Here is a 144,179-nt window from a genome sequence, read left to right on the forward strand (position 1 = left end):
GCCTGGTGTTAACATCAGTGCAGGCTTCTACAGTGTGGCTGATGTCTAAAGCCTACCACTTCCTCTCCTCATGGAGCCTCAACAAGTTCCTGCTGCTCACACAGGGAGACCTCAAGGTGTGTTAGCCTACTCATTCATGTGCAGAAATGAACAAGTGCCAAATCGCAATAGCTGCGACCACATACGTGAATTTCCAAAATGCAGGATGGCAGGGGCAGCCCACCCTACTTTTAGAAATTTTCCCCACCCCCCTTTAGCGACCTACTCACACACACACACACACACACACACACACACACACTTGACCTCCATGCCAAATGTCAGTCCCTGCCATCCTGCATTTTGAAATGTGTCATATAAAGTGCAAAGTAAAAAGTCCTTTAAGGTTATATACGGTGTGTGTGTGTGTGTTTGGGGGGGGGGGGGGGGGGTAGCATAAGCCTCTTCTAAACATGAAGTCTGGATCATGTCCGGCTAGCCAGAGCAGGATATTTTCCGGTTTTACCTTTCTAGACATGAGGAGTCTGTGTTTAGAAACAGCTGGAAATGGTCCGTATTCTCTCTGCCAGTGGGCGGGGCGGGGGGGGGGGGGTGCGGTAGCGTGTATCGATAACAAGAAATGTGATATGGAAACAGCTTTAGCGAATCTGTAAACAAACTCCATTCAAAAACATGCCGTTTTAACGGACGATCCATTCCGACCATTCAGGCAATAACGAGGGGTGGCAATGTGCCAAAAATGAGCACTTGCCTTTGTTACATCTGCCAAAAGCCGCCCTGTCAAAATAGTGATCGCACCGTCGTCAATCACTGTGGGTGATTTATTTTACAAGTGGCATTCAAGTCATATCTGACTAGTTTTCAATTTATTTCTCCCCACAAAAGTTAGGCTAGGCCTATGTCTCGATATAGGCTGTCAGTCAGTCAGCTCCTCTCATCGACATAAATTGATAGGCTCCTCTCCGCAGCTGTGTTAGCTTGGATGCTCACAGTCACAACACTGGCTGGCTGCCTCACAATACTTGTCTGCATCCAACTCGAGACAACTTTTCAGACCCTCCTGGAGACAATCTTTCTCAGAAGAGACTAACGTTCGCGACAAATTTGGAGACTTTTTCTGACATGGGATTAACATTACCAGCAAGCAGCAGTAAGCAGGCAATGACGATAGCTGGGTAAGTCCCGCTAGCATCGATGCTAAGTTAGCAAAGTACCAGAGCGGAGCACAGCTGAAGCACATGGCTAATTAATATGGATGTTAACGTCCATATTAATTAGCCATGTGCTTGCGCAATGACATCGCGTATTGGCGATGTCAAAGGGTGGCGATTGACGATCTGACTGAGGTCAGGATCGCGCAACTCTAGTAGTAGGCTATCATCTCCTTGTTGCATTTTTAAACTGGCAGATGGGGGACAAAGAAACTACTTGTTTACTCACCTAATTTGGCTCTCTTCCAAATACGTCCATTCATGAAAATAATGATCACTGGGACATTAATGGTTTGTAAAGTGCCACCACCCGCCCACTCAGACATAACAGCTACATGATCCGGATCATGAGCTGCCAGTGTTAAACAACCGGCTAGGAGCTGGTTATAATCCGGATTCCATTGCATGTTTAGAAGGGGCTTATGTGTCTGTGGGATAATGTCTGTGGGGGGGACCCCAGCCTGTTACTGAGCCGGTTGTGCTCTGTGCTTCTGAAACTCGCATCATTTTAATCTAATTCAACTTAAAAGATTCCCTCCTAACATGTTTTAAGAAGTATAAAGAGTATACTACACAAAAAAGCTGTACATAATGTGTGAACGCTGGGAGAGTGCGAGACGAGAGACAAACGACGTTTGATGGTTTTTGTCTGTCATGCATTAAAACTAAAGTAACTACTAGCCTGTTTTGAAAATGTAAGGAGTACAAAGTACATTTGTGTTAAAATGTAGAGAGTAAAGTAAAAAGTAAAATCCTACTTAAAAATTCTACTTAACACATTCACTGCCAGCCGTTTTCTTTTTTACTGTAGGTAGCTTCTGCCAGAGGTTTTTTTTTAGGATTCTGGCTCATCTTTCAAGACCTGAGGATTCTTTTCTGCTAAGATTTTGTGAACACAAAATATCTAAAAAGAACTAATAGAATGTGTGCTTTCTCTGTCTAAAAGAGTTAGTTTGTAGAGTTAGTAGTTATGTAGGCATTAGCACTTGAATACAGCATGGTTTCAGCGTCTGAAAATTTAAGCTGAGATACTCTGTGCATGGTTTAGCCCGGCATCTCTCGGCCTGTCTCGGAGGGGAGTCCCCAGATGGGGGTCCGCTGCTGTGGCCTGGGTGGGCCCGTCCCCCGCGTGGCCTGCTCTCACGCTCTCAGTCACTATGCTGGTGGCTGGGGGCTGGGGGGGCGGGTCGCGTGGGGGCTGGGTCCGCCCGGGCCGCAGCAATGGGCCCCTAGCACAACGACCTCACAAGGTTCCTCCTCAGCCAGTCACTGGGGCAATCCATGTGGCGATCCATGTGTGGATTGCCACCATATGGTGGAAAGGTTTTCTTGCGTTCACTGGGGGTGAGGGGGTGCCGCTGTGTCCCGGCCTGGCCTTCCCTCCCACGCCTTATGTGGGCGGGGGCCGGGTCGGGGGGCATCGGTGCTCTTCATCACTGGTCGAGGGCTGCCGGTTGGTTTAGAACAGCTTAGGTAGGCGATAGATTAGCTACAGCCTAAGGCTGACCTGTTAGTGTTCAGGCTAAAATCAGACTAGAGCAGGGTAGGATAGGCCAGATTAGGCTGTAGATTAGCTAGATACTATGTCCCAGTTAGCTCTGGTTAATGCTTAGAGTAGTCAGTTGTATGATCTTCTCCCCCCCCCTCTCTCTTTCCCCCTTCCCCCGCTTCTTCCCTTCTTCCCCCTTCTTGTTCTCCTCTCTTTCCATGCTCTTTCCCCCCCCACATCCCACCGCCCCCCCCTCCCTTCTGCTCTCTCCTCCTTCTCCCCCCCTCTGCTCCTTCTCCTCTTCTCCCCTATTTCCTGAATCCCTGCCACTTCCTGCTCTCCCTTCTCTCACATTCCCCCTGCTCTCCTTCCCCTGCACCCTCCCACCTCTCCTTCTCTGCCTCTCTCCTCCTCTCTGTCCTCCCCCCTCTCTCACATTCCCCCTGCTCTCCTTCCCCTGCACCCTCCCACCTCTCCTTCTCTGTTCTCTCCTCCTCCACATTTCCCATTTTCTCCCCACCCTCGCCCTAATCCGGGCCCGTATCCTACTCCCTCCCTCCACCCTAGACCCTACCTCTACTCTACCTCCCCTGTACCCTTCCACCTCTCCTTCTCTGTTCTCTCCTCCTCTCTGTCCTCTCCCCTCTCTCACATTCCCGCTGCTCTCCTTCCCCTGCGCCCTCCCACCTCTCCTTCTCTGTTCTCTCCTCCTCTCTGCCCTCTCCTCCCTCTCACATTCCCCCTGCTCTCCCTGCCCTGCACCCTCCCACCTCTCCTTCTCTGTTCTCTCCTCCTCCACATTTCCCATTTCTCCCCACCCTCGCCCTAATCCGGGCCCGTATCCTACTCCCTCCCCTCCCCCAACCCTAGACCCTACCCCTACCCTGGCTCTCCCTCCCCTGCACCCTCATCTCTCCTCCTCTGTTCTCTCCTCCTCCACATTTCCTATTTTCTCCCCACCTCCCCCCTCTCCTCCCTCCCCCCTCTCCCTCCCTCCTCCACTCTCCTGCTTTCTTCAAATGTTCAAATGTTATCTTTATTCTGTATATTCTTGTTACTGTGTGTTAGCTAGAATCAGCTAGACATACTTTCTGTGAAGCCCTCTGAGACATGCTTGTGAATTAGGGCTATATAAATAAACTTGACTTGACTAGATAAATAGCTTTTTGTGAAATTCGATAGAACAGTCACTTTAACCATTCATTTTTGGCATCAGTAAGACATCAGACATCTAAACAATAGTTTTGAACAGTAATTTCCTCCATAACAGCAGGAAACACCCCTCTCCTTCAAACTCCTCCCTCCGTGTGTGTTCTTCTTGGCTGCAGCGGGCGTGTCACAAGCTCGTTTCTGTTGCTGCTGCTGCTGTGCCTGTCTGCTGGCGGCCGCTGGACAAGTCTGGATGGGCTCGCTCGTTTCTTGCGGTTTCGGTTGAGAGCTTTGATGAAGCTTTTGCGATTCTGGTCTTATTTATGCTGCGTGTTTCAAAGTGTGTTCCACCCGTAATCTATTATGCAAATTTGCAATCCCTCACCGCCAGCAATCAGCGCGAAAGCGAAAGCGTTTTCGCCAATCCATTCTACAGTATGAGAATGGTTTCATCGCGCGTTCCCCTGCAGTTTTGGCTCTGCTTTTTCTAGTTTGGAGAGCACTGTCGCCACTTAGTGGGTCGGTGGAATGGGTTGTACACGTTCGGTGGCTCCAATAATTTTATAGGAGACGTGGGGGGCGTTGATCCACGTCCCACCGTCAAAATTTTTTTTTTTTTTTTTAAGCCGAGATATCTCGTCATTGGCAGTCAACCGTTGGATTTTGTAAGCCGAGATATCTCGTCAATGGCAGTGAACGTGTTAAGTACATACAGTAACAAAGTATTTGATACAGTAACAAAGTATTTGTATTTGGGGCTGTTTGTGTGTCTCTGTAGGCGCTGAAAGCGGTGTTGGAGAGGCTCCTGCAGCAAGTGGAGTCCATGGTGATGGATGGAAATGATGATCTTCATCACGACCTTCATCATCATCACCACCAGCTTCTGCTGAGGCAGCAAGTTGGAGCACTTGGCATGGCTGTGTCTCAGCTACAGGTGCCTATTTGTCCAAATGTCACCATGAGCAGCACCGCTTACTTCAACACCTGGGTGTGTTTTTGGGCGCCACCCCGTAGAGCCTACATGTCCATCGTATTTGCGTGCCGATCTGCGAGCCAATCTGGTCATCAATCCGAGGAAGCCTTTGAGCGCTGGCCCTAGGCTAGGTTTCGCCCTAGCCTTGTTTAAAAGTGCCTTGCCTCTTCCAAAAAGTTTCCAAGGACGAGTTCCCAGATGGTTCCGTGTAACAAACTATCTGGCCGCATCTGGTTAATTGTCTGTACAGGAAAGGCCCAATATATATAAGAGAAGAAGATAAATGGAACTGTAATTAAATTATTATTATGCCTACTATGTTGGTTCTTTTTTGACAAGCTCTGGTTCACTTGTAATAGGGCAGCGTGAACAAATCAATGCTAAAAAGCAACATAGTCAAACAAAGTCAGAGCAGAGAAAACAAGGATGTGTTGTGATCTGTCTGTCCCTGTCCCCCAGTGTGTGATATGTCTGTCCCTGTCCCCCAGTGTGTGATCTATCTGTCCCTGTCCCCAGGCTTTCTCTGCCCTGGTGTTGAAGATCTTCTCCAGTGACTGCAAGAGGATGTCAGGGGAGGTCTTTGAACAGACCATGCCCTCTGCCAAACACTGGAGACTCAACCTAAACACAGGTAACCCGCTTCCAAACACTGGAGACTCAACCTAAACACAGGTAACCCTCTGCCAAACACTGGAGACTCAACCTACACACAGGTAACCCTCTGCCAAACACTGGAGACTCAACCTACACACAGGTAACCCTCTGCCAAACACTGGAGACTCAACCTACACACAGGTAACCCTCTGCCAAACACTGGAGACTCAACCTAAACACAGGTAACCCTCTGCCAAACACTGGAGACTCAACCTAAACACAGGTAACCCTCTGCCAAACACTGGAGACTCAACCTACACACAGGTAACCCTCTGCCAAACACTGGAGACTCAACCTACACACAGGTAACCCTCTGCCAAACACTGGAGACTCAACCTACACACAGGTAACCCTCTGCCAAACACTGGAGACTCAACCTAAACACAGGTAACCCTCTGCCAAACACTGGAGACTCAACCTAAACACAGGTAACCCTCTGCCAAACACTGGAGACTCAACCTACACACAGGTAACCCTCTGCCAAACACTGGAGACTCAACCTAAACACAGGTAACCCTCTGCCAAACACTGGAGACTCAACCTAAACACAGGTAACCCTCTGCCAAACACTGGAGACTCAACCTAAACACAGGTAACCCGCTTCCAAAGAGATGACAGGTTTCTTCAGCAGTGTTTTCTCTCATCTATCTTGTCTGTTCTCTCTCCTGTCCTAGATTTTCCCAGCAGCCCCAGTGCATACGTGTCTCTGGCAGCTCAGACTGTGATTGGTCAGGTTTTAGAGGGCGTGGCTCCACTGTCGGACGACGCCCGTGTCCAGGCACTGAGTGTAACCATGACTGCTTTCATGGAGGCGTGGATGGAACACATCCTGAAACACAGGATCAAATTCAGGTAAAGAATTTGTGTGATCTGTGGTTTGACTATGTTATGGAATCAAAATGTCCACAAAGACATACAAAACTGGGGTGTGCCATATCGTATTGTTATCTATAGATCGTTAAAATTCATATCATATCATAAAAAATGTATATCGTGATATTGTGATAATGGCAATATTCCCACTTGTTTACACTGCGTAATGGTGGGACGTACGCACAGCAACAACAAGCATGGCTGGAGTTCATTCTAAAAAAGGGAGTAGTAGAGCGGATAAGCACAATAATTGTGCACTTTTTGAAAGAAACATGAAATTTCACACATAGTTAGGGAATACCATAAGGTTTATTTTCAGATGTGGAGGGAACTCAGATTTGACCAAAATTCCGAGATGGCCACAATTCCCCCGGGTCAAATGTACAAAAGTGCTTATAACAATTGTGCACTTCTTCAAAAAAGCACAAAATTTCTCACATAGTGAGTGAATACCATAAGGTTTATTGTCAGATGCGGAGGGAAGGCGGATTTGACCTCAAATCCAAGATGGCTACCATTTCCCCCAACCAAATGTACAAATGTGCTTATAAAAATTGTGCACGTTTTCAGAGAAGCATGACATTTCTCACATAGTGAGTGAATACCATAAGGTTTATTGTCAGATGCGGAGGGAAGGCGGATTTGGCCTCAAATCTGCCATTCCCCCAGATCTAATGTACAAATGTGCTTATAACACTTGTGCACTGCTTCAAAAAAGCATTACATTTCACACACAGTTAGGGAATACCATAAGGTTTATTTTCAGATGTGGAGGAAAGTCAGATTTGAACAAAATTCCAAGATGGCCGCCATTTCCCCGGGTCTAATGTACAAATGTGCTTATAACAATTGTGCACTGTTTAAAAAAAGCATGAAATCTCACACCTAGTTAGGGAATACCAATGGCAGCCATCTTGGATTTGAGGCAAAATCTGACCTCCATCCACATCTGACACTTGTTCTTGAAATGAATGATAAAATATTTTTCAGTATTTTGTCATCGTCACAGCCATTGTGCAGCATGTTGCGCATTTTCTTCTCTGATTTTTCCCACTCACGCGGCGCCTCCCCTCAAGTTGTCTCGCGCCCTCCAGGGGAGGCGCACCCCACACTTTGAAAACCACTGTCTATATAAGTTTAACTGGTGCAACAGATGGTTCATATTTTGTGCAGTGGCAAATATTCAGAGTGTAAGTTATAATGTGTATGGGTACTTAATATTCAGACTGTAAGTTGTAATGTGTATGGGTAGTTAATATTCAGACTGTAAGTTGTAATGTGTATGGGTACTTAATATTCAGAGTGTAAGTTGTAATGTGTATGGGTAGTTAATATACAGAGTGTAAGTTGTAATGTGTATGGGTACTTAATATACAGAGTGTAAGTTGTAATGTGTATGGGTAGTTAATATTCAGACTGTAAATTGTAATGTGTATGGGTACTTAATATTCAGACTAAGTTGTAATGTGTATGGGTAGTTAATATTCAGACTGTAAGTTGTAATGTGTATGGGTAGTTAATATACAGACTGTAAGTTGTAATGTGTATGGGTAGTTAATATTCAGACTGTAAATTGTAATGTGTATGGGTAGTTAATATACAGAGTGTAAGTTGTAATGTGTATGGGTACTTAATATTCAGACTGTAAGTTGTAATGTGTATGGGTAGTTAATATTCAGACTGTAAATTGTAATGTGTATGGGTACTTAATATTCAGACTAAGTTGTAATGTGTATGGGTAGTTAATATTCAGACTGTAAGTTGTAATGTGTATGGGTAGTTAATATACAGACTGTAAGTTGTAATGTGTATGGGTAGTTAATATTCAGACTGTAAATTGTAATGTGTATGGGTACTTAATATTCAGACTGTAAGTTGTAATGTGTATGGGTAGTTAATATTCAGACTGTAAGTTGTAATGTGTATGGGTACTTAATATTCAGACTGTAAGTTGTAATGTGTATGGGTAGTTAATATTCAGACTGTAAGTTGTAATGTGTATGGGTAGTTAATATTCAGAGTAAGTTGTAATGTGTATGGGTACTTAATATTCAGACTGTAAGTTGTAATGTGTATGGGTAGTTAATATTCAGAGTAAGTTGTAATGTGTATGGGTACTTAATATTCAGACTGTAAGTTGTAATGTGTATGGGTAGTTAATATTCAGACTGTAAGTTGTAATGTGTATGGGTAGTTAATATTCAGACTGTAAGTTGTAATGTGTATGGGTAGTTAATTGGGTACTTAATATTCAGACTGTAAGTTGTAATGTGTATGGGTACTTAATATTCAGACTGTAAGTTGTAATGTGTATGGGTAGTTAATATTCAGACTGTAAGTTGTAATGTGTATGGGTAGTTAATATTCAGAGTAAGTTGTAATGTGTATGGGTACTTAATATTCAGACTGTAAGTTGTAATGTGTATGGGTAGTTAATATTCAGACTGTAAGTTGTAATGTGTATGGGTAGTTAATATTCAGAGTAAGTTGTAATGTGTATGGGTACTTAATATTCAGACTGTAAGTTGTAATGTGTATGGGTAGTTAATATTCAGACTGTAAGTTGTAATGTGTATGGGTAGTTAATATTCAGAGTAAGTTGTAATGTGTATGGGTACTTAATATTCAGACTGTAAGTTGTAATGTGTATGGGTAGTTAATATTCAGACTGTAAGTTGTAATGTGTATGGGTAGTTAATATTCAGAGTAAGTTGTAATGTGTATGGGTACTTAATATTCAGACTGTAAGTTGTAATGTGTATGGGTACTTCATATTCAGACTAAGTTGTAATGTGTATGGGTAGTTAATATTCAGACTAAGTTGTAATGTGTATGGGTACTTAATATTCAGACTAAGTTGTAATGTGTATGGGTACTTAATATTCAGACTAAGTTGTAATGTGTATGGGTACTTAATATTCAGACTGTAAGTTGTAATGTGTATGGGTACTTAATATTCAGACTAAGTTGTAATGTGTATGGGTACTTAATATTCAGACTGTAAGTTGTAATGTGTATGGGTAGTTAATATTCAGACTGTAAGTTGTAATGTGTATGGGTACTTAATATTCAGACTGTAAGTTGTAATGTGTATGGGTAGTTAATATTCAGACTGTAAGTTGTAATGTGTATGGGTACTTAATATTCAGACTGTAAGTTGTAATGTGTATGGGTACTTAATATTCAGAGTAAGTTGTAATGTGTATGGGTACTTAATATTCAGACTGTAAGTTGTAATGTGTATGGGTACTTAATATTCAGACTGTAAGTTGTAATGTGTATGGGTAGTTAATATTCAGACTGTAAGTTGTAATGTGTATGGGTAGTTAATATTCAGAGTAAGTTGTAATGTGTATGGGTACTTAATATTCAGACTGTAAGTTGTAATGTGTATGGGTACTTAATATTCAGACTGTAAGTTGTAATGTGTATGAGTAGTTAATATTCAGAGTAAGTTGTAATGTGTATGGGTACTTAATATTCAGACTAAGTTGTAATGTGTATGGGTACTTAATATTCAGACTAAGTTGTAATGTGTATGGGTACTTAATATTCAGACTGTAAGTTGTAATGTGTATGGGTACTTAATATTCAGACTGTAAATTGTAATGTGTATGGGTAGTTAATTGGGTACTTAATATTCAGACTGTAAGTTGTAATGTGTATGGGTACTTAATATTCAGACTAAGTTGTAATGTGTATGGGTAGTTATTATTCAGAGTGTAGGTTGTAATGTGTATGGGTAGTTAATATTCAGAGTAAGTTGTAATGTGTATGGGTACCGTAAATTCCGGACTATAAGCCGCGGCTTTTTTCCCGTTTTTTGGGCTTTTTTGGCCCCTGCGGCTTATATAACGGTGCGGCTTATCTATGGATTTTTTCCAAAAAAAAAAAAAAAATCTCTCTTTTTTAGCACTCTTTCTAACTATAAATCCACTTCTGTTTTAATTTCCTCTCTTGCCCTCTTTTCACCACACCGCGGACACTGTGTGCACTGTAAAAAACAACACAGGTGGTGTTGTGTTATGTTGTTTTGTTGAAATGTTAATAAATGGGAGCTTCCTCAAACAGCCATCTCTTTCCCGACAATCCCCTCTGTGCATGAACCCTTACATATGGTAATTAAACATTAAAACACAAAAAAAAAAAAAAAAAACATTAAAACACCCGCGGCTTATAGTCCGGTGCGGCTTATATATGTAAAAAAAAAACAGTCAACTTTGCAGGTGCGGCTTATACACCGGTGCGCCTTATAGTCCGGAATTTACGGTACTTAATATTCAGACTGTAAGTTGTAATGTGTATGGGTACTTAATATTCAGACTAAGTTGTAATGTGTATGGGTACTTTGGTTGAACTTTGGATTGAGCCTCTCTCCCTCTCTCCAGTATCCAGGGAGCCCTCCAGCTAAAGCAGGACTTTGAGTCAATCAGAGAGTTGATTCAGTCAGACAGATACAGCCTGTCAGCGGATCTAATCCAACGACTACTCAACCTCAGGTGTGTGTGTGGAGGGGGGGTACATTATTATTTGTCCCCACTTTTTATGCTTTTTGCTCTGAGTGACACACGTTTTATTATGTCACTCGGAGCAAATATATGTAGATATGTGTGTTAGGGATGTTCATTTTGAACAATTTCCATAATCGAAAATCGGGAAAAATTAACAATCAATTATCGATTATCGATAGTTTAATAATAATAATAATAATAATTATATATATATATATATATATCTTTTTTTTTTACTCTGGTCTGGTAATAACGTTGCGCGTTCTCGGCCAGCTATAATGGCGATGCCGCTGTGTAGTAAGAATATCAGACACTAGCGCTGTGGCCAGGTAACAAACATGTTACATGTCAGGTTACATGATGTAAGGCAATTGGCATCTTCCAGCTTAGCTGACAGCACAAGAGTCAAATCAACAGGCCTGAGCCATACCGCTGGGTGCGTTTGTTTGTGTCCCCGGCGCATGCCGGTGTGAATTCCCCATGTTTAAAACAGTTTTGTTGGCACAAAGGCCCGTGCCCAGCCAGAAAACTAGAGACTATACTGTATGAAGCTCCACCTCACGTTAGTCAGCTGTGCAATGGAGTGGGGCGAGGAGGAACGAATTCCACCCAAACCTAGTCCGCAATTATTATTATTTTCTTTAATAATAACAATAATCGATCCAAATTCCACATGATCGATTCAATTCCTTAACGATCAATTATCGATTTTCGATAATTGATGAACATCCCTAATGTATGTAGTAGGAGGGCTCCCGTGTGATTGCAGCCCTTTCAGAAGCTTTGTAATCCAGCCTTAGCTTAGCTGATTAACATTAGCTGGATGGGCTGTGTGTGTGTGTGTGTGTGTGTGTGTGTGTGTGTGTGTGTGTGTGTGTGTGTGTGTGTGTGTGTGTGTGTGTGTGTGTGTGTGTGTGTGTGTGTACCAGTGCTCCGTCTCGGTGAACATTCTCGACTTCTTGAACACACGGAAACAACTCCAAAACAAAATGGGATAGACTGTTGCCCTGGGTATATCGCTCGCCCATCGCCATCTTGCCAAAGGGTTCAGAATTCAGAGAGTGAAGTCCTCTATATCGACTGCTAACGTAACTAATGATAACCTTCACCCACTTTTGATTGACAGCTGTTAGGACCAATCTATGAGCGAGGGTGACCATGACAATTTGGTTAATCAGATAAGAAATGTTCTGTCTGTCTCTGTGTGTGTGTCTCTCTCTCTCTCTCTCTCTCTCTGTTTGTGTGTGTGTGTCTCTGTCTGTCTGTGTGTGTGTCTCTCTCTCTCTCTCTGTTTGTGTGTGTGTGTCTCTGTCTGTCTGTGTGTGTGTCTCTCTCTCTCTGTGTGTGTGTGTGTGTGTGTGTCTCTGTCTGTCTGTCTGCCTGTCTGTAGTCGGGTTTCCATCCACCTGTTTTGATGCAAAATTTCAATTTGCGCATAAAAAAACTGAGTGGAAACGCTGCCTAATTCACAAAAACCTCCAAATATCGCAAAAAAGTTTTCACGCTTGAGGGAGGCGGAAAAGTCGGGTGTATCGATAAAAGGGAAATGCAAAACATGTGGTGGAAACAGTTTAAGCAATATTCCGTTGTCTCTCCATTCAAAAACAACACAGTTTGCCTTGATCACTGCAAAACATGACATGCCGTGTCGACAATACGTAGTCTCTATTCACTTACTATCTGCTCCGTGGATTACCATTTTACAACTTCGGAGCCGAAATTGTAACATTGCAACGTTGGTCCACAAACGTTGCTATTTTACAATTTTTTTGGAGATCGGGTTGGGATTATAACATTAGTTTGCCGAGTCGCACCTGGTAATCCAGAAATGGCGTTATGGTACCTTTGTCTACTTGTAGATCATAATTAATAACGTTAGATGTGTTTAAAGGGATAGTTCTGTTTGTTTGAAGTTGGGTCCTATGAGGTACTCTCATACAGTCAGTGCACTGGGTAAAGCACTCTGGACGCATCGTGCACCGAGATAGGAGAACTGCACTCCAGCTGCAACAGGCACAGAGAGCTGTCTGCTGAGTGTGAAGGGGGCCATGAGCAAAAACGTAAAAAACAACATAAAGAATATATAAAGTGCTTCCATACTGCTCACCTGGCATAATACAAGTCTCCACAAGCCCTGAGATGCTAAGTTGACTTGAAAATATGTAATTTACACCCTGTTTTTAGCTAAAACCGTCACTATAGCAAGGTTGTACCCTAGTTGTTGTAATTTCAGCTGCTAGCTCCAGTGACGATTTTAGCTAAAAACAGGGTGTACATGATATCTTTTCAAGTCAACTTGGCATCTCAGGGCTTGTGGAGACTTGGATTATGCCAGGTGAGCAGTATGGAAGCATTTAATGTATTTTTTCTTTTGTATTTGTTTTTACATCTATGACCACGTCTGACGTAGGAAAAAAGTTAGCAGGGTACAAGGGTTGTTTTGTGTATTAAAATAACTGGATTAAGGGTCCATGTGTTTTTATGCCTCCGCCAGCGATAGCCAGGCCAGAGGCATTATGGATCCGGGTTGTCCATCCGTACGTATGTCCGTCCGTCCGTACGATGTTCGTTAACGCGATATCTGAGGAACGCCTTGACGGAATTTCATCAAATTTGTCTCAAACATCGACTTAGACTCAAGGATGATCTGATTAGATTTTGGTGGTCAAAGGTCAAGGTCACTGTCACCTCTCGTAAGCCATTTTCAAGCTTGTTAACAATAACTCAGGAATGCCTTGACGGAATTTAATCAAATTTGTCTCAAACATCGACTTGGACTCAAGGATGAACTGATTAGATTTCGGTGGTCAAAGGTCAAGGTCACTGTGACCTCTCGAACGCCATTTTCAAGCTTGTTAGCGCAACATCTCAGGAATGCCTTGACGGAATTTCATCAAATTTTCCTCATTACCAGAATAAACTCAATAAACAATTTATAATAATATATATAAAAATATAATAAACAGTTTAACTCATTGAGTGCCAAAAACGGCGGAACGATGTGAAAATAGAGCTGGGTGTAGCGCACTTTGAAACGTGCAGAGCAAACGTGCAGCAGAGAGCCACCAGAGACACTCCCACGGAGGAGTTTGAGGGGGGTGGGGTACGCAGGGCACCATACAACACCGACCCAGACAGCAGGCTCGATGGACAGATTGGCAAACAAGCTAGAATACCTGATGCCCACCAACTGTAAATCAAGACCAGCAAGTAGGTGTAGGGTCTGCGCACGCAGGGGCCAGCGCTGCTGGTTGCAGCTAAAAAATATTATTTTGATATCAAAATTCCTTTGTTTTCGCTGTTTTATTGAAGGAAATTATTTTTGAGGTGTCACTACATCAGAAAATATTAGCTTCAGAGTCAGTGATGTGCTTGAAATGCTTCATTTCACAAAAGGCTCATTATCCCAGCTTCTAGTTTGAAACGTCTGTTTTTAGTGAAACCAACCTATCTCCTACTGCTGATAACTAAAGAACGGAAAATGATATCAATAAACTTTTTTTTGCTGATGATACAAGAGAGTCTCATCATTCTTTGTGCATGTTCGGTGTTTACATAGTAATATCACACAATATTCTGTGGGTCTTGAGAAATCACTGAAAACGCTCTGAAAGGGCTGGCACTGGGAGCATCCGTTTTCCAGAAGTGGCTGGCAGCCAATGAGTTAATCAGAATAACGTTTCAGTCGTGAGAATCTGATGAAGGTCTCACGACCGAAACGGTATTCTGATTAAACTTTTTATTGCATGTGCATGTGCAGTGTGCGGGAGTTTATTCTGGTACTGTGTCGGGTTTTGCCCTTCTCCGACGCACCTGTTGAGCCTAGGTGTGCAAAAGCTTTTTTCCATCAAATTTGCCTCAAACATCGCCTTGGACTCAAGCATGAACTGATTAGATTTTGGTGGTCTAAGGTCAAGGTCACTGTGACCTCACGAATGCCATTCCCAAGTTCGTTAAAGCGATATCTCAAGAACGGCTTGATGGAATTTCTTCCAATTTGGCTCAAACATCAACTTGGGCGCAAGGATGAACGGATTACATTTTGGTGATCAAAGGTCAAGGTCACTGTGACCTCTCGAACGCCATTTTCAAACTTGTTAACGCCATATCTCAAGAATGCCTTGACGGAATTTCATCAGATTTGGCTCAAACATCGACTTGGACGCAAGGATGAACTGATTCCATTTTGGTTATCAAAGGTCAAGGTCACTGTGACCTCTCGAATGCCATTTTCAAGCTTGTTAACGCGATATCTCAGGAATGTCTTGATGGAATTTCTTAGAATTTGCCTCAAACGTCCACTTGGACTCAAGGATGAACTGATTACATTTTGGTGGTCAAAGTTCAAGGTCACTGTGACCTCACACACCCAATTTCCAAGCTCTGTAATGCAACATCTCAGGAGCGCCTTGACGGAATTTCTTCCAATTTGCCTCAAATGGTGATTTGGACTAAATAATGAACTAATGGCGGAGGCATAAGTCCGCGTTGCGGTCGTTCTAGTTTTTACATGTATCCTTTGTGGGGTTTTGACAATGACAAAAGACGACTGATCAAACCGCTACTCTGTGTGTGTGTGTCTCTGTCTCTGTCTCTCAGGGTTTTTCAGCAGGTGGATTCAGCAGTGGTCTGTCTGCTTCAGCAGCCTCAGGTCAAACCATATCTCCACTCCAGGGGCTGGGAGCCTTTCAGACGATGCTGTGAGTATGGCTTTAAGTCAGTAAAGATGAAAGATGCTGTGGGTACAGCTGCTCTCTCCTCCCCCACTTTCTCTCCCCTTTTCTCTCCTTCCCTCTGTCTCTCTCTATCATAAGATTGTTCAACCATGTTATTAGGCGTTAAAGCCCCCGAAGGTAAAGAAAATACGTGATGTGATGTTGACTCATGGTTTTATGTATTACATAAAATATTACATGTTTGATTAATCAGCTGGAAGCATTTTTCAATCAAAGGTGAAACGACACAGATATTAGCGTTATGCTTTATAGAGAATTACCCTACCCTCAATTTAACGTTAGCTCCGGTTAGCCACCGTAACGTTAGCCGGCTGTTTTTGGAGCCACTGACCGACACAAAACCTGGACGTTTCATTTCGGGTAAAACATGAGGGTTTTTTATATGGATTATGCCAGTTCTGGGAGTATGAAGTGCTTTGAATGCCGGATATTTAGTCACAACAAGCAGTTTTCTGCTTGATACATGCTGCCTGAGATAACGTTCAGGCGAGCTACAGTAACAGTCCGCCCTCTAATGTGTCCGACCAGTCATCCGTATTCAGCAATGTTCGTTCCGCTCCGTCGCCTTAACATCGGCGCGCAAACAATTGCGGGACTTCTCCTGCATTATAAATTACAAATCTGCGGGAATTGGTAAAAAATATGCGCGATTCTCGCAATTCGAATTTTAAGCCCTGCTGTGAGTATGCCTTTAAGTCAGTAAAGATACTGTGAGTATGGCTTTAAAGGAGAATTTCGGTTTTTTACACCACGGTCCTCATTTCCAGCTTAAAATATGATGTTTTACTCACCCAAATACCTTTGGTTTCATTCGGATGCCCACAGAAGATTTTGAGCTCGGAGTAGCATCCTCAAACAGGCTATAATGGGAGCAAATGGGGCAAGGTGCATGCGCTCGGTAAATAACACATTTTCTGTCACATCGCGGTTCATTATGGTTGTTAGATAATTATGAGAACATGAAATAGCTATGTAACTAACCTCCTCTGCTGCTGAGTGCCGACAGCCTGCTCTGTTTGCTGTCCGGGTGCCCCGGATGTGCTTCAGAAGAAGCAGTAAGAAGCGCTTCTGTTTGGTTACTGAAGAAAAAGATAAACCACAGAAGAAGAAGAAGCCCATCCAAATATGACCCAACTAACTTTGGTGTCATTCTGATCCCCTATAAGATTTGAGTATATATTCTGTGTTTTTTTTTATATATGCATTGCTTTGCTGCTTGTTTTTTCAATAATTTTTTTGTAAAGCACCTTGAATTGCCTTTGTGTATGAAAAGTGCTATATAAATAAATTTGACTTGACTTGACTTGACTTGACTTATAAGTTATTTGGGTGAGTAAAACATCATATTTTAAGCTGGAAATAAGGTCTGGGGTGTAAAAAACAGTAATTATCTTTTAAGTGAATCGATTTTTTTGCCCACCGTTATCTCAAGAAACAGTCGTCGGATCGATTTCAAACTTGGGGAGTGTGCTTAGGGGCACCTGACGGAGTTCAGTGCCGAATCTCGTGCAATCCGGCATAGCGCCACCTACTGACAAACAAGCGGTTTACCATGGTGAAGCGGGACAATCGAATGTGTGCGTTAAACTGTTTTAATGCACATCGCGGAGGTCCTTCGCCTCCACGTCGTGCATTAAAACCTTTTAATATTCACCGCTAACACACACCCTCTAAGCCAGTCAGTCAACTAAGCCATATTTACAGGTCTAAAGGAGGAGGCCTTTTTTAGGCTGTGTAGCACCATGCATGTTTGGAGGCGTGTTGGGCTCATTTGAGTTCAAATAATCTTTGTATGTGTCTCTTAGGTCCTACCATAAATAGTAGAGGTAGCATTGATGCAGCAGCAGGGGGCAGTATAACCAACCTGGAGAGTATGGAGGGGGAGGTCCTGACTCACTCCGACTTAACCACTGACACCCCACCGATGCCACCATCCACTCCTAGAGAGCCCTACCTCGCTCCAAGGTACATTATATGGGACACTTGATATGTAATTCACAACTGGATGCACTGTTTGTACTCACCCCTCAAAAATACTTCGTGTTTTTTTGTGGAAGAAAATTTGAGACAAAAACTAATCTCCATGCTATATTGTTATTGAGTCATTATTAATCTATACTGATGTAATATGTTATTTCCTGCTCCTAGCTTGGCTCTGGGTGCTGTTCAACAGGAGTGGTTGGACTTGAGAATCCACAGCAGCACCCCACGTTGGCGCCTTCCGGGACTGCACTGTCTTTCCAAGTCGGAACCCTGAAAACATAAATCCCTGCAGAGATGTGACTTGCATTCTGACTTAGAATTGCTTTCGTGGGTCATTTTGTACAATATTGAGACATTTTCATTTGGAGAGAACCTTTTTTCCATTGATTATTGGATAGAACTTATTTTTTTCATTGGTACTATCCTTTTTGTGTTTATGGAGGTTACTTGTGTATTCTGTAAATCCTTTTAATTTAATGCTTTTATATTTCTCTCATGATGATTGTGCTACTTGTCAACTGTATGTGTGTGCGTGTGTGTGTGCTAGAGGTATTCACGGGTCCAAAATCATGGACCCGGACCCTAATGGACCCGGGGAATTTGTGCCGAACCCATAATTGACCCGTCTATTATTAGACATCTGAGACCCGGTCCCGTTCAGAACCGATAAATGTCGGACCCGGACCCGGAGTGGACCCGTCTATTAGGCTATTACAAATCTGAGACCCGGCCCCGTTCAGATCCGAGAAATACCGAGGCAGAGACTAGTGGTGTCGACGTTAAAGTTGCTTGTTAACTGCTACAAGTTGTATATCAAATGAAACTTTGTGCATCTTTATTAACTAACGTTATAGCATTCTCCCCTGGTTGATGCTGCCTAACGCTAGTTAGATAGTACAGTGGCAGTCTCTCTATGCTACCGCCGTTCCTTCGCCCAAAAACACACACAACAGCACTAGAAACAATCACATACATGTTGTGACTTGTGTACTCAACATGCGATCATCGAATAATAATCCAAAAGTACGGGAAACAGTCACGTTTCTCTCGTGATCAGCGCTGATCGCCGGGTCCACTCGGGTCTTATTGGACCCGGCATTTCACTGTCAGAGCCCCGAGACCCGTGACAATCGCTCCCGGAACCGACCCAGACCCGGAGGCACTTCTTTTGAATGGACCCAGACCCGGCCGGGTCCGGGTCGGAACCTCGGGGGTCGGGCATACCCGAAGACCTCTAGTGTGTGCGTGCGTGCGTAGTGGTGGAAATGGCCTGGTCTTACTCTGGGAACCCTACTTACGCAGGATGGGGGTGGGGGGGGGGACATAGGATAATATTTCTGAATGCTTGACTGTTTTATTTGATTTGATTGATTTTACTCATACCATTACGGCTACATAAAAAATCTCTTACAAAAGTTACTTAGACAGACTTGATGACACATTGAGATTGACACTGCTTATTCAGCTTCCAAATACATGTTCTACTATTCTCTGCTCCTTTCATGCTGCCCCATCTCCACTGCTCTGCTTACCACTGCAATGCAAGATTCTTTTTATATTTTTATATCAGAGTTTTCGATGTACACAAACCATACACATGCCAAATGTACTGTGGCCAGCCGCCTGCCATACCAAAGAACTAAACTTTGTTCCACCATAAGGGAGAATGTTTTAGAGATATCTAAATTCTAAATATCCCATTTCCATCCGACTAGATTTTCCGCTATTTTGAATTTTGTCCAAAACATTTTTTTTTGCAATTCCTCCTTAAAATGTTGTCTGATCTTTACCAAACCAAAGCAGACATCATGGGTGGCCTGTCCTGCACAAAACCCATTTCGCGGTTGACTGCACATATAATCGACTTCCAAAGTTCTGTGGGTGGGGCCTATTTCACAAAAAACGCCATAACTCAGGAAAGCATCATCCGATGCTAACCAAACTTCGTACAGGTTTACAGGGATGTACAGGGATGTTAATCAAGCAGATTAAAAAACAATTGTGTAATTTCGCCTATCGGGGGCGCTATAACAACATTAAGTAGCTGTAGCTCACAAACCATAAGAGAGACTGTTACGAAATTGGGTCCATAGGTTCATAGAGTACTCTTCTACACTGGCCTAAAAAATGACACTGACCTCATGGTGGTGCTATAACAGCCATCTTTACGTTTTGGTCCATAACATTGGAACCATAGGTTCTACAATCAAAATTGTTTTGTCCCAGGTTTCCTTGGCTCGCCCCACTTTTACTCATTGCTGTGATCTAAAAGATTACACCTATTGACCTGATAATGGTGCTATAACAGCCCTCTTTACGTTTTGGTCCATAACTTTTGAACTGTACAATCTACAATCTAAATTATTTCGCTAATGGATTCTTTAGTTCCCCTAGCGACCAGCCGGAAACACACTAGCATCCAGTTACTACACCCTTGCAACCGCCTACAGATGTCCTAGCTACACATTGCCGATTGGGGCTGCATGGGCAGGGGCGATGCAAGGGGACGGGGCGTGGCGAGGACAGCAAGCACAATTAAATTTTTGTTAGGAAATTTTGCATATTATTAGTTCACAAGTGCCAAATCTCAAGTCCAAGTCAAGTCTCAAGTCTTTGAGGAAAAGTCTCAAGTCACTGTGTGTGTGACTTAAGTGTGACTCAAGTCCAAGTCTCTGGGCACTGATGACATCAGTGATGTCAAAAGACTGATGACATCATCAGTGATGTCACAATGCACAATTGCTCAAGTGACATCACTTATGACATATTGTGTTTTCCCAGGATGGCGAGGACATGTCCCATATTATCAAAAAATCTGTTTTTGAGATACAATTCTGAGATTTCACACACTTCACCTACTGTGACAGCAAAACTTTGTAAAAAGAAATGACGTTTCCAGCTTTATTTAGCGAGAATTTGCAGTAGTGCCATTTACAGTAAAACATTTTGATGTAGGGCCTACTGTGGGCTCAATTTTTGATAAATCGAAAATATTGTGTAGGACAGTCTAACGATGCAGATGCTGAAGTTTGGTGTCATTTGAAGAAAAAATGTGGGAGGAGTAGGGTTTAGCTTGATACCCACAGGGCTGAACTGCTGTACCCCAATTACCTCACTAAAAGTTTATGAGTAAAACCCAGAACGTCTTGGACTGTTTCATTCACTGACACACACACACGTCGCTTACACTGGTATTGTCGAATACTGTCATCTGTTCACAGTGGTGTATAAAGTACTAAAGCCATACTTTAGTAAAAGTAAAGATATCTTCCCAGAAAGACTTTGGTAAAAGTCAAACTCACTGATTAGAATAGGCCTACAGCTTCACTATTATGTCATCTTAAAGGAACACTCTGCCCATTTTCAACCAGCTTTGTATCATTAGAACATCAGTAGTATATCAGAAAACTGTAAACGGTTTTGAAGTCTGTCATTTAATTTGACAGTTATTGAGTGTTAAAGTGTGGATCACTGGTCCACACTAACTCAAATTAATAACTCATTAACTCAAATCAACTCTCAATAACTGTCAAACTAGATGAATGATGAATAGTTTGACAGTTATTGAGAGTTGATTTGAGTTAATGAGTTATTAATTTGAGTTACACTTTAACACTCAATAACTGTTAAATTAAATGACAGACTTCAAAACCGTTTACAGTTTTCTGATATACTACTGATGTTCTAATGATACAAAGCTGGTTGAAAATGGGCGGAGTGTTCCTTTAACATCAAAACGAGTATTTTGATACGTTTGCTGCTTCGTTTGTTGAAACACCCTTTTCTCCTCCAACGTGCATCAGTGAGGCTATTTACTTGTTTAAATCACATTAGTTTGAAATTTTTACGCGGAAGTTTCCATTTTGTTTTGGCTGGTGGACAGCTGCAACTGGACAGCCGTGAGAGAAGGGAAAAGGGAGGGGGAAGAGACAGCCTGCAGCGGTGGAGAAACACGGGTTGAGACTGGACCTTTGTGCAAAGTTTGGTTTATTTTCATGCATGGGAAGTCCAACTTTCTGGGAGAAGAAGAAGAATATTGGCAAATACAAACAGTGGTCCTGCCGCTTCGCTGGCTGTAGGGAAATATATTCTGAGGTTGTATGGAAGTGATTTTTGACATTTTCAATAGTATTGTGAGGTCAATGTGTTATGAATTATCAGCTTTTACTTTAATATTTTACTTTTCCACTTTCTCTCCTCACTTGGTTCACTTCCTTTTTCTCACTTATTTCTTTAGCTTTACACCTCACTGATTACTTATGATGTTCACCTGTTGGTCCCTTCCCTGATTGCCCCACCTGGGTTCCCTCACTCATTATTTAGAGTCTGCACTCCCCTCAATCACATCCTTGCATGGGGCGGCCAGAGCACAAGCAACACGGGTAAGCCTTATGTTTTATTCTGTTAGTTATACTTTTGCTCTTTAGTTGTCCTAATTCATGTGGGTTAGTTATGTTTTTCTAATCATGTTTGTTTATTTGTGTTACAGACAAGGCAGCCCATGTGTGTTTCCCCCCCATGTGTTTCCCCCCTGTCAATCCATCAGCAAAATAAATACTGTCAACTTGTTCACAAAGAAGTTTCCTGGACAATCATTTCAAAACCTGCATTCTAACAGATGTACCCATGACGACAGTCTGCCACCACCACTAAAACTTCACACTTTATAATACAATGGGTTTTTTAATAGGCTACATCTTGCAATAGAGGGGCCGCAGCCAAAGGCTAATGCTATTTCGGGGGCCGCGGCATGGAAAAGTTTGTGAACCCCTAGTGAACCCCTGACCCAAGGAACCATGTCAATCTAACTTGTTGGGAAGGGGACTTATAACACTAAGTTAAGGGGAAAACTGGCCATTTTCAAAGAATGAGAATGGGTTCTATGGGTAGGGTTTGGGCTACGCACCTTGAATTGCATGCACTCTTTGTGCTTTGTCAGAAAGGTGTATTTTCCTTTAGATGTTTTTTTTTTTTTACGATCATATATATATATATATTTTATGTATTTTAGATTTAGAATGTAAATTGTCTATCAATACATTTAAATGTAATGTAATTCACCTAATTCACATTTCTTTTTGGCCCATGGCCCTCCATCCAGACACATTTTTGTCCCTTCATAGGAAACAATTTGGGCATCTCTGCTGTTGACTCCACATTGTAATATGGATTCCACAACAAAGTTGAAAATATGACAAAGCAGACCTCTTTAATTAAATGTCTTTATTGGCCTCCATATAAAACTAAACTGAAACTAGGTCCAGTGCTCACTGTCCCGATATAACATTTCTGTTTAAAAGTTCTGATTACACCTACAGTATACAGTACAGCAGTCCTTCCAGGAGTTGATTATCAGACATAGTGCACAAAGGTCCAAAGGAGATGCAAAGAAAAATAATTCTATCAGGATTTATAAATCCTTTTATGAAGAGCAGAGTGGCATTAAAACAAGCCTTTTCCAAGTAACATCCCATCTGCAGCTAACCTTACAGAACAATACTGCAACCACCAGATTTTAACTGTCACTGAAGTTAGAGGATCACATTTATTTGTAGTCAAATATTGGCACAAGATTACAAATAACAGCAACAGCTAACATCAACTTTTTATCCAGGTGGGCCTTTACCAACTGAACCACCTGGGCACCCCTACATACATATAGGGCAGGCTAATCTGTGACACGCTCTGGTGAAATGAGTAACAAGTTGGCAACAGTGACATCTCACAAATCAAGATAAGTTGTTTTTGTCTTTTTGTCATATTACACAAGTTTAGAGATGTTGAAGAAGGCACTCAATGTAACAAACAGTTTTAGGAACACTAAATACAAACTAAGCTTGTTTGGAGCAAGACAAGCTTGTTCACCAACTTTCAACATTCTCTGAATGTTGCTTTTAGGTGTACGAACATTCAAATAAGCATATTTTTTTCCAATGTATGACATCATTTGAAAGCTTGGTAACCCTTCCTTTTACAGTTACCTAATTACCAAGTATTTATACCTGACAACTACCAGGTATTTAGCAGGTAAATTACCTGGTATTACCCAGTAATTATCTTGAGTTCCTGTTGCACCACATTGAAACGGGGCTGCCCCCAGAGGTTAAGAGGGAAAAACCTCTTTTGTTGTTGTTTAACCGATGGGTTCCCAGATTGAGGTCACTGTGACCTCACGAACATCATTTTCTAGCTCATTAACCCAATATTTCAGGAATGCCTTGACGGAATTTCAGCACATTTGGCACAAACGTCCACTTGTTTAATTGTTGAGTCGATTTCGGGAATAACTGCACTTTATGGATGTTTAAACTCGACGAACATTGACATTACTGCTCGAGGCGGACACCCAGGGAGGGGCCGTTACCATGTCAACAAGACAAGACAAGTGTGCAGTAATAAATTAAGGCAAATACACTACAGATTAATGAAAAACAAAAACATGGCAAACCAGAAACCCTGAATCTAACAGTAGTTACTGCACTTTGTAGCTTGACCCTAGCCTGGTAAAACAGCCGGTCATGTGAACTCAAATTTAATTTCGTTCTACCAGACCATCTGGCCTCAAGCCCTGGAAGGGCGTTTTCAGAAATTACAAAGTGCTCTAGACAATCAGCGACTCGCCTCGTAGTTGACATCGTAACCGGCCCCTCTGTGAGTATCCGCCTTGAGCAGTAATGTCAGCATTCGTCGAGTTTAAACAGCCATAAAGTGCAGTTATTGCAGAAATCGACTTAATAACAACAATTAAACAAGTAGACGTTTGTGCCAAATGTGCTGAAATTCCGTCAAGGCATTCCTGAGATATCGCGTTAACGAGCTAGAAAATGGCGTTCGGGGTTACCGAAAATAAGATTTTGCATTGTTAAATTGATTTTCATACCTAGAGTACCGCAGGGATGATGTATTTTGTGTAGGCTTACCCAGAAGTCCTTGCACTTCCTGGTTCGTACTGTAGGTGTAAAAGTCTTTTAGTATGTGGATTTCTGTTAAATGCATGAAATAAGGTCTGTGGTTGACAAAAGTTTATGAAACAGAAAAGTTTGTCTTCAGCAAGATAATCTTAACAAATGAGGAGCACTTGTATGACTTATGAAGCATAAATGCATTTTTTTAATGTGATTTTCAGAAAACACTTCAAAAGTCAAAAGTAGTCCTCATTTGTGAGGATTATCTTGCTGAACACAATGTTAGCTGTTTCATAAACCTTTGTTAACCACAGACCTTATTTCATGCATTTAAAGCTTAGGCCATTTGTCATATTGTCGATATCAAAACTAGAATGTACTGTACATGGCTTTATTTTCAATCTGCGTGCCCTACAAACAGCGGTACAGCCCTTGCTGCTAGTTAGCTTTGCACTGGTCAGTCGCCCAAAATGCACATTCCAACTTACTTTAGCAGTACGTTCATGTAACCCTGTGGTATTTACCCAGGGGCTCCCACTGTGTTAATCCAGGCCTGAGCGCCAGAAACAATCACATGTACATATTGTGACTCGTGTACTCACCACGCGATGAAATAATAATCCAAAGTTACATGAAACGGCCATTTTCATAGTAAATCCACACACCGAAAACTAACAGTCAACCAAAGTTACTTCCTCGTTTGCCATGAGCTGCGCATGCAATATGTGCAGTCATCAGTACAGAGCACGCGCTGTGCAGTGCGCATGCTCTGTACTGTCTGCACATAGATTTTGATTATTGTTTCATCGCGTGGTGAGTCACAACATGTACATGTGAGTGTTTCTGGCGCTGTTGGAATCTGCATTTTGGGCGATTGAACGGGAGTAGGAAAAAGTACCATAGACTGCCATTGTAGCGCAAAGCTAACTAGCAGCGAGGGATTGAAAATAAAGCCATGTACATTCTAGTTTTGATATCGACAATATGACAAATGGCCTAAACTCTCAAAGCGTATCCCTTTAACCGAAATCCCCATAGAAAAACCCCATTGACTTACATGTAAGTTAGTTAGTTGCTACCGTCCAGGTCTTCCGGACTCATTCCTGTGGTACTCTATTACTGTAAACAAAGGAGACCATGGTGGAGACGACTTGTAGCCACCACTTAATGCTATTAAGGCCTTTTTATGCTTCAACAGTAATGCGTCTGAAGAGGCTCATGTTCATTCGTTTGGCTGCTCGGTGGGACAGTGGGGACCGCGGCAGCCCCCGCTGCTCGCTGGGACAGCAGTACGGGGTAACGTTACGTGATTTCACGTCACTTTGTCGCTAAAGTGCATTGTGGTCAACACAGTCTCCCAAAGACCAGAAAGACTCGCCAGTTTTGTTGCTAGTCGCTTTTGACAAATTAAGTTGCCAAGGTCTGAAAAATAGCAACAAAGTTGCAACACTGCTGGGCTATTTACTACCCCCGCCCCCCCCCCCCCCCCCAGCATGTGCATACGTTGAATACCTCCCCACATATCGCTCTGTTCTGCATGAGTATAACAGCCAAAGCCTTTGGCCATCCTATCCCCTCCCCCCAGCTGGTTGATCTGTGATCAGATGATATTCTAAGCAGCATATTGAGGCCTCAGTTTGTTTCTCTGTCTCTCTCTGGCCTGTTTGGCTTTCCTGAAGAGGAGAAACGTGGGACTTTTCTATATGCCTTTTGTGCTGTAAAGCAATCTACCCCCCCCCCCCCCCCCCCCCCCGGCTGGAAGTTGCTTTTAAACTCACCTCCTCTCAAACTTATTTACATTACTTTTTGGGATTTGGATTTGTGTGTGCCAGAGATGTTCGCAGATCATTTCTTGCAAGTCCAAGTCAAGTCTCAAGTCTTGGAGGGGCAAGTCCATGTGTCTTATGGATAAGCCGACCATTATAGAAGTTAACTTTCATATTACCAAGTGACTCATTTTTTGGGCACATTTTCAGGTGCCTGATCAAATTTGATGCGGCCAGCATACTTTATTTTGATACTGCAGACATTACATTTAATGATTCTTTAGTTTGGGTCTTGTGTGAAGTTATTATAGTCAAAGGTTAGGACAGATGGCACAGCTGCAGGTGTGCAGCCATGCTGCAGCTTACAGTCACCTGTGGCTGCATCCACCAGATCTGTAAGATTACGCATGATAATGAGGGAGGGGATGACATTCAGCTCGTCAGACATTTCCTTAATGTTAATGCAAGTTCCAAATCTCGAGTCCGAGTCGAGGACGAGTCTGAAGTAAAGTCTCAAGTCACTGTGTGTGTGACTTAAGTGCGTCTTAAGTCCAAGTCTCAAGTCCAAGTCCCCATCTTTGGTGTTTGCGTGTGTGTGTATCTGTGTCTGTGTGCAGCGTGTCATTAGTGAACCACACACACATCCAGTATACAGAATTTGGCTCTACAGGTGGGGCAGGGGACTGTGCTGGCCAGCCACGTCTCAGGTCTCTGCTGGTCCTGCCGGCTGGCGAACCACCGGCCCAGACAGGAGAGACACCACATGGGTCTGCAGAAGCACTGCTGGCATGAGTCATTATCACCATCTGAAACACAGGAGAGACACCACATGGGTCTGCAGAAACACTGCTGGCATGAGGCATTATCTCCACCTGAAACAGAGGTGAGACACCACATGGGTCTGCAGAAACACTGCTGGCATGAGGCTTTATCACCATCTGAAACACAGGAGAGACACCACATGGGTCTGCAGACACACTGCTGGCATGAGGCATTATCACCATCTGAAACACAGGAGAGACACCACATGGGTCTGCAGAAGCACTGCTGGCATGAGTCATTATCACCATCTGAAACACAGGAGAGACACCACATGGGTCTGCAGAAACACTGCTGGCATGAGGCATTATCACCACCTGAAACAGAGGTGAGACACCACATGGGTCTGCAGAAACACTGCTGGCATGAGGCTTTATCACCATCTGAAACAGAGGTGAGACACCACATGGGTCTGCAGAAACACTGCTGGCATGAGGCATTATCACCACCTGAAACAGAGGTGAGACACCACATGGGTCTGCAGAAGCACTGCTGGCATGAGGCATTATCACCACCTGAAACACAGACAGGAGAGACACCACATGGGTCTGCAGAAACACTGCTGGCATGAGGCATTATCACCACCTGAAACACAGACAGGAGAGACACCACATGGGTCTGCAGAAACACTGCTGGCATGAGGCATTATCACCACCTGAAACACAGACAGGAGAGACACCACATGGGTCTGCAGAAACACTGCTGGCATGAGGCATTATCACCACCTGAAACACAGACAGGAGAGACACCACATGGGTCTGCAGAAACACTGCTGGCATGAGGCATTATCACCATCTGAAACAGAGGTGAGACACCACATGGGTCTGCAGAAACACTGCTGGCATGAGGCATTATCACCATCTGAAACACAGGAGAGACACCACATGGGTCTGCAGACACACTGCTGGCATGAGGCATTATCACCATCTGAAACACAGGATGCCACATGGGTCTGCAGAAACACTGCTGGCATGAGGCATTATCACCACCTGAAACACAGACAGGAGAGACACCACATGGGTCTGCAGAAACACTGCTGGCATGAGGCATTATCACCATCTGAAACACAGGAGAGACACCACATGGGTCTGCAGACACACTGCTGGCATGAGGCATTATCACCATCTGAAACACAGACAGGAGAGACACCACGTGGGTCTGCAGAAACACTGCTGGCATGAGGCATTATCACCATCTGAAACAGAGGTGAGACACCACATGGGTCTGCAGAAACACTGCTGGCATGAGGCATTATCACCATCTGAAACACAGGAGAGACACCACATGGGTCTGCAGACACACTGCTGGCATGAGGCATTATCACCATCTGAAACACAGGATGCCACATGGGTCTGCAGAAACACTGCTGGCATGAGGCATTATCACCACCTGAAACACAGACAGGAGAGACACCACATGGGTCTGCAGAAACACTGCTGGCATGAGGCATTATCACCATCTGAAACACAGACAGGAGAGACACCACATGGGTCTGCAGACACACTGCTGGCATGAGGCATTATCACCATCTGAAACACAGGAGAGACACCACATGGGTCTGCAGAAACACTGCTGGCATGAGGCATTATCACCATCTGAAACACAGACAGGAGAGACACCACATGGGTCTGCAGAAACACTGCTGGCATGAGGCATTATCACCATCTGAAACACAGGAGAGACACCACATGGGTCTGCAGAAACACTGCTGGCATGAGGCATTATCACCATCTGAAACACAAGAGATACACCACATGGGTCTGCAGAAACACTGCTGGCATGAGGCATTATCACCACCTGAAACAGACAAGAGAGACACCACATGGGTCTGCAGAAACACTGCTGGCATGAGGCATTATCTCCACCTGAAACAGACAAGAGATACACCACATGGGTCTGCAGAAACACTGCTGGCATGAGGCTTTATCACCACCTGAAACACAGACAGGAGAGACACCACATGGGTCTGCAGAAACACTGCTGGCATGAGGCTTTATCTACACCTGAAACACAGGAGAGACACAACATGGGTCTGCAGAAACACTGCTGGCATGAGGCATTATCTCCACCTGAAACACAGGATGCCACATGGGTCTGCAGAAACACTGCTGGCATGAGGCTTTATCTACACCTGAAACACAGGAGAGACACAACATGGGTCTGCAGAAACACTGCTGGCATGAACCATTATCACCACCTGAAACATGTCAGCAAAACACAAACACAGTCACACAAACTAGGGGTCCCACACCTTCTTAAACATAAAATTCAAGGGGCCCATCTTCCCAAAAGCGCAAATTTAGCATTTGCGCTCGTTTAACGCCGTGCACAATGCAAATTGGGGCGGGCACAAGCGCATGCCTGTTATAATTGTACTGGGCATAGGCGTTTCAGCGCTAAAATGTGGGGATAGATGGCATTATCCTATCGTCAGCAGCGCGCAATTACTTTGCGCTAAGAGCTTTGAAAAGGACCTCTTACGCACTAAATACCTCAGCGCAGTGCAAAGTAAAATTCCTTTTGGATATGTCATTACGCACAGCCTTGCCACGCCAGGACATCATAGCTGCTAAAATTGGGTATTAGCAGATAATTCAGTGAGGCAATCAACTATAACTCACTGAGAAACTTTTATCACATCGCAAAGAGGGAAATGAATTGAGAAAACTTGTTGGACAATGGACATCGGCTATTTACGTTCATAACCCGGAGGGTCGTTGGCACCACAGACGATCTGTCAATAAGCTCTCTCCATCTCTCTCTGTCCTTGCACGAGTGAGTACACTCTATTACGCATTGAGAGAATTACAGCATATTGCATGCCTCGCGCAAACAGCCATTGCGAGACGGGAATCTGATGATTGTGATTGATGTAATGCCCAGCATTGCCTGGCCACACCAGTGAATAATTCTGGTAGTTAAGACCGCCCAAATCGCGTTTGCGCAGGCATTTTGGGGTGCAGATGATTTTGGCACGGCTCTAATTTGTGCCTGTGACACGTGCCGTGAACGTTTCCACATCCCCGCCAAGAATTGCATCCCCAACATATTTCGGGGTTGTTTTCACTTAGAAATCAGGGAGGTCACGTCTACCAGACAATTATACCACTTTTAAACAGTTACATTTCTGTATAAATCATTACAATTATGCTCCCGTGAGGTGGGGATGCTTTTTTTTATGCTGGGCGGGGGTGCAAAACTCGGCATAACACCTGGACAGCGGACTGCAATCTTCCCTGCCTTAAGGCACGCGCAAACAGGTGCGCAATCGCTAATAGGGGATAGCGCCTGTACGAAGATAGGGCCCAAGGACTTTTCAATGACTTTCCAGGTGCAATTCCCTCAAATTTAAGAACCCGGCATGTCATAATTTGAGACACCAATACAGGATCATTACTGTTACATAGGGGTGTACAGTAACAATACGCACATTCGTATCAAACCGTTTAGGTACAAGGCTTTAGGTTCAACACACATTGCAAACTGAACAAATCCTACACTGTTGAACAGTGCAAGTCTTCTACTAAGGATCTATCTAAGGATATCATAGTAAATTATAAAACTGATATGAAAAAGACAAAAGGTGTTAAAAACATCGTCGTAAATTTATACATTTAAACTACACCATGAAAATAATAAAACAAATAAGTAATAAGTAAATAAAAATAAATTAATACAAATTAAAATCAAGGAAGTTTCTCCGGCATCTTTACTTTTTTTGCTGTATCAAAAATGTACCAAACCGTGACCACTGTCGTATCGAACCAAAGCATGAATCTTGTGAACTGTTAGACCCCTACTGTTACAACACTGTTGCACTGTTACTGTTATAACCCTACTGTTACAACACAGATAATGTTTCTAGCAGCTTTCAACACTTCTCTACTGTGCTGTGTTAAACCTATTCTTGCACAAAATATATAAATTTAAACACTTTCAATGACCCATGTCTATTTATCAGGGATGCAAACTCATTGAGAGTGAAAAAGGTGACAAATACCAGGGCAGACACAGAACCACTCAAAATTATTTACTTAAGTGCCCTACTTTGGAATCAAAAGGTTTGCATCCCTGATTTATGTCTATTTTCAAAAACTTTCAAGGCCTTGATTTTTATTTTAAAATTCACAAACATTCAAGGATTTCAAGGACACATGGGAACCCTGATACACACACTGACCATCTTCACGGCAGAGTCTGATCAGCTTGGTCCCTGCTGGCACCTGCATGCAGCCGATACAAGGCTCCAAGTCCTGGGGATAAAGAACATTCTTCAGTTTTCATTTGACACTTTTTAAATGGGAACAAATTTGCAATTGAAATGTTAAATGAATTGGTAGTATTCATTTACCTGTTCACTAGGGAGAGTATAGGACTGATTGAGTTCCACCTGAGCTTTGAATGTTTCCAAGAAAAGATCGCTGATGGTTTGGTGAATCACAACGTTGGCAGCGTTTCTGATGGGAGCATGGAGTTTCTCCCTCAGCTCTGCATATTCTGTAGAGTTCAGCCTGGAAACATTGTGACAACAACAGAGAGAGAGAGAGAGAGATGGGTGCTGACGATATATATATTTTTGGACTTAACTTTTTTTTTTTTTTTTTTACTGGTGTCCGGGTTGTGCAGCAAAGCTGGTGTTCGCATCACTCACTCCTAGTTTAGTTCGTAATCAATACTCATAGGTTATTTTTCATTACTAAATAATTGTTTTGTCAAAAATATGTTATTTAAAAAAGAATACATTCAGAACATTATTAGAATGTATTTATATTTTAAATTTAAATATAACTAAATGTTTCTAAAGCAGCAACAGTAATGTTTACAACAGCAAAGTCACTATATAAACTCAATGATATCTCACTGGAAACAAATCTAAAATGTTAATAAAATAAATTTTCCTGACATCATAATACTGAGTAGAGTTGCCACCTTCAATATGTAAAAATAAGGGACACATTGCCAGCCGCGTGACACAAGTCATGAGATTTTGAGTGGAGTGGCAGATACCTAATTTCCTGCATTCACTCCTACCCCTACCCACCTCGAGCCCCGACTCTCAACGACCTTCCTATCCCTAGCTATGGCCCCTTTTACCTAGCCCAGTCCCCCTTCCTTGATGGAACGGATGGACATGCGGCCACAGTGACCTTGAACTTTGTCCACCAAAATCTAATCAGCTCATCCTTGAGTCCAAGTGGATGTTTGAGCCAAATTTGAATAAATTCCCTCAAGGCGGTTATGAGGGAACCCTACGTTAATGAGCATGAAACAGGCGGTCGTGAGGTCAGTGACATTGAAATTTGACCACCAAAATCTAATCAGCTCATCCTTGAGTTCAAAATTCTGTTAAAATTCCCTGAAGGCGTTCCTGAGATATTGCATCAACGAGCATGACAATGGCATTCGTGAGGTCACAGTGACCTTGAACTTTGACCTTTGATGACCAAAATATAATTAGTTCATCCTTGAGTCCAAGTTGATGTTTGAGCTAAATTAGAAGAAATTCCGCAAAGGCGTTCCTGAGATATTGCATTAACGACCTTGGAAATGGCGTTCGTGAGGTCCCAGTGACCTTGAATTTTGGCTTTGACCACCAAAATGTCATCAGTTCATCCTTGAGTCCAAGTGGACGCTTGAGGGAAATTTGATGAAATTCCATCAAGGCGTTCCTCAGATATCGTGTTAACGGACATCGGATGGACGGACAACCCGAAATCATAATGCCTCATTCGGCATTTGCCAGCCTAGGGACTGTGATTTGCTCTTGGGCTCCCAGCTGGATGGATGGGAATGCGCATAATTAAATTGTGTGTGGATGGAAACCCAACTAATATTATGTTTGTTTGTTTTGATACCTACCTGATGTCAAAGGGGCTAACAGCAGGGTTGATGCTGGAGATTCTCAGAGTCAGGATCTGGGTGGGGGAGGGGGAGTCTGGGCTCAGCTGGTGCTGTCTGGACTCTGTCACGGTCACGTGACTGTCCCTCTGTAACGCCATGTACACATGATAGGTGCTCACCTACAGAGACAGAAAGAAAGACACACACATACATTATATGGATGCACCGATTGTAGAAGTTTTTATAACCCCAAATAGTCGGGAGACTTGTTGTGTCTTAACGTGCAGCTTTACTTCAGGCTTCAGAATACAGACTCTGTTCACTCACAGGACGTCATGACGTTATGGGTTAGATCCACAGCTCCGCCTTGTGGAGTCATCTTATATCACTGACATATCAGTACACCGATTGCAAAACTTTGGGCCGATACCGATATTTAACTCATTCAGTGCCAGCCACTTTTGGAGAACGGATGCTCCCAGTGCCAGAGTTTTCAGAGCGTTTTCAGTGATTTCTCGAGGCCCACAGAATATTGTGTGATATTACTATGTAAACACCGAACACGCACAAGAACGAGCTGGCTCTATTGTATCATCAGCAAAAAAAAGTTTATTGATACCATTTTCCGTTCTTTAGTTATGAGCCGGAGAAGATAGGTTGTTTTCAGCGTTTTCAGGCTTTTCAAATTATTAGCTGAGATAATCCGCCTTTTGTGAAATGCAGCATTTCAAGCACATTCACTGAGTCTGAAGATAATATTTTCTGATGTAGTGACGTAGTTGTTGTGTGATGCCCTGCGTGCACCACCCCCCTCCCCCCCTCCCCCCGTAAACTCCTCCCCACACTGCACACAGCCTCACGCAACCATTATATTTTCGGAGTGCTGCGTTTGTGTGCTGCTGTCGGCTCTCAGCGCCACAGCAGGGAAGAGCCAACCCGGATTGCTGAATGGTTTGGCGTCAGGGGCTGCTTTCCTGTCTGCTAATCGGGTGGAGAAACTATACAGACAGACAGACAGACAGACAGGGACAGAGGGGCTCAGTTGTGAGCGCGGATTGACTCCTGTTCGGAGCCAATGTCAGCTCCCGCGACAGAGCAAATGGCTCTGGGAGCATGCATCGGGTTGTCTTTGATCCACGGCTTTTAGGCTGTTTCTCGGACCTGTCTCTAATCTGGACTGCACCGAGCAAGCACTGTCGCCACCTAATGAGTCCGTAAAATAGGTTATACACCTCCAATAGCTACTATAGTTGTACAGGAGCTGCGGAAGGCTTTGATCGACGTCCCACCGTCAAAAAACGCATTGGACGTCGAAGGACGTCCGTGGCATTCTACGTCACTATTTAATTGGACGTCGAAGGACGTCCATGGCATTCAATGAGTTAAAATAACAATTTGGCCGATAGACAATACCGACAGGGAAACAAAGAAATACCGTATTCATTATAAACAAATAACTGAACTGTATTAAAATCTTTTTAGGCCAGTAAATCTGGGGGGGGGGGCACACGTAACCAAGAACCAATTGATACAAAAGGTTTTTCAAATGATTCTGTTACCATTGGGCATGTTAAATACTATTGTTAACACGTTGACTGCCACTGACGTATATATACGTCAAAAAAAATCCAGCGGTTCACTGCCATGGACATATTAATACGTAAAAAAAAAACGATTTTTTTTTTTTGACGGTGGGATGTGCATCTAACCCTTTTACATCTCTTATATAAGTATTGGACGTGTACAACGTGTACAACCCATTCCACCGACCCACTAAGTGGCGACAAGGAAGGAGGAAGGCAAGCAAAAAGCAGTGTGACGAAGCCATTCTCATGAAAATGGATTGGCGAAAACGCTTTCGTTTTCGCGCTGATTGCTGGCAGTGCGGGATTGCAAATTTGCATAATAGATCACGGATGGAACACACTTTGAAACACGCAGCATAAATATGACCAGAATCGCAAAAGCTTCTCTCAACCAAAACTCCAAGAAGCGAGCGAGTCCTCCATCCAGACTTCCTCAAACAGCGGCCGCGCAGACAGGCACAGCAGCAGCAAAGCAATGAGACTGGTGACGCGAGGTTACAGCAGCAGCAACGAGCTTGTGACACGGCCGCTGCGGCCAAGAGGACACACACGGAGGGAGGAGTTGGAAGCAACTCTCCCTCTCGCTCTCTCCCTCTCTCTCTCTCTCTCTCTCTCTCTCTCTCTCGCTCTCTCTCTCTCCCTCCCTCCCTCCCTCTCTCTCTCTCTCTCCCTCTCCCCCTCTCACTAGGATTAAACCTAGTGCGTCTCCCTCCCGAGAGGGAGGGAGAGAGAGAGAGAGGGAGGGAGAGCGAGAGGGAGGGAGAGAGAGAGAGAGAGAGAGAGAGGGAGGGAGAGCGAGAGGGAGGGAGAGAGAGAGAGAGAGAGCGAGAGGGGGAGGGAGAGAGAGAGAGAGAGAGCCAAAAATGAATGGTTAAAGTGACTGTTCTATCGAATTTCACAAAAAGCCGTTTATCTCTGAATATTTTTTCTGACGCTGAAACCATGCTGTATTCAACTGCTAATGCTTACATAACTACTAACTCTACAAACTAACTCTTTTAGATAGAGAAAGCACACATTCTATTAGTTCTTTTGAGATATTGTGTGTTCACAAAATCTTAGCAGAAAAGAATCCTCGGGTCTTGAAAGATGAGCCAGAATCCTCAAAAAAACCCTCTGGCAGAAGCTAACTACAGTAAAAAAAAAACGTCTGGCAGTGAATGTGTTAAATAACATCTTCTAAGTCATCTTCTACCCAAAGGAAAATTCAGGAAAGGGGCCATTTTCAAGATGGCGTCCGAGATGGCTGCCGGGAGCTTAAAATTGCTATATCTCAATTATTATTCAACCTAGAAAGGTGGTTTTGGTGTCTAAACCTAGGTTTTATGGCTCAAAGAATACAACTGAATCAGTGAAATGACCATCAGTTAATTATTTGTTGACAAATCCAAGATGGCGTCCCAAGAGGAGGCCCCAAATTCCACTCAATAAGGTAAACAATTTAACTAATAGATATCATCATGGAACTACATTAAGTCAATATTTTTTGTATTACAAGTTTTTGGAAATTTTATGTTTAAATACTGTAAAACTTAAAATAGTAGCCCGGGCGTTTATTTATCAAAACTTATAGCCAGACCCGGCGTCTATATGGGACCAGCATCTATTTGGGACCGGCGTTTAATTCTTTTTGCACAGAATTCTTGCTCAGCAAAGATCGGAAAGTATCTAATTGTTTATTTAAACCAGTGATTAATACCTGTGATTAATAATCACACAGGCTAATCACTTTGAACCAAACCAAACTGCCACCGTTTGACACAGGAGGCGAATAGCAGCCTTTCTGGCAGAGACCTGTAACGTTAGCATTAGCAGCAGCTAACGTTAGCTCAGTAACCAGCTGGTCAGCACTTCTATCAGACAATACAGTGTTTGACTTACCAAATAGTTCCAACACATGCTCGGTATAATCCATACTGCCTTTATGGTCACTGTTCCACTGACAGAAATGCACTTTTACAACGCCAAACTAATGTTAACTTCTCCCCATGTTGTCATTTATGGAAACCAGACAGCATCTCCAGTCTAACACCTCGACTCCGCGGCTAAGTTTTGAATGTTTATGTTGTGCAGTCCGTAGCATCAAACAATACAGTATGCATACTTGAAACATGTCGGTTATCTAGAAACAAAGTGTAAAACTGTTTGACAGGGAGGAGAAAGTAGCCTACTCGAATCTCCAAACCAGACTGACGTCCGCCAACAACACACACTGCCCACAACGTCTAAGTGACTGTGAATTCAGTCTGAGCACAACACAAAAACATACCGTAATAATAATTTAAAAAAAGGTTTACGGTATACAAATTTGTAGAAAACTAACCCATTAGGCCAGTCAATATATTAACTCATTGAGTGCCATGGACGTCTTTCGACGTCCAATTAAATAGTGACGTAGAGTGCCACGGACGTCTTTCGACGTCCAATGCGTTTTTTGACGGTGGGACGTCGATCAAAGCCTTCCGCATTTCCTGTACAACTATTGTAGCTATTGGAGGTCTATAACCTATTTTACAGAACCCTTAGGTGGCGACAGTGCTCTCCAGGTTAACAGAAAGGCAGAGAAAAACAGAGAATAAGTCGTTGGGGAAACGGAAATCGCATCGCATCCGTATGCATCGATATGCATGAAGCGTTTTAACGTTAGATGTGCCCGCAGCAGCCAATCTGCTCCCACAATTGAGCTCCTCCATGTCCGCTGCGACAGCCCAGGCCATTCGCATGATCAGCCGTGGAGTTATTATTCTCAACTGGAAGCATAGGAGCCGGTGACAAGCACACGCGGAAGGCTGTAAAAAAGCTGGATGTCGCACACCCTTCACAGTGCAGAGCAAATTCAGCAGAGAGCCACCTCCCATACAGGAGGAGTGTGCAGTTGAGGCGAGGCGGGGCGGGGCGGGGCGGGGGGGGGGGCACGCAGAGCAGCACACAACACTGACCCAGACAGACCCAGGCAGCAGGACAGGGTTGGCAAACGCAAGCCAGAATATCCGATGCCCACCAGCAGCAAATCAAGAAAGCAAAGAAGCTGCAACCAGCAGCGCACGCAGGGGCCAGCGCTGCTGGTTGCAGCTAAAAATATTATTCTGCCAAACAAAATTCCCTGGCCTTCACTGTTTTATTGAAGGAAATTATTTTTGAGGTGTGACTACATCAGAAAATTAGCTTCAGAGTCAGTGATGTGTTTGAAATGTTTAATTTCACAAAAGGGCCATTATCTCAGCTTCTAGAAAAAAACTGCTCTTTTTTGTTAAATCAAGCGATCTTCTCCGGCTGATAACTAAAGAACGGAAAATGATATCAATAAACCTGTTTTTGCTGATGATAGAAAAGAGTCTCATCGTTCTTTTTGCGTGTTCATTGTTTACATAGTAATATCACACAATATTCTGTGGGGCTCGAGAAATCACTGAAAAAAGCTCTGAAACTCTGGCACTGGGAGCGTCCGTTCTCCAAAAGTGGCTGGCACTCAATGAGTTAAAAAAAGTGCACATAACCCTGAACAAATACAAAATACAAACGTTTTTTTCAATGGGTTCTGGTACTATTAAGTATGTTAAATAACATACTAAAAGTCTACCCAAATGAAAATTCCGGAAAGGGGTCATTTTCAAGATGGCGGCTGCCGGGAGCTTAAAATGGCTATATCTCATTCAATCATCTTGAAAAGAAGTTATATATATATATATATATTAGGCATGTCACAATATATCGTCCCACAATATATCGTGATATCAAAACGTGAGAATATGTATCGTTGAGATGAAATCTCATATCGCGAGAAAAAGAAGCTGAACATGTGGTGGCACTGATCTGCATCTGATTGCATGCTCGCTCTCCTTTTCATTGCTTTGTTTGAACAGACGAGGGACGTTACAGACACGGAGGATGAAAATAACTCAAATTAGCGTGGAGGATGCACCCTCAACTTACAAATCGATCGCAAAGAAATATTGTTAAAATATCGTATCGTATCGTTATCGTGAACCCAATATCGTATCGTATCGCGAACTGAGTGTATCGTGACACCCCTAATATATATATATATATATATATATATATATATATATATATATATAATATACACACACACTAGATTATCAAGCCATAATAATAATCCGCAATTGTTTTAAGTTTTGGTCCGAGTGAAATGTTATGGTCTCTCCTGATTCTAAATATAGCTGAATCGCTTGGTTTGACCAAGTAAAACTATTTTTATAACATTTTATGAAACGTCTATGGAAAAATGAATGGCAGATTAAATCCCTTGGTGTGTATGCCGAACACACTCATGGCACTCAATAGCCATGTGCCAGTGATGATCCCCCTTACTAGGTTTGTGTGAGTGAACACTATTATTGTATTTATGCATAATTCTACTTGCCTTTAACACCCAGGTGTCCGTAATAATAACCCTTACCTTTAACACCCAGGTGTCCGTAATAATAACTCTAGCTTCAGGAGGTCCCGTAGCAAATTTATCGATGCGTCTAAACTCAGTGTTGATGCTGGTTGCCACGGTGCCCCAGGCAGAGCGAGGGGGCAAGGCATGGGCCTGCAGGGCCCGGCAGATTGGATGGTTGGACCAGCGGAGGCGGGACCAGTAGATGATGAGCGACCAGCTAGTCAACTGGAGGAGAAAGGAGATGAGGAGGAAGGCTTGCCAGCCATCACTCACCTGGTGGAAAAAAACACAATTGTAAATTTGTAAAGTTTAAGTACATTAGGTAACACTTTACAATACGGTTGTAACTAATGAGTTAATTCATTAATTAATAGTGAACAAATGCTTAACTAAGGTATGAATACATTCCTTCGTGTTAACTAAGTCATTAAAAACCTGTCTCTGCCTTACAAGTCTATTACCAATAGGTAGAGGAGTCTCTTGCGCTTCAGCCCCTCCACAGAGGGAGGTTGGTGCTCTCAGGACAGGACAGTATTCACAACAGAAATAAATGGGTAAACCCAAGAAGGACCTGGAGCACTCGATTCACTGGAATAAGTTTAATTCACTAGGTGCAGACCAACGTTTCGACGCGACAGCATCTTCATCAGAGTCGACTCTGGTGAAGGACTCTGATGAAGACGCTGTCATGTCGAAACACGCCGAAACGTTGGTCTTGATTTTTCAGACAGACAGATCAGGAGAAAAATAAACTTGTTCAAGAACTGTCTCTATCTAAGCAACACACTCTCGCGAGATTTGGCAACAGGAACTCATGTTAGCAGGGAGCGATTAGTTAAAGCTGAAGTTCGTTGATGTAGTAGCTAAATCTGTGCCTAGAAAAATAGATTTTTTAATGGAATCTCAATTTAAGATAACCTATAGAGGTTCCAAGATATGGAATTCACTGCCTCCCCTCCTTGCTGAACTTTCTCCTTAATTAAAAAATCTATAAAAAATATTTTTGCTATATAAATAGCCCAACAATAATTTGACTTTTGCTTTTCTGTGTTCTCCTTTTATTTCTTTATACAGTATTGTGTCGCTTTTTTTATGACACTTTCCTTTTTGTGTGTTTTTTATCTCTGTATTGCGATGTCCATGGTCATGTGTGTGTGTGTGTGTGTGTGTGTGTTAGTGCTGCACGATTAATCTAATCGCAATTGCAATCGCGATGTCAGCACGTGCGATTACATAACCGCAAAAGGGTGCGATTTTCCCCCCATTTTTCTGGTGTTTCTTTTTTACATGTTTGGGAGAGACAAATGTCTCAAAATGTTTTATTTTTTTTAAGATAATTTTATTTCAAATTGTTTTATTTATTTAGTTTTAATATATTTTAAATTGTAATATATTTCATGTATTTTAGTCTGTGATACGTGAAACTGTCCAAGGTTATCATACCGTCAAAAACTGATGCCGGCCCGGCACATCCCTAGATAACATTTGTTTATTATATTGCAATCACATTCGCAAATTGCAATATTGTCCACCATAATCGCGAATTGCACCTTTCCCCCAAATCGTGCAGCACTAGTGTGTGTGTGTGTGTGTGTGTAGGATGCATTTATCTGCATGTCTTTGGGTGTGTGTGGTCAGGGTGTTGGGGGAAGGGAGGGTGTGTGTGTGTGTGTGTGTGTGTGTGTGTGTGTGTGGGGGGGGGGGGGGATTATGTATTTTTCTACATGCCTCTAAATACCCTAATATGCCACGCCCCTTGAGGGCTTTTTGGAATCCCCTGCATGTTTTCTTTTATCTAAATTGTATTTCATGGTGACCTTGGACACCGATTATTATTATTTTTTAAATATGTGCTAAATAAAAATACTCAGTGGTCCCTGGAGAAGTGGGTAGACTGTAATCTACGCCCCTCCCCCCCGGCTGCTTTTTGATATATATATATATATATATATATATATATGCATTTTTCTGAATGAATTGTATTGAAATGTGATGTAAGTCGCTTTGGATAAAAGCGTCTGCCAAATGAAATAAAGTAAAAGTAAAGTATATATATATATATATATATATATATATATATATATATATATATATATATATATATATATATATATATATATATATCCTACTTAACTAGTTTCAACTACTTTTGCTGGTCAGTCATTATTGGTGTCTACAAAAACAACATTTTGATTGAATAGGCTACAATGTAACGGCTACTGAATTTAGTTCATTGATACAAAAAATGTCAAACCAACTCATCAAGTTAAATTGCCCCCCCTTTATTTAGAAAATCAACAGGATGTGCCCAGCTCGATCTGCTCTGTGCTGCTTGATGCAACTCAAAGAGAGGAGCGAAAATACACAGGCCGATTTGTTTAGTGGAGCAGAGCAGAGAGCCGCTTCGGGGACGCCTCTTAGGCGTTCACTAGACAGACTACCCTCCACTCCACCACTGAAAATACTCAATACCGAAATACCTTAGTTTCAACTACATGTATATTGAGCTAACAAGGGGCAGCTTTGTGTTTATATGTGTGGTTTGTGTGGAGTTTGGGAACTCACGATCTCTATTTCAAGTTAGCTTGTTACTGTAGGTCAGCACTAAAGGTGCTCTTATGCTCGAGCAAAGCTCCGTGGGGGTGGGGCCCCGCGAGTCTCCGTAGTCACCGTGCAGACCTCGCACTGAGGCAGATGCCATTATACTCAGAAAGTGATCACCATGTATTGTACAATGGTGAGAACAGCCCGTGAAAAGTCGCAATGAAACGCTGTGCAGTACTGAGTGCGCTTTCACTCTCAAACGACCGCACATCAGCACATGAAGGACTCACCAAACTTGTTTTTACTGAAAGCCGTTTTTACTACTCAGCCCTGATAGCCTACTACTCTGTGCTGCTTTTAATCTCTCTCAATAATGCTCTTAACACAACACATTTACTTGGTGAAATGACTAAAAACGAACAGTTGCAAATCTAAGTTTATAGCCTACCACATGGGTCAAGAAATGTGGCGAAAACACAGCTCAGTGTTCAGGGCTCAATGGTTTGTATGCAGCCATGTTTGGAGAGAAGCTCGCGCTGTTAGAAAAAATATCAGGCACAACGCGAGCGGCCGCTGGACCACGCGCATAACCACGCCCAACAAATTTACGTAATTTGACGCGCCCGCCCCTCGCTCCACCCCCGCGCCCTTCACGGCAGGGTGAGCATAATTCAGCCTTAACCCTGTGTCACCAGGCACAGTCCTCTCACAACACTTCAGGGGAGAGGTCAGGTGACCACGTGACTATTTGGGAGACTTGCTGCTACCATTTGTTAGAATTGGCAGAGCCTGCGGTGAATCATCTATAGACCTTATTCGATTGACGTCACTCACGTATGGGCACGCCCACCGCCGCCATATTGTTGACATTCCACAGCGCGCTGTTTAAAAGTGACTGACGGCTGTCATAGCTTAGGACGCTAGCCAGCGTTACTTACTAGCCTATTTAATGCCGTTTTTACTGCGTCAGGAGCTATTTCACAACAGCAATAGTGTGCTGTGTAATAATACACGGCTGTAGTAATAGCAGCAATAAAAGCCCAGGTGTTAGCTACTAGCTACTGTCCACAAACGTGAAGGGAAAGAGACTAGAGGCTAACGTTAATAGCAAACATTGGGCTCATGCAAGCAAGCGTCAGATCAAACAAACATTTAACGTTAAGGTTATTTACCTTTGCTGTCATGACAATGTTTGATGATGATGATGATGATGTCATTGGTGGCACAAAAGTAAAAATGTCAGACCAATTGCCACAGATGAAATAGTTATAATGCTAGGACTCAAGGGATTTGAAAGCCTTCAGCTCCTGAGATGTGCAGCCTATGCCAATGCTGTCTGTATTCACAATGTCCGGTACGTTATACCTGGCAATATAATGAGTTATATTTACTCTAAGTCAGTTTTTTATAGAGGTCCGCACCTTCGACCAAACTTATTTTTTCATCACTTCTCTTTGACGAAGCCATAACTGTTGTTATACGCTCGGCCAGACTATGTTACGGCTGCGGTTTGTCATCAATATGGCGCCGTCCGGGGTTATCGAATAAGGTCTATAGTAATAGAATGTCTATGTATCGGCTAAACAGCCCGGCTTGGCAACTTTTAGACTGAAGGAAATGCCACTGGTTTGTGGATATTAGTGGGATTTTTGGCCAGTGTAAAAGGGGCTTATGTGAAACATTGACTTAAGGGTTCTCCAGCAACGATGCTTTCAGTTTCGCATGACTTAATGCAGGGTTCCCCAAATAGCGGGCCCACGCTGGAATTGAAAATAAAAAATAAAATAATAAACTAGAACGACCGCACTGGGGATTTATGCCTCCGCCATTAGGTCATTCTTGAGCCCAAATCGCCATTTGAGGCAAATTGGAAGACATTCCGTCAAGGCGCTCCTGAGATGTTGTGTGTGAGGTCACAGTGACCTTGAACTTTGACCTTTAACCATCAAAGTCTAATCAGTTTTCCGTCAAGGCATTCCTGAGATATGGCGTTAACAAGCTTGAAAATGGCGTTGGAGAGGTCACAGTGACCTTGACCTTTAACACATTCACTGCCAGCCTTTTTTTTTTACTGTAGGTAGGTTCTGCCAGAGGGTTTTTTTGAGGATTCTGGCTCATTTTACAAGAGCCAAGGATTATTTTCTGCTTGGACTTTGTGAACATAAAGTTCACAAAAGTACTAATAGAATGTGTGCTTTCTCTGTCTAAAAGAGTTAGTTTGTAGAGTTAGTAGTTATGTAGATATTAGCCGTTGAGTACAGCATGGTTTCAGCGTCTGAGAGTGAAAGCTGAGATAATCGCAGTTTTGTGAAATTCAATCAAACAGGCAGAACAGTCACTTTAACCATTTATTTTTGGCATCAGTGAGAGATCAGACATCTAAACAATATAGTTCTGAACGCCCTCTCCTTCAAACTCCTCCCTCCGTGGGCGTGTCTGGTGGCTTTCAGCCTGCGTTTGTCACAAGCGAGTGTTCTGCTGCTGCTGCTGCTGCTGCGAGTTTGAGCAGCCTCCCTCCCTGGCAGCGAGTGTGGATAGGGCTCACTTGTTTCTTGGGTTTGAGAGCTTTGATGAAGCTTTGTGCGATTCTAGGCTTTATGCTGCGTGTTTCAAAGTGTGTTTTCCACCCAGTCTATTTTTGGAATCCCCCACCGCCAGCTCCCAGCGCGATAATGCGCAAAAGTGAAAGCGTTTTCGCCAATCCATTTTACAGTAGAGAATGGTTTCCTCGCGCGTTACCCTACAGTTTTGGCTCCGCTTTTCCTAGTGTGGAGAGCACTGTCGCCACTTAGTGGGTCCGTGGAATGGGTTGTACACGTTCGCTGACTCCAATATTTTTATAGGAGACGTGGGGAGCGTTGATCCACGTCCCACCGTCAAAAAAAAAAAAAAAAAAATTTAAGCCGAGATAACTCGTCTTTGGCAGTGAACCGTTGGATTCTGTAAGCCGAGATAACTCGTCAATGGCAGTGAACGTGTTAATCACCAAAATGTCAATCCGTTCATCTTTGCGCCCAAGTCGACGTTTGAGCCAAATTGGAAGAAATTCCATGAAGCTGTTCTTGAGATATCGCTTCAACGAACTTGGGAATGGCATTCGTGAGGTCAGTGACCTTTACCCTTGACCACGAAAATCTAATCAGTTCATCCTCGAGTCCAAGTCGATGTTTGAGGCAAATTTTATGAAATTCCGTCAAGGTGTTCCTGAGATATCGCGTTAACGAACATCGGACGAGTTAGTAACGTAACTAGTTACTTTTTGAAAAAGTAATCGGTAAAGTAACTTCATGTTTCAAGTTTCTATCTGCTACAGAGAGAGTGAACATTGACAATTCTGTCCAGTTTTTCAGAGAAGCCTTAATGCTTCTTCTTCTTCTTCTTCTTCTTAATGTGTTGTGTAAATGTAGTAGGTGGTCTTAATGTTTTTTTTTGTAAATGGGGTATTAGGTGGTCTTAATGGGTTCTATGTAAATGGGGTAAGAGACAGAATGACAGAAAGACAGACAAACTCACCTGGTGGATATAGGCCAGGTTTTTTTCCGGAGCAGCGATACACATCCCCATGTAGTAACCTATAAATGAACAAGGTATATGAGTATGAGACTTGTAGTAACCTATAAATGAACAAGGTATATGAGTATGAGACATGTAGTAACCTATAAATTAACAAGGTACATGAGTATGAGACTTGTAGTAACCTATAAATTAACAAGGCACATGAGTATGAGACATGTAGTAACCTATAAATTAACAAGGTACATGAGTATGAGACTTGTAGTAACCTATAAATGAACAAGGTATATGAGTATGAGACATGTAGTAACCTATAAATTAACAAGGTACATGAGTATGAGACTTGTAGTAACCTATAAATGAACAAGGCACATGAGTATGAGACTTGTAGTAACCTATAAATGAACAAGGTATATGAGTATGAGACATGTAGTAACCTATAAATGAACAAGGTATATGAGTATGAGACATGTAGTAACCTATAAATGAACAAGGTATATGAGTATGAGACATGTAGTAACCTATAAATTAACAAGGTACATGAGTATGAGACTTGTAGTAACCTATAAATGAACAAGGTATATGAGTATGAGACATGTAGTAACCTATAAATGAACAAGGTATATGAGTATGAGACATGTAGTAACCTATAAATGAACAAGGTATATGAGTATGAGACATGTAGTAACCTATAAATTAACAAGGTATATGAGTATGAGACTTGTAGTAACCTATAAATGAACAAGGTATATGAGTATGAGACATGTAGTAACCTATAAATGAACAAGGTATATGAGTATGAGACATGTAGTAACCTATAAATTAACAAGGTACATGAGTATGAGACTTGTAGTAACCTATAAATGAACAAGGTATATGAGTATGAGACATGTAGTAACCTATAAATTAACAAGGCACATGAGTATGAGACTTGTAGTAACCTATAAATTAACAAGGTATATGAGTATGAGACATGTAGTAACCTATAAATGAACAAGGTATATGAGTATGAGACATGTAGTAACCTATAAATTAACAAGGTACATGAGTATGAGACTTGTAGTAACCTATAAATGAACAAGGTATATGAGTATGAGACATGTAGTAACCTATAAATTAACAAGGCACATGAGTATGAGACTTGTAGTAACCTATAAATTAACAAGGTATATGAGTATGAGACATGTAGTAACCTATAAATTAACAAGGTACATGAGTATGAGACTTGTAGTAACCTATAAATGAACAAGGTATATGAGTATGAGACTTGTAGTAACCTATAAATTAACAAGGCACATGAGTATGAGACATGTAGTAACCTATAAATGAACAAGGTATATGAGTATGAGACTTGTAGTAACCTATAAATTAACAAGGCACATGAGTATGAGACTTGTAGTAACCTATAAATTAACAAGGTACATGAGTATGAGACTTGTAGTAACCTATAAATGAACAAGGTATATGAGTATGAGACATGTAGTAACCTATAAATTAACAAGGCACATGAGTATGAGACTTGTAGTAACACCAGTCACATGATCACAAAGGCCAATCAAAGACTATTCCACCTCTGGCAGCTCAAAAAATGCAAAGTTAAACATAATCTCCTCCTCCAGTTCTATACACAGCCATCCTAGAAAGCATCCTCACCTCATCCATCACCGTTTGGTACGGCAGTCTGGACAGTCAATCACGTAATAAACTTCAACGCATAATAAAAAAGCCATCAAAAATCACAGTCACTCCCCTCTCATCACTAGACTCACTCTACCATAAACGCACAATCACAAGAGCACAAACGATAGTTTCTGATCTATCTCATCCAGCTAACCACCTGTTCCAACTGCTGCCCTCTGGCCGGTGCTACAGATCCATATCCACCAAAACAACCAGGTTCAAAAACAGCTTTTTTCCCACTGCCATCAGTTCACTGAACTCCACCCACTCCTGAAGCAATACCCCATCCGCAAACTCTGTTCATGTTGAATGTCCTGTATTTGTTTTTATATGCTACCTGTACTGTCTGTGTATTGTCTGAAGTCCATGTTTTTCTGCTGACATAGTAGCTAATGTGCTGTAATATGCTGTACCTAAAGCAAATTCTGCCGACTTTGTTGTGCAGTCCTTAATAAATGAATCTGAATCTGAAAACAAAAATAAAAACTAAACTAAACAAAACTGTGGCCTGCCCCAACCCCCTCCCTTTTTATTGCATGTATGTATTTGTAAACAGTGGTCTGTGTTACCCAGAGGCAGTGCGGCGTGCACCAGCACGGTGAGGCTGGTCCTCTTGACGTGGTACTGGATGAAGAGGAGGTCCTCGCTGCCCAGCCAGGAGCCGAACACGCTCTGCACCGACAGTCCGGCCGAACGGAACTCCTGAGGCGTAAACACGACGCACAGAGCGAACACCGCGTAAAACAACGTGAACGTTACCTCTGGGCTCTCCATAGTATAACTAGTACCATGTAAAGATACTGGAAGATCGTCTGTTTACTTTATGCTACAACGCTTCCTGGAAGAGACGCACAGCTGGCAACGAATTTACATTGATAAGAAGTAACATCTACTCCATCGTTCCATTGCAACGCCAGCTCAAACTCGCCATTCTGGCCTGAAGGAGACACCTCTGATTGGCTGTCATGGCTCTGTGCTGTTGTTCCATTGGCAAGGAGGCGTTTTTTCAGGCCAACATGGTGGCTGCGCTGTTTTGAGAAGTTTTATCTTGCATTCAATACTCTTTGGCACAGGGGTCAAGTTCTTCTTCTTCTCATTTCAAGTTTCCGGTCGTGTAGACGCTACTAGGCGTATTACTGCCCTCCGCAGGACAAGGATTGAACTACCTCAAATTCTCGGATACAATCCAACTCTTTCATTTCATGCATGGACTGCTTTTATTATCAGCTGGTGGTTCTCATTCTGGCCAAATAAATAATAAAACTCCTAGTATATATAGTTAGGTGTGAAAGGGTCAAGCAAGCTAGAAGCTACTAGCAGCCTACCGGTCTGTTTTTTTTTGTTTTTTTGTTTATGATTCTGCACAAGTCCAGCACACATAAGCAATTGAAAAATGGTTATTTTGCACATTAAAACAATACACTAAGCATTTAAACGAAGCTATGAAGCTATACTTGTATAGCTTCGTTTAAATGCTTAGTGTATTGTTTAGTGTATAAATTATGTTTCTGCATGACAATAACTGTTTTAAAACATTGAGAATGTTCTCAGTATATTTTTATAAATGCTATTCATTGGAGTGCATAGCCTAAATTGAACACTTGTCAAGTCTCTGGCAGCATGCCAAACATTCCCACACTAAGGAAGACGATCCCCTTCACTTAAAAGGAATACTCTGGCAATTTTGAACCAGCTTTGTATCAATACAAAATCAGTAGTAGCCTACTGTATATTCAAAAACTGTAAACAGTTTTGCAGTCATCTTACTATAATAACTTACTATATCTTTAAAAATGTTGTTGTCCGGCTCATAGCTATGCCGTTCAACGTGCAATCGGGCTGAAACTTTCAGGGAGTGCAAAGAGCACCCGTGCCGGTGACTTGACGGAGCCAGATTTTTTTAAATTAGGTGATTGCCCTAATTACCTACTAATGTGATGTCATATGATGTCATCATTGAGGACGTCATCAGTGATGATGTCATCAGTGATGTCATCAGTGATGATGTCATCAGTGATGTCATCAGTGATGATGTCATCCTTCCGGGGTAGGTGATTTATTGAAGAGAGGAAACAAACAGAGAAGCCAGGGGAGGAGGAATGAGAAGAAAGAAGAAGAACTGACTGATGACAGGGGAAGAAGAAGAAGATGCATGGATCAGAGGATGGAGGACACGAGAGGAAGGACAAAATTGCAGACAGGAGAAGAAGAGAAGGGGCTGACATAGAGGATACGAGAGGTCTTGGTAGCATAACCCCCATCCTTCTCTGATCTTGTTCACTTCCCTTTCCTTATTTCTTCGTGGACACTGAGCAGCCCCACTATTAGGCACTTAATTGGCTTCCTCCTTCTTGACAGCGCACATTTCCCTAAGTTTCTATCGAAGCCCGTAACTACTGCACTGTCAGTATTCCCACATCTCCTACATATCTTGCTTTTAGTGCACACAGCAGCCATTATTATTATTATTTATTAATGTCAACTTGGCATCTCAGGGCTTGAGGAGACTTGGATTATGCCAATGTGAGCAGTATAGATGCATTTTATGTATTTTTTCTGTTTTTTCCCCCCATTCTTGCTCATGACCCCTTCACACTCAGCAGACAGCTCTACTTGCCTGACGCAGCCGCTCTCCATTTCTCCAAACTGGAGTCAACTGCATTTACATCTTCTATCCACCAGATGGAGTGTAGAGATCTGTATACAGCAGCTGGAGAAATGCATGTACTGTATGTGGTGCACTGCATGGGTGCTCCAACATGCTGGTCAAAAACACATATAACCCGATTTTAGTTTATTTAATTGTTTTTTGGTCATCTGGGCAATTTGACCCAAAATGAAACGTTTTTCCATCAGAAATTTGGTTTTGTTCCATCAAATTGCCCGAAAATCACATGGGTGGTTGGATACTATGCCCTGCACAAATAAAATTAATTTGAACTACCGGTAATTGAATTGAATTGTGGATGTTTTATTCAAAATAGTCCATCCTGTTAGACAAACAGAATCCAGGAGGTCTTGCTTGATATCAGTCCCCAGGTTTTGATGCAGACTATGGAATAGGCACTCCGTCTTCAAGTAGACAAATGTATATTTAATCGAGCACAAGGCAAATAGACAGACCAACGCATATCGACGGTTGTCTGCATCAAAACCTGGGCACTGATATCAAGCAAGACCTGGATTCTGTTTGTCTAATACTATTACCTGCCCCACTAATGAGCACCTGTCGGATGAGCCATCAGATCCATGCAGCGCTTCCCTCTTCTGCTGTAGACTAGTCCCCCCTGTTGTCCTCCAGGTCAAATTGACTGTTTATAAAAGCACCATGAAGAATACATTTTCACCCAATTCTGTGTTGTTGTAGCCTACCTTGTTAGCAACTCCATTCCAAACCATTACCAACATTTGATGCGTTCTATTGGAATGTATGGTCTAGAGCTCACTTACATCAAATTATACCTTTTTGTGTGATTTCAATGATATTCCAATGGAAACATGGAACTGATGCCAAACATGGAAATGATGCCATCAAAATGACATCAGTTTGGTAAGTAAAGAAGTGGGCTAGAAAGATATAACAGAGAAGTGGGTGATTATGTTTAGTTTAGTTTAGCAGTCAATCAAAACCAGGTCAATTTGACCCGGGAGGACAACAGGAGCAACAGGACGCGAAGACAATATGAGGGTTAAGTCAAGTTTGAGTAAGTTAAGTCTGGCATGACAGTATGCATCGCATAGCCCAGTGGTTTTCAAAGTGGGAGTACCCAGGGGGTAGGCTACTAGGGGGGCCTCAGCAAATTATGGAAATGCTTTAAACAAAAACATCTTTATGAGGAAGGAAATTATTCAGTTATATTTGTTAACACTACAGGATAATACATATTAATTGAATCCTTTCCTCCCACATACAAATCATAGTTGCCATGCCCATCTGTCTAATTGCCTGCCGGTCTTCATCACATTCATTGTCATTTCCCCCTGGTGTGGGTAATCCAGTAGTCTGATTCTGGAACAATGTTTATAATGGAAAATAGAAATGTAAAGATTTGAGATAGAAATGTAATTATTAGGTTATTACACTAGTAAAAGTAAGGAAATATATTCTGAGGTTGTATGGAGGTGATTTTTGACATTTTCATGTCAATGGGTTTTTTAAGATACAGTACCTTGCAATAGGGGTCCGCTGCCAAAGGCTAATGCTATTTGGGGGGCCTTGGCATGGACACGTTTGGGCAACCCCTGGTATAGCCTAGTGTATGGTGTGAGCGTATCTCACTGTCATGTCGGGAATGCTACTCCAGCAGTGGGTCTTTTCCATGTTGTGCCGTGCTGATAAACTGTGAAAATCCTTCTGCAAATGCTTCTTATTAATAAAAGATTGCCATAATTTATGACTTGACTTATTATTTTACCTTCAACTTGCCACTGTTGCCGAAAGGAGCAGTCACTGGCTGTGGCTGAAACGAAAGGACACAGCATGGGCTGCAAAATGACCACAAGGAGCAACCATGCAACACAGACCCAGGCCTGATCAGCCTGTGGTGGGCCAGCCTCGGACGAGGGTGTATTGTGATAAAAGGCCGAAACACCCAGTGAGTCTGGGGTACACAACTGACGATGTGTTGTGCTGGTGGCTCCTGGTGGTCATCGCCAGTTCCAACCCCACCAAAGAGAACATCTCCAACCCTACTCAAGAAGACATCTCTCAAGTGTTGTGCTGATTTCATCAGGGATTGTAACATCTAGTCCTATTAAGCATTCTTTTACCTCAACATAAGACATAGTAGACTATTGATGGAAAGGGCCCAGCAAAGAATATGTGCTTCTATTAATGATTAATTTACCTGATAAGAAAATAATTTCAGATGGATTTATTGATCATTGTTTGGATTCCCAGATGTCAAAGACTTTAGAAAGCTAACTGCTCCGATGCGCAACAATGAGAATGATCATGAACATGTGCATCATCATCAGCCTGCTTCTGTTGCATCAAGTTGGAACACACACTGCCCACCCATCAGATCAACACGCAAATAAGAAGAGAGACAGACAAACAGACAAACAGCCAGACAGACAAACAGACAGACAAACAGACATGGTAGGACATTTTAAATATTCTAGTAAACAACATCCCAAATGGCAACTATTATAACAGGTAATGTTAGCTTGATGTTTTGATGAAAAATATAGGCTACTGAACTAGAAATGTTGCACGCTTCGTCCGCTCATTTCTAGTGTGCCACGCACGCTTTGCATGCTCGCCTCCAATTGTGCGCTGCGCCGCCCCCTCCATCTTATTATAGTAGTGAGATTGTAACTAAAATGAGAAAATATAGTTTAATGTTTTGATTAAAAAATAACCAAGGTACAACTAGGTGAACAGAAGATAAACATGTTATGATACCTCTTCACTGGTATACATGTCATCAAACAATACTGAGCGAGTAATAGAAAATACCAACAAGTCACTTTACCCATACCTGTTTGAAGAACTGCTGGGTATTATAGCATGATGACACACTGAGCTAACACATAGCATGACATGATGATCTGTTGGGTACAAGATGCATGGCTAACACATTTGGTAGCATGTTACAGGCCTATGTGAAACCATTGACAGAAAGTTACAGCGCATTACTGTATGTGATGAGTTTAACAACATCTAATAATCAGTGTATAACAGTGAATGTTAATGTCATTCATTTGAGGAGCTAGCCTGTTGTCTCAAAAACACTGCATGTTTCAACAACAGACACAGTATTTACGCCTCTTTAGGCCTTCAGCATGGCAAAAAGGAGATTTCCAGCAGTAAGCGATTGATATGAAGTTCAAACAAAACAAAACAAAACAAAACAAACAAATAAAGTAATCCCTTAAAGTAATCTAATTTTAAGGACAGTATGTATTCAGAATACCACTCATTGAAACTGTAACTGTAATGGATATTTTGTATTTTAAATACTGTATTCTAAATACATGTATTCCATTACTCCCCAACCCTGTGGTATGCTTACCACTTTCCTCTCATATTGTCCCGGGCCTTTATTTAGCTCAGGGGGTAGCAGGCCTTTAGAAGTACAAGCTTATATTAGAGACAGGTCTTTCTTTCTAATTGTCTCTGTTTGATAAGTACATGTGCTCATATTTTAGTAGCAAACCTTGTTTTCCCATCTGTTTCTTTTGGGCTTCGTTAGGTAGTTGTTTGCTTGTTTGTTTTAGTTACTGCAATGCATTACAATACGGTAATGGACGACGGCATGCTACAGAGACTTCCTCCGGCCGAGCGTCTCACTTTTTTTCTTGTGTTGACCAAACCCCTGGCCATTATCAGAGAGTTGCTGCGGGGTTTAGCAGGCTGCTGCTCAATCAATGGGCTTCTGGTCCGTTCAGTCTGTTTTTTAATTGAAGATCTACAGATCCATCTCTCACGTCTCTCCTCTTCAGGCCCACTTGACTCTGTCTCACTGCCTATTTGTCTGCTCAGTAGTTGTCCATAAAGCACCATAGGCATTGGCTTAATTTGCTGATGTTCAGTGAGACAGCAGTCTATGGCTGTACCCTCTTCTCTGTTTTCGAGCTCTCCTCGTCTCTCCTCGTCTCTCCTCTCCTCTCCTCCTCCCACTGTCCAAAGTCCACCATCATCACTCCTGAAACACAAGGAGGAATCAATTCATGAAAACAGTCCAAACTGAAACTGGGGATAAAAAAGCTGTCTTTTAAAGGCACAACCAGCAAGATATCACCACCACCGACAGCGGCGCCATATCGTCTAGTTTTTCCAGGTAGCAACTAATAGAAACAACTGCAAGAATGAGGAAACAGGATGGACAGACAAGGTACCTTCCAAAAGGAGAGTGAATGTGGGTTTGACTTTCACCTGTTGGCGACCATTGAAGGAGAGGATGGGGATAAAGAACGACGCAAGTTGGCCTGTTTTCTGTTGGATGGGCATGGTGCCGGTTAGCTTAGCTATCAGCTTTTCTACTAGAAAGAAGCTATGCTAACAACTGTAGGTAGCTGCCAGCTCACGACACACACTAGCTCTCACCAGAACTCCAGTTACTCTGAGATCGGAATCGAGAACCTCTCATCACAGGGGCAGCTTCTACCCAACTGCCATTCATCCGCCTCTTCAACGAGACCCCAAAGCCCCACAAATCAGGACTTTGTCACTCCCTGCCCCACGATGACCCCTTAGCACAACTGGCTCTGTAACGACTGGGCACCATGGACATTATCCCACGGACACTATCCTACTACCCCCCCCCCCCACACACACACACACACACACACACACACACACACACACACACGCACACACACACACACACACACACACACAGACACACACACACACACACATACACATACACATACACACTCACACACACACCACCCACCACCACCATCCCATTATATACGTCACTTTAAAGGACTTTTACTTTACACTTTATAATTTGAGATTGTTTTCTGTTTCGCTCCATCTTCTAGTATTGACGCGATCGCTGCACTGCATACTGCACTAAATCAAATTCCTCTTTGTAATCTGATTACTCACTATGGCTGTATACTGCACTAAGTCAATCTGATTACTCTCTATGGCTATTCAAATGAATCTTGAATCTTGAGTTGGGGAATAGAGTTGGAGATCGCTCCCATATCCAGCATGGATTTGAGAAATAAACAATTTACAAACCAGGCAGCAAGCTCGGGCTTGGACAGATTAAACCTATGCGGAAGTGATGAAAGCTGCCTGCAGTTCCTCAAATGGCCACTTGAGGATGGCTCCAAAAGGGAGTCATTCCCGATCACCCATTGTTTTGGCTTATATATTTAATTTCACCTTTCATACAACTGTATTCCCTTTAAACAAAATACAAAACTTTTGAGTATATATATATATATACATATATATATACATATATATATATATATATATATATATATATATATATATATATATATATATATATATATATATATATATATATATATATATATATATATATATATATATATATATATATATATATATATATATATATATATATATACTCAAAAGTTTTGTTATATATATATATACAGTATATATATATATATATATATATTTATATATATATATATATATTTATATATATCATGATGCCACTGTGACACATTTTCAAATCAGTTATTATTCCCAATGAAAGCTCAGAGATCTGCCGTAAGTGTGTAAAAATGAGGGAAGAAGCAACTTTATTCCATAAGGTTCCAGTTCAGTTACTTCTCCTGTTGCTTGTGTGACCTCAAAAGTCACGTGAAGTTCTGTGACGTCTCCTGGTCTGGAAGAGAATTCCCCATTCATTTTCTCAATAGACATTTAGAAAAATACTTATATAACGAGTTTGAAGCCTGGAACCAAGCCAACCAGCAACCTACTGAATCATCAGTGACCATAAAACAAAAAGTGGGCAGTCAATAGCAATCAGCATGCTGGAGCAACAGAGATGGGAAGTAACTAAGTACAAATACTTTGTTACTGTACTTAAGTAGAATTTTCAGGTATCTGTACTTTATTTTTCTGTCAACCTTTTACTTTTACTACCTACATTTTAACACAAATAACTGTACTTTCTACGCCTTACATTTTCAAAACAGGGTAGTTACTTTTGTTTTAATGCATGACAGACAAAAACGATGAAACCTTTGTTTGTCTCTCTCGTCTCATGCATTATGTGCACCTTTTTTGTGGAAAAACCCATATCGCACAAATTATTAATCAAAGTATACTCTTTATACATCTTCCTTAACTTAATCCTTTAAGTTTAATAGGCTTTGAATTATGTTAATATGAGGTGAGTTTCAGTTAGCTTTGCACAGAAACAACTGGTAGAAACACTTTTTCACTTTTATACCAGTCTTTATCCCCCCACAAGTAACTGTAGTTCTACTTAGGTAAAGAATGTGTGGACTTTTCCCATCTCTGGTAATCAGCATGCTGAGCAGTAGGAGGGGAAAAAAACTTTTTCACTGGAAACTTTGCTGTCAGACTCAGTGGCTCTGCTCTGAGAAAGAAAAGCATTTAATTCTAGCCAGAAAGCCTCTAGCCCTCTGCTGCACTCCTCCTTTATCCATCAAAGAACCACAAAAAGAAGGATAAGACATCACTCAAATCACAACGTTCGAATTTTGCATTGGGGCCAGTTCTATTGAAGTGAATGGGGCGGGCAGGGACCGTCAGTCCCATAAACCATCCATATCTGTGTTGTTTCACCTTTGATTGAAAAATGCTTCCACCAGATTAAAGAAAACACTGTAGTTAGCTAATCTAGCTCTATCTTGGACCAAACAGGGGCTTGAGTGGAGCTGCTGGCTGCTGGCTTGAGTGGAGCTGCTGGCTAGCCTGATATTCAGACTGAATTGTCAACTCGTACACTCATTTCCATCTTCTAGTGTGAGATTGCACTCTGTTTGAGTTACTTCTATGATGGGATCCCCCCAGGGTAATTCCAACCAATCACTAGAGACCAAGTCCAACATAATATCGGTCTGAATCTTATGTAAGTTACTCCAGGCGGGTGAACATGTAAAAAAAAAAAAAAAAAAAAAAAAAATGAATAAATGCCCTCCAAGCAGTGTGCCTTCAGATTTCAAAGTAATTGGTACTTGTGTACTTGTGTCAATTTAAAATAGCCTCAAAGCAGGCAACGGCCGCAGCCATTGTTGTTTACTCCTCGGCTCAGTCTTGACAACTGTACTTGACAACGGCTGGTCCCGCCCTTTGGACTGTTTATTGATGCTGATTGGCCAAGAGAAAAGGCATTTGTATATGACAATGCCAGACCAAGAACAGCCAAACTCAACTCCATGGTGGGTGGATTCAAAGGTCTGGACCCAGGCAAGCTGCTGGACAGAGCCATGAGACCAATGTCTGGAGACCAATTAGAGACCTTTAAATAGAGACAACCCACTCCAGGCTCCACCAATAATAAGAAATGGTGCTCTGCCGGTCTCCTAAATGGGTGGTCAACTCTCCGCTTGAAGTGTTGTGGTAAGAGAGAGCCTGGTGATGCGAGGTTAGTGCTGATGACCCAATCTGGGCACGCAAAGTCTATCAGTCTGACAACTGATATTGACTCTGGGACAGATGGACGATATTTCGGGGTTTCCGCTATATAGTGGATGTCCGCACAAAGACTTCTGCTTCCGTGTGCCGTGGTTATTGTCTACAGGCGAGAGTGGGGTTGGAGTTGATCGATTGGAGGTCCAGATGACATTCCGGCTAATAATAATATTAAATATTAATTTATTATTATAATAAATTGCTGCATATGAGACGTCGTCAGACTGTAAACAATGACGGAAACCCTGAAATATCATCCGTCTGTCCCAGAGTCATATTAGTCATCATAGTCATCAGACTCTGGGTTCCCAGATTGGTGCGGACCTAGCAAGCCAACCGATAGAGATTGTACGTTATTTTTATTTTTATTGCATGTTTTTAGCGGGGGGTTCCTATATGGAGGAAACCCCAGGGGAGCACGGGGAGAACATGCAAACTCCACACAGAAAGGCCCTTTTGACGAGCCCACCTGGGCAATAGGCACTGAGGACATGGGGATGGGGACACACCCTCAGTGCCCACAGTGTCCCAGGTGGGAATCCAACCCGGGACCTTCTTGCTGTGAGGTGACAGCGCTACCACTGGACCACCATGCCCAGATCTTAAGTTCCCAAACGCCACACACACACACCACACATATAAACACAAAGCTGCCCCTTGTTAGCTCACTCTAGTTGTAACTAAGATATTTGATAAAAAAAAAAAATCCAATCACAGATTTAGCTACTACATCGATGAACTTCACATGTATAATCGCTCCCCGCTAACGTGAGCTCCTGTTGCAAAATCTGTGTTGCTGAGAGAGAGACAGTTATTGAACAAAGGTAATTTTTTCCTGATCTGTCTGTCTGAAAAATACAATTTTAGTGTCAGAATGTTCAGAAGAAATGTGGCTTGCGGAAAATGGGAGCAATATTTACTTTGATGACTATGGGGGCGAAATAATCTATCATAATCTGTGATCACGTTCACTTCTCCCATTGACTCCAAGAGATAAGGACCTGCTGCTAGTCTCCTAGGTGGGCGTGGCAGTGGGGAAACCTACGTGGCAGGAAGTGACTGGAAGTTGAGGTGTCTCTATATTTAAAGGTCAATAATAAGGAAAACTAATGCACACATTTACATTAAAAAACATCAGTCAACTTCACGTAATGTCTTTCCTTTAATCTGGTGGAAGCATTTTTCAATCACAGGTGAAACCACACAGATATGATGGTTTATCGTGGGACTAAGCTTTTGTCAAGTCTGTATTTTTCGTCCAAAATTGTCACACGTTTTAAAATAAATACAACCTCATGTTGTGTCACTCAAGTTTACACATTCACTCTGAAACGTTCGTCCGCCATTAAAGTTTTTGGAACAGATTTGATTTTCCATGTTTTTCTCCATCAGTCAATAGCCTTTGCTGTTTGACCCTGTGTCTCTGTGTTTTCAGATGATGGATTAAAAAAGCACATGGGGGAAAAACAGACATTTAGTACACTGCCCACTGCCCACCCATTCACTTCAATAGAAATGGCCCGTGAATGATGTCTTATCCTTCTTTTTTAGGGTCCTTGTATTTAGCCCCCCCACCCCTCTCCCCCCTGTCTCTGGAGCAGCTGCTGCAGAGCGAGCGGCTGACAGACTGATGATCAGCCTGTTTTTTTCCTTCCTTGTTTCAAAGTGTGTCGGAGCAGATGGTACACACACACACACACACACACACACACACACACACACACACACACACACACACACACACACACACAGATGGCCCGGGGAGCAGGGGAATGTGTTGGAGAGGCTGCTGGGGAATGTGCCAAGTGTGTGTGTATGTATGTGTGTGTGTGTGTGTGTGTGTGTGTGTGTGTGTGTGTGTGTGTGTGTGTGTGTGTGTGTGTGTGTGTGTGTGTGTGTGTGTGTGGTTTCAGTTCGCGTGCCTTCTCGCTGCCCTCTGCCCTTCGTGGCGCCAGCTCCACTTCCCCCTTCACTCTAAACATCTGGTGTCTGGGACTTCAGAGCGCACACGCACGCACACGTGCACGCACACACACACACACACACACACACACACACACACACACACACACACACACACACACACACACACACACACACACACACACACACACACACACACACAAACAGGCAGCCAGCAGGGGGAAAAGCCCTCAGCTAGTTTCCTTCTCGAGCAGCAGACTGTGTTAGTGTGAAGCTCGTCCTCCATGACTTTTTATTTCTACCACACAACTACTGATAGCCTGCTTTACCTCCTGCTTTACCTTACTGCTGCTTTACCTTACTGCTGCTTTACCTTACTGCTGCTTTACCTTACTGCTGCTTTACCTCATGCTTTACCTTACTGCTGCTTTACCTCATGCTTTACCTTACTGCTGCTTTACCTTACTGCTGCTTTACCTTACTGCTGCTTTACCTTACTGCTGCTTTACCTCATGCTTTACCTTACTGCTGCTTTACCTTACTGCTGCTTTACCTTACTGCTGCTTTACCTTACTGCTGCTTTACCTTACTGCTGCTTTACCTTACTGCTGCTTTACCTTACTGCTGCTTTACCTTACTGCTGCTTTACCTTACTGCTGCTTTACACCCTGCTTTACCTTACTGCTGCTTTACCTTACTGCTGCTTTACCTTACTGCTGCTTTACCTTACTGCTGCTTTACCTTACTGCTGCTTTACCTTACTGCTGCTTTACACCCTGCTTTACCTTACTGCTGCTTTACCTTACTGCTGCTTTACCTTACTGCTGCTTTACCTTACTGCTGCTTTACCTTACTGCTGCTTTACCTTACTGCTGCTTTACACCCTGCTTTACCTTACTGCTGCTTTACCTTACTGCTGCTTTACCTTACTGCTGCTTTACCTTACTGCTGCTTTACCTTACTGCTGCTTTACACCCTGCTTTACCTTACTGCTGCTTTACCTTACTGCTGCTTTACCTCATGCTTTACCTTAGTGCTGCTTTACCTCATGCTTTACCTTACTGCTGCTTTACCTTACTGCTGCTTTACCTTACTGCTGCTTTACCTTACTGCTGCTTTACACCCTGCTTTACCTTACTGCTGCTTTACCTTACTGCTGCTTTACCTTACTGCTGCTTTACCTCACTGCTGCTTTACACCCTGCTTTACCTTACTGCTGCTTTACCTTACTGCTGCTTTACGTCATGCTTTACCTTACTGCTGCTTTACCTTACTGCTGCTTTACCTTACTGCTGCTTTACCTTACTGCTGCTTTACCTTACTGCTGCTTTACCTTACTGCTGCTTTACCTTACTGCTGCTTTACACCCTGCTTTACCTTACTGCTGCTTTACCTTACTGCTGCTTTACCTCATGCTTTACCTTAGTGCTGCTTTACCTCATGCTTTACCTTACTGCTGCTTTACCTTAGTGCTGCTTTACCTCATGCTTTACCTTACTGCTGCTTTACCTTACTGCTGCTTTACACCCTGCTTTACCTTACTGCTGCTTTACCTTACTGCTGCTTTACCTTACTGCTGCTTTACACCCTGCTTTACCTTACTGCTGCTTTACCTTACTGCTGCTTTACCTCATGCTTTACCTTAGTGCTGCTTTACCTCATGCTTTACCTTACTGCTGCTTTACCTCATGCTTTACCTTAGTGCTGCTTTACCTCATGCTTTACCTTACTGCTGCTTTACCTCATGCTTTACCTTAGTGCTGCTTTACCTTACTGCTGCTTTACCTTACTGCTGCTTTACCTTACTGCTGCTTTACCTCATGCTTTACCTTACTGCTGCTTTACCTTACTGCTGCTTTACCTCATGCTTTACCTTACTGCTGCTTTACCTTACTGCTGCTTTACCTTACTGCTGCTTTACCTTACTGCTGCTTTACCTTACTGCTGCTTTACCTTACTGCTGCTTTACCTTACTGCTGCTTTACACCCTGCTTTACCTTACTGCTGCTTTACCTTACTGCTGCTTTACGTCATGCTTTACCTTACTGCTGCTTTACCTCATGCTTTACCTTACTGCTGCTTTACCTTACTGCTGCTTTACCTTACTGCTGCTTTACCTTACTGCTGCTTTACCTTACTGCTGCTTTACCTTACTGCTGCTTTACCTTACTGCTGCTTTACACCCTGCTTTACCTTACTGCTGCTTTACCTTACTGCTGCTTTACGTCATGCTTTACCTTACTGCTGCTTTACCTCATGCTTTACCTTACTGCTGCTTTACCTCATGCTTTACCTTACTGCTGCTTTACCTCATGCTTTACCTTACTGCTGCTTTACGTCATGCTTTACCTTACTGCTGCTTTACCTTACTGCTGCTTTACCTTACTGCTGCTTTACCTTACTGCTGCTTTACACCCTGCTTTACCTTACTGCTGCTTTACCTTACTGCTGCTTTACGTCATGCTTTACCTTACTGCTGCTTTACCTCATGCTTTACCTTACTGCTGCTTTACGTCATGCTTTACCTTACTGCTGCTTTACCTCATGCTTTACCTTACTGCTGCTTTACGTCATGCTTTACCTTACTGCTGCTTTACCTTACTGCTGCTTTACACCCTGCTTTACCTTACTGCTGCTTTACCTTACTGCTGCTTTACGTCATGCTTTACCTTACTGCTGCTTTACCTCATGCTTTACCTTACTGCTGCTTTACCTTACTGCTGCTTTACCTTACTGCTGCTTTACCTTACTGCTGCTTTACCTTACTGCTGCTTTACACCCTGCTTTACCTTACTGCTGCTTTACCTTACTGCTGCTTTACCTCATGCTTTACCTTACTGCTGCTTTACGTCATGCTTTACCTTACTGCTGCTTTACCTCATGCTTTACCTTACTGCTGCTTTACCTCATGCTTTACCTTACTGCTGCTTTACCAAACACACTCTTCAATATATTACTGATGCTTTACCTTGTCCAAACACACTCTTCAATAGGCTATATTGTTAACACACACACAGACACACACACACACACACACACACACACACACACACACACACACACACACACACCTACTGTAAACACACAACTACCCGAGTGACATCACTTTTGTCACAAATACAGACTGACCACACCCACTTACCCAATTGTATTATAGAAGATGGTTTACTGAGTGTTCCTGCACGTGAACACAGCTTGCAGTGCAGCCAGTGGGCTAGCTCCTAGCTCCGTTTGTGAAGCCAATGTGGAAGTAACTTAAAGCCCCAATCAGTAACTTTTTCACCTTAATATAACAGCGGTTTTAGCGGTAACAACAGTTTTAGTCATTGAAGATGGTCCAGTGTATTCTGAGGGAGAATGTCGCCTCTATTGGTGACATACAGTACTGCCCTCCAAAGGCCTCTCGTGGCACTAAGCATTTTGTGCCTGCGTCCCGGAGACAGCATGAGCGGCATACCTCGCATGCGCTGTACAGCTGAAGCGCTGTGTTCAGGAGAACAAGGAAGTAACTTGTGCGGATTTGCTACGAAAATGACGTTTCACGTAACTATGGATTATTATTTCATCGCGTGGGGAGTACCCGATGTCACAGCACATAGAGCTTTCTGGCGCTGTGTTTTGTTGACTTTGAACGGCGATATCGATACCGATACGATTGCACCCAGAGGGCAGCGGTTTCCCCAATAGCAAAACTTGGAAAAGTTGCTGAATGGGGCTTTAAACCTGCATTCTTTCCAATGGCCTGCAGGGGGGAAATTACCATACTTGTCACCTGATTTATGGCCTCAGTAAACACTTTCCTAATGAGTTTGGTCTCAATCGCTAGTTTCAAGTTAACACATTCACTGCCAGACGTTTTTTTTTTTACTGTAGGTAGGTTCTGCCAGAGGTTTTTTTTGAGGATTTTGGCTCATCTTTCAAGACCCGAGGATTCTTTTCTGCTAAGATTTTGTGAACACACAATATCTCAAAAGAACTAATAGAATGTGTGCTTTCTCTGTCTAAAAGAGTTAGTTTGTAGAGTTAGTAGTTATGTAAGCATTAGCAGTTGAATACAGCATGGTTTCAGCGTCAGAAAAATTATTCAGAGATAAACGGCTTTTTGTGAAATTCGATAGAACAGTCACTTTAACCATTCATTTTTGGCATCAGTAAGACGTCAGACATCTAAACAATAGTTTTGAACAGTAATTTCCTCCATAACAGCAGGAAACCCCCCTCTGCTTCCAACTCCTCCCTCCGTGGGCGTTCTTCTTGGCTGCAGCGGCCGTGTCACAAGCTTGTCACCAGTCTCACTGCTTTGCTGCTGCTGCTGCCTGTCTGCGCGGCCGCTCTTTGAGGAAGTCTGGATGGACTCGCTCGCTTCTTGGAGTTTTGGTTGAGAGCTTTGATGAAGCTTTTGCGATTCTGGTCATATTTATGCTGCGTGTTTCAAAGTGTGTTCCACCCCTAATCTATTATGCAAATTTGCAATCCCGCATCGCCAGCAATCAGCGCGAAAACGAAAGCGTTTTCGCCAATCCATTTTCATGAGAATGGCTTCGAGGAAACTGCTTTTTGCTTGCCTTCCTCTAGTCTGGGAGAGCACTGTCGCCACTTAGTGGGTCGGTGGAATGGGTTGTAAACGTTCGGTGGCTTCAATAATTATATAAGAGATGTAAAAGGGTTAGATGCACATCCCACGGTCAAAAAAAAAAAAATCATTTTTTTGACGGAGTAATACGTCATTGGCAGTGAACCGCTGGATTTTTTTTGACGGAGTAATACGTCGTTGGCAGTGAACGTGTTAATAAAAATGTAAATTTGAAAATGTTGTAAATTATGGTCCCATTTAGAGAAAAATAGACGATAAAACAGACTATGTTTTGGGGCGTGATTGACAGGTCGCCTGTCCAGTGATCGGGCAGCTTGCTGATGACGGTAGCAGGTCACGCTGCAGCTCTCCTTCTCCAAATTCACATCACTTCTGGCTCCAAATAAGCAAAATGGTAAGAGTGACGTGACGTGACGTGACGTGACGTGACGTGACGTGACGTGACGTGACGTGACGTGACGTTGACTTGACTTGACGTGACGTGACGTGACGTGACGTGACGTGACGTGACGTGACGTGACGTGACGTGACGTGACGTGACGTGACGTGAGCATGATAGGTAGCTACGTGACGTGACGGGCCCATGGTAGGTAGCTACGTCCAGATATTTATGAGTGGAGCCTTACCTTTCTCTTCTTGCTTCGGCCCTCGGCCTGCAGGGTCCTGGTACACTGCTCCACACACTGAGAGAAGCTCACACTGTTGTCGTCAGAGCTGTAGTCCAGTTCAGCCAGCTGAGCCAGTGACAGGATGTAGTTACAGGCTATCCGTAATATAGCCAGTTTAGACAGCTTCTGTCCATAGGAGTAGCATGGCACCTAGACAAAGACAGATGGAGGGAGAGGTAATATAGCCAGCTTAGGTCGCTTTCACATATAAGCTGTTTAGTCCACTTTCATTTCGCCAGAGTTCGTTTCCTCAGATAGTGCACTTGGTTTGGGGTGGTGTGAAAGCGCAAACGAACTCTGTGGCGGAACAAACAAACGAACTCTGGTCTGCTTGAAAACGTGGGTCTCGGTATAGACCCACAAGTTTGCGTTAGGAGCACGCTGATAGGCTTAGCTTGTAAACAAATACGGTGGCTCGTAGTGGACAAACATCATGACATTGCGTTTTCATCCTGATTCCTGTCTAACGTTAGCCCCCAGATGTCCGTCAATTCTTGTGCCAGTTGACGAGCGATTTAAACACAGCGACAGAGCGATTCCAAAGAGTTGAATCGAGCGACAGGGAGAAAAATAAATATCTCGGTGTGAACACAGCTTTAGTTCATGCTGCATTACAGGTAATACCTGTCTCTAAAAAATAATTATAAGCGGTACTTTTGAGCGTCTCAGCTGAGATGTAACTGAGACGCAGCTGAGACGCAGCTGAGACGCAGCTGAGATGCAGCTAAGATGCAGCTGAGACGCAGCTGAGATGCAGCTGAGATGCAGCTGAGACGCAGCTGAGACACAGCTGAGATGCAGCTAAGATGCAGCTGAGAGGCACCTGAGATGCACATAAGACGCAGCTGAGACGCAACTAAGACGCAGCTGAGCTGCAGCTAAGACGCAGCTGAGACGCAGCTGAGATGCAGCTAAGATGCAGCTGAGAGGCACCTGAGATGCATATAAGACGCAGCTGAGAGGCAACTAAGACGTAGCTGAGACACAGCTGAGATGCAGCTGAGACGCAGCTGAGATGCAGCTGAGACGCAGCTGAGAGGCAGCTGAGAGGCAGCTGAGATGCTGCTAAGACGCAGCTGAGAGGCAGCTGAGAGGCAGCTGAGATGCAGCTGTGACACAGCTGATGGTGTAATGTGTGGCTGAGTGTGTGTGCGTGTGTTTGTGTGTATTTTCAGCTGACATGCCAGACCTGTTTTCTCAGTGCCTCAAAGGCAGCGCTGATGGTGTGGACGCGGGTCCTCTCGCGGGCGTTGGCCAGGAGCCTCCTGGTCTGCTGGATGGCTTTGACCTCTGGAACATGCCCAAGGTTAGCACTCATCCCCGCATGTCTCCTAGGTGAGTCCTAGGAGCAGATAACAGGCAAGGGTCCAGTTATACAACCATACAAGGATGTCATAAACGGGATATTCTGTTGCACACAGGAAGAAACTACAACAGACTAGGCTTGAATTTGTGATTTAAACCAGTGGTTCTTCGTTTTTCTTATGTCAAGGACCCCTAAACTGACACCAATTAGACTATTTGACAAGATTTTGTCCCAGGGTCCCCCATCGGATAAGATTTTTGCTTTTACAGTGGGTTGGGCCCGTAGGTGCATGACACATAAATAAAAATAAATCAATAATTTACAGTAGGATGTTTTATTACAGAAAGTGTATGATGACAAAAATGTCATTACTTATGATGGAATAATAGTGAAAATAAATGATTCCCCTTTTGCTGGGGACCCCATGGAACCCCCTCAAGGACCCACGTTGAGAACCACTGATCTAGACAAATTGGTTTGACCACCAACACTGACCACCAGCAGCTGATTTGCCTAATTCACTCCCAGGGACAGAAAGAACAAGACCACGGATACAAGCGGCCAAAATGGGTTTTCTCAGGAGGGTGGCTGGCATCTCCCTTAGGGACAAGGTGAGAAGCTCAGTCATCAGTGAGGGACTCAGAGTAGAGCTGCTGCTCCTTTGTGTAGAAAGGAGCCAGTGAGGTGGTTCAGGCATCTGATAAGGATGCCACCTGGTCGCCTCCCTAGGGAGGTGTTCCAGGCACGTCCAGCTGGGAGGAGACCATGGGGCAGACTGAGGGCTAGGTGGAGAGATTATATCTCCATGCTGGCCTGGGAAGGCCTCGGGATTGCCCAGTCAGAGCTGGCTAATGTGGCCAGGGAAAGGGGAGTTCGGCGTCCCCTGTTGGAACGGCTACCTCTGCGACACGATCCCGGATAAGCGGTTAAAGATGGATGGATGGATGGATGGACCCATCAGTAAAAATCGTGACGTTTGGGTCACGATGGCCCATGAATGAAAAAACCACTGCAGTGTTCCAGGGTTAGAAAGCTAAGCTAAGCCTAACCCTAACCCAGGGTTAGAAAGCTAAGCTAAGCTAACCTTAACCCAGGGTTATAAAGCTAAGCTAAGCTCAACCTGCGAGAGCAGGAGCAGAAAACAAGCAGGGCTCAAACTGATATCAGCACCATACAGGAGTAGGAGAACAGCTCAACCATATTTTCAATGTCAGGTTCATTGACTCCCATTTGTTGTGACTTTAAATGTGATTTAGGGACGCACCAAGACAAGTCGTTGTTGCTGTTTTTAATTTCAGAGACAGATATTGTGATTTAATGTCTGAATATTAATTAATGAATAATTAGGATTGAGATTAAATTAGTATTTTCAACTGTTAAACACTGACATTTCTAATGCTGTCTTAAGAATTGCATCCTATGATTAGAAACAGTTAAATGTATTGGGCAGTATGAAAACCTTTCTCATCAAGCACCCACTAAATGTCAGATTTTTTTAATTTTTAATATAGAGTGCCAAAGTCACACCCATCTTCCTGCCCTCATAAAAAATAAAAACGTAGATTTATTTTTTAATCTGTTTTATTTCTGGTCCGAGTGAAATGTTCTCTGGTCTCTCCTGATTCTAAATATAGCTGAATCGCTTGGTTTGACCAAGTAAAATTATTTTCTTTATATTAATTTAATGAAATGTCGATGGAAAAATGAATGGCGGATGAAATCCCTTGATGCGTATGCTGAACGCGGAAGAGGGGGTGACTTTGTCACTATATTATTAATTTCAACAGGGTTAGACACGGTCCTTTACTTGCAATAAACTTTATTTACATAATTAATGTTTCGGTCCTTAAATCAGGTAACATTTTACCTGATGAAGGTCTAAGGTGCCTTAGACCTTCATCAGGTAAAACGTTACCTGATGAAGGTCTAAGGACCGAAACGTTAAATATCTAAATAAAGTTGATTACAAGTAAAGAACAGTGAATCCTCTCTTCTCTTGCCTATGGACTTCTCCTACGCACCTGTCCACAAGAAACTGAAGGTGTGCATTAGCTTCCATTGTCAAACAGGGTTAGACATGTCATCCAGCCATAAGAAGAATCTGTTCAATATGGTGCTGATTCTGATCGCTGTGCACTTAAACAAAGTGTGGGTGAAATGCAGAGATAAGCTGACCTTGGGTGAATGGATCTGGGTCTCCATAACATGCCCGTTACACTGGGAGGTCTGGGAGGCTCCGGCGACAGAAAGGGCTGCAACTTGGTCGGACAGAGAGGCGTCCTGGGGGAAGACATGGTGGATGGATGGATGGTTGTGACTGGTGTTGGTTGTTGTCAGAGGGGAGAAAGAGGAGCGGAGGCCCAGTTTGAGTCTGTTTGCTTGGGGCTGGGAGATGGGACAGGGCCAGTGGGATGTCTGGGGGTTAGGGTACTGAGAGATGGGTAACTGGCTCAATTTAGCCGTGATAGAAGGAACATTATTACCAATCCTCATGTCTATAGCAGCACTCTGAGTGCTAGGTGACGATATAGCCACTTTGGCCTCTGGTAATCCTGCTAGTGTCCTGGTAGTACTTGGTATTTCTTCCATCATCAGCTGTCGCTGTACTGGAGCCAACCTGTTGACAATACATGGCTCTTCAGGCGTCTCCTCTACTGAGTCCTCATCCAAGATGTCTGCTCTGTACCTTTTCACCTCCACGGGCTCTGTGCTGCTGGTGTACAGTCTTTTGGGCTCGCGAGACTTCCTCTTGAACTTCTTGTTAATGCTCGGCACAGATATGAGCACTGCGTCGGCTGTGTTGCTGTTCATTGATTTATTCCAGGAATCGGTCAAAAGATGAGGGTTCCTCATGTTTTCAACACCCACTATAAACTAACAAAACTAAACTGAAATAAAGTGAACAGAACTAACAACTACTCAAATCTAAATAAAGCTCAAACTAATACTAACACATGTATCAATTGCTAAAATAAGGTGTAATTTTTACTTGTTGCCAAATGTCACTGTCAATTCACTGTGGTCCATACTAGGTATAAAAAAACTTGTACACATACTAGACACAATATATGTTGCACCCGCCTACATTTATGACACATAGCCTATCAATAATAAAAGCTTACATCATATGCATGAGCCAAATTGTCACCCATATTCCTCTTTATTGAATGAATGTATTAAATAAGTCAACTAACTTAAACTTTAAAATTATGCCTAATTGACAGCTGATGTATCTGTAAGTTTAAGAGGCTAAAGGAAACTGGTTTTGCAGTAATGCAAACATGATAATTGTGCTAAATAGCCTATTATTAAACAAAATATGGAATCATGAATCAATGCAATCAGCATGCATTGACACTGAGGCATTTAGCTGGAGCACAGGCCTGGGCTTCAAACAGAGCTGTCTCAACAAAAGGCTTAATTCTACAAAATGTCAACTACAGAAGAGACATTTGACTGGATTTTCACCTCATGGTAATATAGGGCTTCTGTTGCTTAGCGTAGTGACTCAGTCTTAACCTGTGGCTCCACTATGTCTATATGCTGCGTCTTCACAATTTGACATACAAAGTATTTATTATGTTCAATAAAATAAGTCCCACCAACCCACCATTAATGACAAAACTAATCTTAGCTCCTTGCTGGAAAACAGAAGCTATTGAAGTGCTCAGAGCCTTGTAGCCTACATGGCTGTAACTTTAGCAGCAGCTTTTCTCTGGCTCCAGGCAGTCTGCATAGCAGCACTCAGAATAATCCACACTGCTACACCAAAGCTGTAGGCTAGGTTAGCATCTACACTGCTACGCCAAAGCTGTGTAGGCTCAGCTAGCATCTGGCTATGCTGTGGACTGCCACCTGCAGAAAGCTCATGCCTTATTCTGAGCCGTAAAGCTATGTGTCTGGGGACGCCTCTCTCAGGCTAGCTATGTTGAGTCTAGCAGAGGGAGTGTGGCTCCAGGCTGTTCTAGCAGGGGGAGTGCGGCTCCAGGCTGTTCTAGCAGGGGGAGTGCGGCTCCAGGCTGTTATAGCAGGGGGAGTGCGGCTCCAGGCTGTTATAGCAGGGGGAGTGCGTCTCCAGGCTGTTCTAGCAGGGGAGTGCGTCTCCAGGCTGTTCTAGCAGGGGGAGTGCGGCTCCAGGCTGTTCTAGCAGGGGAGTGCGGCTCCAGGCTGTTCTAGCAGGGGGAGTGCGGCTCCAGGCTGTTATAGCAGGGGGAGTGCGGCTCCAGGCTGTTCTAGCAGGGGAGTGCGGCTCCAGGCTGTTCTAGCAGGGGAGTGCGGCTCCAGGCTGTTCTAGCAGGGGAGTGCGGCTCCAGGCTGTTCTAGCAGGGGAGTGCGGCTCCAGGCAGGTCTAGCAGGGGGAGTGTGGCCCAGGCTGTTCTAGCAGGGGGATTGCGGCTCCAGGCTGTTATAGCAGGGGGAGTGCGGCTCCAGGCTGTTCTAGCAGGGGAGTGCGGCTCCAGGCTGTTCTAGCAGGGGAGTGCGGCTCCAGGCTGTTCTAGCAGGGGAGTGCGGCTCCAGGCTGTTCTAGCAGGGGAGTGCGGCTCCAGGCTGTTATAGCAGGGGAGTGCGGCTCCAGGCTGTTCTAGCAGGGGAGTGCGTCTCCAGGCTGTTCTAGCAGGGGAGTGCGTCTCCAGGCTGTTCTAGCAGGGGAGTGCGGCTCCAGGCTGTTCTAGCAGGGGAGTGCGTCTCCAGGCTGTTCTAGCAGGGGAGTGCGTCTCCAGGCTGTTCTAGCAGGGGAGTGCGGCTCCAGGCTGTTCTAGCAGGGGAGCGCGGCTCCAGGCTGTTCTAGCAGGGGGAGTGTGGCCCAGGCTGTTCTAGCAGGGGGATTGCGGCTCCAGCCTGTCTGCATAGCAGCGCTGTGAATAACCCACACTCAGCCAGGCAGACTAGCGAGCACACAGCTCACACAGGCTCCAGTGGACTTACAGCACTGGACAAAATAAGGGAAACACCACATGCACAGAGCTTTGAAGTAAAGTTATATCACTCTCCAAAAGCAGCTACACTGACGACCCTTCAGTTGAATAGCTTCAGCAGTGGGCTATGGGTCCAATATTTTCTGGTCATAATTTTTGTTTTCAAAGCATAGGAGGCAACTAACAGAGAAGACGTTGATGTGTGAATTCCAGATGGATTAGTCACCCCCCAAAAAAATAAAAAATAAAAATCAATGTCTGTGAAGAGGACAGTCAGAAGTGTGCGCTCCCCGACAGTCTCATCATCAACAGCAGAGTCCGCTGGGTGACAGCAGTCCTGATGTTCCCCTATCCAAGATGATGTTCATGCCGCCATATGGTCCATGCCTCAGCAGATCTGCGCCACCTACTCAGCCTCAGAGAACCTGGATGAGTCCCATGGTCCTCTGATGGTCCTCTGATGGTCCTCTGATGGTCCTCTGCCTGTACAGCACAGTGCACTGTCACGTCACGTTGGTTAATGTTATTAATGACAACAGACAGAAAGAACGGACAGACTTGTACTCCTCTGGTGCTGCTGGCGTCTGACTGGCTGGCCAGGGTCGAGCCTCACCGAGTCAGCTGGAAACACACACACACACACACACACACGCACGCACGCACGCACGCACACACACACACACACACACACACACACACACACACACACACACACACACACACACACACACACACACCCCACACACACACACACACACACACAGAGAGAGGGGGGGCGGGGGGAGAGAGAGGGAGAGAGAGACCGACTGTCTTTCACTCAGTCTCTCTCTGTCGCTCACTCGTCTCCTCCCCCCTCTCTCGCGCTCTCTCTCCCCCTCTTGAGTGAGAGACAGAGAGAGAGTGAGGGAGAGACTGGGAGAGGGAGGGAGAGAGTTCAGAACAGCCATTGATGGTGACAGGCCTATTAAAATTAGATTAACTAGTGCACTGTCCGTTCCCCTCCCACCCCACCCCCCATTGGTCAAATTGCACACAATTCAACACTGCACTTTCTCGAGTCCCCAGCAGCGCACCTCTTAAGTTTGAAGTTGATCGTCCCAACAATTGTTGAGAGAAACCACTTTTTGTGTTGCCAGTAGGTAGTGCTATGACTATGCACATGTCCAAATTGCACGAAATTCGGGATTTTACTCAGTCGGGTTCCCAGCAGCACACCCCCCAAGTTTGAAGTTGATTGGATGAACGTTTCTCGAGATAAACTGCTTTTTGTGTTACCAGTAGGTGAGGCTATACCGAATTGCACAAAATTCTGCACTCCACTCTGTCGGGTTCCCAGCAACGCACCCCAAGTTTGAAGTCGATCGGACCAATGGTTCTTGAGATAAACTGATTTCTGTGTTGCCAGTAGGTGGCACTATGCCGACTTACACGAAATTCGGCACTGCACTCTGTCGGGTTCCCATCAGCGCACTCCTCACATTGAAGTCAATCGGACGAATGGTTCTCGAGATAAACCACTTTGTGGGTTACCAGTAGGTAGAGCTATGCGGAATTCCACGAAATTCGGTACTGCACTCTGTCGGGTTCCCAGCAGCGCACTCCCCAAGCTTGAAGTCGATTCATTGATGGTATATATATATGGATGAATTGAGCCAATTGGGTTTGACACGGCAAACTGAAGCCCACTTCCTTATTGTTTGATTCCGTTTGATTGGATGAATGGATTTTCCTGGAGCATTGTGGGATATCTGTTCAAATCTGGAGCCGCGAACGCAGGAAGTGGCGTGTGTCCGAATTGCTCAGAAAATTGTTCTGACAGCCGAGCCACGACAGCCATCTTGTTGTCGCCTACCACTGCTTGCTAGTTGCTAATGCTAGCCTTTTGCTTCTTGCTCTCTTTACTAGCTGTTGCCAACTGTTGCTGGGTAACTTTTTAGCCTGAAGAAAAAGGTAGTAGTGGATATTATCTTCAGACCTTGCGTCACTGGCCGCCTGACGTTATCTTCCACAAAATCCAGGTAATCTTTAGCTAACGTAACGTTGCATGACATTATACAAACATGTCCATTTGTCAAATAGCTAATACAGGAGGACTAATTAACATTACAGAGTAGCAGAAGTTACCGTGTTAATGTTACGTTATGTTATATTGCATGCTGCACAGATTCGCACGTAGTGTTGTTGGGTAAACAAATGTTAACGTTATACAGTGATTAATACAGTTATAGTGATTAACACTGTCATTCGTTTCTTCAAGGCATGGCCGTCCAGTACCAGTGATGGGGACGCAACAGGATTAGTGAAAATGAATGCTATAATCTTGTAACGTTAACGTCATGTTAAGCATGGCTCTTTATTTAATCTTCTGCTCCCCTGATATTATAACGCTAACGCTACCTTACTGATGATGATCAGTTGTTTCAACATAGGATATTGCAATAACACACAAGCCAAATGCTGACATGAGAGATTTGCTTTGAACCATTTGTAGCTACGTATCTGCCAGCGACCGGAGAATATTGTTATTTTGATTGTTTTAATGCTTTTGTCAATAAACGTTGCCAACAAAGATAGCCTTGTTGTATGCTATGTACTTCGGTAAATGTACCTGAATGAATATGAATATGAAGAACGAGCCCATTAGCTGTCTGGTCAGAGGCAGGTTGGATAAAATGTGTTTGTTTGTTGATACTACATGAACCAAAGATTGGAGCAAAGGACATGACAACGGATGGGAAACCGACCAGCAGCAGCCTTCTTCAAATCAACGAATGCTTTATATTTAATGAAATGAAATATGGTGAAATCTGGTAATCTGAAATCACTCTATCTAGCTAAGCTAATTTGCTCATATTGTAACATTGTCTGAATCGGCGTGTCATTACTGTATAGCCTGGATCACAATAACATTAGCTATGCTATATATTTTGATATAATTCAAACAATGGTTCGTTTCCCATACCATGGTGGGTTGGACTGTACAGTATTGCTGTGAAGAAGTTACATTTGATTGTGTCAAGTGTTACACAACATAAGTGATCTTATGTTGAGTTAACGGTAAAGGATGTTTTCCAATAATCAATGACACATTAGATTGCTTTAAATGTCCAATATATACAGAAGAGCAAATTAAACAAATGACCAGGAGCATTCAAATAATGCAAAAACTTTATATTTATTGAAATGTGGTGATTTCATGTCACAATACATACTGTAACGTTATGCTCAAATGGTCTGCCCATAGAAGCGTCACTTATTTACATGTATGGTAGGGAATTATTTTCATTATGTTAAACCAACATTTATCTTCCATAATGAATCAAATCATAATCACAATGAAGACATCAGCTAATCACCACAGAGCCGCACAGACCAGTTTATCAGATAATTTCACCGTAAAATGTGTCCAGGTGATCAGCTCTGAAGCCCCGGTTTGTATACTATCAATGGTCGCTACCTGTCCTCTAAAATCCGATTTCGATATAGGTGTTATTTTGATAACCTGGCCTCATAACGGGGATCTATACTGTTACGTGTCTACTAACACTATTAAAAGATCATAAAGATAACGCTATTTCTGGTAGTTTATTAATCTACGGCTACATTGCTAGGCTAGCTAGCCTGCCTTGGCTGTGCTGTTGTGATCTGGTTTTCTGCGCTGCTTGACATCAAGGAAGCCACGCCCCAAAAGTTAGTCTTTTTTATCATCTCTTTTACTTGAAATGGGGCCATAATTTAGAAAACGGAGCCCATGCGAGCATGAAAAAGACTTGAAATTGTTGATTCAGACCATAAACTCATTCGGAAAATGTTTATTTAAGACATAGACCGAGAGAGAAGTCGGCTCATTTTTCCATAGAGGCCAATCTACGTGACGTCACCTCCGGACTTGCACGTGCCCCCCCCCTCCCCCCCTGGCCTTTCGAGAGAATGCAATTTCCGCAGTGGCTTCATAAATTCACCCTGACTATTAGCTACTGAGTCGATCAAACGAACAGTTCTCGAGATAAAATGATTTTTGTGTTGCCAGTAGGTGGTGCTATGACTGTGTGCCGAAACTCCGAATTGCACGAAATTTGGCACTGCACGCTGTCGCGTCCCCCTAAGTGCACTCCCCGAGTTGGAAGTCGATCAGATGGTAGGCGGTGTTACGGTTCTGTGGGAAACCCCTGGTCTCACCCTAGCTGCTTCTGGCTGCAAATAGCAGAAAAAAAGATGGCCATGGTCAAAATGCCAAACTCAAGGCTTCAAAAACGGGAGTCCACAAAAATGGTTGCCTAATTATGCCTAATGACAGACATGACGTATTGTGTAACTTACATTGCAGCGTTCATTTTTACAGCCCTAGAATTTATATAACAGAGGCTATGGCCTGGTCCCAGAGGGACCTCATTTTGGGGAGGAGGAGGACTACAGAAAACAAATTAAAAGCTGACTGTACAAACATTTTTCTGGAGACCCCAACATAATGATTGCAATAAATTATGTGGGTAACCATGTGACCCTTACCTGACCTGAGATAACCCTTACCTGACCTGAGATAACCCTTACCTGACCTGAGATAAGACATGCATGTGACCCTTAGATAACCCTTACCTGACCTGAGATAAGACATGCATGTGACCCTTACCTGACCTGAGATAAGACATGCATGTGACCCTTACCTGACCTGAGATAAGACATGCATGTGACCCTTACCTGACCTGAGATAAGACATGCATGTGACCTTTACCTGACCTGAGATAACCCTTACCTGACCTGAGATAACCCTTACCTGACCTGAGATAACCCTTACCTGACCTGAGATAACCCTTATCTGACCTGAGATAACCCTTACCTGACCTGAGATAAGACATGCATGTGACCCTTAGATAACCCTTACCTGACCTGAGATAAGACATGCATGTGACCCTTACCTGACCTGAGATAAGACATGCATGTGACCCTTACCTGACCTGAGATAAGACATGCATGTGACCCTTACCTGACCTGAGATAAGACATGCATGTGACCTTTACCTGACCTGAGATAACCCTTACCTGACCTGAGATAACCCTTACCTGACCTGAGATAACCTTACCTGACCTGAGATAAGACATGCATGTGACCTTTACCTGACCTGAGATAACCCTTACCTGACCTGAGATAACCTTACCTGACCTGAGATAACCCTTATCTGACCTGAGATAACCCTTACCTGACCTGAGATAACCCTTACCTGACCTGAGATAACCCTTACCTGACCTGAGATAACCCTTACCTGACCTGAGATAACCTTACCTGACCTGAGATAACCCTTACCTGACCTGAGATAACCCTTACCTGACCTGAGATAAGACATGCATGTGACCGTTACCTGACCTGAGATAAGACATGCATGTGACCGTTACCTGACCTGAGATAAGCGAGGGATGCTTTTTGTAACATGTTTGGTCATGTCTTACTTATTTTAGATTTAGGGAAATGCTCCAGACATCAATATTGGGATTTTCACGTACACTGCTTTATTCACCAATACAGCACCTGCACTTTACGATTAATATATTGTTCTTCCAAAGTCGTTAATGAAGAAACAAGCCACTCATTGGGAGATAGACTAGTACAGTGCTTCTCAAACCTTTTCACATCAATAACCCTTAAACCTTTGTCCCAGGGTCCCCCATCTGATCAGATTTCTGCTTTTAGATGTTTCATTAAAGAAAGTGTATGGAATCCATGATCAAAACAGTCATACATTCTGTCACTGTTTACTGATGGATGGAATTTTAGTGAACTAGTGACTAGTAGAATCTGATACAGTAACCCAGTCTCAGTAAAACAAGGAGTGCCGCCGCCACCTAGTGACATAATCTGTTACTGCAACTATTTTTTCTCTCCAAAAACATAGGAGGCAAGGCATACAGTATATATTACTGTTAATTGACAAAGGTAGAAATACAGTCTTGCTGAATAACACAATAAGTTTGATTCTGGACCCCATCAAATCCTTTTTAGACCACACATTTTTAGCAACTTTTTTCTCCAGGTGTGACAAGGCCCAAAATGATCACTGTAAGCGGAGTATTAATCACTATAAGCGAATTATTTAAACAGCATGTGTATAGGAATGATTTGGGACAAAGCTTTTTGATCAATATAAGTGGTTGATCACTATAACCGTGATAACTATGAGTGGATTCCAGTGTAACAGAGATGCATAGCATGTACTGTATATAGTTGGAGTAGGCCTATACTGGAATAAATATACGGTGGATCAAGAGATCTGTCTCCTCGCTCCTGCACACTGCACAGTAACCTATCCAGGTGAGCGACCAAATACCCTGTGCCGCTGCCATGCAGGGTTCTGACTAGGAGCTCCTGGTCCATTCCTACCTGCTCCCATTGCCAGACGCCCATCACCATCAGACTTCAACCAGGTAAGGTCCAGCTATTGTTCACCGTGGTCAAAGGGAGTGTGTCCTCCCCAGTAGCAGTGTCTTCACCATGATGTGGTGACCCCATTGGCACGCGCCACTGAGAAATGACTCTAAGCGCCTTGAGATAACTCTTGTTATGATTTGGCGCTATAGAAATATAAAATTGATTGATTGATTGTCCCAGGACAACCGGTCCCACATCTTGGCTGCAGGAGGATACCCGGTCTTTTATCTGTTAAGGCCCGCCTATTGTGCACCATTGCTTTTCTGTCAGGGTGAGTTAGCCTTTGACTCAACAGACTTCACACAAGGCATGTCCAGGGCATGTCCAGGGCATGTCCAGGGCCGCTTGAAGTCATTTTAAGCAGGGTGTGCTGCAAGGAAGGGTCTTTTGGCGGCGCCCGCCAAATTTTTTGGGATGTTATTTGGACATTTAGATGTTTTTTAGCCATATTTAGAGGAATATCTCATTTTAAATTAACATTAGGATTATACTGTTGTGTATAGTATTTTCTCCTTTTCTCATTCACTTTCATGTCACCACCTTCTCTCCCTTTAGGTTGTTTTACACTACAACAGACAGCAACACAGGCAGAAACACTGAGCTTATTATTATATTTTATTATCTTATTATTATAAACCAAACATCAAAAATAACATCTTTGCTTTGCTCTTTGCTTTGCTCATAAACCATAAATATCGCTGTATAAAACATATAAAACACATTTTAATCTTTTTTTTTTTTTTTGATTGCAATTCCAATACAAAACAGCAGAGGGTCTTGCCAGGGCCTTCCCGCGGCCCTGGCATGTCCACACAGTGCCTGCACACCGCATCTCTTGCTGCTCCGACATCCTGTGTAGTTTAGCCTGGGCCTGGGACAAATGCTTTGCCGTTTTACCTTTATATGACTTCTTGACAATGGTCCCAAGATTGTCCACGTGAAGTTTTGTGTGAATCACATGAACACATGAAGGAGGAGTTGCAAAAAAGTGATAAAAAAAAGCCAGAAAATCTAAAGTGGTGGACATTGATGGGTTTGACTCAGCAATTTCCAAAGAATCTAGGGACACAATATTTCTATCTATGACAATTCGTCACAGATACAAGTTCAGAAGTTATTGGCTAAAATGTAAAGTTGCTTGTTATAGCCCCACCATCTGGCCAATGTGTGTGGGCTTGTTGTTTGAGGTCCAATAATCTTATCTCATCACTGATTCATTGGGTTTTTAACTACACCTAATACTGTGTAATCAATATCTCCTGTTCAACATTTGGCAAAGGAAGAATTGACCGTCCACTGTCCACTCAGAAATCCCACCATATTTCATTTTATTCAGAGCCACACATGACAAGCTCAGATGTCTCAAGTCAGATTTTTTTTTACAGTGTAGCCTAATACGAGCTGTCAGAGGGCAGCACACCAGCCAATCAGCAGGGTGTTCCTGAAGAAGGGGATGGGCTTAGAATCAAGTTTTATCAACCAAGAGAGACTGAGTGAGAGACAGAGAGAGAGGGTAACAGGTGATCCATTAAAAAACTAAGATTATCAAAGACTACAGCAGAACTACACAGAAAAAGGTGAAGTAAATCAGATACAAATCAGATACAGTGGACTAACTAGAAGAGGAGAAACGAGAAGAAGAAAGAGAAATAAGAGAGAGCAGAGAGAATGCCACAGAATGTGGTGTTAGAGGGGGGGGCTCCCTGGGGCTTCCGATTGAAAGGCGGAACAGAACAGAATCAGCCAATCAGCGTCAGTCGGGTAAGTGATCGACTGCCAAGCAGGGTTGGAAGGGTTACTTTAAAAATGTAATCCGATACAATTACTAGTTACATGTTAAAAATGGGAATCAGTACCGTAATCAAAGTATCGCAATAAGTAATGTAACTGATTACTTTCCATTTCCATTACTTTTTTTTTTACTTTTGGATTACTTTTGAACAGATTTCCTGTATTTGACTGAGTCTGGGAGCATGCTCCAGGGGGAAAAACAGCTCTGTAATAGGCTACCCATTTCAGAATGTATGTGTTGGTTACAGCAGCTTTCAGCCAATCTATACTGTCACCTGTTTCTCAAATAACACACTAACAAATTCCATCTTCAGATTACAGTGCACTATTATCTGGTTTATAAACTTTTTATTTGTGCATTGGTGCATTTTTAACAGCCAAGTGTATGTTTTTCCTCTCTCAGAGCCCTACAACAGACTGGCTTTAGCTTGAAAATATGCTAATTATAAAGTACAAAAAGCCAGCACAGTAGTCTACCTGTTCCATTATGATAGGATGAGCCATGCAAAGAAAGGTTTCTGACAAAACAAGCCATCCAATAGGACGAAACAGCGTGACATCACGACACCCGGATAAGCCAGCCTGAAACGCAACAGTTAACTAGTAGGAGTTGTTCCAAAGAAACGTTAATATCTCAAAAACTATACATCATAGTACATCAACTAATACATCAACTATACGTCAAAAGGGCCTTTCTGTGTGGAGTTTGCATGTTCTCCCTGTGCCTCCCGGGGGTTTCCTTCATATAGGAACCCCCTTCACCAAAACATGCAATATCCCGGTTGCTAATGTGGTTCCTCCTCTGGTCGTTAAGGGCGCCTGTTCAGAGGGAGGGGAACTGGTTGGAATAGCGTGAACCTCCCACATGCTATGTCCTACCAGTGAAGCTTCCTCTGTCAGGTGAAAAGAAGCGGCTGGCTAACTGCCCATGTCTCGGAGGAAGCATGGAGCCAGTTTCGGCTCTCCCCAGATCGGCAGGGGGGGGGGGGGGGGGGGGGGGGGGACTATACATCACATCGCTTATATTTTGACATTCTGAGTGTGAGAAGAAGTAGCTGAAGGGTCTGATGTATAATGTCATGTTAAAGTTGTGTTGTGTTTTTTAAATGATGGGACTTTAGTAAAAAGCACAGCCTGCTAGCACGAGACACTCAAGGCTGGCTCCATATGGGTCCCATTATAAGCTGCCCTTTGTTTACCAATACTGATCCCTCATATATGATGAAGCATTAAGTTTAAGTTTAGCTGCAAAACAATATAGCCTCGGGGTGATCCTAGCACCCGATCTACTATGAATCACCTCATTCAATGGAAAGGAATTCCTTTCCATTGAATGAGGTGATTCATAGTAGATCGGGTGCACCTAGATAACCAGCTAACCAACTCAGCCTTTATTGCAGCGACTGCCCGTTCCTGTAGGATTTCCCTATATAACATACGCAAAATCTGTCCGTTTCTCGCTAAGGAGGCGACTCAACTCCTGGTCCAGGCGCTTGTCATCTCGCGCCTAGACTACTGCAATGTTCTGTTGGCTGGGCTACCTGCCTCGGCCACCCGACCTCTTGAGCTCATCTGCTTCAGCTGCTGCCCGTCTGGTGTTCAACCTACCTACATTTTCTCATGTCACTCCCCTTTTCCGTGACCTTCACTGGCTTCTCATCTTGGCACGCATCAGGTTCAAGACACTGGTGCTGGCCTACCGGTCAGTTCACCGGTCAGCCCCGCTATATCTGCAATCTTTGGTCAGTTTCCAAACATTGCATTGCTCCCTCTGCTCCTCCAGCCGTCCAGCTCGCCTCGCCCCTCCACCGCCACGTGGGCCCGAAGGTCGCTTGTCCCGATTGCAACTCTTCTCCTCACTGGCTCCTCAATGGTGGAATGAGCTTCCCCCCTCGGTCAGAATGGCCGAATCACTGGCAATCTTTCGCCGGAGACTAAAGACCCACCTTTTCGGGCTACCGGCTGGAGCTAACCTCTCCCAGGCCCCACGCCTAAACCTAACCTCTCCCACCCCCCACGCCAAAACCTAACCTCCCCCAGACCCTAACCCTAACCTCTCCCAGCCCCCACGCCTAAACCTAACCTCTCCCACCCCCCACGCCTAAACCTAACCTCCCCCAGACCCTAAACCTAACCTCTCCCACCCCCCACGCCTAAACCTAACCTACCCCAGACCCTAACCCTAAACCTAACCTCTCCCACCCCCTACGCCTAAACCTAACCTCCCCCAGACCCTAACCCTAAACCTAACCTCTCCCACCCCCCACGCCTAAACCTCACGTCGGCATTGCGGGCTGTCGGCACTGCGGGTGGTCGGCATAGCGGGTGGACCCCCCACCAGGATGTCTGACTCTCATTGATTGTATTGCATGTTTCTGTTTTTTTATGTTTTTTATATTTCTTGTTTTCTATTTTTTCTACGTCCTGACGAGATGTGATGTTGTAAGTCGCTTTTGACAAAAGCATCTGCTAAAGGCAATAAAGTAAAAGTCAAGTAATATAGGCCTAACTTAGCTTGCCATTTAAAAAATGAGCACAGAGGAAAATATAATGCTAATAATAGAAAGATTAGCCTACATAGGCCTACTAAAGCCCAATTTATACTTCATCTCTCAACACGTTTGAAACCGTCGCCGACAGAAATTAGGTATTTGTTGACACGTTCAAGTGTCGCCAAGTAGTGTCTCCTACCAAGGGAAATGTCGCTGACTACGTCACATAGTGTCGCGCAAGTGTGATTGGCTATATACTGTAGAAGGCACGCACGGTTTACTTCCTTGTTTTGGTTTTCACTATATTGAAATGAATATGAAAACGTGTCCCCGCTATTTTGATCAGCCTGTCCTTGATGTACGACTTCATGAAAATCACAAAGAACATCGTGACCAACTTCCCAGAGAGAGAGGAGCTGAGTTGTGTGGTTGTGTCATTATATGCGGCTGCAGCCAAGTACGTTACATCTTGCCTGTTTATATCCGACCTGGTTTCACTGTAGATATTTTATTACTGCCTGGGAACCTGACGAATCTGTGAGCTCATGTTTAATTTGCTTTAACAGATGGGAATTTGTCTGGCGATGTCAGGCTAGACATCTGCACAAGTTCTCTATAGCGTTCTCTATGTCGAGTCAGGCTAGACATCTGCACAAGTTCTCTATAGCGTTCTCTATGTCGAGTCAGGCTAGACATCTGCACAAGTTCTCTATAGCGTTCTCTATGTCGAGTCAGGCTAGACATCTGCACAAGTTCTCTATAGCGTTCTCTATGTCGAGTCAGGCTAGACATCTGCACAAGTTCTCTATAGCGTTCTCTATGTCGAGTCAGGCTAGACATCTGCACAAGTTCTCTATAGCGTTCTCTATGTCGAGTCAGGCTAGACATCTGCACAAGTTCTCTATAGCGTTCTCTATGTCGAGTCAGGCTAGACATCTGCACAAGTTCTCTATAGCGTTCTCTATGTCGAGTCAGGCTAGACATCTGCACAAGTTCTCTATAGCGTTCTCTATGTCGAGTCAGGCTAGACATCTGCACAAGTTCTCTATAGCGTTCTCTATGTCGAGTCAGGCTAGACATCTGCACAAGTTCTCTATAGCGTTCTCTATGTCGAGTCAGGCTAGACATCTGCACAAGTTCTCTATAGCGTTCTCTATGTCGAGTCAGGCTAGACATCTGCACAAGTTCTCTATAGCGTTCTCTATGTCGAGTGTCACGTTCTCTATGTCGAGTGTCACGTTCTCTATGTCGAGTGTCACGTTCTCTATGTCGAGTGTCACGTTCTCTATGTCGAGTGTCACGTTCTCTATGTCGAGTGTCACGTTCTCTATGTCGAGTGTCACGTTCTCTATGTCGAGTGTCACGTTCTCTATGTCGAGTGTCACGTTCTCTATGTCGAGTGTCACGTTGAGCCGAGGATAATAGAGTACCGCAGGGATGACGTATTTTTGTAGTTCTTCAATGTGTGAAGATGATCCTACTGAACACTGGTTCGCGTTTGAATAAGCTTGCGTTAACCACAGACCTCATTTGAAGCATCGCGGCAAAAACCCATTCAAAAATCCCATAGGCGAAAACAGTGAAGAACCCGGAAGTGTTAGCATCGATGTTTTCCGGACTCATTCCTGCGGCTCTCTATGTTCATTGAACTATAAATGCAGCAACATGAGCAACGCTTTCTTTTTTGTCGGCGACCATGTGTTGAGTGACACTTTCCAATAAGTATAAATTAGGCTTTAGGCCTACTGGTAACACTTAAACTACAACATTTACAGACTACATTTCCCAGGAGGTGGGGCTCCAGGTGTTCTGCATTCATCCAATGATTAGAGTGGGGCTGACTGTCTGTTCCTTGGTGTCATGTATCCTCTGATGAAGGTCTAATAGACCCAAAGCTCAGCATTCAAGTGAACTATTAGATTTCAGTGTGAGGAATCCCTTCTTTTCACTTTGAACAGCTTATTAGTTGACATTCAACAATTCAACTGTTTAACACATGTTTAACAGATTATCTATAGATTATGTGATCATGTGACAATTCATGAACATACCTATATATGACACTAGGTGCAGGTCTGTTTGTTGAATTTCATCTAATAAGCTGTTAAAATCTACAGACAAGCAAAACAGTTGAATTGTGAATGTCAACTAATGTCAATAATTAGCTGTTGAAATGTTACAAATACTCTGTAGAATCTCTATAGGCGGACTATCCAAATAAAGTGTTAGCGGCCTACCTTTCATTCATTTGCTGAACATCTCTAGCGCCACCTGCAGTCTAGCGCCACCTGCAGTAGCCTCATGTTGATTGGACATGTTGCCCTTTGATTCATTCTGGGCCTTCCTCCTATTGCACGTTGCCACGAATTGCACTAAGAAAGAGCAGCTAAAAAAAGGGGGGGGGGGGGGCAAAACGCCCCAAGCCTGCTGCCAAGCAGGAGTGACAGAAGAGTTCATGTGTCTGTAGAGAGACAGTGAGAGAAAGAGTGAGTGAGAGAGAGAGAAGGAGGTGGTGAGATGCCACAGCAGTGATATCAGCATGAGAGAGAGGGGGAGAGAGACAGACAGACAGACAGATTGGGAAAGGGAGAGGGAGAGGGAGACCGAGAGAGGGAGAGAGAGAAGGAGTTGGCAAGATGCCACAGCAGTGATATCATCATGTTGCTAATAGACGTTCATATACTCAGGCTTATTATAGAAACAGAAAAAAACAGCTGCGCTCTCTGTTGATCTTCTGCTTGAACTGCGGCAGATTAGTCCATATTCATTCATCGTACAATAAGACTATTGCCAATACTCTCATTAAGACAACAGTAATTAAGTTTGGAGCATTCAAAAACCTCAGGTGCTCTTGGATAGGGGTAAAGTATTTCAAATACCTTGTCTCATTCTGGTCTCATTCTCCTACTTAATAAACTTGTGTCTAGAGGTATCTATTAGTATATCAATATCCGTGATTTGCTGATGATCATTGAAGTTAACTCACCTGGCGCCTGGCGTCGGTAGGGTGGTAGCTCTGGTAGGCAGCTCTCTTCTAGGCTAACAGGTGAGATCCCGGCCCCAGGCCGGACCAGCTCAGACGGTCGGCTGAATGTGAGAAACTCCAAGGTTCCCACAATCGGTCAGGAAGCCCTATCAACATGGGACAAACACAACATATAGAGAGGATCCAAAAAGGGGCACAAACACATATAGGCTGTCCACAAGCTACGTTGCGTCCAGGGCAGCCATGTTCGGTGTGTTCCAGACTGAGAATTATGGACGTCTCCGGCCGCCTCCACACAGACACACACAGGTACAGCAGCCCGGCACAGATAAATCTCATTCAATGAACAGATCACCCAGAAAACATATACAGTAAATAAACATCATCATATCTGAGCTTCTGCTGCTATTGCATGGTTAAATCAGCTAATTCTATTTTATGGGGGGGGGGGGACCCCTGCGCTAGTAGGCCTCATACGTTGCTGTGAGCATACAGAGCATACTGACACTAACACAATCAGTGTATGGTGTATGTATATGGCAATTTATTTATTTATTTATTACCATGTTATTTGCATTATTGTCTTAATTGCATGACAGTTGCATTTTGTGTGTTCATGTAAACGCAGTCATTTCAATCCCGTCTGTGGCTTCAGTGGCTTCTGGCCTCTGCCATGTCTTCAAATGGCTGAGGCAAACAATTGAGTTCTGTTTCCTAGGTAACACCTGGCAGTAAGGCCTCATTGGCCAATCTGTATCCTGGTGATGTCATCCTGGCCATTGGAGGCATAGCCACAGAGGTCATGACACTAGCCGACGCCCAAAACGCCATCACAAGCTCCACCCACCACCTCAGCCTCAAGATAGAAAGGTACATATATATATGATGGGAATAACCAATCACACTGATTCAGCCATCATCCAATTATTTGTTCTCTTTAATAACAAGCACAAACCTTTCAGCCCACGGTGTCACTCCCCCTACGGCCCCTTTTCCCTTGCCCCCTCCCACCACCCATATCCCCCGAGCCACTCCAGCTAGCCACCCCTCAAATCCCGAGTCTACCACCTTCCTATCCCTATGGCCCCTCCCCCCCAAACTCCATCCATATCCCCCTAGCTCAGTTGTTCCCAACCGTAGGGTCGCGACCCTAAGTGCCTGGAATTCAAATAGGGTCGTCTGAAATTTATTTTTATTTATTTATTTTACACCACACATAATTTAATACTTCTGAAGATGATTAGGGTCACTTGCGTTTTTGTTTTGTTTTTGTTTGTTTTTTTAAGTTCTGGGTTTAAAGTGATCATCTTTAAGATTTCAGTTTTGTTCTCTTCGGTGACACCTATGGTGATGAGTGGTAATTGCAGGTGAGATCCAAACTGTTGCATTATGTGACATTACTAATGTCACATAATGTCACTATATACTGCAAAGGCTTCCATCAATGGACCATAGCCTCAATCAACATTGTGAGTTACTCTTATTTTTATTTTATTTAGATGAAAATGTTTGAGATTATAACTTTAAATCAGGATTCTAAGGATAAAGTCAGAATTCTGAGATTAAAGTCAGAATTCTGCAGGGGAAAATAGTTAAGTTAGTTAAGTTAAGTTAAGTTATCCTTTATTTATCCCTTTGGGGAAATTCATCCTCTGCATTCGACCCATCCTCTACTAGGAACCTTCCTAGAACTAGGAGCAGTGGGCAGCCGCAGTGCAGGGCCCGGGGACCAACTCCAGTTCTTTTGCTATTGCCTTGGTCAGGGGCACTGACAGGAGTATTAACCCTAACATTAACCATAACCTAAGAAGCATACTATGTGACATCACTGACGATGTCACTGATGACATTATCGATGGCGTACCGGAACTTGAATGTCTCGGGTCCCTAGATTTTTGTGACGTCAAAGTAGGGTCACAAGCAAAACAAGGGCAAATTCGGCCCCAGACCACGTGCGGCGTGTGGCAACCGCGGGCGCAGGCATCCCTGGGTTGTGGCTAGATGGGGTCCAGCCATGGATGGAGTGATGTGAAATTGTGGCAATTGTTATTATTCCATGTAATTTGTGTTACTTCTTGTATAGTGTCATGACGAAAGCAAAGATACAACAGGGTGAGATGAAGGATACTGTACATCCCGCCAATATTCAAGTAGCCTCTAATAGAGTGTGTGTGTGTGTGTGTGTGTGTGTGTGTGTGTGTGTGTGTGTGTGTGAGAGTGAGTGAGAGTCTCCCCCTCCAGTGATGATCACAGGTACCCAATATGTTGCATTCATTTCTGATCACCAATACCATTATTATTATTATTATTTTGTAGGGCTTTATAGCATGAATGAGAGATGAATAGAGGGGGGCAGCTATTGTTTTGGTAAAAATGGCAGCACTCAAAGCATGCAATAAGCCACAGCAACTATGATAGGCTACTAAGAAGGGCTACCCCAAAACGCCCGGGTTACACTTAAACTGGGACAGAGAGATGACTCCTACTAACAGTACCCACAGGTAAGTTGGCCGCCCACAGTAAAAACCTCTGACTTTTCTTCCTCTGCTTTAATGCACGACATACAGGGGCAGGGAGGGAATGACGCACGCAACATTTAATATGAATGAAATGAGGGTTAAAACTTAACTCGCCCAGCTGGCGAGACACCCTCCCCTCCGGGTGCTTAAAATGGGTAAAAAATGGTAAATGGCCTGCATTTATATAGCGCTTTTATCCAAAGCGCTTTACAGTCAGTAGGTACATTCACCCATTCACACACCGATGGCGGCAGGTTACCACGCAGGGTGCTGGCACACCAACGGGAGCAATTTGGGCTTCAGTGTCTTGCCCAAGGACACTTCGACATGCAGACTGGAGGAGCTGGGAATCGAACCACCGACCTCTTTTATCCAAAGCGATTAGTGGATTATTGCACAATCCAAATTTTCTTCAAAACTTGCCATTTTCAGCGTGTAGCAACGAGTTAGCCTGTAGGTTTCTGCCATTAGCTTTCTACGCTAGCTAGTTAGCGTCGTTGTTTTCACATTCGGCGGCCGGGAGCATTACAGCGACACACATGGGAGCGGAAGCCGCTCTGATTGACATATGGTCGGAGCCAATGACAGAGCGTGACAGAGCTTGCAAGCGGGGGAGCGGATATCCTGCTGCCACCGAAACAGCCGCTCGAATGGGAGAGCAGCTTTAGAGCAGGGGCGGGCTGATCCCTGTTGCCTGTTTCCACGGCGCCAGACTCTCTGACGGAAGGGAAGAGAGGCTGGCTAGCGAGACTACCCAGATCCTGACTCTCCCTCTACCCAACCCGATCTCATGGGAGAGCGTATGTATGACACGCGGGTGTTTTCTCGTGGAATAGATACGCGGAAACGCAGTTCCGCGTGCAGTTCAGACGCAACTTCGCCTCGTCCACTTACATTAGAAATCTAAATGGTAAATGGCCTGCATTTATATAGCGCTTTACAATAAGTAGGTTCATTCACCCATTCATACACTGATGGCGGCAGGCTACCACGCAGGGTGCTGGCACACCATCAGGAGCAATTTGGGGTTCAGTATCTTGCCCAAGGACACTTTGACATGCAGACTGGAGGAGGCGGGAATCGAACCACCGACCTCTTTTATCCAAAGTGATTAGCGGTCGATCCGCTCTACCTCCTGAGCTACAGCCGCCCTAACATGCATAATAAGTTTACGTGGAAGTTATGGGGGTTAGGTTTAGGGTTAAGGTTAGGTTAAGGGTTAGGGTTTGGGTTAGTGGTTGCGAGTATGTTAACGTAGTTTGCCGCCATTCTCATTCTTCAACTCACGTTTCCGCGTATCTATTCCACGAGAAAACACCCCGCGTGTCATACATACGCATTTCATGAGATCGGGCTGCTCTACCACCTTCCCATCCCTATGCCCCCCCAACTCCAACCATACCCCCTAGCCACTTCTAGCCATTTCCTGCCTGTCTTTCCCCACTGGAACAGTCTTGTGCACTTTTTTTTGCCTAATGTATTGGATTTTTCCAAATCATATAGTAGAGATGGAAGCATCAACTAACATCATCATCTAAAAATATGTCAGCGTGACGTCACCCATTGGTTTTTGGACTCCCAATTTGAAGCCTAGGGTATGGTGTGGCCGTCGCCATCTTAGATGGGAGTGTGGCCGTCGCCATCTTGGGCTTCTTGCACAGCTTGCATGAGACGGCACTGTTTCTGAGCAAGCGGTCTGAATACAAAAATTCAGACCACTTGCTCAGAAACAGAATTTTCAGAAATTCATGGAGTTCTGCCCTTACGGTAACAATAGACCAGCTTTAAACGTCAACCAATCAATCAATCAATCAATCAATCAATCAATCAATCAATCAATCAATCAATCAATCAATCAATCAAAGCAATTCAACCTCAGCCAGCTGGCAGCTGAAAGGCCTGGCGGGGGTCTGCCACTTAACTGCATTCTTGTTTGTTTCTGGCAGTTCTTTTGGGAGACCTCTATGATACCAAATTTTGCTCTCCAAATCTGAGATTTGTCTAATTACTTTGTATTTATTGTTATGACTGTATTTCATCCCTGTTGGGGTGGGGGGGGGGGACATAATTGGAACCAGTGTTAATTCTGTCAGCAAAATTTGAAGTTTTTAGTCGACTAAATCTATGGTAGATTTAATCGACTAAAATCCAACATGCTTAGTTAAGTTAAAGTAATACATTATTTAAATGGTTCTCTAGAATTTCCAAACTCAATGGAAAGAGCTATTAATTAAGGATGAGCGAGTACATTATTATCTGTATCTGTTTAACCAACTAAATTATCTGTATCCGTATGTAGGCTACTCGGAGGGGGTGTAGCTAAAATCGAAAGTGGGTGGGGTTTCGACTAAAAGTGGGTGTGGCTTAAGTTTTGTGTGGTTTTTTTAATCAAATTTGTATATATTTTTTTTACATAACTAAAAAAAAAGAAAAAGAAAAAACCACAAACATCTACAAAAAAGAAAGCCTATGAGCTGATTCACTCAAAACATAATCCCCCTCCCCCAGGGCCCACCCACCCACAAAGATATTAGCTCTATGCACTTCATCAAAAAAAAGAAAAGAAAAGATAAACGCAAACTATCATAGCGACGCCCATCGTACCCACGCATGGCTTCAACAAATGCATTCTATGCCGTAATATTTAATACTTTAGCGGCATGCATACGGACATCTCCATGACAGCTAGGTCTACAGCTGAAGATTCCCATTACTCAAAAGTATAGTAAAAGAGTATGAGGAGCTACCTTTTTTGTGGCAGTAAGGCCCAACAAAAGCCAATGTAAATGAGTATGGAATTTAAACGATATGTTGGCATGAGATTCAACAGTTCGAAATGTGGCGATAAGATGAGAAATGATAGGGCTGTAGCTGATCTACAGGTTTTGAGAGGAATGTTGGAGAAAATGATGTCCTGACGTCTGCACGGGCTAACCATCTCCTCCAGTGAACGCCACGCCATGTGTGCTTCTGGGCAGAGCCAGATTAACACCCCCAGGGGCCCCTGGGCACTGAAGCTCCCAGGGCCCCCCCTACCCATCGTCCGGATGTTTGGATGATTTTTTTCGCCATATTTATCTCATTTTAAATTAACATTAGTATTATACTGTTATTATGCCATTATTCAGTTTCTGAGATTCAGTTTCTCACTCACTCATAGGCGATTCTAGGCTTTGCAAACAGGTAGCACCAGCAGGATAAAAATATTAGTCTGACTGGGGGGTTTCTAGGGGGGGCTGTGCCCCCCCCCCCCCCCCCCCCCGGACAAATAAATTTTGTACATTTTAAAGTAAAATGCATGAATCTGATGCACTCTGAGAGCAAAAGGAAGAGGCTAATCTTTACATTAATATCCTCTTCACTGTGCTGTGGCTTTACAATGATGAAAAAATAATTGACATTACATTTCCAATACAAAACAGCAGAGGGTGCCGCAGCACCACAAGCACCCCCACTTCCCGCGCCCCTGGTCACCACTTGCCCACAGGCATCCAATGAGACTAAATCATCAGACTTAATCTTCTTGGAAACAAATTTTATTTTGTCCTGATTGGTCTTAGATTTGTGTCATAGTTCTGTGGAGCCCAACATGAGCCCAATTTTTTTTTTTTTTTTTAGGGCCCCTTCACCCCGAGGGCCCCGGAGCACCTGCCCCGGTTGCCCTATGGTTAATCCGGCCTTGCTTCTGGGTTGTTGTTGTTGGCAGTTCAGCATGCCGAGATGCCACCAAAATGTTCAAAGTATGGCAAAAAAAGAGGTTTCAAATAAAGTATTCGATTTGTATCGATAATATCACTTAAGGGTATTACTATTATTACTGTTACTAGTATTGGTATTGGTACTGGTGTCGTCATTTTTTAAATGATACCCAGCCAATCATGAGTTATTCATTGATGAAAATGTCAATAGACTCGTAGTTTTTGTCATCACAACAACTTTGTTTTTATTTAGTCATCTTGTATCATCAGTGAAAATAGGTCGTTGACAAACATTATCTCCGCCAGGAGATTGTGTTTTTGTCGGTGTCTGTCTGTGCGTTTGTCTGTGCATGTGTTCTGTGTGTTCTGTGTGTTCCTTGTGTGTTCCTCCCGTATCTCGAGAACCGTTGATCGGATCTACTTCAAACTTTGGGAGTGTACTAAGGAGTATGTGATGGAGTACAGTGACCTGTTTTCGTGCAATTCGGCATAGCGCCACCTAGTGGCAACGTGCGTGTGTTCCTGTGCGTGCGTGTGTTCCTTGTGTGTTCCTCCCGGATCTCGAGAACCGTTGGTCGGATCTACTTCAAACTTTGGGAGTGTACTAAGGAGTACGTGACGGAGTACAGTGACCTGTTTTCGTGCAATTCGGCATAGCGCCACCTACTGGCAACACAGTGCGTGTGTTCCTTGTGTGTTCCTCGAGGATCTCGAGAACCGTTGGTCGGATCTACTTCAAACTTCAGGAGTGTACTGAGGAGTACGTGACGGAGAACAGTGACCTGTTTTCGTGCAATTCGGCATAGCGCCACCTACTGGCAACACAAAAAGTGGTTTATCTTGAGAACCGCTCGTCCGATCAACTTCAAACTCGGGGAATGCGCTTAAGGGGACCCAACGGGGTGCAGGGAGCTGAATTCCAGGCAATTCGGCATAGCGCCACCAACTGGCAACAAATAAAACATCTTGCAATTTGCCTTAGCACCACCTACTGGCAACAAAAAATGCTTATCTCAACAACCGTTTGTCCGATCAACTTTAGATTTGGGGAGTGCGCTGATGGCAACTCGACACAGTGCAGTGCCGAATTTCGTACAATTTGGCACAGCGCCACCTACTGCAAACACAAAAAGTGGTTTATCTTGACAACCGTTCGTCTGATCAACTTCAAACTCGGGGAGTGCGCTTAGGGGGATGCAACGGAGTTCAGGGAGCTGAATTTCCTGCAATTTCACAGCGCCCTAGTGTCAACACAAAAAGCAGTTTATCTTGAGAAACATTTGTCCGATTCACTTCAAACTTGGCGGGTGCGTTGCTGGGAACCCCAGATATTTCAGTGGTAAATTTTGTGCAATTATACGTATAACATCACAGCTTTCAGGTACCTCCAGGACTGTCTGTCCAATCGACTTCTGGATGTCTGTCCTTCGCGGATCTCGAGAACCGTTTGTCGGATCGAATTCAAACTTGGGGAATGCACTTACGGTGACCTGACGGGAGTGCAGTGGGGAGGGGGGACGCCCATGGGGTGTTGAAAGGGGGAAGGGGCACTGCACTATATTTATCTTCTTTATACAATAAACTTCAAACTTGGGGAGTGCACTTCAGGGGGGACCTGACGGAGTGCAGTGTATGTGCGTGTGCGGGGGGGGGGGGGTCGGGGGGAATTGGCACTGCACTAGTAATACATAAATACAGACTGGTTATTTGGCCCAGTGTTATGAAAACATATACACAGGCATACACTCAGTCAGACTGCCCTTGAGAGACCCCAATCCCACTCTTCTACGCGGAACTGCATCCCCTAATCAAAAAAACAAAACAACAATTATTCTTACACAAACGCACAATAAAAAACTTAACAAAAACACATAAATACGTGGGTTACAACACATACAATAAACCCATCATGAATACATAAACAAAACATTACAATAAAAGCAGACAATAACAATATATGATTTACAATAGCATCTCAGTATGACAACACTCACTAACACATTGCATTCAGACGATGTCTCGTCACACACATGGTCTATGGATCAGCTTGGGGGAAAACGCAGTCCTGGCGGAGATCACTTTTCTAGTTCCTCATAGTATCGTCAACGAAATTAACACTCATTGGAACAGCCCCACCTAATGGCACTAGTCACCACTGCTCTGTGAACATTTTGAAGAATTTCTGTTCTGTGTGTGTGTGTGTGTGTGTGTGTGTGTGTGTGTGTGTGTGTGTGTGTGTTTCTCAGGGCAGAGACCAGACTGTGGTCTCCTCAGATGGAACCATTCAGAGTCAATCTACAGGCAGAGCAGCAGGTAAACACACAGAGCCAAAGTCACGCCCACTTCCAGTTTAGGCATACACACCCGAGCCAATAAAAAATGCCTATACATTTTTTTTTTCAGTTTTACTTGGTCAAACCGAGCGATTCAGCTATATTTTAGAATGAGGAGATACCAAAACTTCAAAACAAAACATCTAAAAAACAACCCTTTTTTCGAGTTTTTTTGAATGAGCAGAGTTTTGTGTGTACTCTCCTGCGCTGCTTCGCCCCTGACCAGCGACTCAGATTGATTTCCCTACCAGCTGACCAGCTAATCAGAGTGATTCCTCTACCAGCTGACCAGCCAATCAGAGTGATTTCTCTAACCCTGACCAGCCAATCAAAGTGATTTCTTTAACCCTGACCAGCCAATCAGAGTGATCTCTCTCACCAATGACCCAACGGCGATTCCGGAAAAGCCGCCAACAAGCCGGCGTCAAAGCAGACTAGAGCCAACGGTGCGGGACACGACGCCCAGACATGGCCAATGGCCGACTGTCGGCTTGGTGTGTCTGGGGTTTTAGTTGAAAAGGGGAAACTTTTACAACAGTGTTGGTTCCAGGAGAAGAAATTCAACAGAATACAATTCAGTATGATCAAATATCTTGTTAATCGCCTTTTCTGTGTCCCTGTCTGTCAAGGACCTTGGTCACTTTGAGCACAAATTCAACATTAGACCCCGCCCCTTTGGAACTCCCCTCCCTGTGTTATCCATGGAAACACCTGATGACAACAACAACAGTGGGTTTAAAGGGACATTTAATCCATTCTAGTATCTAAATGACATCTCAGCTGTGTGCTGTGAGAGCCATGTGTTTGTTTGGAGACTACTGATCTAGACTTTATTGAAGCCTTTGCACCCAAATAAGCTTCCCATGTGCACACACAACAATGTTAGTGCAGCGCTAGATTCCCTCCCTACCAACACGAGGGTTGCAGGTTTGAGCCCGGGGCGTTACTTCCGACTTGGCCGGGCTTCCATACAGACACAATTGGCTGTGTCTGCGGGTGGGAAGCTGGATTAAGGGTAGGAGTCCTGGTCGCTGCACTAGTGCCTCCTCTGTTCGGTCTGTTTGGGGGAGGGGAATCGGGGGAATAGCGTGATCCTCCCACTCGCTACTCTCCCCAGATCGTCAGAGGGGGTGGAGCAATGACCGGGACGGCGTTGTGGGTTTCTGACGTGCATACTGTTTTAGCGAAGAAGAATAACAACAATATTAATAATAAATATAGCCGCAAGCGGCAATACCAGGGGTTCAAGCCTATGATCTGAACCCATAATAATAATAATAATAATATAGCTGCAAGCGGTGATGAGGGGTCCAAGCAGTAGTAGTAGCAGTAATAGTAATATTAGTAGTAGTGGTGGTGGTAGCAGTAGTAAGAGTAGTAGTAGTGGTGGTGGTAGTAGTAGGCTAGTAGTAATATAGTAGTAGTAGTAATAGTTGTAGTAGCAGTATAAATTATGACATCACTCACTGATGACATCACAATTGCTTGAGTGACATCACTGATGACATCATCATTGAGTGCTTGAGTGACATCACTGGTGACACCATACACCAGCAGTAGTACTAGTAGTAGCAGTAGTAGTAATAGTAGTGGTGGTACATATGTGCCATAAATGGGCCAAAACGTAAAATGGGCTGTTATAGCATCAGAATCTGGTAGATTGGTGTAATTTTTTGTTTCTGAGTAGTGGTAGTAGTAGTAATTTCCAACCTATGTGCAAAGTTTGGCTACTCTGGGCCTCATGGTTTCTGAGGTGCATATTGTTTTAGGGGAGAATAATAATAATAATAAACAGAACAATTACAATAGGGTTCCAGGCACTACGTGCTTGGAACCCTAATAACAGGTAAACATGGATTGTTGTGGTTGTGTTTTGCAGGTGTCAGACGGCCCATCATCAAGACTGTAGTTGCCCCGGTAACCAAAGCCCCGCCCCCAGTTGGTAAACTCCAGAAGCTGCCACTCTGTGACCTCTGTGGAGAAGGAATCATGTGAGAAATAATAAATACAATAAATAATAATAAATACAGTTAAATAGGATATACATGACATTACATTATGTCATTTAGCAGACGCTTTTAAGTATCTTGCGTTCTACTCGCAGACCTACAACACTTAATGTGTAGGCAGTAGGCACACATGATGTTACCCAGAAGATCAGACAGCTCAGTCTAAGAATAAGCTTGAAAAAACGCAAAAGCTTCATTCATTTAGATGTACTGAAAAAAGGTAATCTAAGCGAATAGAATTAGAGTTCTGTCCAAAACGCAGCAGTTTGGACAGTCCAAAATGGTGGAGTGCTACTGACACCTGGTGGTTGTGTACAGTCATGACATCCATCTATCCATCTTCAACCGCTTACCGGGGATCGGCGGCACTTCCCTTTCCCTGGCCACATTAGCCAGCTCTGACTGGGGGATCCTGAGGCGTTCCCAGGCCAGCGTGGAGATATAATCTCTCCACCTAGCCCTCAGTCTGCCCCATGGTCTCCTCCCAGCTGGACGTGCCTGGAACACCTCCCTAGGGAGGCGACCAGGTGGCATCTTTACCAGATGTCCGAACCACGTCAGCTGGCTCCTTTCTACACAAAGGAGCAGCGGCTCTACTCTAGTCCCTCAGTCATGGATGACTGAGCTTATTCCTAAACCAAATGCACTGGGAGCATCTGATGCTCACATTTTGAAGTCCATCCGTTGTCTTAAACAGCTGAACGCGCACCAAGAGCGTTCTGGCGCGTCAAACTGCCTTGACGCCCGTACTCCGAACCTGTTTCGATTTTGTGTCAAATGAGGTTCCAGCAGTGACCAAAGCGCTCTGAGCTGCACCCCCCTCTCTCCCTCTCTCTGTCTCATATATGCATATGCTCCCCAAACAAATCTCACGGCAGTTTAAATATAGCAAGCGTGTCAAATGCTACACTATAGCAAAACTCTCTAGCTCTCTAACTCTGGAAATTAATGGAGAATTAATTTCCTCATCGGCGAGAGTTTGGCACGCTACGGAGGGGCATGAAACATGCGTGCGTGCGCGCGCGCACACACACACACACACACACACACACACACACACACACACACACACACACACAGTTTGTCAGAGAGAGGGGAGAGGGCGGTGGAGGAGAACGCAGAGTGGGACCTGCTGCACTGCTTACTTCAACACCTGGGTGTGATTTTGCGTTTTTATATAGTGTTGACATTCCAAAACAGCCCCAACAAACAGAACTCTGCCAAACCGATTGTTTTATGGTCACTCACGATTCAGTAGGTCACTCACTTCTGGGGCAATGATGTAAAAAAAAAGTCACGTGCCTCTTGACCTCTATAGTGATACAAGTTACTAATACCTCAATTTAATAACCAATTCTACTAATTAAGTGAAACATGTTTTCTGTGTGTGTGTGTGTGTGTGTGTGTGTGTGTGTGTGTGTGTGTGTGTGTGTGTGTGTGTGTCCGTGTCCGTGTGTGTGTTGCTGCAGTGGCACAGTGGTACATGCAGGAGAGAAGTGGCGTCATCCAGCCTGTTTCCTGTGTGCTGGCTGCGGCTCGGAGCTCAAACACCGAGGATATTACCTGAGAGAGGGACAGCTGTACTGCCAGGAGCATGCTGTCACCACCGGGGGCGCTACCACACACTGCTGAGGTACACACACACACACACACACACACACACACACACACAGCTCTACTGCCAGGAGCACGTTGTCACGACCGGGCAGTGGCTAGTTCACACTTCACAAGAGCTAGCTCAAAGTTTTATCTCACAAGGTTCGAAACATCTCACTAAACCCTAGTGAGATTGTAGAAAAGGCTCCAAAAGGCCCCACCATCAGGCCTGTTCGTGGACCAAAGGACCCCGCGACCCAACGACATCATCGGCGATGATGTCATAGTTCTGTGAGGTCATCGGTGATGTCAGATGGTCTAGGCTGTCTCTAGCCTGTGTGATGTCAGATGTGACCTTGTGAGGTCATCAATGATGTCATACCTCACGTGACCTTGTGAGGTCATCAATGATGTCATACCGCGAATGTGCTGGGGTATGAAAGCGATGTTCTACTATGCTATCTCTCGGCTATCTGCTAGCTATCTCTCTCATACTCTGTATGTTGCTTGCCTTGCGATCTGCCTGATACTTCTGCCTGATATCCCAAATAAAAGCCTGAAAGACATCTCTGTAGTTCTAACCAATCACTCGTTGCGAGCTCTTACCTAGGATCCCACAGGTACGTCATAAGTCCCACAGCTACGTCATAAGTCCCTCAGCTACGTCATGATAAGTCCCACAGCTACATCATGAGAAGTCCCACAGCTACATCATAAGTCCCTCAGCTACGTCATGATAAGTCCCACAGCTACATCATAAGTCCCACAGCTACATCATGAGAAGTCCCACAGCTACGTCATAAGTCCCTCAGCTACGTCATAAGTCCCTCAGCTACGCCATGATAAGTCCCACAGCTACGTCATAAGTCTCTCAGCTACGTCATGATAAGTCCCACAGCTACATCATGATAAGTCCCTCAGCTATGTCATAAGTCGTAGCTGTGGATATTTTACTACCCAAGAGCAAACCAGTTTTAATCGGCGCCTGTTATCGACCACCCGATCAGAACAACTTTTATGAAGTTTTAGAGGATGTGTGCTCTAGATGCACTGACTTTGAGAAGGCGGAGGTTATTTTGATTGGTGATCTGAACACGGACACCCTGAAGGAAGACAATGCTGGTCTAAAGTCATATGTTTCTTTCTGTAAATTGTTTGATCTGCACCAGCTCATCAACAAGCCAAATAGAGTGTGTCCCACTACTCAAACCATTATTGATTTAATATTGGTGTCGGATGAATCACGTATTGCAGACTCCGGGGTTATTGAATTTACCCTTAGTGACCACTATGGTATTTATTGCACAAGGAAATTGCAGAAACCTGTTTTTGGAGACCACAACACAGTCAGAATAAGATCACTGAAAAACTACAGCCAGGTGGCATTCACAGAGCGATTAAATATAATAGACTGGTCTAGGGTCATGCTACATAATGAAGTAGACAAAGCCTGGTCATACTTTAAGGCAAAGTTCATGGACATGGTAGACTCAGTTGCCCCAATTAAAACGGTCAGAATAAAGCAGAGAACTCAACCCTGGTTTAATGAGGATATATCAGAGGCCATTAAACAGAGAAACAAATATTTTTCAGTTTTCAAAAAGACCAGGACTGGCCAAGCCTATTCTGACTTTAAGGAACACAAAAACAAAGTAAAAAGGTTGATTGAAGAAGCAAAAAAAGGATATTTCAATGAGAAGATAGTAGAACATAGAAATAATCCAAGACAAATCTGGAAGACTTTGAAACAGGTAGGCTACAACAAGAAGTTAATGACCAAAACAGCTAACCTTAGTCTACAAATAGGAGACAGGATATCAGCAGACAAGCAAGAAGTAGCTGACAGCTTGAACAACTACTTCACGACCATAGCCAAGACTCTGGTAGATAAGCTGCCACCTATGACCGGGTGCCATGGGGAGAGTCAAGTTCAGCAGTTCTATCAGGAACAAGGAGTACAAGCTGATGCCTTTGCATTTATGAAGGTATCAGAAAAGGCTGTGCAGGAGAAGCTTGAGAGGCTGGATACCACAAAAGCCACAGGGCTTGATAACATCCCTGCCAGGTTCCTGAGGGATGCTGCTGAATTGATCTCCCCATGTATAGCCTACATAGTCAATCTATCCCTTGAAAAAGGTACATTCCCAAGCTAAATGAAAATGGCAAGAGTCAAGCCTCTCTACAAGAAAGGAAGTAAACTTGATCAGGGAAATTATAGGCCTGTGTCCATCCTCAGTGTCTTATCAAAGGTTATAGAACGGATTATATATGAGCAGATAGACCAATACGTTTCTAGCCATAGTCTCATGTTTCAGTTCCAGTCAGGTTTTAGGAAATCCCACTCCACAGATACTTGTCTACTTTATCTCACAGACCACATTAGAGGGGAAGTGGATAAAGGGAAGTACTGTGGAATGGTGATGTTGGATCTCCAGAAAGCCTTTGACACGGTAGACCATAAGATCCTGTCAATGAAGCTGAAAGCTATGGGCTTTAACGAGACTGCTCTAAAATGGGTCAGTTCTTACCTGGAAGGTAGACAACAGAGGGTGGAGGTGGAAGGAGTATTCTCCAATCCAAGGGTGGTGGAGTGTGGTGTCCCACAGGGAAGTGTGCTGGGGCCCCTGTTCTTCCTCCTGTACAACAATGACCTTAGAGCAGCATGTTCATGTGACCTGTTTTTGTACGCGGACGACTCTGCCCTGCTTGTCTCTCACAAAGACAAGGGTGCAGTGGAACAACAGCTGACGTCAGAACTGCAGAAGGTCAGGGTTTGGCTAGCCGACAACAAGTTGTCTCTTCACGTAGGAAAGACAGAGTCCATTTTATTCGGGACCAAAATTAAATTAGGGAGATCCCCTGGCTTTGCAGTAAAAGTAGGAGACACACAGATCTCTGCTAAACTCTCAGTTAATTATTTAGGTTGTGTTCTGGACAACACTCTTATCAGGAGAGAGTATGGTGCTGAAAGTCCTCGCCAAGATCAACAGCAGGATCAGATTCATGGCCAGACTAGCTAAATACCTCAATCAAGAAACCATGCAAACACTTGCAGGCGCTATAATACAGTGTCTGTACGATTATGCTTGCACCTCCTGGTTCAACAGTGTCCCAGAATCCCTGAAGAAGAAACTGCAGACGTCACAAAATAAGCTAGTCAGAGTCATATTAAAGCTACCCCCCCGCACCCACCTGGAGCCCTCTCACTTCAAGAGTCTCAAATGGCTCAAGGTTGAAGACAGGGTGAAGCAGTTACAGTTGTGCCAGGTACACAGGACAGTGTATGGAGAAGTCCCAAGTTATTTTAGCGATTATTTTAAAAGGGTTAAAGACACACACACATACTCCACTAGAGGGAGCCCCACTGACATTGTACCAGCAAAGTACAACTTGCACGTATACAGGGACTCTTTTGTCTACTCTGCTGCAGTACTCTGGAACAGCTTACCAACAGAGATAAAAGTAGTGAGTAACTTAAGCAGATTTAAGACAAATGTGAAAAAATGGCTCAGTGGGGGACATTAGTTATAGGCTGGGGTCTGTTTTAAGGTAGTTGTATTGTTTAATGTATGTTATGTGTTGCTAGTGAATTGTGTTGAACTTATGTTGTCTGAGTACATCTGTGCCTCCCTTCTCCCCTTTCCCCTTTACCAACAAGGACCATAATGGAAATAAGCGTAAGCTTTTTTATGTAATCCTTGACTGTTTTTTTTATTACACCTTACTTTTGTAAAGTTTTTTATGAAAATGTGTCAAATAAATCAAATCAAATCAAAAAAGTCCCACAGCTACGTCATGATAAGTCCCTCAGCTATGTCATAAGTCCCACAGCTACGTCATGAGAACTCCCACAGCTACGTCATAAGTCCCACAGCTACATCATGAGAACTCCCACAGCTACGTCATAAGTCCCTCAGCTACGTCATAAGTCCCACAGCTACATCATGATAAGTCCCACAGCTATGTCATGATAAGTCCCACAGCTATGTCATGATAAGTCCCACAGCCAGGGCCGTAGCCAGGGTTCCGAAATAGGGGAGGTCCAGCAAGGGGAGGCGGATTCGGCGGCGCCCGTTAATTTGAGTTTTTTTCCCCCCTTTTTAAGCCATATTTAGAGTAATATATCATTTTAAATCAACATTAGGATTATACTGTTGTGATGTCATTATTCAGTATATTCTCTTTCATGTCACCACCTGCTCAGCTCTCCTGTCAACATAATTGTAACTAACAAACACAAACTGTTTTAGCCAAATTCATATCAAAATGACACCTACAAACACAGGTACACAACCCAAGCCGTACACAACACACAAAGTCATCATCGATAATAAAAAAAACATACAGAGGGACCTGTTGGCTGGCAAGCATGATTAGCCAGTAGCATCCCAACGTGTCACACAGGTAACATTACTTAGACAGACTAGACACTTTCTTGGTTGTTGCTAAAAAATCTGTCAGTGTGTGTCACTCACTGTCTGTCGTTCACTCGCTCACTGTCTCGCAGCTCGCTCACCTTCAATTATCTCGCCAGGCAGACAGACAGTCATCACTCACCACCATGCTGCTGCTCTCTCAGAATCAAGTTACCGCGGACGCGGCGTCAGATGACTTCCTGCCTGACCTGCCTTTCGTTTCAAAATAAAAGCGATCCCGTGTTTTTCATGCTTTTCCTGTTTTCCATGCAGATTGTTTTATTTTTTTACAATCTTCGTTCTCAGGACACTCTACAATTTTCTGTTCCCAAAGTCCGAACTGAATTGGGGAAGAAAGCTTTTAGGTTCTCTGCACCCACCGCATGGAACAGTCTGCAGTCTGATCTTAAACTTAATAGCTTAGTAACCTTAAATGGTTTTAAGGCTATGGTAAAATCTCTTGAGAACAGGCTGTCTGTATGCAAATGTTTTATTTGATCATTTTAATGTTTTTCAATTGTATCTGTTTATGTGTGTGTTTGTTGTAACTTTGTGTTGCTGCTGTTCCTTGGCCAGGTCTCTCTTGTAAAAGAGATCTTTGATCTCAATGGGACAAACCTGGTTAAATAAAGGCTAAAAAAATAAATAAAATAAAAAATAATAATCTCTGAAATATTAAAAAAATCTCTGAAATATTAGGGGAGGTCCGGACCTCCCCGTCCTCATAGCTAGCTACGGCCCTGCCCACAGCTATGTCATGATAAGTCCCACAGCTACATCATGATAAGTCCCACAGCTATGTCATGATAAGTCCCACAGCTACATCATGATAAGTCCCACAGCTACATCATGATAAGTCCCTCAGCTACGTCATAAGTCCCTCAGCTACATCATGATAAGTCCCTCAGCTACGTCATAAGTCCCACAGCTACGTCATAAGTCCCACAGCTACATCATGATAAGTCCCTCAGCTACGTCATAAGTCCCACAGCTACGTCATAAGTCCCACAGCTACATCATGATAAGTCCCTCAGCTACGTCATAAGTCCCTCAGCTACGTCATAAGTCCCACAGCTATATCATGATAAGTCCCTCAGCTACATCATAAGTCCCACAGCTACATCATGATAAGTCCCTCAGCTACGTCATAAGTCCCTCAGTTACATCATAAGTCCCACAGCTACACCATGATAAGTCCCTCAGCTACGGCATAAGTCCCACAGCTACATCATGATAAGTCCCTCAGCTACATCATGATAAGTCCCTCAGCTACGTCATAAGTCCCACAGCTACATCATGATAAGTCCCACAGCTACATCATGATAAGTCCCACAGCTACGTCATAAGTCCCACAGCTACGTCATAAGTCCCACAGCTACGTCATAAGTCCCTCAGCTACATCATGATAAGTCCCACAGCTACGTCATAAGTCCCACAGCTACATCATGATAAGTCCCACAGCTACGTCATAAGTCCCACAGCTACATCATGATAAGTCCCACAGCTACGTCATAAGTCCCACAGCTACATCGTGATAAGTCCCACAGCTACATCATGATAAGTCCCACAGCTACGTCATAAGTCCCAGAGCTACATCATAAGTCCCTCAGCTACATCATGATAAGTCCCACAGCTACATCATGATAAGTCCCACAGCTACATCATGATAAGTCCCACAGCTACGTCATGATAAGTCCCACAGCTACATCATGATAAGTCCCACAGCTACATCATGATAAGTCCCACAGCTACATCATGATAAGTCCCTCAGCTACGTCATAAGTCCCACAGCTACATCATGATAAGTCCCTCAGCTACGTCATGAGTCCCACAGCTACATCATGATAAGTCCCTCAGCTACGTCATGATAAGTCCCTCAGCTATGTCATAAATCCCACAGCTACGTCATGATAAGTCCCTCAGCTATGTCATAAGTCCCACAGCTACATCATGATAAGTCCCTCAGCTACGTCATAAGTCCCACAGCTACATCATGATAAGTCCCTCAGCTACGTGATAAGTCCCACAGCTACATCATGAGAAGTCCCTCAGCTACGTCATAAGTCCCACAGCTACATCATGATAAGTCCCTCAGCTACGTCTATAGTCCCTCAGCTACGTCATAAGTCCCACAGCTACATCATGATAAGTCCCTCAGCTACGTCATAAGTCCCACAGCTACATCATGATAAGTCCCACAGCTACATCATGATAAGTCCCACAGCTACATCATGATAAGTCCCACAGCTACATCATGATAAGTCCCACAGCTACATCATGATAAGTCCCACAGCTACATCATGATAAGTCCCACAGCTACGTCATGATAAGTCCCTCAGCTACGTCATAAGTCCCACAGCTACATCATGATAAGTCCCTCAGCTACGTCATGATAAGTCCCTCAGCTATGTCATAAATCCCACAGCTACGTCATGATAAGTCCCTCAGCTATGTCATAAGTCCCACAGCTACATCATGATAAGTCCCTCAGCTACGTCATAAGTCCCACAGCTACATCATGATAAGTCCCTCAGCTACGTCATAAGTCCCACAGCTACATCATGAGAAGTCCCTCAGCTACGTCATAAGTCCCACAGCTACATCATGATAAGTCCCTCAGCTACGTCATGATAAGTCCCTCAGCTATGTCATAAATCCCACAGCTACGTCATGATAAGTCCCTCAGCTATGTCATAAGTCCCACAGCTACATCATGATAAGTCCCTCAGCTACGTCATAAGTCCCACAGCTACATCATGATAAGTCCCTCAGCTACGTCATAAGTCCCACAGCTACATCATGATAAGTCCCTCAGCTACGTCTATAGTCCCTCAGCTACGTCATAAGTCCCACAGCTACATCATGATAAGTCCCTCAGCTACGTCATAAGTCCCACAGCTACACCATGATAAGTCCCACAGCTACATCATGATAAGTCCCACAGCTACATCATGATAAGTCCCACAGCTACATCATGATAAGTCCCACAGCTACATCATGATAAGTCCCACAGCTACGTCATGATAATCAACTGGCCTAGGGGACTCTTTCTGGCATCGCCTCGACAGAGCTACTGAGAGTTGCCCTACCTCTGCCATGTCTCAAGCACACAAAAAAACATAAATGTTTTTTTTCCTGAGAACAATATTAGTGTTTTCCAGCTATCACTACTGGGTTCAATGTGTCACAAGCACGGTCACGCACAATATTTTCCCCTGTCCCACATGTGAGGGAAATAATTAAAGCGTTTTCAGCTGCCACATCCAGGAGTCACAATAAGCCAAGGGCGGAGCGGCTCAGAAATGCATAAGTCCCTCAGCTACGTCATAAGTCCCTCAGCTACATCATGATAAGTCCCTCAGCTACGTCATAAGTCCCACAGCTACGTCATAAGTCCCACAGCTACATCATGATAAGTCCCTCAGCTACGTCATAAGTCCCACAGCTACGTCATAAGTCCCACAGCTACATCATGATAAGTCCCTCAGCTACGTCATAAGTCCCTCAGCTACGTCATAAGTCCCACAGCTACATCATGATAAGTCCCTCAGCTACATCATAAGTCCCACAGCTACATCATGATAAGTCCCTCAGCTACGTCATAAGTCCCTCAGTTACGTCATAAGTCCCACAGCTACACCATGATAAGTCCCTCAGCTACGGCATAAGTCCCACAGCTACATCATGATAAGTCCCTCAGCTACATCATGATAAGTCCCTCAGCTACGTCATAAGTCCCACAGCTACATCATGATAAGTCCCTCAGCTACGTCATAAGTCCCACAGCTACGTCATAAGTCCCACAGCTACATCATGATAAGTCCCTCAGCTACGTCATAAGTCCCACAGCTACATCATGATAAGTCCCTCAGCTACGCCATAAGTCCCTCAGCTACGTCATAAGTCCCACAGCTACATCATGATAAGTCCCACAGCTACATCATGATAAGTCCCACAGCTACATCATGATAAGTCCCTCAGCTACGTCATAAGTCCCTCAGTTACGCCATAAGTCCCACAGCTACATCATGATAAGTCCCACAGCTACATCATGATAAGTCCCACAGCTACATCATGATAAGTCCCACAGCTACATCATGATAAGTCCCACAGCTACGTCATGATAATCAACTGCCTAGGGGACTCTTTCTGGCATCGCCTCGACAGAGCTACTGAGAGTTGCCCTACCTCTGCCATGTCTCAAGCACACAAAAAAACATAAATGTTTTTTTTCCTGAGAACAATATTAGTGTTTTCCAGCTATCACTACTGGGTTCAATGTGTCACAAGCACGGTCACGCACAATATTTTCCCCTGTCCCACATGTGAGGGAAATAATTAAAGCGTTTTCAGCTGCCACATCCAGGAGTCACAATAAGCCAAGGGCGGAGCGGCTCAGAAATGCATAAGTCCCTCAGCTACGTCATAAGTCCCTCAGCTACATCATGATAAGTCCCTCAGCTACGTCATAAGTCCCACAGCTACGTCATAAGTCCCACAGCTACATCATGATAAGTCCCTCAGCTACGTCATAAGTCCCACAGCTACGTCATAAGTCCCACAGCTACATCATGATAAGTCCCTCAGCTACGTCATAAGTCCCTCAGCTACGTCATAAGTCCCACAGCTACATCATGATAAGTCCCTCAGCTACATCATAAGTCCCACAGCTACATCATGATAAGTCCCTCAGCTACGTCATAAGTCCCTCAGTTACGTCATAAGTCCCACAGCTACACCATGATAAGTCCCTCAGCTACGGCATAAGTCCCACAGCTACATCATGATAAGTCCCTCAGCTACATCATGATAAGTCCCTCAGCTACGTCATAAGTCCCACAGCTACATCATGATAAGTCCCTCAGCTACGTCATAAGTCCCACAGCTACGTCATAAGTCCCACAGCTACATCATGATAAGTCCCTCAGCTACGTCATAAGTCCCACAGCTACGTCATAAGTCCCACAGCTACATCATGACAAGTCCCTCAGCTACGTCATAAGTCCCTCAGCTACGTCATAAGTCCCACAGCTACATCATGATAAGTCCCACAGCTACATCATGATAAGTCCCACAGCTACATCATGATAAGTCCCTCAGCTACGTCATAAGTCCCCCAGTTACGTCATAAGTCCCACAGCTACATCATGATAAGTCCCACAGCTACATCATGATAAGTCCCACAGCTACATCATGATAAGTCCCACAGCTACATCATGATAAGTCCCACAGCTACGTCATGATAATCAACTGGCCTAGGGGACTCTTTCTGGCATCGCCTCGACAGAGCTACTGAGAGTTGCCCTACCTCTGCCATGTCTCAAGCACACAAAAAAACATAAATGTTTTTTTTCCTGAGAACAATATTAGTGTTTTCCAGCTATCACTACTGGGTTCAATGTGTCACAAGCACGGTCACGCACAATATTTTCCCCTGTCCCACATGTGAGGGAAATAATTAAAGCGTTTTCAGCTGCCACATCCAGGAGTCACAATAAGCCAAGGGCGGAGCGGCTCAGAAATGCATAGGTCCCTCAGCTACGTCATAAGTCCCTCAGCTACATCATGATAAGTCCCTCAGCTACGTCATAAGTCCCACAGCTACGTCATAAGTCCCACAGCTACATCATGATAAGTCCCTCAGCTACGTCATAAGTCCCACAGCTACGTCATAAATCCCACAGCTACATCATGATAAGTCCCTCAGCTACGTCATAAGTCCCTCAGCTACGTCATAAGTCCCACAGCTACATCATGATAAGTCCCTCAGCTACATCATAAGTCCCACAGCTACATCATGATAAGTCCCTCAGCTACGTCATAAGTCCCTCAGTTACGTCATAAGTCCCACATCTACACCATGATAAGTCCCTCAGCTACGGCATAAGTCCCACAGCTACATCATGATAAGTCCCTCAGCTACATCATGATAAGTCCCTCAGCTACGTCATAAGTCCCACAGCTACATCATGATAAGTCCCACAGCTACATCATGATAAGTCCCACAGCTACGTCATAAGTCCCACAGCTACGTCATAAGTCCCACAGCTACGTCATAAGTCCCTCAGCTACATCATGATAAGTCCCACAGCAACGTCATAAGTCCCACAGCTACATCATGATAAGTCCCACAGCTACGTCATAAGTCCCACAGCTACATCATGATAAGTCCCACAGCTACGTCATAAGTCCCACAGCTACATCATGATAAGTCCCACAGCTACATCATGATAAGTCCCACAGCTACGTCATAAGTCCCACAGCTACATCATAAGTCCCTCAGCTACATCATGACAAGTCCCACAGCTACATCATGATAAGTCCCACAGCTACATCATGATAAGTCCCACAGCTACATCATGATAAGTCCCACAGCTACATCATGATAAGTCCCACAGCTACGTCATGATAAGTCCCACAGCTACATCATGATAAGTCCCACAGCTACATCATGATAAGTCCCACAGCTACATCATGATAAGTCCCTCAGCTACGTCATAAGTCCCACAGCTACATCATGATAAGTCCCTCAGCTACGTCATAAGTCCCACAGCTACATCATGATAAGTCCCTCAGCTACGTCATGATAAGTCCCTCAGCTATGTCATAAATCCCACAGCTACGTCATGATAAGTCCCTCAGCTATGTCACAAGTCCCACAGCTACATCATGATAAGTCCCTCAGCTACGTCATAAGTCCCACAGCTACATCATGATAAGTCCCTCAGCTACGTCATAAGTCCCACAGCTACATCATGAGAAGTCCCTCAGCTACGTCATAAGTCCCACAGCTACATCATGATAAGTCCCTCAGCTACGTCTATAGTCCCTCAGCTACGTCATAAGTCCCACAGCTACATCATGATAAGTCCCTCAGCTACGTCATAAGTCCCACAGCTACATCATGATAAGTCCCACAGCTACATCATGATAAGTCCCACAGCTACATCATGATAAGTCCCACAGCTACGTCATGATAAGTCCCACAGCTACATCATGATAAGTCCCACAGCTACATCATGATAAGTCCCACAGCTACATCATGATAAGTCCCACAGCTACATCATGATAAGTCCCACAGCTACGTCATGATAATCAACTGGCCTAGGGGACTCTTTCTGGCATCGCCTCGACAGAGCTACTGAGAGTTGCCCTACCTCTGCCATGTCTCAAGCACACAAAAAAACATAAATGTTTTTTTTCCTGAGAACAATATTAGTGTTTTCCAGCTATCACTACTGGGTTCAATGTGTCACAAGCACGGTCACGCACAATATTTTCCCCTGTCCCACATGTGAGGGAAATAATTAAAGCGTTTTCAGCTGCCACATCCAGGAGTCACAATAAGCCAAGGGCGGAGCGGCTCAGAAATGCATAACAACAAAACATCAATAGAGGGAGCAGGCCAAGACCTGTCCTCTGCTGCCCCCCACAGGATGCTTTGCTACTGTCAGGCAGGAGAAAGGGGGGGGGGGGGAGCGGTCTACTCAGTCGGCCACGTGCATGCACACTGGTGCGTGATATCGAATCGCACATAGGTTACGCAAAAACCACGCCCGCCTACGCAGCAGTCAAGCGCCGGGATTGGCCAGGTGCTCATGTTGGGCTCTCTGTTACAGGGACACCATTCCTGTGAGAAGCAACAACACCAAGCGAGGCTGCAACGAGGATATTGAAAGACAAAATCCTACATCGCACCAAAGCATACAATGTATTTTAATGTTATTTGACTTTCTGACCACCCGCCTCAGTGCTTATTATGAGGCCAGAATAACAGATGCTGCTGGCCATTGGGAAGGCTAACCCTTTACTTTTGGTTTTATTTATTGTGTATGATTCAACTTTTTATCTATGATTTTATATTATTGCATGTTTTTGTAGATTATTGGGACTTCACTGGCCTGGAACGGGGGGGGGGGGGGGGGGGGGCTTATGTGCTGTAGCCAGGGGCGGGGCGACCCTATCAGCCCGGGGGGGGGGGGGGGGCGAAGCTCCGCAAACGGACCAGTGTGACCACAGCCTCATACTGTACATCACAGTTGCTCGAGTGACATCACTGATGTGATGAGTGATGACATTACAACTGTCCGAGTGACATCACAGTTGGGCAAATCACGTCACCTGAAAACAAACTATTAGTATAAGATGACAGTTGCTCGAGTGACATCACAGTTGGGCAAATCACAGTTGCCCAACACAGTGGTTGCGTCACTTCCGTCACCAAAATTGTGACTGACAGACAGACAGACACCGCCCACCCACCTAGGCAATTTAATTGCGCGCTCGATTCCTAGGGTGGGAGATGATGTGCCATGGCTGCCCGAGTGACATCACAGTTGGGTAAATGTGCGTTGAGCAATTGTGCGCCATCGGCCCTTCAATCACAGTTGCTCGAGTCACATCCCTGCTGACATCACAACTGCTTGAGTGACATCACAGTTGCGCAACTGTGCGCTATATACAGGTTTCGCCTTGTCTTGTTTTTAACTTTTGATCTGAGTGAAATGTACTATGGTCTCTCCTGATTCTAAATATAGCTGAATCGCTTGGTTTGACCAAGTAAAACTATTTTTATAAACATTTTACAAAATGTCTATGGGAAAATGAATGGCAGATGAAATCCCTGCGTTCGTATGCCTAAACCGGAAGAGGGCGTGACTTTGGCTCTCTATTCTGTTCTACTCCATTCCAATCAGGGTGATAGGGAAAATATTAGGGGTGTCACGATACACTAATTTCACGATACGATACGATACACGATATTGGGTTCACGATAACGATACGATACGATATTTTAACAATATTCTTTTTAACAAAAGTAAATAATTTTTATGTATTTATTTATAATTTATTTAACCATGTGAGTCCCGTTGAAATCGAAACCTCTTTTCAAGGGAGCCCTGGGAAAATACTGGAAAAATAGTCTTTCATTTGAAATACACAAAATACAAAACAAATGCTGTTTTTGGAAATTGTTATTATAATAACTATAAAACAACATGGAAGATAATGCTTCTCTTGCAATAGAATGTGTCACACTGTCACAAACTAAATGTTTGTTGCATGGTGAAAGAAAAATAAAGTATACAATCTATTTCTTAACACATTCACTGCCAGCCGTTTTTTTTTTACTGTAGGTAGGTTCTGCCAGAGGGTTTTTTTGAGGATTCTGGCTCATCTTTCAAGACCCGAGGATTCTTTTCTGCTAAGATTTTGTGAACACACAATATCTCAAAAGAACTAATAGAATGTGTGCTTTCTCTGTCTAAAAGAGTTAGTTTGTAGAGTTAGTAGTTATGTAAGCATTAGCAGTTGAATACAGCATGGTTTCAGCGTCTGGAAATTTATTCTGAGATAAACGGCTTTTTGTGAAATTCGATAGAACAGTCACTTTAACCATTCATTTTTGGCATCAGTAAGACGTCAGACATCTAAACAATAGTTTTGAACAGTAATTTCCTCCATAACAGCAGGAAACCCCCCTCAGCTTCCAACTCCTCCCTCCGTGGGCGTTCTCCTCTGCCCTCCTTGGCTCTGCAGCTGGTCTGTGACAAACGAGTTGCTGCTCCCTGGCTGCTGCCTGGCAGTCTGGATGGGGCTCGCTGGATGGGTTTCGCTCGTTTCTTGGCATTTCGGTTGAGAGCTCTGATCAAGCTCTTGCGATTCTGGGCTTATTTATGGTGCGTGTTTCAAAGTGTGCATCCAGTCTATTCTTGGAACCCCCCACCGTTGTCAGCGCGAAAGTGAAAGCGTTTTCGCCATCCATTTTACAGTATGAAAACGGCTTCCTCGCGCTTTTCCCTCCAGTTTTGGCTCGCCTCTTCCTACTCTGGAGAGACATGTCGCCACTCAGTGGGTCGGTAAAATAGATTATACACATTCAATACCTCCAATATTGGTATAGGAGACGTAAAAGGGTTAGATCAACGTCCCACCGTCAAAAAAAAAATCGATTTTTTTTTAACGTAAAAACACGTCATTGGCAGTCAACCGTTGGATTCTGTTTGACGTAAAAACACGTCATTGGCAGTGAACGTGTTAAATAACTCATGCTCAATGGTCCCTAAACTTATGTAATCTTATGTACCCCTTGAGCTGTTTTGCCATGCCAGTAGTAGTCTACCCCCTCACTCATGCGTGTTGATTCTGCTAAATTTGTTCTATTATTATTCAGGAGCAAAAAAAAAAAAAAAAAAAATTGTATCGTCATTTTTTTCTGACGATACATATCGTGACGTTTTGATATCGCGGTATATCGTGCGACGAAATATCGTGACACCCCTAGAAAATATGTATTTTGGATTTTAGGGTGAGCTGTTCCTTTAACTCATTGAGTGCCAATGACGTCGATCGGCGTCAAAGTAAATAGTAACGTTGAGTGCCAATGACGTCGATCGGCGTCAAATGCGTTTTTTGACGGTGGGACGTGGATCAAAGCCTCGTGCATCTCCTGTAAAAATATTGTAGCTATTGAAGGTGTATAACCTATTTTACGGACCCATTAGGTGGCGACAGTGCTCTCCAGATTAGAGAAAGTTGAGGAAAAACAGCAGAAAAAGCCCCGTGATGAAAGAGAAACCGATGCATGAGCCAGAGCGGCACAGATTGCTCTGGCTGGAGTTAACGTTAGCTGCGAACAGCAGCCAATCCGCTCCCACAAATGAGCCCCTCTGTGACTGTCTCTGCTGCATAGTTTCTCCACACAATTAGCCGCCAGAAAATAAAACCAATTCTCATGAGAATGGTTTGGCTTTTCAGTGTCGCGCTGGGAGCCGGCGCACAAGGCTGAGCACTCCGAAAATAGACTGGGTGCAGCGCACTTTGAAATGCGCAGCAGAAAGCCTATAATCGGACGCAGCTTCATCCCAGCTCACAACCGAAACCCCAGAAACGCAGACGAACGCGAGCCCGATCCAGACTCCCCCGACGAGCGGCCGCCATCCGAACGTGGATCCGCAGGCAGCAGAGCCTGCCATAGCAGGCAGCAGAGACTCGCCTGACACAGAGCCACCAGAGACACTCCCACGGAGGAGGAGTTTGGAGTTGAGGGGGGTGGGGGTGCTGTTTATTGAAGGAAATTACTGTTCAGATGTTTCAGGTCAGAAAATATTAGCTTCAGAGTCAGTGATTTGCTTGAAATGCTTCATTTCACAAAAGGCTGAATATCTCAGCTTCTAGATGGAAACGTCTGTTTTTGCTGAAATCAACCTATCTTCTCCGGCTGATAACTAAAGAACGGAAAATTATATCAATAAACTTTTTTTTGCTGATGATAGAAGAGAGTCTCATCGTTCTTTGGGCGTGTTCGGTGTTTACATAGTAATATCACACAATATTCTGTGGGCCTCGAGAAATCACTGAAAACGCTCTGAAACTCTGGCACTCCAGTCCGTTCTCCAAAAGTGGCTGGCACTCAATGAGTTAAGCAAGTAATAATAAATAAACTATCAATCACGTGCTCGATTTCACGTGTGGAGACTGACATCACTGATGATGTCACTTCCGTCACTTTTGTGACATAAGTGATCCTGCAGAGTGAAGCGCGCTGGATACACACGCTCAACACAGTCGCTCCACACGGACTCAATGAGGAGTTTGACTTCACGTGTTTTCTATAAAGTGTTGTATTGTGTATCCCCTCATGTTACACTGTACATATCGTGCCTGTCCCCTGTACATAAGAGGCTTTTTTCTCTCTTTTTCTTGGTACAATTCTATGTCTTCTGCAGTGCCATTAGAGGGCACTGCAGTATTCCCAAACGAGGTACCACCATTGATTGCATTAAAGCATAAAACATATATATATATATAATTGTTATATATGATATATAATATTCCCATTATGTATAATGTGTGTGTGTGTATTTTGTTGTTTCTATTATGTGTGTGTTTATGTGTGTATGTGTGTTGGGTAGGTAGGTGTGATTAGTTTGTGGTCGTGTTTTAATTCTGCACGTTGTTTCTTTTGTACTTTGTCTTTTATGTGTACCTGCAGGGACTACAGATGGAAACAACCTATTAGCTAAATCTGCTACAACACAACTCTATTTTTGAAGAGGTTTTGTTTTGATGTGCATTGTCCGTCTAAATAAACTTAAATCAAATAAAAATGTTATACAAGTACTTGCTTTACATTATCATTCACATAAGTGAAATTTAGTCATTTCAGAATTAGTTTAGTGTGATGATGTCATGTATTGTCAGAAATGTTTTCACATTTCATGGTCCAAGGCAACAAGCAGGAGAAACGTGAAAGCATCTGTCAACTTTATAATCATGGAATACAACAAAACAGGAAAAGAAATAAGATTTTTTTCCCCGTTATTTTTTGTTCTTGCTTAAACCAAATGTTTTATGGTCACTCAAGATTCTCTGGATCACATGTTGGCTTGGTTCCAGCCTAAAACTTGTTATATTTGGATTTATCGAAATGTCTATGGAGAAAATGGATGCGGAACTTACTTTCGGGGCAAATTACGTCACGAAAAGTCACATGTCTGTTGAGCTCTATAGAACTATTTATTGATGGATTAATACTTCATTTGTGAATTCGTTTTGAAATAACTTTTTAAATGTACAATTAGATAATGATTAAGGAAACACTTCATTACATTCAAATTACTCTTGTGGTCGTCCACAGATAGTGACTAAACACAATGCTGACTGACTATGGCCCATTAATGGAAGCTTTTACATTTTCACTATTGCAGCATTTATGAAATTGGTGTCTGTGGTGACACAGGGTGGGCGGAGCTAACACAATAGACTTTTTCCGGTCTCTGCTAGCATTACGGGTGGTTACTATGGCCGAACAAACTGAATAATGTCACTATGCAACACTGTTTGGATTTCACCTGCAATTATTGTACCACGCATCGCCAGGGGTCACTCAAGAAACCAAAACTGAAAGCTTAGTTATCACTTTAAGGTCACTGCCACATTTATTAAGGGCTACGGTGACCATGAATCTAAGCCGATCAACATCATTCTGCCATTGCTTTGCATCACGTTCAATTTAGGTTTCTGCATTGTGACCGTTTCCAGATCACTGGCTGCTCAGTGATGTGGAAACACCAGATCACTGGCTGCTCAGTGATCTGGAAACTGCTAAATTAGCACCATGTTTAATGGAAGAGACAACAACCAGCCTGAAATGCAGTTAAGGCACTTTAATGTCACAATGAATCACCTGAGAGAAAATCTCACTCGCTCACAGTCCAGCCTGATATAAAACACTCACAGTCCAGCCTGATATAAAACACACGTACAGATGGAGCACAGAAACATTCAAAGCACTCGGTCTTACTGTTCGTGAGGAGAACGGAAAAGCAACCCGCTCTCACTCCCGACTCGGCAAAAACTGAGGCTCAGTTAGGAAGCCTTGCTGTCACTTCCCCAAGAGAAAGGTTGCCCCCTCCTGTCAGAAATCAACGGTGCGGGCGAGGGACGCAAGGGCTAGTCACGCAACCCGATCTCATGGGAGAGCGTATGTATGACACGCGGGTGTTATCTCGTGTCATAAACGCAGTTTCTCGTGCAGTTCATACGCAACTTCCCCTCGTCCACTTACATTATAAATCTAACATGCATAAGTTTGTTAAGCACAGTTTGTTAACGTTAATTCAACTTACTTGCCACCATTGTTGCCACCGAAGTTGCGTATGAACTGCACGAGAAACTGCATTTCTGTGTATGTATGACACGAGATAACACCCCGCGTGTCATACATACGCTCTCCCATGAGATCGGGCTGAGTCACGTGACCTTGACCCGTCAGAAATCAAAGGTGTATGTGAGGCGACCGCTAGAGGGCGCTTAACGGTGACCTCCAGTCGTGAACTTGAACTTAAGTAGCTCAAAGTCGTGCCAGGGAGAAGGGGCGGGAATGGTGGACCCGTAGCGGGAGAAGGGGTGGGAATGGTGGACCCGTAGCGTTGCTGCGTTCCCGACTTGCACATTTCTCCTCACGAGAGAGCTGGTTCAAGTTGCTTTTTGTTGGTTGGGTTCAGGCCACAACTGAAGTAGCGAGTCGAGCCGCGATACGTTACCGGGCCAAACCTGGCCGGTAACGTATCATGGTGGAGTCGAGCCCAGCCTGGCCAAACAGGATGAGGGGGGGAAGCCCCTCTGTTAGAAAGTGAGACTGATCAGTGTTTGACCGGCTGGAGTGAGAATGTGGAAAACATCCTTTTATAGGAGACTGTCTACTACGTCCACTGAACATCAATGAAAGAGCAGTGAAACTGAGCCACTGATTCCAGGTCAGCCATACAGATCCTGAAAGTGATGAAATAGAGGAATGAAGCCAAAAAGAAGGAGCCAAGGCTGATGTAGAATCAGTCATGCTCTCTAAGCTGTCCGTGTGACTCGGGTTCAAATCGGGAATTAGGAAATGGAAGCCAGCCTTTACTGAATTTATTGAACAGAGAATCCACATTTCCCATCTTACCATGATACCACCTATATACTCTTTGATTGTGTGAGGAAACAAGGGACAATTTGAAAGGAGACCCAAATCATCCAAGTTAATAAAAGCATCAAGTATGTAGCAAGTATGTGGTTTTCATGCCCTCTGCTCTCATCCAATTTTAACAAAATGCCAACTAGGTGCAGACCTATGATGGCTGGGAATAACAAACACTGAGGGAGAAAAGAAAATGAATGTGAATTGAAAACAGTGAACAGTGATGAGTTAGTCTCTCTCATCCACAATCTCCGAGGAAGTTGTCATCTTCCAAAACAAAAAACAAAACGCTTCAAACCGGAAGGAGGTTCGATGGTATTCGACAAGTGGGGAAATGAGAGGATATTTATAAAATATTTATAAATAATGTAATAATAGCCTACAGACATTTTGAGGAAGACACTGCAATCAATCTGATTGAATCAGACAATCTTATCACAGAAGAAGGCTGGATCTGATGACCACGACTTGTTTTCATTTACCATATTGAAAAAACCACAGAGGTAAGTTGGTCGAGTCCAAACTGCTGATGATTGCAATCATGCAAAAATACCTAAAAGTTGATCCATGCAAACGCTAGTTTCATGAGTCACCAAAACAGCCATTTGAGAGCAGCTGGCTACTAGCCTGGGTAAACCTGGCCTCCACGTGACCTCTTTGAAACTTATGCTACAGGCATAGCCTGTGACGTCACGTTGAAGGCTGGGTTTACCCAGGCTAGCTGGCTACGGCAGCTGGTTTATCCAAAAATGTGCACTGCTTCCTGCAGTTGTGTTGGATCGAGGCCAGATCACGTTCTCGCCACAAACCACGCCAGAGTTCGTTTGGAAGCGGACTGAGACCACCCTTTCTTGGCGATCTCGGCCCGCTTGTTTTGTCCCGCATCCAAGTACGATTGCTCTGTTCACACATCCCCAAACAAACCGCACCAAACGCTCTCCAAACGAGCCAGGTGTGAATACATCCTAATATGAATTGCTCGGATAATTTAGTTGCCGACCATGTGTTTGCATACCTTCACAATATGTAGATACATGTAGCACATCAAATCAAAGAGGCAAGGCTTTTCCACAATATGGGACTTTTGATGAATGAATAAATGAACGATAGAAAGTCTTGATACATTACAGACATGGCTGTTTCTCATGTCTATTCTAATTTAAAGTCTTTGGATTTATTAAATCATGTTTCACTTTTTCAACACTTGTTTTCAATTCACTGGCATTTTCTTTTGGATCTATTTTTTGTTACTCCCACATCACACCACCCCGTCACACCACCCCGTCACACCAGTCCAGCAGATATGAGCACAGACCTGTTTGGGTCCTGACAGTTAAACAAATGAGGATGTAGGCTGAGATTGGAGGACAGAAAAAACAACATACCAGGTCTGACTTCAATTCAAGCAATACAGGAACTGAAATTTTCAAAATTCAATATCTAGACAAAAACATTTTGGCACAAGATGGTTTATAATGATAATTGATCATGTTCACATATATAATTATCTTTCAAAAGGCACAGTTTGTGTGTTTTTTTTTATACGGCTCCTTTTGGTTCAACCAATCAAGAGAATTCTTGGCTTAGCAAACCACGTGGCGTGCTGCCATTGGCTCCCTGGGTGAGGAGAGCAGCGTGTTGAAGGCATCTCGGGAACTTCCTGAAGTGAAGTTAGATCCTGCTTGGTCACATCTAACTCATGAGGAAGCTGCAACACAAACACAAGGTGTACAGCCAATCAGAAATGGGAAGTAACTAAGTACAAATACTTTGTTTTCAGGTATCTGTACTTTACTGAGTATTTATTTTTCTGACAACTTCTTACTTTTACTCCCTACCTTTTAACACAAATATCTGTGCTTTCTACTCCAGGGGTGGCCAAACTGTTTTGGCATTATGATACATAAAGGGCATTATGATACATAAAGGGCATTATGATACATAAAGGAGTCGGAGGCCAAACCCTATTAAGCACGGCAGTTTTCAACCTGTTTAGTTTGTTATTTATGGAAGGGGTCACTGGAGGAAAATAGGGGAGGATGATGCTTTTTTAAATTAAGTTTCAGAGAGGGTACAATGTTATTCATTTGAGTCCAGAGGAGGGTTATACAAATTTGAATTGATATATTTATTTTATTTGATCTATGTTTTTTTTGTTTTGTTTTTGCTTTTCGGAATTCAGAAACTATACCCAACTACACCCCTCCTGACCAAACTTTTTGGTATGACCCGGTATCCCATTGAAAAAAGAAAAGTCTCAAAGCCGTGAGTAGTGTTACGGTCGCCCTTTTCCTCTTAGATATGATAGATGGTTATTTCCATATTTTCTAGGCGATTTGTCATAAAGCAATAATTGTCAGCTGATAGGTGTGTCATTGACATTACACCCGCCCCTTATGTGGAGTGATTGGACAAACTTTCACGTGTCTCATAAACATGTCGGTCAAAGTGACGTTTGCGGTGTCATGATTGGCTGAGCATAGAGTGAATAGAGTAGTGTTTGGGACTGTGTTTAGCGGTGATTGGATGAGGGCGGCCCGAGAGGCAGGTGATTCATCTCATTGGCATACCTGGAAGGCCCGGGGGAAATGTTTGGAGGTGTGGAGGAAAATGGCAGAGCGTATGGAGATGCTCACCTGTGTGATTACAGGGATGAACTACTACTAATCTTGTGGAGTTATTATTTAATAATAATAATGATAACTGATTGGATTTACTGTATATAGCGCCTTTTTAGACACTCAAAGCGCTTCACATATCAGGGGAGGGAACTCAAACTCATCCACCACCGATGTGTAGCACCCACCTGGGTGATGCACGGCAGCCAGTTTGCGCCAGAACGCTCACCACACATCAGCTGTCATGGTGGAGAGTTGAGGACTGAATGTGCCAATTAAGTAATGAGGGATGATTAGGTGGCCATGATTGAAGGAAGGCCTGTTTTGGGAATTTAGCCAGGGCACTGGGGTTACACCCCTCAGAGCACCAGGGTTACACCCGAAGAGTGCCAATAATGACCACAGAGAGTCAAGACCTCGGTTTTAACGCCTCATTCGAAGGACGGTGCTCACTCACAGGACAGAGTCCATGTCTCTGCCCTGGGGGGCATTGGGGAGATTATTCATCAGATCAGATTATTCATCAGACCATTCGGACCAGAGGGGAAGAGCACCTCCTACTGGTCCTCCAACACCACTTCCAGCACCAGTCCCCCATCCAAGGAGTATCACCACTGGTGCTGGTATTTCATGTTTCCTGAGAGAAAGGACTGTGTTTTCATCGTTGGATTAAAGACTGAAGGACCTGTCCCTATGTTCCTGGGGCCAGGAGAAGTTATGTACATTTGTTTCTTTGGGATCTACGGAACCCTTGTTCACGTTGGTTCCAGACCAACACAATGAAGCCTGGGCGCCGGGCCAAGTGAGCCTGACCGAGAGAGAGGGTTGGTGGACAGCTACAAGGGTCGACAGTGGGCCGTCCAGGTAAAAGAATGCCTCCCTTTCTAACAATCACTGAATGCTAAATCCCAGTCCCAAACTGATACACCATTTATGTGTGCTGTGGTTAGCGTGGAAGATGTATGTTTCACCCCTAGACAACGAACGATGCCCAAATTACTTCATGAAAATAGATGCATCCATATGCGACCGTAACATTTGAGGCCTCGTCCGAATGAATGAATGTCCTTCGCCGCATGTCATCCCCTCTCTCTCTCTCCCCCCACCTTTCCTGTCTGTCTACTGTCCTGTCTGCCTACTGTCCTGTCTGCCTACTGTCCTGTCTGTCTACTGTCCTGTCTGCCTACTGTCCTGTCTGCCTACTGTCCTGTCTGCCTACTGTCCTGTCTGTCTACTGTCCTGTCTGTCTACTGTCCTGTCTGCCTACTGTCCTGTCTGTCTACTGTCCTGTCTGCCTACTGTCCTGTCTGCCTACTGTCCTGTCTGCCTACTGTCCTCTCTGCCTACTGTCCTGTCTGCCTACTGTCCTGTCTGTCTACTGTCCTGTCTGCCTACTGTCCTGTCTGCCTACTGTCCTGTCTGCCTACTGTCCTGTCTGTCTACTGTCCTGTCTGTCTACTGTCCTGTCTGTCTACTGTCCTGTCTGCCTACTGTCCTGTCTGCCTACTGTCCTGTCTGCCTACTGTCCTGTCTGCCTACTGTCCTGTCTGCCTACTGTCCTCTCTGCCTACTGTCCTGTCTGCCTACTGTCCTGTCTGTCTACTGTCCTGTCTGCCTACTGTCCTGTCTGCCTACTGTCCTGTCTGCCTACTGTCCTGTCTGCCTACTGTCCTGTCTGTCTACTGTCCTGTCTGTCTACTGTCCTGTCTGCCTACTGTCCTGTCTGTCTTGTCTGCCTACTGTCCTGTCTGCCTACTGTCCTGTCTGTCTACTGTCCTGTCTGCCTACTGTCCTGTCTGTCTACTGTCCTGTCTGCCTACTGTCCTGTCTGCCTACTGTCCTGTCTGCCTACTGTCCTGTCTGCCTACTGTCCTGTCTGTCTACTGTCCTGTCTGTCTACTGTCCTGTCTGCCTACTGTCCTGTCTGCCTACTGTCCTGTCTGCCTACTGTCCTGTCTGTCTACTGTCCTGTCTGTCTACTGTCCTGTCTGCCTACTGTCCTGTCTGCCTACTGTCCTGTCTGCCTACTGTCCTGTCTGTCTACTGTCCTGTCTGCCTACTGTCCTGTCTGCCTACTGTCCTGTCTGTCTACTGTCCTGTCTGTCTACTGTCCTGTCTGTCTACTGTCCTGTCTGTCTACTGTCCTGTCTGTCTACTGTCCTGTCTGCCTACTGTCCTGTCTGTCTACTGTCCTGTCTGTCTACTGTCCTGTCTGCCTACTGTCCTGTCTGTCTACTGTCCTGTCTGTCTACTGTCCTGTCTGCCTACTGTCCTGTCTAACAAAGGCAAAAATGCCCCTCCCCCCAAAACAACAACAACAACAACAGAAAAATGGACCCGTTTCCTCTTTTTGGTTTAAAATGGGAAAACGGATTATAGTACCCCGACCCCCGTTTTTAAGTGGCCCGCAATGAATTAAAAAAAATATGTAATGTTTGTTTGTCTCTCCCTTCTGACGCTCTCACAGCTTTCACACATTAATTATTATAAATGATTAAAGGGGCCATATTATGCATTTCTTAATTTTGTATCATATATATGCTGTTAGAATCTTGGATGGTCATATTCAACGTGGGCTAAGCTTCAAATAAATAGGTGAAAGTGTTTAAATGTTATCCCTATGACCCCCCCCCCCTCCCCCCCATGAAATCTTGTGTACGAGATTGTACGGGATTTGTGCGAGAGCCACTGGTCTAGGTGACGTCAGGTAGGACTTGTTGCCTTGGCTGTCAGACTGGCTCGCGCACACACCAGCAGTCTCATGGAATAGAGAGGCCTACTTCTGCCATTTATTTTCCCAGACATTTCGTAAAATGTTTATAAAGATAGTTTTACTGTTTCAAACCAAATGGTACAGATATATTTAGAAACAGGAGAGATTGCATAACATTTCACTGGGACCAATACGTAAAATAAATGCAGGTTTAAAGAAAATATTGTTTCGATGATGTTTTTTATTTTGGTCCGAGTGAAATGTTCTATGGTCTCTCCCGATTATAGCGTTAGCTGAACCGTTTCGTTCGACGAAGTAAAACTATTTTATAAGCATTTTACGAAATGTCTATGGGAAAATAAATGGCGGATGAAAATCTCTGATACAGTGCTGAAGCAGGAAGTGTCGTTCCACTTTGCCTCTCTATTCTCAATGGATTCAGGACCGCAAAAGCAAGGAGATGACTTGATAGTGAGCAAGGATGTAGGACTGAAGTGGTAAGTTCTGAAAATATGTGTCTCATTCCAGCATTGGTTTTACTGCGAACCAACCTGCTGTGCTAGGAAGCGCTGAGTAACGTTAGCGCTTGCTATATATAGCCTAACACAGCTGCCTTTCATCTAACATAATGAACATAATAGCTGGAATGACGAAGGGACACATGTTCAGAACTTGTAACGTTAGTCCAACTTGCTGACTTCTCCAAGTCCTAATTTTTGTTTGGTCCATGTAGCCTTTGCTAGGAGAGGCCCAGCTATTAGTCACAAGCATTTGGGAAGTTAGCTAACTAGCACCTCTCCCACCCCCACGCCTAAACATAATGTCTGCATAGCGGGTGGACCCCGGAGCGTAACATTACGGCGGCCGCGTTAAGGGATGCCTTGCTCGGCCAGCCGCCGAAGGAAATGTCGCGGCGCAGCCCGGGCCTAGCGGAGCTGTTGCGTTAGGGGGATGTTGATATATCAATTGATAGCTTGCTTGTTACGTCCAAGTCACGTTTTTCATCGATGGTCAAATTCGTTTTGACAATCCGTTGCTCGTTGATATCATTGTTTTACAACTACCAAATTTAGTAGCCAAAGCAGAGATCGCTGTTTCTGTTATGCATGACTATCTAGAGCGAGCTATCTATCTATCTATCTATCTATCTATCTATCTATATACTGTAGATAGATAGATAGATAGATAGATAGATAGATAGATAGACAGACAGACAGACAGACAGACAGACAGACAGACAGACAGATGACAGATATTGTAGCTTTGCATGTAGGAAGGAGGAAGACTGGAAACGACGAGCGGGTTTATTCCCTGCCACAGCAAAACGCAGAAGAAAACGGAGCGTTTCAGACAGAGGGTGAACTGAAGGGGGCCGTGAGAGCCAGTACAAGATAAACAATGAGTTTTTTCAACTATGAATGATACAATAAGCTACTCTAGTGGAGGCCAACAATAAAATAATAATACATTATATTACCAACAATATGGGCCCTTTAATCAAAGTATAGTATTTATACATCATTATACATCAAAACATGTTTGGAAGTTTAATAGTCTTTGAATTATATTAATATGACGTGAGGTTCAGTTAGCTTTGCACTAGACTCAGCTCTCAGTCTTAATCCGTTTCACTACCTTAAGACTGAGAATATTATTATTTAAATCTTTTCATAACGTTAGCTGGTGCTGTTGGAAGCCTTGCATCGGAGAACCAATCATGAGTGTTGTGGGCGGGCCTGCTTTCTGGGGGCAGTGACGCTCATGCAGAACCGGTGTCTCGCAAAACATCGTCGCATTTGCGGAGAAACATATTAATCACTTAGAAACAAACATAACCTGTTAATAGGACGTGTTTCATCGTACGTTACAGAGCCTGCTGATGACTTCACAGTAGCAAGCGGACCACTTCCGGGTAGGGAAAATTATTGTAAAATAAACAACAGGTATAAACTCTCTTTGCAGCACATCAGTGTCTTGCTCTATAGTGGAACTATGAAACATTGCATTGCATTATACCAAATAAAATTCTAATAATAAATGTAGGCGTGTCTGCTGCCGGCCGTTCTCGCCGGGCTCGAAGAGACAGATTTTGACAATGAAATTCCCAGACGTTTGGTGGTTAGGTGGCGCTGCTCACCAAACGTCTGGAAACCGAGACTAGCTTTGCACAGAAACAGCCAGTAGAAATACTTTTTACTTTTATACTTGATTCCATTTCAGAGCCTGGACCTTTTTACTTTTACTTGAGTAAACAAGTTGAATCAGTACTTTTACCAGTGTCTTTTCTACACAAGTAACTGTACTTCGACTTCAGTAAAGAATGTGTGTGTACTTTTTTCCCATCTCCCCAAACAAGTGTGTGTGTGTATGTGTACGTACCTGTAGGGGTATCCATGGTATTTTGCTCTGAAAATGGACAGCAGCCAACTGAAGAACAGCATGACCAGACCAATGCCTGCTACACACATGACTGACAATCCACACACACACGCACGCGCACACACACACACCCCACACACGCACACACACACACACACACACACACACACACACACACACACACACACACACACACAGACACACACACACACAAGAGTTGTGCTATAGACCGTTTCAAGGTGACAACATAAGCAAATGGATCATAGATTATTTCCTGTTAGTGTTTGTTTATTTCCTGTTACATTGTTTGTTTATTTCCTGTTACAGTGTTTGTTTATTTCCTGTTACATTGTTTGTTTATTTCCTGTTACATTGTTTGTTTATTTCCTGTTACAGTGTTTGTTTATTTCCTGTTACATTGTTTGTTTATTTCCTGTTACATTGTTTGTTTATTTCCTGTTACAGTGTTTGTTTATTTCCTGTTACAGTGTTTGTTTATTTCCTGTTACAGTGTTTGTTTATTTCCTGTTACAGTGTTTGTTTATTTCCTGTTACATTGTTTGTTTATTTCCTGTTACATTGTTTGTTTATTTCCTGTTACAGTGTTTGTTTATTTCCTGTTACATTGTTTGTTTATTTCCTGTTACATTGTTTGTTTATTTCCTGTTACAGTGTTTGTTTATTTCCTGTTACATTGTTTGTTTATTTCCTGTTACATTGTTTGTTTATTTCCTGTTACAGTGTTTGTTTATTTCCTGTTACAGTGTTTGTTTATTTCCTGTTACATTGTTTGTTTATTTCCTGTTACAGTGTTTGTTTATTTCCTGTTACAGTGTTTGTTTATTTCCTGTTACATTGTTTGTTTATTTCCTGTTACAGTGTTTGTTTATTTCCTGTTACATTGTTTGTTTATTTCCTGTTACATTGTTTGTTTATTTCCTGTTACATTGTTTGTTTATTTCCTGTTACAGTGTTTGTTTATTTCCTGTTACATTGTTTGTTTATTTCCTGTTACAGTGTTTGTTTATTTCCTGTTACAGTGTTTGTTTATTTCCTGTTACATTGTTTGTTTATTTCCTGTTACATTGTTTGTTTATTTCCTGTTACAGCGTTTGTTTATTTCCTGTTACAGTGTTTGTTTATTTCCTGTTAGTGTTTGCTAATACACCTGCCTGAGACCCAGATGTTAGCACTTCCGGTTCCCTCGTCTCAAAGTCAATGGGATTTTTGGTTAGATGCATGAAGTAAGGTCTGTGGTTAACAAAGGTTTATGAAACGCACCAGGTGAGACCTGGAGGACAAAGCAACAAGACACCTGTCAGGTGAGACCTGGAGGACAAAGCAACAAGTCACCTGTCAGGTGAGACCTGGAGGACAAAGCAACAAGACACCTGTCAGGTGAGACCTGGAGGGCAAAGCAACAAGACACCTGTCAGGTGAGACCTGGAGGGCAAAGCAACAAGACACCTGTCAGGTGAGACCTGGAGGGCAAAGCAACAAGACACCTGTCAGGTGAGACCTGGAGGACAAAGCAACAAGACACCTGTCAGGTGAGACCTGTAGGACAAAGCAACAAGACACCTGTCAGGTGAGACCTGGAGGACAAAGCAACAAGACACCTGTCAGGTGAGACCTGGAGGACAAAGCAACAAGGCACCTGTCAGGTGAGACCTGGAGGGCAAAGCAACAAGACACCTGTCAGGTGAGACCTGGAGGACAAAGCAACAAGGCACCTGTCAGGTGAGACATGGAGGACAAAGCAACAAGACACCTGTCAGGTGAGACCTGGAGGACAAAGCAACAAGGCACCTGTCAGGTGAGACCTGGAGGGCAAAGCAACAAGACACCTGTCAGGTGAGACCTGGAGGACAAAGCAACAAGGCACCTGTCAGGTGAGACCTGGAGGACAAACCAACAAGGCACCTGTCAGGTGAGACATGGAGGACAAAGCAACAAGTCACCTGTCAGGTGAGACCTGGAGGACAAAGCAACAAGACACCTGTCAGGTGAGACCTGGAGGGCAAAGCAACAAGACACCTGTCAGGTGAGACCTGGAGGGCAAAGCAACAAGACACCTGTCAGGTGAGACCTGGAGGACAAAGCAACAAGACACCTGTCAGGTGAGACCTGGAGGACAAAGCAACAAGACACCTGTCAGGTGAGACCTGGAGGACAAAGCAACAAGACACCTGTCAGGTGAGACCTGGAGGACAAAGCAACAAGGCACCTGTCAGGTGAGACCTGGAGGACAAAGCAACAAGACACCTGTCAGGTGAGACCTGGAGGGCAAAGCAACAAGACACCTGTCAGGTGAGACCTGGAGGACAAAGCAACAAGGCACCTGTCAGGTGAGACCTGGAGGACAAAGCAACAAGACACCTGTCAGGTGAGACCTGGAGGACAAAGCAACAAGGCACCTGTCAGGTGAGACCTGGAGGACAAAGCAACAAGACACCTGTCAGGTGAGACCTGGAGGACAAAGCAACAAGACACCTGTCAGGTGAGACCTGGAGGACAAAGCAACAAGATACGGTAGGTAGAAATGAGTACTGCCAGTTGAGTCCGGAAGTATACTTCTGGGTTCGTAAAGGGAAAGGTGAATGGGGTTTTAGAATGGAGACTTCCCTTAAATGCATAAAATAAGGTCTGTGGTTAACAAAAGTTTATGGAAGCACGGATTTGGGTTCAGCAGGATAATCTTCACAAACGTGAATAACTTTTATGACGTAAATGCGTTTTTTTTTACACTTCGAAAGGCATAAAAATGATTAACGTTTTTGAAGATTATCCTGCTGAACCCAAATTCGCGCTCCCATAAACTTTTGTTAAGCACAGACCTTATTTTATGCATTTAAGTGAAAACCCCATAGACTTTTCTCCTGACAAACCAAAATGGCGGCGATATCTGGTTAAGCCTACAAAAAGACTTCATCCCTGTGGTGCTCTAGAGCGTACTACAGTAATTAGTACGACTGTTAACACTTTCCCCGCCACTGACGTGATATCGCGTCAATCCGTGTTTTCACCTAAAGTTGCACAGAAGAAACGGGTATTGTCCCACAAAACTAGCAAGCTGAGAAAAGCAGCAATCTCCTTTCAGGAGGAAGCTCTATAAACTCAAACTCGGACTCGTCACTCAAAGCTGAAAGATTTCTTTCACCAGACGCTGGTAAACGTACACAAATCACTTCTCCTGTCAGGTAGATTAGTAATTCGGTTTGTGAGCCATTTAAATTTCAGCCGTCAGATATGCCTCCAGACATGGAGCACCAGGAAGCACCCGTCACCCGGGAAGAATAGAGTGTGACCCGCACGTCCCTTCTCTGAGTGCGGGGTGATTCTCTCCCAGGCTCCGCTGGTACAAAAGTGCATTTTTCTCCGCTTTCTGGGACAGACGAGCATTTTTGGAGAAAACTACCTACATTCAAGTGTCGATAACTAAAGAACGGATGAAGGGGATCTGAGAGGATCATTAAGGACCCCTCTCATTCACTGTTCAGTGAATTTGAACTTTGACCCTCAGACTACCGATGGCAAAGAGAGGAACATCTATACGGTAAGTCCTTTGTCCCAGATGCTGTCATGGCAACAAATAAAACTAGGATGCGGTAGATTCTGCTTAGGGTGGTGTTTTAATTTCTTATTTTGCTGAGGTTTTTTGTACAGCAGGTCTTCTCCTGAATGTTTTTTTTTTAATTGTTTTGGAATTGGACAGGTCGTAGACCTATGATTTGTAATTCTGACCTGCATTGGGAGGTGTAGCCTACTTTTGTGCATCCGTGTGGATGAATGTGTGTTGACTGTTTTGTGGATGTGTGGTTATTTTGTGGATGTCTAGCCAGGTTCTTTGTCATAATTGCATTGTTTCATGTGTTTCATGTGTTTGTCATGTGTATTGTTGTGTTTTATCTTTTGAGACATGTCTGCGGTGGAACCAAAGACGAATTTCCACTTGTGGACAATAAAGTTTTCGTAATCGTAATCGTAAGGCAGAAACAAACTTTTTTCCATGAAAGTAGAGGCTGTGTGTGTGTGTGTGTGTGTGTGTGTGTGTGTGTGTGTGTGTGTGTGTGTGTGTGTGTACGCATACTTTTCCTCTTTCCAATGTCCAGGTCAGAAGTAGCAGCCTCACACAGCAGCACCATCCCCATGGTAACAGCAGCATCTGATGCCAAGGTCAAGGGTCACACAGGAGGTGTGTGTGAGATCACACTTGACGTGCGTGAGATCAGACAGGAAAGTGGGCGAGATCAGACAAGAAGTGTGTGTCTATGACTGAGTTAACACAATAGACCCTTTTCACGGGGGCCATTTTGTGTCAAAAAGGCAGGGTAAACACAGGTGCAAGCAAAACAGTAATGAAGGTTTCCAACTTCGAATCATGGAAGTTGGAAACCTTCATTGGTGTGGCCCCCGTGAAAGGGTCTATGACAGGGGTGGCCAAACTTTTTTGGTTGAGGACCGCATACAGAAAAATATAAGGAGTCGCGGGCCAAACAATATTAAGCGTGGCAGTTTTCGCGGCAAAAAAATTGGACCAGAAAACCCTTGTGCCATCAAAAATTTAATTTCTACCTAAATATATGACACATAGTTTATTGATGCGCTCACCTATTACAATTGGTATTTCTGTATGTTATCAAATTTTCTTTTCCTGTGCCAACAGGTTAAGACAGAGATAATTTAACATAACATTAGTATTAACTCATTGAGTACCAATGACGACGCCTGTCGTCAAAGTAATTAGTAACGTAGAGTGCCAAAGACGATAGCTGTCGTCAATTGCCTTTTTTGACGGTGGGACGTGGATCAAAGCCTTATGTATGTCCTGTACAAATATTGTAGCTATTGAAGCTGTATAACCTATTTTACGGACTCATCAGGTGGCGACAGTGCTCTCCAGATTAGAGAAATGTCCGGAATACAGCCTGAAAAAGCCCCGTGATCAAAGAGAAACCGCTCATGCTGCAGCCCAGAGCCATGTAGATTGCTCTGGCTGCAGCTGAAGGTGCCTGCCAACAGCAGTCAATCCGCGCACACAACTGAGCTCCTCTGCCTCTGTCTGTCTGCATAGTTTCTTCACACGATTAGCCGCCAGAAAGGCAGCACCCGACGCCGAAGTGCCAAACCTTTCCCTGCAGTCCGGGTTGGCATTTCCTTGTCGCGCTGCCTGGGAGGCGGCGCACAAAAAGCACTCCGAAAATAGACGCTGGGTGCGTGAGGCTGTGTGTTACTAGTGTGGGGAGGAGTTTGCAGCTGAGGGGGGGAGAGGGGGGTGGGGCACACAGGGCAGCACACAACTACACCACGTCACTACATCAGACAATATTAGCTAGAGTCAGTGAATGTGCTTGAAATGCTTCATTTCACAAAAGGCTGAATATCTCAGCTTCTAGATGGAAATGCCTGTTTTTGCTGTTTTTGACCTATCTTCTCCGGCTGATAACTAAAGAACGGAAAATGGTATCAATAAACTTTTTTTTGCTGATGATACAATAGAGTTTATATAGAGTCAATAGAAGAACTTGTTCTTTTTGCGTGTTCGGTGTTTACATAGTAATATCACACAATATTCTGTGGGCCTCGAGAAATCACTGAAAACGCTCTGAAACTCTGGCACTGGGAGCGTCCGTTCTCCAAAAGTGGCTGGCACTCAATGAGTTAAACATTATTATTATTATTATTATTATTTTTTTTTTTTATAAAATTAAATTAAATTGAAAAAAGGAAATGGGGGAATCCGTTTTTTTGTTTTTGTTTTTCAGTTTCTTTTTCTTAATGTTTTTGTTTTTCCGTTTTCCCGCCCGTTTTAGTTTTCGTTTTCCGTTTTAAACTTTGAAACAGAAAAACGGAAAAACGTTTTTAGCAATTTTTTTTTTTTTTTTTTTTTTACTTTTTTTTTTTCTAAATTCAAGGCGGCCACTTAAAAACGGGCAGCGGGCCGCAGTTTGGCCACCCCTGGTATATGGTGATTGAGCCTTTGGCCCATTGATGAAGCCTTTGCATTTGAACTATTGCAGTGACTGCACATGTATCGGTGTGAGGTGACTGCACATGTATCAGTGTGAAGTGAGTGCACATGTATCAGTGAGGCCATTTACACCTGGCATTAACATGCGTTTTCTGCCATCAGATTGCAATCCGATTGTATTTTATCACTTCAGCCTGATTCCATTTACACCTGGCACTAACATGCGTTTTGGGTGAACAGATTGCAATCCGATTGCTCTCCAGCTCGAACGTCATAACGCACGCGCCCCCTGAACGTGTGCATGCATGTTTGCATACATGCACAGGGAAATAGAGGTTATTGTTAAGCTCAAATGCACAGTGAACGTCCCCTTCACCTGGACAAAACGATGGCCGATCACGCAGCACTGCATCTATTTCTTTATAAAAAGGACACGTTGCTCTGCCCCTGCCACTTTTCTTGTTCTTGTCCTTGGCCTGTCTGTAAGCCGTGTTTCCAATACCCTCAGAAATGCGCAAAATCTAAATATCGCAATAAAAATCGGGTAATGCAAACACGTAAATTTCGAAAAACCTCCCAAATATTGCAAAAAGCTTTTGCGCTCTCATGAGGTAGTTTTTCAGACGTGTCGATATAGCAGTTTTCTCTGTAGGTTATTCTCCCATGGAGCTGTTTGACACTGGGTCCGAGACACACACACATACGTTTTCCGTGCATGTCATTGGCTGTAACCACCTGTGTTGCGTTCAGGTAACATCCTAAATTACAACGTTATACAATTGAGAGCATAATTTATCTTTTATATCAACACTTCTCCTTTGGAAAAGGAGCGGAAAATGAAAGGAAAATGAGGGAGAAAGGGTTCGATAAGCCGTGGCAAAACCTCCGCTCCGCAGCAAAACTTTGAAGCAACGCTACCTAGCAGAAAGAGAGTGTTGTGCAAAAGCGGGGCGGGGGGGGGGGAGAAAGAGAATTTTTAGCCGGTCCGTGACAGGCTGCCTGTGTGTGTGCGCATTTGACACAGCGGCGAGATGAGGGCACACACCGGTGCGGTGTATTTCCGTATGTTGCTGAATGCGTTTTGAGAGGACGCATTGCATTTACACTTGTGTTAAATGTTGTCATAATGCGTCCCTGACCACCTCCGGAGGTGGTTTGGCCGATCAGATTGCAATCCTTCTTCAATGCGTTTTGGGGGTGTTTACACCTGTACTTTCAAGTGATAAAATACAATCGGATTGCAATCTGATGGCAGAAAACGCATGTTAATGCCAGGTGTAAATGGCCTCAGTGTGAAGTGAGTGCATATGTATCGGTGTGAGGTGACTGCACATGTATCAGTGTGAACTGAAGTGAGTGCACATGTATCAGTGTGAGGTAACGGCACATGTATCGATCGGTGTGAGGTGACTGTGAGGTGACTGCACATGTATCAGTGTGAGGTGAAGGATACTGAAGAGCAGAACGATGTGGGTCTCAGCCACGAACTGGGCTTGACTGCTGCCATGGATATAACTCTGAGAACACAAGGACAAGGTCAAGGTCAATTTGATTTGTATAGAGAGCTAAAGTCGACGTCACTTCCTGGTTCAGCATGCACACCAAGAGATTTCCTCCACCATTTATTTTTCCATAGACATTCCGTAAAATGCTTATAGAAAAAGTTTTACTTAGTCAAACCAGACGATTCAGCTATATTTAGAAACAGGAGACCACACACACACACACACACACACAGAGTTGCCATTGCCACCCTCCATTTCAGGGAATTTTCTACAATGCAGGATGGCAGGGCGTGCGATGCTACCTTGAGGACGTCTGAAATAAATTATTTCTCTGTCACCTACATTCAGACCAGGTACTTCATTGGGTAATCTCTCCCCAGACTCAAATATTACGTTGAATCGCTGCGCTCCGCATACTACATAAATGAGTCTGTGCCGCTTCACAGCCACTGCTGGTTTTTGAAGGCGGGTCTAGGGGGGTTGAAATTGAATGAGTGACAGGTCATAGCACCAACGAGAGAGTGGTTCGAAAAATGGGCTGCCCCTCCCGTGCCGTCACTGATTGCAAAATCGTTACTGATTGGTGAAGGCTGAATCCACCACTGGCCAATCACTGGCCAAGTGAACGGTTCACTTCCTACACCAGCTGGCTGAGGGGAGTGTCCCAGACCCAGAGAGAGCTCTGCAGCATGCAATAACGTAGTGTATCAGCGTAAGAACTCTCATTGGTCTGGCGTTGAGACTACTTATTAGGTAGGTGCAGTTAGCTAGGTAGGTGATACACAGGTAGCTAAGTGATAGACAGCTAAATAGGTGATAGACAGCTAGGTAGGTGATAGACAGCTAGGTAGGTGATAGACAGCTAGGTAGGTGATAGACAGCTAGGTAGGTGATAGACAGCTAGCTATGTAATAGACAGGTAGCTAGGTGATAGACAGGTAGCTAGGTGAGAGACAGCTAGGTAGGTGATAGACAGCTAGCTATGTGATAGACAGGTAGCTAGGTGATAGACAGGTAGCTAGGTGATAGAGAGCTAGGTAGGTGATAGAGAGCTAGCTAGGTGACAGGTTCCTTGCGTTTCAGACACAGCCTAACATTGAGTTGTCCATTGGTGGTCTTACCACTTGGCCAGTGTTGGGGTTCTTGTGAGCATAGGGGGGTCCTCTGATATGGTTCCACATCTGGCCTGAAGTCATTATCAGGACGAAGCACTGTAACACACACACACACACAAACACCTTTACTTTAGGGAAAGAGGGATTTTTGTATTTCCTTCAAATGCCCTCTCCTCACATACATGTACCACGGTGTGCACAGAGGCAGGTTTTGGTCTATAGAGCTAATTTAAACTTTTATAACAACTGTAGAGGGGGTGCATTTTTATAGAACTCACCTGTTAAGAGTAAAATACAGTAGATGACAGAAAATACTATGTTTCGGGGGTGATTGACAGGTCACCTGTCCAGTGATCGCGCAGCTTGCCGATCACGGACCAATAGAGAGCCAAAGTGAAACGTCACTTCCTGCTTTCTCCCTGTACCAGCGCTGAAAAAATTATGAATGGCACTGAACGGAGAATAACTGATCCCGTTTGAATTGTGCCACGGGGTGCCAACGTTAATTTTGTCAATATAACTTTGCATGTAAAGAAAGTCGGTTTGTCGTCAAACTGAAACGTAGGGGTTAGTTTCATATAAAAACTACATAGCTCGTGGAAGCTCGTGGCATGTCGCCGGTCTTCAGCTTTGCCGGTAGAGAAAGTGATGTCACTTAGGCGACACTGCGACAGTGTATGTAGTCTTTCTGATTTATAACTTCTAGTGCAACAGTTTGGCAACAAACTGACTTTCTTGACATGCAAAGTTATGTTTTAAATTGCCCAAATTAACGTTGGCACCCCGTGGCACAATTCAAATGGGATCAAAAAAGTAACGTTATTCTCCGTTCACCACCATTCATATTTTGTGTGTGTGTGTGTGGTTACCAGTGCAGAGAAGGCCCAGACATTCTTGTTAAAGAGAAACTCCAGGTTGTGTCGTCGTAGATACGCCAGTCCACCAATCACAGCCAAGAGGAAGCCCAAGAGGAGGGGCCCTGCATAGTTAGGGGGACGAATGACACGGATCTGACCCACACACACACACACACACACACACACACACACACACACACACACACACAAACACAGGTTTGAGTGAACAGCACACACCTGGACGCTTTTGTTACATATAAAAAAAAAAAAAAAAAAAAAATCACGTTTGCTTCATCAGGTTTGTGAACCTTCTTTTCTACAGGTTTGGATCCATTTATTAACACATTTTTGGTTGGAACTTCAAGGAGAATTTGGGTATTTTTCACCTGTATTTATCCTAACTGTGTCTAAGGTCACGTTCACACCAGCCTTGTTTACTCCTGTTGAACCAAACTTTCCCCTTTGGTGTTTGGGTCCGTTTGGGTTGGTGTGAACACTGGACTCCAATGGCTCAATGATTTATCAGTTATATGTCTGGGTCCGCATAGGTTGAGGCGATGTCTCGTCATAGACGCTGGGTTAGCTGGCTCAGCCTGGCTGGGGGCGTGTGGTCAGGGTGGGGTAAATCCCCCGTTCTATCCATTCAGCAAAGTTAGAATTTAGCTGCTAGCCCAGCCCAGGCAGACACGATTCAACCACCGCAGTAAACACACATCTGAACAGACGTCTTGTGTTCTGCTCTAGAACCCCCAAAACTGTAGTTTAGAGCCGCAGCACCGTCCTTTAGTGAAGTCAGCCCATTGGAATAATATGGGCGGTTTTACCCCACTCGCGCGCCAGCCGTATAACATTTTGTGGGCGTTCCCACACATGCCGACTGTCTCTATAGGACAGCGTCTGGGTCCGGAGCGCGGTCCACCATTTGGTGATGCCTGCATTAGGCTATAAATAAAGAGAATTTTAATTTTGTCGGTTAGCGGTTAATGATCGGTTAACATTCAAGCGTCGGTTGTTGGTCAGGGGGAAAAGTCCCAAATCTGGACCGTGTGTTACTCTTACATGTACATGTAGCTCCATTCTGTCGGGCACCCATCTGGCCGGCTGTGTGTGTGTGTGTGTGTGTGTGTGTGTGTGTGTGTGTGTGTGTGTGTGCGTGTGCGTGTGTGCGTTACTCTTACATGTACATCCATTCTGTCGGCCACCCATCTGGCCAGCTGCTCGGCAGCGAAGCCTCGGACCTGCAGCTCGTACGTATCAGACCTGCGAGGTTTCCCTTTGGACGGGAAATGCAGGAACGTCGGAGCAGAATTCATATTTAGCTGCAACAGAAACACATGGAAGAACAAACATACATTGGGCAAAGTAAGTTGAGTATCGCTGCCTAAGGGTCAATAGACTTGTAGTCTCACCATCTGAAAGACGTCTGATCCCTCGTCAAAGTCCACACAAGCAAAGAAAACTTTGTTGGTGAAGGCAGAAGAATAACGCCAGGAGTTAGCCAGCACCTGAAACTCCTCGTCAGCTTGTCTGAAATATAAAGCACATTATTATTGTTGTTTGTCCGTCGAGTCGGACAGCGGGGAAACTGCGCCCTCTCTGCTGTGGCTATGGGTGGAAAACCCGTAATTACACATCCGGAAGAGCAGAAATGACAGGCTCTGGCATGAGAAATATGGCTCGGAATTGGAAACTACGCAATATTTAAGAAGAGCAATAGTCCAACGGTTTTCGAGATACGCGAAGGACAGGCATGGAATTATTGTATACCAGTAACATGTGCTTTTTGAGGCTACCCTTATTTGTGTCTCATTAATTCAGTTGTAGTCTTGTAGACACTGTAACTCAGACCTGGGCCAGATGCAGCCCGGGAGGTCTAAGGCCATGTTCAGACTAGGAGGCCAAATCTGATTTGTGAACTTTAGTGACCTATTAATGATTCTATCCAGATTGGTTTTATGAGTCTGGATGCTCCAAGTCTGATTTGTGTCACTTGTCCAAAACCACATACTATGGAGGTAGTTTCCAATCTGCTTTCGACTGATGTGTCTTCAGTGCGGACGCGCAGATCCACCAAATCTGATTTGAACGTCACTCGCAACTCATCATCAAATGCTTCTGCGCAGGAAAACCACGTCACCAACGTACGTATTTATTTACTGACGCCCACGTCATTACCATAGCAACCCATACAGATAGGCTGTTTAGGTCTGGACACACAGATCCGACTTGAGAATCAGATTTGTGGCAGTGCGAACACACTCCCAAATCAGATTTGGGAAACCAATCAAGATAATGATGATTAATGACTTTATCAGCAAATCAGATTTGCCTGTAATGTGAACATGGCCTAAGACAAACCACACCAATTTACTTGTGAAGCTAGAAAAATCTAGCCTGATATTCAGACTTCATCGTCAACTCATAAACTCATTTCCTCTTCTCCAAGAGCCAAATCCACAACTGTGGAGTGGGTGTGGCTTCGAAAGTCTGGAGCCAGGCTAAGAAAAATCCGCCAAGGTCCGCCTTGACGCACTGGCCAAGTTTGAAGTCGATCAGACCAATGGTTCTCGAGATACGCAAAGGACAGAGAGACGGACAGAGCGACTGCTCCAATTATAGTGTAGATGACCGTTCTATTTACTTGCAGACTCCGCACTGTCTCTGTGGCTGCAGCGCTGTAAACATGATGACAACAGAGTAGTTTCGAGGAGGAGCCTTGACGAAGCGACGGAACTTCTCTCCATTCATCCTGATGACGGCACGCTTGGAGGCCCAGTCCATCATCTGAGTCACCTTCTCTGACAGCAGAGTCTATGGAGGACAAAACGTCATCTGAGTCACCTGGCAACTGGGTCAGGACACAATACATCAGTGGTTCCCAACTGTGCTTCTTATGCTACTTGGTTTGCTCAGTGGACTTCAAACTAGGCAAAAGAAGCTAGCAAACCTTATTCAACAACTTCCCTATATACTGTAACACTTCAAGTTTACAGGGCCTGCAAACATTTCACCAGCAGATAATCTAACATTACTGTCTAGTCTGTTTAATTATGTATGTATGTATGAGATGCTCACAAGTCCAAGTCAAGTCTCAAGTCTTTGAAGGGGAAGACCAAGTCTCAAGTCTTTGTTCACGAGTCCAAGTCAAGTCTCAAGTCTCTTATGGATGAGCATGCTATCATCTGCTGCAATGCCATCCGGTCTGCTTAGAACACTGCATACCGGTAGCTAAAACAGGAATTCAAAGCATGTAGGCTACTGTATTATCCCCACTCCTTTATTAACATACAGTATCAGCATTGATTGTTTACATTATTAGACGTTTCCTTAATGTTAATGCTCCAAAAAATAAAATTAAAATAAAGATTGTTCACAAGTCCCAAACCTTCAAGTCCAAGTCAAGTCTCAAGTCTTTGAGGACAAATCTCAAGTCACTGTGTGTGTGACTTAAGTGCGACTCAAGTCCAAGTCTCAAGTCCAAATCTCTCTCCATGTATGTAGGTTATGTATGTATCTGTATGTATGTCGTGTTAGGTAAGGTAACGTTAATCGTTAATCGTTATGAAAACTTGACAAGTTGACTGTTCCTATAGCACAGTACGTTAGACCACATGATGAAATCATATGCGGGCTAGTCCTGTAAGGGGCAAGTTAGCTGTTAGCTTAGCTTGATCCTGCAGGCAAATGATAACATGACGCTAAACTTGCGCTCAGGTGTAAAAGTAGTCACTGCTTTGTGTCCATAAAGACTTAAATTACCTCTTTCTTCTTCTGAGCATCTGAAGGGTCGCTGTAGAGAACAAGCGACAGACACAGCGAGAAGAAAAGTTTTATAGGAAACATTCTGCAACACTCGAAAACACTCTGCAACACTGCCGAACACAAGCTGCTGCAGAGCCGTGCTGCAAACTCTTGTCAGCTTTCTATTGGTCGGCTCTCAGCCAACCAGAGTGAGCTGTCAACTCTAAGTGTATGTTCACAATCGTTACTGTTCATATACGTTAAGAAATTCATTAAACTTGAAACAGGAAATGGGTTTGGTGCAAAATGTTTGGTGAGAGACTAGGAAGGTCATACATTTTCTTTGAACCACATTAATTTAATCGTGATTTATCTCTTTGATCCTGTTTGATTTTTGGCTCGAATTGACAAGAGACTGATTTACATTTCTTGAACTGCCCTGATCATTTTAGGAAACATTTAATACTTGTCATTCTATTTCAACATTAACTTGGACTCATGGACTCTTTTTGGATGTGCGTATCAAAGTGTACCTAGTCTCACCAACAATGGAAAACAAAATGGAATGGAAGATTAAAAAAGCCGATACAGATGATGTCATAAATCACTGATGATGTCACAGACAGTGATGAGGTCATAAATTGCTGATGACGTCATACAATTCTAGGCGTGTCAGTGATGAGGTCATAAATCCTCTTCTGGGATGTTTTATGGCAAGTTCGCATCCTTTATGTTGCATTACTGCCTCCTGGATTTATCCCTACATTCTGTAAAACCCGATTCCCTTCTCCTCTCCTGCCCCCCTCTTCGAGGTCATAAATCGCCGATGTCAGTTTTAGATGGCTAGGTTTGTGGCGATGATGCCAGTTTTAGATGGCCTGTTGTTCAGGTCACTCACTACAATAGTGATGTCATATATCATCATGCTGTTAATAAATTACTGTCAAAGACAGTGAAGAGGCTTGCTGGCTGAACAGGGGCCGGATTCACCAGTGTTCTTCAGATCTATCTTAAGAACACCATCACTAAGATCTATCTTAAGAACATATTGTTCTTAAGAACCAGTGTTTTTACATTAGGCTTAGTGAGAAGTGTGACCAAACTCATGCCAACTCATGCACTTAGCGTGCTTCACACGCGTGTCTCCTCTGCAGTCTTCCACATGTACGGGGACCAAACGGTCACTTGGTCCAGGTCTTCCACATGTACAGGGACCAAACACTGACTTGGTCCACGTCTCTTGTGGTCTTGAACTGGCTCAAGCGGTTCCATGTTGTCGCAGGTTTATGCTTGATTGGCTGTTGTCTAATTTATAACCTCAACATTGAAGGATTTGATGACATCACTGATGACATCACAATTCAGTCCAGGACATCACTGACAATGTCACAATGTCTATGACATCATCAGTGTGTGTGATCAGTGGCTATGACACCACTTAACACGCTCTGGCCACCACTCAACAATTGTGGGGCATGACATCATCAGACAGTAGGTATGACATCACTCGATTATTGTGGGGCATGACATCATCAGTGGGTATGACATGAGTTGGTGGCGTTTGCATGCTCAGATGGATTGTGTTCATTTATTGATATAGGGCGACACCGCCGCCGCACCATCGGCACGACTGATGTCATACACACTGGATATCCCCAGAATTGTCGAGTGATGAATGAATGAATGAATGAGAATTAAGTATTTATTTGCCCGTTAGGAAATTTGTTCTGTACCTCATCGTTGGATCGTTGGCAAAAACAAGACAGCATCAAGACGAGCATCGGCAACATCACTATATCACGAGACCAAAAACATGAGGACAAAAGATGCATGGTTGAAAAACGGGATGGGCAGAGTGGTGGTCAGTGTGGTGACTGATGATGTCATAGCCACTGTCAATCCCCACAATCGTTGAGTGGGCCAGTGGATGATTTGATCGACATGACATTATCAGCGATATATGGCGATTCCGTGGTGGACGGTGGTGGCATCCCACACGAATAGCGTCCTATTGAGTAAATGAACACACTCCATCAACTGAGCATGCAAATACCACAATGCGCCATGGGCGCAAAGTGGCACATCATTGATGTCACGATTTGCGTTACAAATCACTGTTAGTGTTAGTGTATCACACGCTCAATTTCTGATGGAGCCATGAGCGCAACATATGTTGTGGCATTTATGACATCACTGGTGATGTCACTGATGTCACGATTTGCATCACAAATCACTGATCTCAAGATTTGCGTCGCGTTTTGTCACAACAGGGACATTACAGTGTGACATCAGTAACTGCATAAGTGCGTGCATGTGACATCAGTGATTTTGTGCAATTTGTGATTCTGTGGTGGAACTCCGGAGACTGACATAACTGATGTGACGATTTGCGTCACGTTTTGTGTCACGAAGTGACTGCCATTTCGACTGTTGAATATTTAATTTGATCAAGTTTGTTAATTAGCCTATTGCAGACAGCCCTTCATTTGAATCTATTTTTTAGAAGTGACTTTGTGTCCGTCCGTCCTGTGGGCCCCGGCCTCACAATTGTGAATTGGTGGCCAGAGCGATCATGTCATTGTTTTATTTCCGTGTGGTGTTCATGGGCATCTCGTTGATTCAAATAAAGTGCTCTGAGAACACATTATTTGGTGCCCATGCTGTTGTCAGATGTGGGCGGTGAACATTTTTGAAATTTTCAAGTGGGTCATGAGTCGGTAAAGGTTCATAACCGTAGACCAAGCCAGTCACCGAGTCTTGTTGATTTCCAAAGTGCTCCACTAAGAAAACGCTATGGACACGGACCATCATGCCCTCAGAGTTAAGCGATGACCGCCGCTGGCTGGGAAGGTTTAGTGGCAGTTGCGCTGGCTGGGCTGGTGTAGGAAGGTGTTTCTGCCGTGGGCCCCATGGCGAGGAACCTGCTCCCTGGTGCGGTTTTGACGTTCGATGCGGTTGCTGCTCAGTTGCAGCCTTTGGATGCCAGACTCGCAACGCTGCACCCGAGCCACTTGGCAAGGCGTGGCCCAGAGCTCAGACCAGAGATGGCTGGCTGCTCTGCGCCTCCACCTGCTGGGCATGGTACCACGGGTGGCGGGCATTGGCTCAGCTAACCTGTTTACACTGCTCGCAGGGCTAACAGCGGCTGGCTCAGGTAGCCTGCTCACGCTGCTCGCCAGGTTAATGCTCTCTTCTCCGAGCACAGACAGGTTCTCAGAGACGTAGACAGACATGCTGGGGAGATCTTCCATCGGGATGGCCTGTACTGTGGATACCTCAGGCAGGGTGACCAGCAGCCAGCCTTGCTCATCAGCGTCCATCTCAGAGGGGACAGGTGTGCTGAAGGGACCAGCCTCTGTCTCAGACGGGACAGGTGAGCTGAAGGGACCTATAAGTGCCTTCAGCTCATCAGACATCTCCACCAGGTCTCCAAAGAACAGGGTGCTCAGAAAGTGAAACATAACTTCCCAGTGAACAAACTCTACCTGTCCTACTTATAGCCTCTGTACGCAAGGATTTATGACATCACTGATGACCACCCATTGATATCAGTTATGCACCAGTGATGTCACTCGAGCAATTGTGATGTCATCAGTGAGTGATTTCTAGGGTGGAGAATGGAAGTGGTGTGCTATGGGTGTACTTTTTTAAGCGGTGGAGCGCTTCTATCAATATCTGACATCAGTGGGTATGACATTACTGCACAGTATATCTCCCGAATTGATGGATTGTGTTTGGTTTACTAATATGACATCATCAGGCACCACTGACCACAACTCGACAATGATGACAATGACATCATCGCTCTGGCTACGAATGACTAATGACATCATCAGTTGTAGGCATTTGCATGTATTTTGTTTGTTTACTAATGTGACATCAGTCACCACTGGCCACCACTTATAGAAGCTGCTGCTTCTTCTATCTATAAGTGAAAGACAGACATTCTGTGCCATAACGGGAGGACGGAAGTATCACTTATGCATACCAATAGGTGATGTCACCAGTGATGTCACTTTAGCACTCAATGATGATGTCAGTGATGTCACTTGAGCAATTGTGATGTCATCCCTGAGTGATTTCTAGGGTGGAGAATGGAGACAGAGCGATGACGTCATTGTCATCATTGTCGAGTTGTGGTCAGTGGTGCCTGTTGATGTCATATTAGTAAACCAAACACAATCGGGAGATTATGTCATACCCACTGATGATGTCCCACTGATGATGTCAGATATTGTGACATTATCAGTGATGCCATAGACATTGTGACATCATCAGTCACCACTCGATGATTGTGGGACATGACATCATCATCATGCCACCGTGCCATAACGGAGAGTCCATGCCATAACAGACATGATTGTGGGGCATGACGTCATCAGTGGATAAGTTTGCATGCTCATACTATGTTCATGACAACTCTGAACACAGGAAAAAATGGGCTCTGACCTGTAAAAAATGAATTGAACGGTTGTCGAGGTCGGAATTACAGTTTGGGAAAAAATTCTGGTATCATTTTGAGATCCAATTTGTGCGACCTGACATCATCAAAGTGTTTGTTGACCTAATTAGTGGCCGGGCCAGCGAAGCGGCAGGGCCACTTATTGTATTTGCCTGTATTATTATTTTTCTTCTCCCGGGAACCATGGATGAAAACTAACCAAACTTTGCACAAAGGTCCAGTCCCATGCCAAACGTCTTTGACACAAATTTGGGGCCAATAGTCCTAACGGTGGCACTACAGCGACCGTCTAAAGTTTAAAACTTTGGAAATTCATAAAAAATCAGGCATACGTGCTACGGCTTTGCAACTTTCACCGAAATGTGCGCCTAAATGAGGAGAAACTTTTGTACAATGCAACCTATGGCCAATTATGAAGTCTAATTTGTGGTGTAATTATGCAATATGTGATTATATTGTTTAGATTTCGCTCTGATTATAGCAATATGTTGAATTCAACAGCTATTTTACCAATGAATGCTGCAGAGCTGAAAGTCTTTTTTACAGCGTGGCCACTAGTGTCTGAGGCTCTGCCTGTCTCTGCAAAAGAAAGTGGCCAGGTCGCCGATGTCATATAGAATCTAGGCAGCTCGGCCTGGTGGCAAGGTCACTGTTGATGTCATACTGTATATCCCCGATGATGTCCTAAATCACTGATCATGATGTCACAGTGATGAGGTCATAAATCACAGTTGATATACAGTTCTAGATGGCTCCGCCTGATTTCCAGGTGACATCAGTGTCCATGACTTCATAGTAATAATGTATAGTAATAAGGTAGTGCTTAGCATAAGGTCTGACCATCTGACATAATCGACATGCAGCTACAATTTATGACCTCATCAGAGATGTCAGCGTGAGCTGTGATTGGTCTACGACGTAAGACGTGATTTGGCTACGTAAGGTGATATCATAGCAGCATGAGCTGTGATTGTTCTATGTAAAATATCGCTTTCTTTTATTTTGTCATCAGTGATGTCATAAATTCTGATGTCACATTTTAGTAATGATGTAGCAATTTCTACAGTATCCATTATGTGACATCAGTGATTTATGACAGCTTCACTGAATTGCCCGGTGTAAGTGATTTGTGACAAGACACTGACATCACAATTGCTCCAGCGACACACCTGATTAAAATCATCCCTGATGATGTCATCATCATCAGTAAATGGGAGCTAGGGCTCTGTCCCACTGTGACATCATCAGTGATGTCATAAATCCCACTGTGACATCATCAGCGATGTCATAAATCCCACTGTGACAACATCAGTGATGTCATAAATCCCACTTATGACATCAGTAATGTCATAAATCTGACATCATCAGTGATGCTGGAATCATTGGCCACACAGCAGTCGAGCTGCCACAATGAAAAACTATACATTGGACTGTTATTTTGAAAAGCCGTTATTTTGAAATGGTTGTTTTTTGGATGGGCCATATGTATGTTTAATTAAAATAGGGGGAAATAATATTGTGAAATGTGATATTTTGGTAGATACTGTACCATACTGTGAAATTTCATACCATTTTCTTTGTCGAATATAATTTTATTGACTGGCTGCCCTACTAGACAGGACAGGACTAGCTAGGCAGGGTGCGCTTTGCAAGCGGAATAAAGACAATTGTGCTTCACCACCGCTGCTACAACTCCATTCTAGGGGAAACACTGAAGAGGCATCAGGAGAGTGTGACCTCAGGCTGTGTTGCAACGATGACAAAACAACACATTTAAACACTGTTCCAAAACTCAGCTTTTATTTGGATCATTTACTACCATGTTACTGCTCAACATGTTTTTCTCTCTGTTCTCTCCTTTCACAGACGCACAGGACAGGAACGGGCTAAATAATGATACTGAAGCACCCCAACATTTCCAAATGTCCTCTTCAGATTCTCCTCACACACTAAATGTTGATTTATGGTAGGGCGCTCGACATTTTTTCACAAGCGTCAATGGACAGAAATAACAGTCGCACAGCATTTTTTAATTGACTTCGGCGTAAGGTTTCAGTCGTCTCCACGGTAACAGCGAGCCGGCCCCTCGCGCGCGCGCCCCCCTCCCTCCCTCCCTCCCTCCCTCCCTCCCAGCAACAGCGTCTGAGTGAGAATTATAATGAAATTGCCTTTAGTTTACACGTCTCTCCCCTCAGCTTGACTAACGGCCGTAACATTTTCGCCTTCCTCTGAGTCCACATCACTGTAAAAACATCTGGACCCAGTCCTAAATGGAAACATAACCACGGACCCTCGTACAGTATCTGTATCTCCCCACAGACTCACTCTTCTTTTCAGAGAATCTCTCCGCTCCTCCAGACCTCCACTCCGCCTACACCGAGCCCTGACTCCACCCACACCGAGCCTTGACTCCGCCCACACCATCCCTGTCTCTTTTCCACGGGGAGGAAGCTGCTGGCTTGGGCAGGCGCCACTACACTGACAGAACTCTCTCTAGCCAATCGCAGTGCGCGACAAAACATGACGGTGACCGTGACATAACATTCTCCAGGTGGGCGACACCAAAGAAAAGTGTGCGTCTCATCTGATGTCATATCTGATGTCATATCTGTCGAGACCGTTTCAAAAGTGTCGAGCGACCAAGCATAAATTGGGCCATAAGGAGAGAGGAGATGTGGAGCGGAGGACGTATCAGATCCACTGGGTCAGTCCTGCGGTGTGTTTTCTATGGGGCTGGTCTGGGTTTGGTCGGGGCCGGTCTGGGTTTGGTCGGGGCTGGTCTGGGTTTGGTCGGGGCCGGTCTGGGTTTGGTAGGGGTGTTTCTTCTTGTAGCTGGGCCAGCGACACACCGGGCAGCAGTGTCTGCCTCCAGCCAGCCAGACCAGGATGCAGTGCTGATGGAAGGCATGGCCGCAGGGCAGCCCGGTCAGCAGCTCCTCGCTCACAAAGTTCTCCAGACAGACCACGCACTCTGAGCAAGGCAGAACGCCACGGGGCCACACCGACCCGTCACACTGTGGCTGAGGAGGGCAGACGGGCTGGGCTTTCTGCCCGGCATCCTCCCGCATCCTCGCCGGTGATGATGAGCTTCCGTTTCCGTGACGACAGTCGAGGGGTGTTGACGCAGCATCACTGGTACCCAGGTCCGGTCTGTCGTCTCTAGTTTCAGACTGTTCTGTCACTGCGCTCTCAACCTCTCTATCTGTCTCTTCTCCTGACTCCTCCCCTGTCTGCTGATTGACAGCTCTGAACCTCCAGGTGGGCAGGGCTTCCATGTAGTCCATGTTCACTAAAGGGCGAAGCCAGAGATCGGGAAAAGCCAACCGCTCCAATAGGAAGTTAGGATCATCCTCCCAATCCGATTGGTCGGCGGGGATGTGCTGCAGCGATGCCATGGGACGGAGCAGGTAGGAGGTGTACCAGTCCCACAGGCTGGCCAGCCATTCCAGATTGGTGCTCTGGTCATCTGGGCTCCTGGAGGCACAGCGGCGTCGCTTCTCACAGTAGTCTACCAGCAGGCCGTGGAGCAGGTAGGTGGACAGGAACAGAGCCGGGTGGGAGGAGTAGAAGGTCCAGTCGGCTCTCAGCAGGCCAGCCAGGGAAGTAGTGTCAGCGTAACGCAGCAGCTTCAGACCAAACACATACAGCACCTCAAGGTAGGGCAGCTGGAGCAGGGCCTGCAGGGAAGGAGAGAGAGCCTTTTACTTCAAGGTTTACTTTACTTGAAGTCAGTCAGTCAGGTTGCTAGGGTGTACTAAGTGGTTGCCAGAGCGTTTCTATGGCGTGACCGTCTGGCTTGAGAAACTAACAGCTTATCACGATGCAGAAGAGACCGTCTGGCTTGAGAAACTAACAGCTTATCACGATGCAGAAGAGACCGTCTGGCTTGAGAAACTAACAGCTTATCACGATGCAGAAGAGACCGTCTGGCTTGAGAAACTAACT

The 144,179-nt window shown here is 44.0% G+C and overlaps 5 protein-coding genes across 6 annotated transcripts in view; 1 reads left to right on the top strand and 4 right to left on the bottom strand.

Moving 5' to 3' along the window:
• Positions 1-26,276: 26,276 nt before the first annotated feature.
• tmem129 (transmembrane protein 129, E3 ubiquitin protein ligase) lies at positions 26,277-47,412 on the bottom strand (the record flags this gene model as incomplete). Its single annotated transcript, XM_083651461.1, has 7 exons — positions 26,277-27,056; positions 31,250-31,322; positions 31,421-31,580; positions 32,929-33,089; positions 38,917-39,174; positions 44,959-45,017; positions 47,208-47,412. 7 exons carry the CDS (start codon positions 47,410-47,412, stop codon positions 26,875-26,877), a joined length of 1,098 nt encoding a protein of 365 aa, XP_083507587.1. The 3' UTR covers positions 26,277-26,874.
• Positions 47,413-52,014: 4,602 nt separating this feature from the next.
• LOC310790282 (uncharacterized protein) lies at positions 52,015-68,176 on the bottom strand. Its single transcript, XM_083651951.1, has 4 exons — positions 67,410-68,176; positions 65,118-65,270; positions 63,887-64,078; positions 52,015-53,288 (listed from the first exon to the last, which is right to left on the bottom strand). The coding sequence occupies exons 1-4, from the start codon at positions 68,085-68,087 to the stop codon at positions 53,283-53,285; spliced, it is 1,029 nt and encodes a 342-aa protein (XP_083508077.1). The 5' UTR covers positions 68,088-68,176; the 3' UTR covers positions 52,015-53,282.
• A 10,062-nt stretch (positions 68,177-78,238) lies between these two features.
• Positions 78,239-96,030, top strand: LOC310790814 (PDZ and LIM domain protein 3-like; the record flags this gene model as incomplete). The annotated part of the gene is made up of 6 exons (XM_083652525.1): positions 78,239-78,331; positions 84,558-84,709; positions 92,303-92,369; positions 93,019-93,118; positions 94,269-94,380; positions 95,868-96,030. The coding sequence occupies 6 exons, from the start codon at positions 78,239-78,241 to the stop codon at positions 96,028-96,030; spliced, it is 687 nt and encodes a 228-aa protein (XP_083508651.1).
• Positions 96,031-113,569: 17,539 nt separating this feature from the next.
• Positions 113,570-135,896, bottom strand: magt1 (magnesium transporter 1). The gene is made up of 10 exons (XM_083652404.1): positions 135,791-135,896; positions 134,673-134,842; positions 133,441-133,558; positions 133,210-133,350; positions 132,044-132,184; positions 131,181-131,270; positions 130,008-130,071; positions 126,674-126,748; positions 122,584-122,674; positions 113,570-116,581 (listed from the first exon to the last, which is right to left on the bottom strand). The coding sequence occupies exons 1-10, from the start codon at positions 135,872-135,874 to the stop codon at positions 116,566-116,568; spliced, it is 990 nt and encodes a 329-aa protein (XP_083508530.1). The 5' UTR covers positions 135,875-135,896; the 3' UTR covers positions 113,570-116,565.
• Positions 135,897-142,378: 6,482 nt separating this feature from the next.
• rnf103 (ring finger protein 103) overlaps positions 142,379-144,179 on the bottom strand; it is a 13,609-nt gene continuing 11,808 nt past the window's right edge. The window contains exons 7-8 of one of the 2 annotated variants that reach the window (XR_014553398.1): positions 142,676-143,911; positions 142,379-142,643 (exon numbers count right to left, since the gene is read on the bottom strand). Coding sequence is in view for 1 of the 2 variants with exons in the window: in XM_083652456.1 (XP_083508582.1) it covers positions 142,940-143,911 (972 nt within the window). In the remaining variant the exon portion in view is untranslated. Of the gene's footprint in view, positions 143,912-144,179 lie in introns of both variants that reach the window. The other variant, XM_083652456.1, reaches the window with a different exon arrangement.

The sequence above is a fragment of the Poromitra crassiceps genome (assembly GCF_964638095.1).
Source record: "Poromitra crassiceps genome assembly, chromosome: 15".
In the NCBI taxonomy this organism is placed as follows: Eukaryota; Metazoa; Chordata; class Actinopteri; order Beryciformes; family Melamphaidae; genus Poromitra; species Poromitra crassiceps.

Excerpts from the sequence above, each read along its gene's own strand:
- LOC310790282 (XM_083651951.1), bottom strand. The coding sequence starts at position 68,087 with ATGAGGAACCCTCATCTTTTGACCGATTCCTGGAATAAATCAATGAAC. Across the intron at positions 65,271-67,409 it reads CCCAGATCCATTCACCCAAG|GACTCACCTAGGAGACATGC; the intron begins GTCAGCTTATCT and ends ATCTGCTCCTAG. Across the intron at positions 64,079-65,117 it reads TTGAGGCACTGAGAAAACAG|GTGCCATGCTACTCCTATGG; the intron begins GTCTGGCATGTC and ends GTCTTTGTCTAG.
- magt1 (XM_083652404.1), bottom strand. The coding sequence starts at position 135,874 with ATGTTTCCTATAAAACTTTTCTTCTCGCTGTGTCTGTCGCTTGTTCTC. Across the intron at positions 132,185-133,209 it reads CCGACAGAATGGATGTACAT|ATCCGTGTCATTCGTCCCCC; the intron begins GTAAGAGTAACG and ends TGTGTGGGTCAG. Across the intron at positions 126,749-130,007 it reads CCACATCGTTCTGCTCTTCA|ATGCTGCTGTTACCATGGGG; the intron begins GTATCCTTCACC and ends CCTTGGCATCAG.